The 114770-nt window shown below is 36.2% G+C and overlaps 18 protein-coding genes across 18 annotated transcripts in view; 13 read left to right on the top strand and 5 right to left on the bottom strand.

Moving 5' to 3' along the window:
- The first annotated feature begins 7937 nt into the window (after nt 1-7937).
- Nucleotides 7938-8876, top strand: LOC101621131 (olfactory receptor 2AP1-like). Its single transcript, XM_004692658.2, has one exon. It carries the CDS (start codon nt 7938-7940, stop codon nt 8874-8876), a length of 939 nt encoding a protein of 312 aa, XP_004692715.2.
- Nucleotides 8877-15895: 7019 nt separating this feature from the next.
- LOC101635348 (olfactory receptor 6C74-like) lies at nt 15896-16834 on the top strand. The gene has a single exon (XM_004692481.1). It carries the CDS (start codon nt 15896-15898, stop codon nt 16832-16834), a length of 939 nt encoding a protein of 312 aa, XP_004692538.1.
- Nucleotides 16835-20624: 3790 nt separating this feature from the next.
- LOC101620888 (olfactory receptor 6C74) lies at nt 20625-21551 on the top strand. Its single transcript, XM_004692657.1, has one exon. The coding sequence runs from the start codon at nt 20625-20627 to the stop codon at nt 21549-21551; it is 927 nt and encodes a 308-aa protein (XP_004692714.1).
- Nucleotides 21552-25824: 4273 nt separating this feature from the next.
- On the top strand, nt 25825-26772 carry LOC101635116 (olfactory receptor 6C3-like). The gene has a single exon (XM_004692480.1). It carries the CDS (start codon nt 25825-25827, stop codon nt 26770-26772), a length of 948 nt encoding a protein of 315 aa, XP_004692537.1.
- A 6112-nt stretch (nt 26773-32884) lies between these two features.
- On the top strand, nt 32885-33826 carry LOC101634882 (olfactory receptor 6C1). Its single transcript, XM_004692479.1, has one exon. The coding sequence runs from the start codon at nt 32885-32887 to the stop codon at nt 33824-33826; it is 942 nt and encodes a 313-aa protein (XP_004692536.1).
- Nucleotides 33827-36904: 3078 nt separating this feature from the next.
- LOC101620656 (olfactory receptor 6C3) lies at nt 36905-37840 on the top strand. Its single transcript, XM_004692656.1, has one exon. The coding sequence runs from the start codon at nt 36905-36907 to the stop codon at nt 37838-37840; it is 936 nt and encodes a 311-aa protein (XP_004692713.1).
- A 5007-nt stretch (nt 37841-42847) lies between these two features.
- LOC101620424 (olfactory receptor 6C75) lies at nt 42848-43786 on the top strand. The gene has a single exon (XM_004692655.1). The coding sequence runs from the start codon at nt 42848-42850 to the stop codon at nt 43784-43786; it is 939 nt and encodes a 312-aa protein (XP_004692712.1).
- A 5922-nt stretch (nt 43787-49708) lies between these two features.
- Nucleotides 49709-50650, top strand: LOC101634652 (olfactory receptor 6C76-like). Its single transcript, XM_004692478.1, has one exon. It carries the CDS (start codon nt 49709-49711, stop codon nt 50648-50650), a length of 942 nt encoding a protein of 313 aa, XP_004692535.1.
- Nucleotides 50651-57873: 7223 nt separating this feature from the next.
- On the top strand, nt 57874-58821 carry LOC101634422 (olfactory receptor 6C2). Its single transcript, XM_004692477.2, has one exon. It carries the CDS (start codon nt 57874-57876, stop codon nt 58819-58821), a length of 948 nt encoding a protein of 315 aa, XP_004692534.1.
- Nucleotides 58822-62666: 3845 nt separating this feature from the next.
- On the bottom strand, nt 62667-63605 carry LOC101634192 (olfactory receptor 6C70-like). Its single transcript, XM_004692476.1, has one exon. It carries the CDS (start codon nt 63603-63605, stop codon nt 62667-62669), a length of 939 nt encoding a protein of 312 aa, XP_004692533.1.
- A 9945-nt stretch (nt 63606-73550) lies between these two features.
- Nucleotides 73551-74489, top strand: LOC101620185 (olfactory receptor 6C2-like). The gene has a single exon (XM_004692654.1). The coding sequence runs from the start codon at nt 73551-73553 to the stop codon at nt 74487-74489; it is 939 nt and encodes a 312-aa protein (XP_004692711.1).
- A 7615-nt stretch (nt 74490-82104) lies between these two features.
- LOC101619955 (olfactory receptor 6C2-like) lies at nt 82105-83043 on the top strand. The gene has a single exon (XM_004692653.1). It carries the CDS (start codon nt 82105-82107, stop codon nt 83041-83043), a length of 939 nt encoding a protein of 312 aa, XP_004692710.1.
- A 5270-nt stretch (nt 83044-88313) lies between these two features.
- On the top strand, nt 88314-89252 carry LOC101619716 (olfactory receptor 6C2-like). Its single transcript, XM_004692652.1, has one exon. The coding sequence runs from the start codon at nt 88314-88316 to the stop codon at nt 89250-89252; it is 939 nt and encodes a 312-aa protein (XP_004692709.1).
- Nucleotides 89253-93272: 4020 nt separating this feature from the next.
- Nucleotides 93273-94208, top strand: LOC101619486 (olfactory receptor 6C2-like). Its single transcript, XM_004692651.1, has one exon. It carries the CDS (start codon nt 93273-93275, stop codon nt 94206-94208), a length of 936 nt encoding a protein of 311 aa, XP_004692708.1.
- A 4004-nt stretch (nt 94209-98212) lies between these two features.
- LOC101633959 (olfactory receptor 6C2-like) lies at nt 98213-99166 on the bottom strand. Its single transcript, XM_004692475.1, has one exon. The coding sequence runs from the start codon at nt 99164-99166 to the stop codon at nt 98213-98215; it is 954 nt and encodes a 317-aa protein (XP_004692532.1).
- A 4696-nt stretch (nt 99167-103862) lies between these two features.
- On the bottom strand, nt 103863-104816 carry LOC101633740 (olfactory receptor 6C2-like). Its single transcript, XM_004692474.2, has one exon. The coding sequence runs from the start codon at nt 104814-104816 to the stop codon at nt 103863-103865; it is 954 nt and encodes a 317-aa protein (XP_004692531.1).
- Nucleotides 104817-111915: 7099 nt separating this feature from the next.
- LOC101633517 (olfactory receptor 6C2-like) lies at nt 111916-112869 on the bottom strand. Its single transcript, XM_004692473.1, has one exon. The coding sequence runs from the start codon at nt 112867-112869 to the stop codon at nt 111916-111918; it is 954 nt and encodes a 317-aa protein (XP_004692530.1).
- Nucleotides 112870-113065: 196 nt separating this feature from the next.
- LOC101633287 (olfactory receptor 6C2-like) overlaps nt 113066-114770 on the bottom strand; it is a 9848-nt gene continuing 8143 nt past the window's right edge. The window contains exons 6-7 of the mRNA XM_004692472.1: nt 114555-114604; nt 113066-113112 (exon numbers count right to left, since the gene is read on the bottom strand). Of these exons, the coding sequence (XP_004692529.1) occupies nt 113066-113112; nt 114555-114604 (97 nt within the window). The remainder of the gene's footprint in view (nt 113113-114554; nt 114605-114770) is intronic.

Genomic DNA, 114770 nt, shown 5'->3' with positions numbered 1-114770 from the left:
TTTTTTCCCAAGAAATTGAAATTATGAGTTTTATTATTAAAAATAATGACTAATTGACTTTAGATGTACATGATTGTGTTATAAGAATATTTTTCTACATTACTCCATATTTTCTATAGATATTGTTATTTGAATACGGAAATAGTACAGATACTTAAGTAACTATCACATTTTATTCTAAAAATATTCAGGTCTGATTTTATGGGGGTGGAGTGGAGAATAGGATAAAAAAAAAAGGGGGGGGAGTGACTGGACTGTGGCGATGGCACACGGGTGAATTGGTGGTGGGAAGCCCACGGAGATGACAACTGAGATGGAAAAAGTCACAAAATGATGTAAAAATAAACTATTACATTATTTTAAAATAAGAAAATATTCAGGTCTGTGTGTATGCATGTGTGTGTGCTTGTGTGTGTGTTCGCTAATAGTTTAGTGGTATTTTACTTTTTGTACCTCATTCTTAAAGAAATTACTTGGGGAAAAGACACAAAAACCCTGATTGAAAAAGATACCTGTACCCCCATGTTTATTGCTGCTTTATTTACAATTGGAAAAACATGGAAGCAGCCCAAATGCCCAAAAGTAGATGACTGGATAAAAAAAATGTGGTACATATATACAATGGAATATTACTCAGCAACCAAAAAAGAGAAACACATGTCTTTTGCAGCAACTTGGATGGAGCTGGAAAATCATGCTTAGTGAGATAAGCCAGAAAGAGAAAGAAAAATACCGGATGGTTTCACTCATAGCAGGAGTATAATGGAGCAGGCGAGAAAATAACAAAAATAATGAACAACCATATACCAGAGACATGTTGTGGGGGTGGAGTGGGGAATGGGATCAAAAAGGGGGGGGGAGGGAGGGAAATGCAGGGAACTATGGTGGTGGCACACGGGTGATTTGGTGATGGGAAACCTGCGGGGATTACAATCGAGATGGAAAAAAAAATGTGCAAAATGATGTAAAAATAAACTTTTGTAATAATTAAAAAAAAAAGAAATTACTTGGGGAGAAGTCAGAATTGGGAATATGAATACTAATTGTTTCTACAACTTGAATATTTTAAATCTTATCCAGTGTCATATGATGTTTGATCACTATAATTTAAATAATTAAATTCACACTTTGAAGACTTTACTTTTGATTGTTGGAATAATACTGGCTTAATATATTGATGAAATGATAGAAAGTTAGTTCTCTTCAAATTATAAAATTGAGTTTTAAATTTAATCTCACAATAATCATAGAAGGAGAAACTAGATATTCTACTCTTCAATACTTGTGTTAAGAAATTTTAGTGAACAGAAACGTATTTATTTTAATGTCAGGGGAAACTGCTGATTGTATAAATTTATATAAATTAGATTGATACACAGATTAAACTCTTTGAGTGAATCATTAAAAGATATAAAGGAAAGATTCAAATTTAACTAAAATATGTGATTTTATCAATTTCATGCAATTTAGCATTGTGCTTAATCATTGCCTTAGTTCTAATTTTTGAGATTATGAAATAAAACTGTTTTCACACTGTCTATGTTGTTTATTATTTTATAGGCTCAAACACTATATTTCCACATTTCACATTAAATTTTAAATGTTTATAATATGATTTCCTTAGCCAGGGTTCCCATCAAAATTAAAAGCTACATTTTCTCAATGTTTCTTGTCTATAATAATTTTTCAGAAAGTGTGGACCAGATTAATAGCATGAGAATTCTTAAATTTCAAAGAGTCTATGGATACTTCTACTCCAATCTCTTTGACAGACAAATGAAAATAACTGGGTTAGAGATGTTAACAAAATTTTACAAAAACATATATTACATTAGTGTCTAATTTATACTCTTGAATTCCTCGGTTATCTGCTGACTAATAATGGAAAATCTATTAGATGCTAAAATAATCCTCTGGGAAACCGTGAAGGAGAGAGAGAATTGATAATGTAAAATTTATCCTATATATGGTGTTATTATAGAACTATTCCTATATACTAAATACCAAAATACCCCAAACAAAATATAATTTATGTTAATAAGTGAGTCAACTTGTTTCCTTGTTAGTTACTTACATTGACAGGTTATTGATTCTTTTTAACTGTAATTTTGAACAGTATCATCAGTTACGTGAATTACAGTCAGTTGCACAGAACATCATCTCACCTGATGATGGTGTGATAATCTGTCAATAGCAGATTAAAGAATGATACAGAGTCTCAAGCTGAAAACTGAGTGAAGACCCCAGGCCTGCCTGCCCCCTCCATATAACCACAACTATACTGTGCAAAGTAAATAACTCCCTCGAGAGACAACTACCCTGTGTGTGTGTGTGTGTGTGTGTGTGTGAGAGAGAGAGAGAAATAGAAAGAGAGAGAGGGGCAGCAGGAGTGGAGGTCTGGTGGAAAAGGGTAGGAATCTTTACTTAGCTATATTTGTAGGGAAATGCCCCAATGGCTGGTGTTAGTTTGATAGTGCTGAGACTTTAACCCCTGCACCACCAGGGAGACCAATTTCTAGACATCTTCTGATTTTTTTCTCTCCAAGAGGTGTTGAATGAAATACAGTCTTATCTTTTCCATCACCAAACATAAATATTTGAATAATACTGATTTTTTTATGCATATAGATGATGCAGATTTGGAAAGCAATTTTATACACTGAATTTTTTTTGTACTGCTTGAAGAGGTTATTATGTAAGAAATACTTCCTTCCCCGAGACACATAAGCATAAACACCTAACTTTTGTCGTTGATGTTGAAGGACTATTACTTAAAGTCCTTGCTAGTATTATGACAGAATAGGACCCCCAAGCCGGGTGTACTCAATGCAGTTTTCCCACCACCAAAACACCATAGTTCTCAACCAAACCATAGTCTACTGTTTTCTGTGAACTTAGCCACAAAGTCTTCCATCCCCCAATAACTGAATACACATTCTTTTTTTTTTTTTAAGATTTATTTATTTCTGCCTACAGAACTGAGGTACAGGCCAGAGGTTCAGGGGGGTGAGAGGCTTCACCAGAGACAGAGTGGGGAGCAGACGAGGAAGATCAAGGAAGTACACTGAGGGGAGCAGTGGGCAGGTCAGGAGAGGTCTGCCGTGCCCTGTGGGTCACCTCCAGGGCAGGGAGCACTGGAGGCTGTGGCCAGCTTGCAGTACTAAGCTTTAACCCGCTGCTCCACCTAGAGCCCTGAATACACATTCTTTGAAATGCACAAGAAACCTCAAGGACCAATCACCTGCTGGGACAGAAAATGTGTCTCAAAAAGGGGAAGCATCTTCCCCCGGGGTGGAACACCCAACAACTCTTTTTGTTTCTCTTATGTTTACCTTAATCTACAAGTGATTATTTTATTCATGAATCTACAGTTACATGTTTCTGACTTAAGAAAAATTACCAATCAGAATAATTTTTAAAAGAGGTTAAATTAAAAAAAAAAACAGGTTAAATTTTTCTCTGCTGGTAACTTTGCATGGGAAATGCGACAGTTCAAACTCTTTTCTTAACTGAATACTTGAAGGAACTTTCAGATCAGCATATTTGAAATACTTGATATAAATTAAAAATGTATTTGGAGTTATCTCAAATTGCTTTTGATTTGATAACGTCAATGTCTGTACTTAAGTGGCCTTGAGCTGCTTTGGAGAAAAGGATGGTTCACTGAAGGACTTTAGAACCCTTAGAAAAGAGGGAAGCAACCGAAATAGAAAAGAGCTCAAGCCTAGAAAATAATGATCAAAAATAAAACGTGGGTAACAAACAAGATTCAATTAATGTAATCTATAGATTCCAATGATGTGCTAGTCACTTTCATAAGTTCTGATAGATAATAGTATTACAGTATTAAATAAAGTCCTTTACCTAGTGGAATTTAGTAAGGGTGATAGACAGTAAACACTTAAGCAAACAAAGAATTAAAAGGATTTAGGAAAGAGATGACACCAAATGAACTTCGAGGTAGAAAATATGCACGTGAAAGTTTCAGTGATGGAGCAGTAGATTTCTTGGAGAACACAGCTGGGAAAGCTTCCTCTGACGTGCGTCCAATTCTGGGCTCTGAATTAAAGGAGGAGACATTCTCCTCTTTCCCCCAGTCTTCCCGTGTCTTGTCTTTTACAAGTTTAACGTTGTTTAAGAATGCCTGTGGATTACTTTGTAGACTTTCCTCCAGCTTGGATTTTTGGTTTGTCATGATTGACGTGTAATTATGAATTTTTCACAATCACCACAGAAATGGTGTTATTTGATTTTGATCACCCTGTAAGGTGCTACTGTGTTATCTATTGAAAAGTTACTATCTCCTTTCACTTCCCTATTTCCTTCTAATTCATCAACTAGAATTTCACTGTAAGAAAATGTCCTTTCTCCATCACTTCTTTATTCAATGATCTGTTTCAATCAGTATCACCCAGAGAGGCCTTCTTTTTCCCTGTGGATAAAAAACATGGATGTGATCACTGTGTATTTTGTTGACTTGAGGAGGTCCATTGAGTCGGCTGCTGTGTGTTATCATGGTTGTTGTTTTGCATTGATAAGCTCCCTCATGTTTTTCAGTTATCCCCCTCTGACACCACACGTCATTTCAGGACCATTTTGGATTTTCCCTTCCCAATACTCCAGGAAGTCATGGAAGGTCATGGGTAGAAGTAAAATTTACTGATTTAAAATATAATTGAAAGGACAAGTGCTGAACAAAGTGGGTGTCAGCCCAGATCGTGGGGAGCCAACCTGCTTTTTCTCAGATCCTTTTGCGATATCTCACTAAAATAAATGATTTCCCATGTTACCGCCATCATCCATCAACTATCAGGGAAAGTTGTATTTTGCAATGCTTATGTTTAATTTTATTGATTGTGGCAACTATAACATTTATAGTTCAGCATTCACAGGGATAATGTGTGATTTTGTGGGGGAGAAGTGGATTATAGATATAGTGCTAATGGGATGAATTAATTTATAAAAGTTTAGAATTTATTTTCCTCTCTATGTAACTAGCTAGCTTTGATTTTTACCTTGTGATGGCCCAGGGACCATTTCCCAATGGGTCCCAAACCTTTATATTATCCAATATAGGCACCAAAGAGGACTTGGAACTAAGAACTCACCCTATTGAGGTAAGAGAGGGTTGGTGATGGGCACATTTGACTAGAGATGTATAGTTTCCTTCATGTTTTTGTCTAGATTTCATGTTTAACTATTGCAGAATACACACAGCTTAAAGCTAAAAATGTTTTAGAAATGAAAATTACGTTTTATTTTTTCTACTACACCAATTTCTATTTCCCATAAATCAAAAAATTTTAATTTCTAAGTGTAATTTAGAAAAATACTCTATAATCTAGTAGATAATTTTAATTTGAATTGTGGAGTTCCCCACTGAAGAAGACAGAGAGTGAACAAGAAGTTATATACAATGCATTGTAGATGCAAATCTACTTTGAAAAAATAATTTATAGCAAAGTTATCCCAAAATATTAGGGAAGTTCTCCTGTGTCTTCTCAAAATACAACAAAAGATCCCTTTTAAAAAAAAAATCAGTATCCTAGCAGTAAAGAGCTTGAATCCAAATAAATTGACTAGCCCATGTATTAATATTTTGATATAAATATTTGCTATATAGAAATTATTATTTTGCTCTCCTCTAATTTGATCTTTGACCAAATTTGATCTTTGAGTTTTAGCTTTGCCCATATTTTAAGGCCCTCATCTGGTTACACACTAGTGTACTTCTGCTATGTAAGAATCATTTACAAATTTTTATGTCATCGAAAACATTGCCATTAACCTATGGAAATTCTAGCTATTAATGTTATTTAGTGAATATAATTACTAGATTTTTTCAAAGTTTCAGTTCTTTTAATTGCTATCTAGGAATTCTCAGTAGAAGATAAGTATTTTTATCTTCAAATATCTAACACACTTTTATGTAGAAATAGAACATTATTACTAATTAATCAAATCTCCAATGTTTATTTCAAATCTTTTGTGATAATGAATGGTTTTGTCACAGTTAAAAATGTATCTTAATATTTCTCTCAATACAGCATATTTTTGCAAAATCCATCATTTATGGTTTTTAAAAAAAATTGCCAAGTTTTTATCTGTACTCACTACAAATAGAAATAGTATAATTTTGACAGATACTTAAATTCGCATTCTATATTATTCTAATTACTTACTACTATAACATATTAGCTTAATAGCCATGCATAAGTGCATAGGATCTTACAGCTTTTAAACTCACCAATGTGGAGGTATTAACAAAAGAGACAATTCCTTAAAAAATGAAAAATGGCTCAAGTTGCAACGTTAAGATTCCTGAAATCTTCCAGAAATAATTCTACTAAGAAAAAGAATCTTTCTAGGGGCCCTCCCTGGCGGCGCAGCGGGTTAAAGCACAGCACTGAGAATCTAAAACCACTTCAGCACCAGTTTGACCTGAACCCGGAAGGTGACCTTCCAGGGCGAGGCAGACCTCTACTGACCCGCCCTCTGCTCCCCTCAGCAGTGTACTTCTTCAGCCAGCCTGTTCTGCTCCCCACTCTGTCTCTGGTGAATCCTCTCACAGTCCCTGCACCTCTGGCCTGTACCCCAGCTCTGCATGCATAAATAAATAAATAAATCTCTAAAAAAAAAATCTTTCTAACTTGGCAAAGTTTTCCTTTAGTCTGTATTAAATATCTTGGAAATTTTTAGTATCACTAGTCACAAACAATTTTTATAATATGAAAATAAGCCCATGTATATCATAACATAACCTTTATAACATTTTGAGTTGGGGGGGGGAAGAAACTTTTCTAAGTAAAATTTCTCCATGTCTGAAAATGGGAACTATTAAATGAAAATCCTGAAGAATTAATAGATAATTAATTGAAACTTACGACTTCAGTAGAATACTGTAACATTCAATAAATAGAGCTATAAATCTAAAGAGAAGACAAAAAGATAATTTTGTATGAAAAATTTGACCGAATCTACAATTTTCTGCCCTGCTTATGAAAGACAGGAGCTTATTTTTATGGAAAATTTATTGGCTTTAAGGTTGGACTGACAAAGTCTACATACCTACATACATATCAGGGGTATGTTCTGATCATTTTATAAAAACATTAATAGAAAATAAAGGGAGAAAAATATTGTTGTTGATTAGATTATTAAGAAAATTGTATTGAGAGTGGAGTTTGCATGAACATCTTAAGGAACTGCAGTATCTTCATGGACAAATCCTGTGTGCTGAGAAAACACAATCAGTGGAAGGATTTCAACTTGATATTTTAGCAAGTCTTGACTAATCTCTATAATTCCACAAACACATATTATTTGTCATGACCCAAGAGCTGTAAGTGACATAAATTCTAAATGCCTTATTTAGAATTAAGAAAAAAATCTGTCTAGATTTTAGCATCAGTAGATGCACAAAATCCTTGAAAATGAGAAATAAACAAAAAGTACAGTAGAGCAAGAAAAAAACACCATGTGTTTCATTCCTACAGTTCACACCTTGTATTATATTTACATAATCACCTAATAAACGAAGTTAAAATGCTAATTTGACAAATCTTAAATGAAACCTACCCTCTTTAAATGGATGCTAGAATTCTCCATGAACCTGTGACATTATTTGATAACATGGAAAAGAAAATCATCATAGAAAGATAAGAAGGAAAGTAAAAACAAATTGTGACAAATAAATGTATTGCTATAGTTGAGAAAACATAATTTAAAACTCCTTCAAGTGCAGTGCCTTTGTTATTTATGAATTTAAAAATGAGTTGTCATTAAAGATAATTTTCAATTTAACTTGTAGAGAGAGTCAAGAGTTCAAAATTCTACTGCTCACTATTTTTGGCCCGATTTTAAGTTTCTTTAAAAAACTGAAACATTTGCTTTGTTCCAAAGTGTGTCTTTATTATTCCTCCCTATCTTAGTTAACAATGGGAAACCAAACGTCGGCGACAGAGTTCATTCTTCTTGGATTGACAGATGACGTCGATGTGCAGGCTGTGCTCTTCCTTTTTCTGCTGTTGACTTACGTCTTAAGCGTCACGGGAAACTTGACCATCATCATCTTGACCCTGCTGGACCACCGCCTCCAGACGCCTATGTATTTCTTCCTCCGGAATTTTTCTGTGTTGGAGATCTCTTTCACCTCTGTCTTTGTTCCCAAAATGCTTGTCAATATTGGAACAGGAGACAAGTCCATCTCCTTTGCGGGTTGTTTCACTCAGTACTTTTTTGCCATCCTTCTGGGAGCAACTGAGTTTTACCTCTTGGCGGCCATGTCCTATGACCGCTATGTCGCCATTTGCAAACCTCTCCATTACACCACCATCATGAGCCGGAGACTCTGCGTTCTGCTCGTCTTTTGTTGCTGGTTCTCTGGGTTTTTAGTTATCATTGTGCCACATAGAATGATGCTCCAGCTACATTTCTGTGGATCCAACGTCATCAATCATTATTGCTGTGACTATACTGTCTTGTTGCATTTAGCCTGCTCAGACACACATTTAATAGAAGTGATTGAGTTTGCCGTTGCTGTAGTTACACTCATCTTCACCTTGGTTTTAGTGATAATTTCCTACACGTACATTATCAGGACAATTCTGAGACTCCCCTCTGCCCAACAAAGGAAGAAGGCCTTTTCCACATGTTCCTCCCACATGGTGGTGGTCTCGCTTTCTTATGGAAGCTGTATCTTTATGTACATCAACCCCTCTGTGAAGGATGCAGCAACTTTTAACAAGGGGGTGGCTGTTTTAAATACCTCTGTTGCTCCTCTTTTGAACCCTTTCATCTATACTCTAAGGAACAAGCAAGTGAAAACAGCCTTCAAAGATATGGTCAGTAAAATATCAATTTTTTCAAGAAAATGAAACGATCAAGATTATTAAAATAAATGATAAATGCTTGAAAGACTACAGATGTGCATTATTGTAGTGTAGTATACTTTCTACTTTATATCCTATTTTCCATTAATACTCCGATATAAAATAGTTTGCAGTTTTATAATAATTTTACTGTTATTAAAAACGAGTGTGTCTTCTAAGACTTTTTTTTTGAATCTACACATCACTTTTAAAGAAGGATTTGTGAGAGTCAAAATTGCAAATATGACTTCTTATAGTTTATTGTTTAAACTCAATATTTTAAAAAGACTTTTTAAATCAATGTACCATTGGTTAAAATACTACATAAGTTACAGGAGTGTATTTTCTCAATGCAATAAATGTATATGCCACACTTCACTACCACCTAAGTGCTAGTATTTTTTAAAATCTTATATATATGTTACCATCAGGTGTTCAATGTTTATACTTATAACAGAACAAATAAGTTTACACTTGAAGAAATTTATTTTAGGTTATTAATAATCCTTCTGGCTTAATAGTATGTTGGCATATCGATATACATATTATTATATTAATTATAAAATTCAAAATTAAGCTTAGTAATTTCACAATAATCACTTGAGGAGGCATTTGTAATGTGTGAACTTAAAAATGTTCTAAAGAAGACAAAGCCTATATCTGTTCACCTTAATATTGATATCTATAGATTTATATACAGATTAAACTCAGTGAATCCCTAAATGAGGCAAAGAGGTGATTTAAGTTTAATATTATTTAGAGATACAATATTAATATTTTAATAATATTTTAATAAATATTTTAATAATATTTTAGAAAATTTCATGGAATTGAATGTTGTGTCTAATCATTTATTTCATATTTATTTCTAAGGATATGTAATAAAGCTATGTTAATCCTATCCATGGTGCTATTTTTTTAAAATTTCATATGTTTAGATCATATTCTCTGCAGGTTTCATACCAAATTTAAAATGTTGATAACCTGATATCATTTCTACATGGGTCTCCATCACAGATAAGAGTTACATTTTCTGAACATTTCTTGTCAACATCAATTTGTAGATTACATGGGCCAATTCGAGGCATGTGTAATTTTAAAATTTAAATAGATATTCTGCTCCAATATCTTAAATAAACTGATAAAGAAATTGTTACTGAAATATGTAACTAATTAGTGCCAATTCTGCATTCTTGAATTCTTTACTCCTTCACTGACTGATAATATAGTACTACCAGGTAGCAGAGATACTGACTATCTGCAAAACATGGAGAAAAAGAGGATTTGAAAAGTAGAATTTGTCAGTTTCTACATACCAATCAATAATTTCAATAAAGATTATATAAACACTTAATACATAGTTATGTTAACATGTGACCTAATTTGTTTCTTTGTTATTTAGAGTTAAAGGTAATTGATTCAATAGCCCATTTATTTGTTATTTTGAAAATCATCAGTACATTCATCATAACCATCCAAAACATTGTCTTTACTATATGGTGCTTCATGTGTCAAATTACAGAATGATAGAAATTTAGAGATTATATTGATCATTTCTTTTACAACGTTTTTTAAAAAAGATTTATTTATTTATGCACACAGAACTGGGGTACAGCCCAGAGGTGCAGGGGCAGTGAGAGGATTCACCAGAGACAGAGTGGGGAGTGGAACAGGCAGATTACAAAGTCCACTGCTGAGGGGAGCAGCGGGTGGGTCAGGAGAGGTCTGCTGCCCCATGTCGGTCACCTCCAGGGCGAGGATCGAACTCGCACTGAAGCAGGAATGCTAGCTTGTAGTGCTGCATCCTGACACATTGCGCCAGCAGGGAGGGCCTGATAATTTCTTTTGAACCAAACATACACAAATTTTGAAAAGCCAGTTCACAGCAGTGGTCTATTTAGACTCAAACTTGACTCTAATCTGCAAGAAAACTGGCAGCTAATAAAAAAATGCAGAATGATTAATTAGCATATATTCTATCAACTGAAATACCCATTTACCAGAGATACTTTGAGTCACCAAAACAGTGACAAATGATATTCAAAATTACATACACGTTTCATTTCAAATTCCACATTATTCCGGAAAAGTTTTTTAAAAGTTGATTAAAGATTTAGTATAAGTTATTTCACTTTGGAGTCTTTGAAAGCTAGCAATTTAATACGAAAGAGTCTAAACTTATTATTTGGAAGCTTGAACAACTGGTGTTCTCCATTATGAGAATAGTCTCAGCGTTAATAATAACAGTTATAAATGATTCTAGTTTCCGCTCTAATGTTTTTTGCCTTTGATAATATCCTTGCAACTCTGCATACAAATTCTCCCTATCAGCGCTCTGATACTGCGGTACATCCTGCACAAGACTCACTTCTTTCTATTTTGTTGGAATTGTAAGGGGTTAACTGCTAAACCAAGGAGGTGGGTGTCTTAAATCCATGGGGAGGCAAGGCTTCAAATTGGTCAAGATCAGATTCGAATGATAAGAGTTGAAAGGGGTGAGACTGAAACTCTTAGAGTGTCAATATCTGTGTCCTTACAAAATTCACTTGTTGGAACCTAACACCCATGTTGCTAGAAGGTGGAGACTTTGAGAGGTGATAAGATCGTGAGTGTGGAACCACAGTGCATGAGATCCATGGTCTTAGAAAGGAAGCATTAGGGAAATCCCTGGCCCTCTGCTCCATGTGAGGAAATAACTGGAGGGGGCATCTATAACATGGAAGAGGTCCCATACCCCACCCACTGGCAGCCTGATTTGAACCGTCAGCTTCTAAAATTTAATTTTTATAAGCTATACAGCCTGTGATTTTTATTATAGCAAACTGACTGAACTAAGAATAGTTTTCAAAAAATAATATTGCTTCGATATGTTACTCATTCCTGATAATTTCTTCTATTTTTTTAACAGCCATTGTAGGGAATAATTTTCAAGACTTGTATATGTAGCCTTTTAGGAACATTTTTTAAAAGTATTGACTTCCTCAATTAAAATTGATTTAATATGTGAGATTGTTTAATCCCTGTGAAGGAAAATGTTGTTTCCTGAAATTGGAAATAACGAGTTTTTTGATAAGGAATTTATTATCTAAACTTTAAAAAATTCCAGCATTTAGAGCCGCCCATCCCTCCACTGACAATCCATCATTCCTATATTTCACCGATGCTTCGCGTGAGCCAATGCTCATTCTGAGTTGATAATTACACATCTTAATCCTAGCCAAGTTTTAGGATGTGTGTTTAAATGCAATCTGGTTCTGGGACATATTTTCTATCTATCTAACTAAAGACTATGTTATTCACGCTACTTCCTAGATAATTGCACAGGGTGACTAAAACTTCAGTTGTCAAATCATCCAAGTCATACATTTCCTAGAACCTCATGGAGAAGTTATTAAGCTGATGTGCGCTGGGAAGGAAGAGTTTTTAATGTGGTCATTCTTGCAGCAGTTTACAAAACTTCAGTTTATAAAGTTATTTTGTAAAACTTCATTACCACTATTGATCAAACATTTCTGCCCAGTGACCGAGAGAGGACTGCATCTCACCCACTCAGTTCTCTGGCAGAATACACCAAATGATAGTTGTGTAAACATCACCCTATGAATCATCTCCTTTACTGGGAGATGATTCAAAACACATTCTTCTACCAACTAAATTGAATGTGAGTTCTTATAAAATATCATAAATAACCAGTATAGCATATTTCAAAAACTCAAACAGCTGCTCTGCCCTGTGGCCAGCACCCTGGTTGGGGATCCAACTGGTGCTGCAGTGTCCAGGATAGCTGCATAGTGCTGTGCTTAACCTGTTACTCCACCGGGGAGGCCCAACATTAACTTTATTTTAATTTTTTTTAAAGATTTGTTTATGCAGGCCAGAAGTGCGAGACAGTAGAGCTCTGCTCAAGTACACTGCTGAGAGGAACAGCGGTCTGGTCAGGTGAGGTCTGCTGTGCCATGTGGATCGCCTCCCTGGCCTGGCATTGAACTCGTATTGCAGTGGTTGCAGATAACTTCATAGGCCGGGCTTTAATCTGACACAGTATATATGTGTGAATACACACATATGCATGGTTCCACTTGGTGGCATTTTGAACAAGGAAAATATTAGAGTTATGCAGACCTCTGCAGACTCTGGAAACCTGCAGAGGTTTCCAGCTAGGTTACTGGGAGAGGGAAGGTAGAACCCTTCTGATTTCCGGACTAGAACTAGGTAGAATACAGCTGATTTCACTCAAGGCACTAAAACTATTCCAGGTAACATTATAAAGTTGGGTGTATCACACAAGAATCACAAAAACCAATAGAACGTTGCATACAAATGCTATTCTCGTGTGTGTAAGTTAAAAAGAACATAAATCCAGGATGTTTGATGGGATGTAGGACAATTTATATTACAAATGTATGAAACAACCCTATAATGAGAGCAGGAGGAATAGGAGCTGCCTGAAATAATCATGTTCTATGATCTTATTTTTAAAAATATGTATTGCCTTGGGAAAACTGTTGCCTAACATAAATGGGTGATCCTTTGGGGACACTGTTGTTGGAGCTCATGTCCTCCTGAGAATTCTTCATAATTTTGAGATGTTATTCTTTGGGGGCACAGAAAGCTACATAGTCCATGGGTTAAGTACTGATTTCTTTTATATGTGATTGTGGCTAACACCTGCAATCTATTCTCTATACATAAAGTATAACTTGTAGGAAGGGAGAAGTTAATGTACTGCCTTAAAAAATCTATGAAAAATAACTAAAAATATTTACAACATTGTCATTTAGAGGTATAAAAAAATCATCAATTTTTGGATGGAGTGAAGTCTAGTCAGAGAGAAATGAAATATATCACTGTCCTCTCACTAGGTGATAATAAAAGAGTTAAATTTGAACAGGGAATTTTATATGAAATAATGTATGACAATAACTTCTTAAGAAAAGATGTTTGTGTCTAAGCATGTTGAGATAGTAATTAGGATTCAAGAACGTGCAAAGACAATGACTAAAATTTAATGACCATATTTCCTGTTAGATATATTTTAACCCACTTTTGTTCTGTTTTCACCAATAATATATTAAACTTGGGGTAAAAAGTGAAAGGAAACAAGTGGGTGCAATGGTAATTTAAGAGTGAAAATCTTTACCTCTTTAAAATTTAACTTATAATCACAGCATCTAACAGAACTAAGCTTTATTTCACCTATAGGTCTGACTTCGAACTTTCTGTGGTGCAAATTTTTAAAATGTATGATGTGTTTTGGTGATATTTAGCTTATGTCACTGTTGAAACTGGGTAAGGATATTAGTTGACAAGGTAAAATCTGAGGTAAGTGTTTTATGTATGAGCATTTCTGTAATTATGCGATTGCAATAATTATATAAATGAAAAAATTACATAAATATTGTTTCACAGTTATGATAATCTAAAAGGAATGCTGTGGTACTGAGAATGAAATTGTCCTCAGAGCTATCATTAGTCTTTTGTTTTTAGAAATGCACTAGCATGTGTTCTATAATTATTAGTAGAGAATGTTGTAGTTTCATGAGGACAGCTTTGGAAAAATCACTCTTTCAGGCTTAATTCTAACATCTTATTTGCTAACTGTACAAATCTGATCAAGCTATCTCATTGGATATAAGCCTGGTGTTGAGACAGCTACCTACCATTAATGTTTATTTATTTAATTACATATTATCTGAGCATTTGAATATTCTGATGCCAGCAAAATACATGTCTTTGACAATTTTGTGAACACTAGTCTGTGATTCAATAAAAGTTGAAATTTACCAAACACTCTTCATCTGTTTTATGACATGCTGATATCAAAATTATTCAACTTTTCGGTCTGTATTTTAGATAAAGAATGCAATGGTAGATGTAAAGAATAGAGGTAGATGAAGAGGAATTTCATGATCTTCTTATAGCTTTTATTCCCTAAATTTAATTTTACTTATTACTTTATATATTTTGATTTTTTAAAATTAATATTACTAATTTATATATTTTGAATTTTAATCTTTACATACTTTTCATATTTTTAACCTTCTTGCCCCTCATTGTCACTACCCTGTATCTAAAAATCCCTTCTTACCTCTCTAGGATTCCATGAAATCTTGACTTTTGCTCTTGTTTATATTTCTGTATTCATATGATGTTATTAGCCATCTTTATATATTCAGACATAGTTCTGTATTCTTCTATCTCAAACTTTCATTTCCATTTTTCAGAATACTCATCTGCAAAGTTGTGATTTCCTTGTTATATGAGTAGAAATCACCATACTGTCCTTGTGGATTTTGAATTGGGATACCTTGCATGGATTTTGATTGGGATACCTAACAGAGATGATAACAGAGCTTAAATGGATGGAAATACTAATAAGAAAAGAAAAACCAATTACTTCTTATGCCTCCTATTCATTGGGTGAAATTGGATCTCATTAGCCATGAAAGAAAGGACATAACATCAGGATCAAGCATTTGAGTTTAATCATTTGAGTAAATTGGTTACGTTTAAGTAGCTTGCTTATTCCTCGTGGCCATGTTTATGTGTGGGTGAATGTATGTTTACTTCAAAAATGACAGGCTATACTTGTAATGACAAGCATCATTTTGATACTAGTATGCCAATTTATTTTATTAATTAGGAAATGGATGCCATCTCAACTCTGCATTTTATCAAGAGTTAAAGAGTTAAATCCATGATTTAACTATCTCTGCATGCCCTCTAATTTAGTTACAAAATAGCAATATCATTGTATAGGTTATCCTGTTGTAGAACTGCAAAAAAAAAAAAAGAGAGAGAGAGAGAGAGAAAGAATTCCCTGTTCTGTTAATCTTAAAATGTAAACTATTGTTTTTCCTATTGTAAGCATCTTTAAAATATGAATGAACATGGTTACTCATCTTATTACTTTATCTGTCTGAAATATCAATTTGATGACCGCCCTCAGCACTGTTTATCACTGCTCTTTTTCCATTGGGATCATTGTGCTCTCTGTGTCAACCTGGATAAAGTAGACGGTAGTGATGGGAAACCATACAAGAGTGACAGTGTTTGTCCTGGCAGGCTTGACTGATGACCCACAAGTGAAGGTTGTATTATTCATCTTCCTGCTCCTCACCTATTTGCTAAGCATCACCGGCAACCTGACCATCATCACACTCACCCTGCTGGACCCTCACCTCAAGACACCCATGTACTTTTTCCTTCGGAATTTCTCCTTCTTAGAAATTTCCTATACTTCTGCCTGCATTCCTAAATTGCTGGTTATGATGGCAACCGGGAACAAAGCCATTTCCTATAACTGTTGTGTAACTCAAGTGTTTTTTGTCTTCCTCCTTGGAGCATCTGAATTTTACTTGCTGGCCGCCATGTCCTATGACCGGTATGTGGCCATCTGTAAGCCCCTGCACTACACCACCATCATGAGCAATAAAATCTGCACGATGCTCGTCTGCTGCTCTTGGGTATCTGGTTTCTTCACCATCTTCATACCTCTCCTCTTAGGCCTGCAACTTGATTTCTGTGACTCCAACATTATTGACCATTTCTACTGTGACACAACACCTCTCATGCAGATTTCCTGCTCGGACACGCGCCTGATAGAGACCGTGGGGTTTATTTCTGCTGCAGTGACACTTCTGGTCACATTGGTCATGGTAATAATATCATATACTTATATTGCATTAACGATTCTAAAGTTTCCTTCCACAAGTCAAAGGAAAAAAGCTTTTTCAACATGTTCCTCTCACATGATTGTTATATCTCTGTCCTACGGCAGCTGCATCTTCATGTATGTGAAGCCATCAGTCAAGCAAAGAGTATCTTTTTCTAAGGTAATTGCTGTGCTCAATACCTCTGTTGCTCCACTTCTGAATCCTTTCATCTACACCTTACGGAACCAACAAGTGAAGATAGCCTTTGTGAATACGATACAGAAGTTGAGCTCTTTCTTGAAAAAATGAAGACCCTATCACATTCTGTAGGAATAAAACTGTGCATCAAAGAAGCAAATTTTCTTTACATTTTTCAATAGATCTTTCTCTCATCTCACATCCTTTTCTTCTGGTTATATGAATGAAATTCAATTGTTTCTGAATTGGTCTCTTTTTGTCTTCAGTTCCACTTAGTTAAGAATATATCTTTCTCCTTGTAAGTCATATCTAATATAGCATGTAATGTAAAAGCTATTACCATCCTTTTGTACCAAGTTAGAAACTACTTTAAACTAATAATCATAATATTTTTGTTATATTCCCAGTTTACTAGACCATACTTTATCTAGTAAAATGGAATGAAGTTTTAGCAGAGATTAGCCATTAGTTTTGGAGTTCAAATGGTAAAATATTTACATATTGATAAAAAGGTTATGTGAAAGCATACTCCTTGGAAGCAAGTTGTTTGATTTCTATTAGGGAATTGTTAATCGGAGGGCAGTGGGGGGCTGACCCAGGATGGGCTACTGACAGCCCACAGGGTCCCCAGCCAGGAAGCATCTCCTGCTGCTGCGCCTCAGCATCTTCACAAGCTGCTGTTTCTCTAGATCATTCTCATCCATGGAAAATGAAAAAGTTGTGAAAAATCCCCTTGCAGCCTAGCCGTGAAAACTCCCCTGGGTCCTATTACTTCCAGCTGCTGGCTGAGTGTAGACACAAGAGGCAGATCTCTCCTCAGCTGGAATGAACTGCAAAAATTATTTGACTTTTGAAGATTTGAAACCCCCTGAATGACTTCATAGGGTAGACAACCCCACCCCACTCTCCAACATAGAAACAATGCTGACTGACCTTTAAAGCTACTTTAGAGCTACCTTTTAAGAAAACCGTTTCTGTTATGCAAATAGGCAAACGGATCTGTTGGCATTAAGGGCGGTAGTTAGCCTTGAAAGGGATAAGGAGCAGAAGGGGAGCAGTGATGAATCTGGAGCACCCAGAGCTGTCTCTTCACCCCCGTGCTGCTCACTGGGAGCACAGCTGCCAAAGTGGCCAAGCTCTAGAAACAAGCTGATGTCGGTCCTCTGTGTATTTTATACTTCAATAAAATGTTTTTAAATGGCTGTTGTGTAATGACTATAAAGCGTATCTGCAATACCATCTACTCTTAACTTAAGTCCTTAGCAAGGAAAGGCAGAATGGCAAGTGAAAAGGAAAGGCAATTTTAAGTAGAAACAATCCAGTTTTCCTACAGATTGGACCTGGAAATTTGGAGAGCAGGTACCAATACTTGATCTCATTTGTTGTATCAGAGAACTCTTTTCACATCCAATCAAAACTCTATAAATCTGACCTCACATGGACGACCTACCAATTAATATTTTCTTAATGAATGATGACCTGTATATCTGAGCTCTAACTTTGCAACTCAAGATGGACCTCAGAGGTTTAAAAATGCATTTGCAATATTCACCCTTCATTGACTCAGTCTGTTTTCAAAATGCTGGCAATTAGATTAAGAGGGTAGGCTATAGATGATTAATTTAATTTTCAAAAAAAAGTGTATTTGTCATGGATACATAGGTTGACTTACATTTGCTTATGACTGACAACAAGTGGTTGTCTCCATAATTCTTTGATCTTGTTTTAAAACATGATTTAATTGTAAAATTTTCATATATTTATAGCATCTTGAACAATAGTCTCCAAGGTAAAGGCTACTTATTTTTAAATTATTGAATCAGTGAATTCTCTTGAGACAAGTGCCAGAGCATATAAGAGGCATTATTCTGCTATTTGTAATCACAAAGACTAAAAGCCAAACAACTGGGCTTCTCACAAAGAACAGAAATATATCAAATAGAGAATGAGTCTGAAACCTTAGCTTTTTACCTTTCCTTTCTAAACTTTTAAACAAGGCATGTTAGTTTTATACATAATCCAGAAAACTATACTTAATTTAAATATAACAAGTTGGAGAACACTGTTTAAAGAAGATGAAAAGGAAAGGAAAAACTAGGTAAGTTTCACATTGTAATAAAAGTCTTTGAGTTTATACCCCGAATGTCTGACTGGAATTAATGTATTTATGCATGAGAATGCAAAAAAAAAAAAAATTAAGAGTTGGAGCAAATTTTTTTAAATGTTGGACAAGCAACCTTTAGAAGTTGTTTCTGTTCTGGGATTCAATCCCAAGCAGAGTTGGAAATAAAATTGCTGCTAAAAACATTAAAATTTGAAAAAAGTTTTTATTTTGATCAAAATATTTTTATTACAATTGATTTTAATAGCTATGATTTCAAAACCTAATTCTAGGACAGAAGCTACCCATGTATTAATCTGCCTCTGGCTTTATTCTCAAGCATGCAATGGAGCTCATTTTGCTGGTTGATGCTTCCCTCTGCTTTTGCCTTTAAAAGACACTAAAATGGGTCTAAAAGATGTTATTGAATATTCACTTTACTTAAATGTCCAAAATATAGACAATTAAAAAAAAAGGTCAACCAAAGAGTGAAGAGAGAAAAAAGTATGTGTAAGAACAAAATGAAATAAAACAAGGAAGGAGAATTTTTTTGTTGTTGTATTGAAATTATTTACAATCATTGAAAATACCTGTACACCATTTTAACAGAAGAACTGGAAGACATGAAGTGTAGTAAGTGAAAATACAATTTGACCTGCAACAATATGCTTCTTAGGGAAAAGACTAAAAAATTTGGTGATAGACTTTTGAGGTCACCAATGTGAGAACATAGGCATGGTTTGAAAGAACACAGAAAAATGACAAGGTTAGCAGAGCTTTTAAACTAGTATTGCGTACACCAAAAAGAAAAAAGAGGTTGGATATGAAGACTTTACTGTGGCAAAGGGGAACACCTCAGAACAAAGACTATACTGCAACTATCTTTTAAATAGCTCGTTTTCTATAATCATCTGTCCCTGCGAATATCAGAAAGCATGCTACATTATAATACAGACTTCACACTCTTCATATCAGCTTGGGTGAATATCAGAGAAAAGACACCAAAGACAATGAGAGACAAAGAAAACGTGTCATCACGAAAGTGTTATGAGTAGAATTAAGCATCAGGAGGATTTAAATGTCAAAGTTTTCAGAATTTGGGGGAATGTTTGATTCCCCTACATATAGGAGGGAGATGTTGATATCGAGTTTGTTGTAACTTTTAGAAGTTGAGAGTTCATAAAACTTGAATTAGAGATTTACAGAGCCTACTAGTAATTAAAAGAAAAGAAAAAGTAATTAAAAGGAAAGAAAAAAAGAGAAAGATTGCCCCCAAATAACAATCATACATCTCTGCAAAATGAAGGTTATGAGCTTTCACCTCTCCCAAAGCAAGTGGCTTTTCCAAAGGTCTTCTGAGGTTGTGTTGCTTTAAGATCTTTGACTAAGGTGATAGTTCCAATACTTAGTATTTTCAGTAGTAAAAGCATGAACGATTCTTTTAATTAAAGAGAAGTAGATGACCAGATAGCGTAAAAAAATTGATGCAAACTAAATAGATTGGGGAAAAATTACTAATACAGAGATTTAAGATCACTTTTGTTCCTTTGCTACTATTTCATGACATCAAAACAGTATAACTTTAAAATACCTGAATCTATGACACTTAAAAAAAGACTGAACTTGAGTGAAATTTACATGAGCGAGTTTTACAGACTTACTGCTACCGCAGAATAAAGAAGGGGTTCAGCCTGGGGAGCAATCTGTGTATAGAGGATCCCAAATACTGTGTATCTCTGACAGCCTTCTCCCCTCGATTCTCATTTCACCTTTTTTTTTTCTTTCAAGTAATAGCCAGCTATGAGAAACCACACGACAGTGACCACCTTTATTCTTCTTGGGCTGACAGATGATCCACCATTACAGGTGATCATTTTCCTTCTCCTTTTCTTCACGTACATGTTGAGTGTCACCGGAAACCTCACCATCATTGCGCTCACCTTACTAGACTCACATCTGAAGACGCCCATGTATTTCTTCCTCCGAAATTTCTCATTTTTAGAAATCTCATTCACAACTGTCTGCATCCCCAAATTTCTGGTCAGTATGGCAACAGGAGACAGGACCATTTCTTACAATGGCTGTGCAGCACAGCTGTTTTTTACTATTCTTTTGGGGGCCACCGAATTTTTCCTCCTGGCTGCCATGTCCTACGACCGCTATGTGGCCATCTGCAGGCCCCTGCACTACACCACCATCATGAGCACCAGGGTCTGCAACTTGCTGATCTTTGCTTCCTGGTTGTCCGGATTCATAATAATTTTTCCACCACTCATTATGGGTCTCCAGCTTGACTTCTGTGCCGCCAATGCAGTAGATCATTTCTTCTGTGACGTTTCTCCTATATTGCAACTCTCCTGCACAGACACAAAAGTAATCGAGTTAATGGCGCTTTTGTCAGCCATTTTGACTCTGCTGGTTACCCTGGTGCTAGTGATTGTCTCTTACACGAACATCATCAGAACTATTCTGAAGATCCCGTCTTCTCAACAGAGAAAGAAAGCCTTTTCCACTTGTTCTTCTCACATGGTGGTGGTCTCCATCTCTTACGGCAGTTGCATCTTCATGTATGTGAAACCTTCTGCAAAGGAGAGAGTGTCTTTAAATAAAGGGATAGCTCTGCTGAGCACGTCTGTTGCCCCCATGTTGAATCCTTTCATCTACACCTTGAGGAACAAACAAGTGAAAGAGGCTTTGAAGCACGTGATCAAAAAGATGGAGGTGTAGTTAATGAAATGCCAGGGTTGTGGTATCCCTGAGGTTAGTCAGCAAAACCAGAAGGATGGAGTATGTCAGAGTTCAGTGCTTGTATTCTAGGGAATATACCTTTCTTGACTCGTGATTCTCACTGTGGCCTGACCACTCTTTATACTTAAGCCCTTATGGCACTTCTTCCCTCCAGCTGAGAGAGTGTATGCAATACACTTGATTTTGGTATAATTCATTTTAGTTTTTACTGATGCAGCTATTAATGTCCTTTCAGAGTTCTCTCAGAGTGATTCAAACCTGGGCTTCATTTTACCCATATTTTTTTCCATTGTTCTAGAACTCAAGAGATTGAATTTGCTTATTATTCTTTATTTAGTTGAATACACTACCAAAATTTGGTCACCTAACTAGTCTATCACTGGTGAATTCAGAATTTCAAGTCTAATTTCTTTCTGTACTTATAAAAACTTATTCAATGGGGCAAAATTACTTTAGCATTTTAAAGTAATAGTTAACTTAGTAACATTGCATTACAACATTCTTTAAGTTTCATAAGTGTCATAATCAATATCTGAATAAATTACATTGAGTCCATCACTAAAAAATAATTTTAAACTTCATTATACAGTTTATCTTTTTTACCCAATTTACCTACACTGTTTCCCCCTATTCTTTTAGAAACTACTAATTTGTAGCTATAATCCAAAAGGTTGTGTTTGCTTCATTCATTTGCTTTGTTTTTCATGAACCAGGTGTTACTAAATTTGCACTTTTTAATGCACATCTTAATAGTCTAGATTTTTTTACTCATGCTTAGAGTATTAGTGTTTTTACAGAAATAATGAAACTCCAGAGATTGAATCATTACTGTCTTTGCAGTATTCAATTAGAAATGTTTGCCAATGATTATTAATTGCTTATAATGGCCAGGCTTTTGTGAAATGCAGTGGTTTCCATTTTTGAAATCATGTATCATGATGTTTATTTGTAAATAAAAACTAAAACATACTTTTAGCTCACACGCTTGTTGATGACAGAAGTAATCCTCAATAATGACAAAGTGCCCATATATCTTTTATACCTTGTTATCTAAATAGTGTAAACCCTCTAATGTGTCAATTACAGTACAATAGTTGTATCTTTAGAGAGTACTCTCCATAGTTTAAAAAAATGGCATATTACAATTACTTTTTGCCCCCTAACCCCTTATGCTCCTGCTATGAATGAAACCATCTGGTGCTTTTCCTTTTCTTTCTGGCTTATTTCACTAAGCACAGTCCCTTCCAGCTCGATCCATGCTGCCACAGATGGCCTAAGTTTATCTTTTCTAAGACTCTACAACACTTATACACTAAATAGTATATCCGAACTCCAACATTTTAATATAATATTTCATTTAATCTATATAATAAACTATGGATTAAGACTGTAAGTCTTTTCATTTTCTGAGTAAAGAAAGTGATACTCAGGAAGGTTAAAGAAATTTTGCAGCAAAGATATTGGATCTTTTTAACCTCAAAACCCAGGCACTGTGATCTGGTCTTTATGATACTGTATTATTAAATGAATGGTGCCATTATATTTATTTCTCTGTGAAGTTTGTAAATGACTTATAATAGCTATTTTTGGTTAGGATGTAATGAAAAGGAAACATTCTAGTCTTTAAGAGAGGAGTTTTGAGATATCTAGCAAAATTTAGTACTTAGATATGTTATACCAGTATCTGAAAATAAGCAAATAAACACATAAATGAATTTAGTGTTGCAAATAATGACATGAAATTGGTTGCAACCTAATTCCCTAAATCTTACCAATGAAATGATTAAATTGTGTGTGTGTGTCCTCTGGTATCTTACACAATTGTTAGAAAAGAATGGGTCCCATCTCAGTAATTTGACAAGTTTTCAGATCCATCTGATATCATAACTGATCAGAAAAAAAAGTGGCAAAAATTTTTGTATAAAATTGCATTGATATTAAAATATGCATACATACACACATCTGACTATGTGCATGTGATGTTGAGCGAAATATAGAAAAAAAGTGTTGGTAAAACATACAATCAACATTTAAATTAAGTTTAAAGAAGAGGACCCACAGGATAATTTGGAAACACAAGGGGCACTCCATATTTAATTCTCATAACATGAGGCATTTGTTACTCTTAAATATAAAAAATGAAAAACTTAAGTTTCAAGCGTTCTCAGATTTTTTAAAGCTGATGAAATGCTTTCGTTGTTCGCTCTGTTCTGAGCTGGCACAAAGGTGTCCATGACTAAGCATGGCAGGGCCCTCAAAGAAGAGTCCACTGTGGGGCGACTCAGGCCCACGGTAACCATCCCTGGAGGAACTGAGGCTAATTCTCTCCTGAGTGTAGACCAAGTGCAATTAAGGAAATGAAGTATAGCCAAAAGGAAATTAAGTTGGTTGTATAACTTGGAGCAGTTTTGCCTTTCTCTCGCTATTTCGCTTTGCTTTCAGGAAAGGTTTCTGGGGTAACACCACTGTGTATCTGAGCTTCTCTCTGCTTTCTCCCTTGGTCTCTCACGTGTTTATACAGTGACCAGAGCTGCTGAAACTGCTTTTTCCTTTAGGTGGTGTTCACGCTTCCTTTTATCCAGGGAGCTTTGAAATGTTTTACCTTTCAGATATGAAGCACTAATCAGTAAGCAGGAATCTGTGGGAACTGATTTGAAGTCTGAGGATTGTAATTGTAGCTTCTTGAAGCTCAGATCAGGACCATGTATGTGTTTAAATGAAAAGATGAAAAACATAATTTTATTTTACTTATAGCTGCAGAAAATTTGCATACAATACATCCTGTATTTTCTCCATATGAGGTTTTTTAATGTAATAAGCAAAAGGCAAAATAATAAATAATGGCACAAGCATCTCCCAAAGTATAGCGTGGACTCTTGGCATCTCATACGTAAGTAAATTCAAGAGAATCTGGATTATTTTTCTGACTGGAATCAGTAGATGAATCAGCAAGTAAGTATTTATTTACATTTGCTTGTCACTAAGTATATCTCTGTCTTTGTTGCACTAAAAGGTCCATTTATTTGTTGGAATAAAATTGTGGAGACCCCCGGATTATTGCTTTAATAAATCTACTATGACTAATTTTACATTTTAATATTTCAGTCACTGTTCAAAATAGAGTAGCTGTCTGCCTTTTATTCTGTTATTTTTGCTGATAAGTTATGAAAAAAAATTGTGCTCATTTTTTTGAAGTGGAAACATCGAACTATTAGGAAAAATATTAACAGAAAAGAGATACAATACAGGTTTTAATGCTTACTACCTACTAACACTTCCAATTCTTACTATAGGAAGAAAATAAGACAATAAATATTTAAACTATGTGTCACAGAAGAAATGCTGGTTACTAAGAATAAAGAGAGAAAAAGACAGATAAAAGTCATATGGATTACATTTTAACAATTTGAAATTTATTTAAATAAAAATCCTAAAGAGATTTTTATTTATACTAATTGTTTAATTTTTTAGAAAGAAGGCAACAAGATTTTGATCATGAAAACCTCCCTTTGAATTGTTAATTGTTTTCAGACAAGTTTCAGATTAAAAAGACAGTGAATATAGTTTTTTAAAAAGCCAAAATTGTTCATTTAAATAAGAAACACAAAAATGATAAAACAAAATATTTGTCACAGATCCACATTGGTATAGTTCAATTTATTTGGGTATTTATATCTCTGGATTCTTCTTTCTTTTCCATAAATCAAGCTTTTTACTCTTATTTGTAGCCAGATGGCTTCTACTCTTATGTTTCTGTGATTGCAAACACATTTATTTCTGTGGGTCATATCTAAAAGTACACATAATTAATAAAAAATGATAATATTTATTAAGCTCAGGAAGTCTAATAGGATTATCAGTTTCCTCTAGAGTCTAAGATAATAGTTTGTAAATGACATAAGACATCAGAATTAAATCAATATTATATAAATTTCAGTTCTAAAAGCACACAAACTTGGAAGCTGGAAAACACATCTAAATTATAGACATAACAAGTACCATCGTAGAAACATCTATTAAGACTTTAAACTTCTCTGTCAATGCAAGTTTCCTTTCAAGCAGAGGACGTATATACAATTTTTCTGCTTAAGTGGACATTGCAAAACTGCTTAGAGGTTAAAAAAAAAGTCCATTGCTTCATTTTATTAGAGTTATTAATACCAGTATCTACACTTCTATTTAAGTTGCTTATTTTTTCCCTTTGTTTTGTTTTTCAACAATAGATTTTACTTAAAGAAAGTAAAAAATCAATATGCGAAACCATTCCATGGTCACAGAGTTTATACTCTTGGGCATAACCGACAACCCAGAGCATCAAGCTGTCATGTTTGTCTTTTTATTTCTGGCCTATGTATTAAGTATCGCTGGTAACCTAACCATCATCATCCTAACCTCAGTAGACTATCACCTAAAGACACCTATGTATTTCTTTCTCCAGAATTTCTCCTTCTTAGAAATTTCATTCACCAGTGTCTCTATCCCCAGATTTTTGGCATCAATCATTACTAAAGTCAAGACCATTTCTTATAATAATTGTTTAGCTCAATTATTTTTCTTTATCTTCATGGGTGTGACTGAATTTTTTCTTCTCACTGCCATGTCTTATGATCGCTACGTGGCCATCTGCAAGCCTCTTCATTACACCACCATCATGAACAAGAAAGTCTGCGTTCTGCTCGTCTGTGCTTCCTGGTTAGCGGGATTTCTTACCATTTTCCCACCGCTCATGCTTATTGTCCAGTTAGATTTCTGCGCTGGCAATGTCATTGATCACTTCTCCTGTGACTATTTCCCCCTTTTACAGCTCTCCTGCTCAGACACCTGGCTTTTAGAGACAATTGGTTTTTACTTTGCTTTTGTTACTCTGCTCTTCACACTGGCATTAGTGGTTCTATCCTACATCTTCATCATTAGCACCATTCTGAGATTCCCATCTGCTAATCAGAGGAAAAAGGCTTTCTCCACATGCTCCTCTCACATGGTTGTCATTTCCATCTCCTACGGAAGCTGCATCTTCATGTACGTCAAGCCTTCAGCCAAGGAAAGGGCATCATTGACTAAAGGAATAGCTCTCCTCAACACTTCCATTGCTCCCATGCTGAACCCATTTATTTACACCTTGAGGAACCAGCAAGTGAGGCAAGCTTTCAGAAACTTGGTTCAAAAAGTAGTGTTTTCTAGAAGCCAAGAAAAGTCATGAAATATCATCTTGAAGATTCGATAAAAGATACAATGAAATCTTACCTTCTACAACGTACTTCTGTAACCTTCTCACAGATACCTGAGCTCAGGGCTGAAGATCTTTTTAACCTGTAAGTGACAGACAATGTTGTGTCTTTCTTCCAAATTATCTGAGGCTCCATGTAATTATTGGTGAGGCTCCATGTAATCATTGGTGACTGTTCTAAAGAAAGAAGAATGATTATAGAACATGAATGATTTGTTGATTATGCTGCATGATAACCACATTTTGTATGTGCTGTTTAATATTTTCTGTGTAAAACATTATATATGTAAATACTTTTGTATTCAACATCCTCTTGCTTCCTTGTCTGTGACTAATATATAAAGTTTTATGAAATATGGAATAAATTCATGTAGCAAGTCATATTATTCATATGCTCTCTGGAACACTATCCAATCTTCCACTCATCTGATGTACTTTGATGTTTGTTTTTCCACTTAAAAACAATTTCAAGTTTATATAACCCATATTTTTAGTTTAGCTAAAAACCTATTATGTGTGGCTTTATATATTTTCCTTTTTTATTTGTATTAAAAATATGGAAACTGGCCCTCCCTGGTGGTGCAGCGGGTTAAAGCACAGCACTGAGAATCTAAAGCCTCTTCCGCATGAGTTCGATTCCCGCCTGCCCTGGAGGTGACCACATGGCCCAACAGACCTCTCCTGACCCACCTGTTGCTCCCCTCAGCAGTGGACTTCATCAGTCGGCCTGTTCTGCTCCTCACTCTGTCTCTGGTGAGTCCTCTCACTGCCCCTGCACCTCTGGCCTGTGCCCCAGTTCCGTAAGCATAAATATATCTTTTAAAAAATATGAAAACTCTGAATATTTAGGCCTCTGATAATATTCTTATATTACCTGGAAGTCTGCTTGAATTTCATAAATACTAATAACTAATTTATAGAACGTATTTTTCAGTGTCCTATTTAATCTCACAGCTAGATGTGCTCATCTCTTTTTTACTGTCATGTAAATTCTCAGAAAAATTGAGCAATTTGCCTGAGGTCATTGACCACAGTAGTCAATATGATCACTCATTAAGTAGAGAATAAAATTGTCTTTGCTCTATTTTACTTATGTTTGAAACTCTATCATAATCTGTAATCTTTGCATAGATTTTACTGGAGATTTACACAATTGTATGAGCTTCTTTTTCATTCATACTGCCTCTCTGGGCATCATTTTATGTTAGTATGGCTAGACTGGATGACACTAGCACCTAGCATTTATTATAAGTACGACGTGATCATTAACATTAATCTATCAAAGCAAGAAACTCTTTCACTGCTTTTGCTAGTGAACAGTAGTGTGAGGAAGGGAAAGTACAAAGTGTAAAATTATGTTTCTCCAACTTTTGAAAGACAAATAAAAAACAATGGAGTTAATAAATACATTTAGCACGACATAGTAGATTCCAAATGAACAGCATGAATTACTGGGTGGATATTTGCAGTAGGGATTAAGATAGTTTGTTGCTAATATCTGAAAAGCAATGTCATGGGAAACACTTCATGCTTAGTGTTATTATTTGCTTGTTGTTATTTTTTCTGTCTCCGTGGACACTGTCCCTCAAGCTTCCTTTTCCAGTTTCAAAACTCATGCATGTGTTTTATATCCCTCAGTGTTTTGTTTATATTCCTGGCCCGGCACTTTCAATTCACTGAATTAGGCCCCTTGAGCCACCAGCAGAGTATAAACAAACATTAAGTAGCTTATGCTAGGTCAAATGTAGGTACAAACCGTACCAGAGAGTTTTAAAGCATTTAATATTCTTTGAACTTTTTAAGTATTTGCTTCTTTCTTCCTTCTTGTCGTGAAAGAAACATACTCATTCTAAGGAAAATAGAAAACTTTAGATGAAAACATTGATAATAGAAAGCAAGTTCGTGTAATGCAAAGTCAAGAGCAACTATTTTCAGGAACACCGGTTTCTCTGGATTATATCATGGCAGGTGCTAACATTTTTTTGTATTCCCTCCATTCTGAGTGTTAATGAGCTTTTGTGAAATTCAGAGGTAAGTTCACATTTAAGGGTTTATAGAAGTTTCCTGAATTTTATCATTGATTCATTATTCATCACCTAAATGCTTAACATTTAATCAAATTTAATGGGATATACCACAGTCATATTTTGAAACAGGATACATTAAAAAGTTTAAAAAGAGGTTACTATAGGTTTACTCATTCTTGGTTAAATTCATTCTTGACTATGTAATCAAGGGATTGTTAACTCTGAGTATTTCCAATTGAAGATAGGCTATGTCATCCGTTGATCAGACACTAGACTTTAATTTCAGGTAGTCTGAGATAATACTTGACATTTGCTGACTACATGAATTTGTAAGGCATGTAATCTTCATTGCGGAGTCAAGACACATGGGCAGCGTGTGAGAGGGGCCAAATGAAGTAAAATACACAGGCCTCGGTATGTCATCATTCCTGAGTCACATTCTCCAGGAAAACAACCACCAAAATAATTATGAAGAACAGTATAATATCATTCTGATAAACAATCCTTTCAACTATTCAATGCGTTCTCGGGCAAATCTTTGTTTCATTCAGGTTAAAAGTTCTTAAAGGAACCTGTGTCAAGGCCCAAAAGTTAGAGTGATTGATCAGTGCCAAAAGTAAACTGAAAGAATTGTAAATGAACTTGTTCTCCACAGAGTTAGACAATTTTTCTTTTCTTTAATGTACTAACTTTAACCCTGAACCACTCTTTAAATCCCTAAATTAGAAAGAAAGAGGATGACATAATCAGAGAAGCACATGGCTTTGGAGATTATTTTATTTTGATCTCTGATGAGTTTTAACTGGAAGAAGAGAGAATTAAGTTAACATAGAAAATGCTGGAAATATGGGCTTTCAAATTCATTACATTACTAAGGAGTATCTCCACCCAGTTCAACATAAAACACATTGTTAAAAGCCACAACTGCATCAGTCTTTTATCTCAGCTCCCAAAGAGATATTTTTTGGTTCTCTAACTGAATGTATTTTTTTTTATTAAAAAGTTTATTTTTACATCATTTTGCACATTTTTTTTTCATCTCAATTGTAATCCCCACGGGTTTCCCATCACCAAATCACCCCTGTGCCACCACCATAGTCCCGTGCATGAATGTATTTTTTATTAGAGTCTTTTTCTCACCTTGAGAGTCAAATAAATTTTCAGTGTCTACTTTATCTAAAGGCTTATTGTCAAGACGAACTTGAGGCAAAGGATTTTGAAGGGCAGGACAGAGGGACATTTTCAGAAAATGCTTGAAAATACTTATAGCCTCCTTATTCAATAAGTATGAAGTACTTTTCTTAATTTCACCTTGAATTGCACATGAAGACTTGTCTCAGAGTCTTAGAAGGCAAGAACTAATTTTAGTGAAATGGGAGAAGGAAAAAAAAGATAAGCAACATTTTCCAGGGAAGAATATGGCTTGTTTTTTAGACTAAAAAGCTAAGGAGATGAGTTCAGTGGTTGGAAACATACTTTATACCTTAATGAATATATCCTTAGGGCTGAAGCAATCATGTGTACCACACTGACCATTGAAATTTATTTTTCTAAACAATTTGATGAATAAAATGTATGAATGAATGGGAAAAAACAGTCTTAGACTTTATTAATGTTAATACAACTCATTGACTTTTCATAAACATTTTCCTGTTCTATAAACAGTATAGCAGACCACCCTCCACGCCCTCTGAGACCATCACCTGCTAGAGTTTCTTTAAGCCTATTTCTCTGGTCCTAGAAAACTAACTATACCAGTGTCCACTCTCAGTATTGCTCCCATGGGCCCACCCAGTATTTACTGATATACCCTCCTTCACTTTGCTTCCTGTGTTCGTTGGCCGTTTTAATCCGTAGCCAAAAATAGTAAACAGTGGTATTAGTATTCAGAAAAGTGTTAAAATTAGCAGAAAACATAGAGAAAACTATGAAAAAAGTTGAAGTAAGTTTCAACATACAGTACAATGATGCATTATTCATTATAGAATGGTAAACATACAAAAATATTTTTAAACTGGATTTCCAAGGACAGTATGTTACTGTCAAAATTTCATTGTTGAGTTTGAGTTCAAATCTTGTCTCTTTGATGAGAATACAATTGGTGTCTTTAGCTGCTATGAAAAACTAGTGACTTCAATGAAATGCATGCCAAAAATAATAAGGGTTAATATTACTAACGAGGAACAGAGAAAACAAAGCGACCATTAGCAGCAGTTTTGGCAAACAGCGAACAACTAACATGTCTCACATGTGGTGATCAAGTTTTAGCTGAATTTGAAAGTCGTGGATGGTTTGTGGAGCTGAAGAGGTTGGTTGGTGACCGGGCGAGGAAAGCTGACATGCCAGCTGGGCGCATCAGTGTCCTGCAGACAAAAATGGAAGGACAGGGCTGATGCTTCTTTGTCTACAGGGCCTGGCTGGCATTGTCCAGACAGTGGGTTTTACCCCATTTTTTGCTAGTTACTGTTCCTGTGTGATTCACTTGGTGTTAACTTTATTAATTTCTATTTCTTTTAGATGTAGCTTTTTACACAGAACTCCATCTTAATCCCAAAGCTTCTGCTCTTATTATTTCCTTACTTCCAGTAACATTGGGTCTTGTTTGTTCCTCTCTTTAAAGTTGCCTTAGGTAGATCAATGGTTTTTTTGGGATTTTTCTTTGTTTTCACATTGGGGGAACATTGACTTACTATATTGCTTATGATCGAGAGGTATAGACCACAGCTCGTCAGATATCTGTTACCAAACCTTCTTAATGTGGGTCTATAATGTAGTTATCGTCCCTTTTTAGACTGATTAAGATTCAGGTGGTTCAAATTTTGGTTAATGAAGGCATTAGTTTATGTCCAGTTTTTGGCTCTGGGCATGCATACGCAGGTATTTCGCGCATCATAACTTCAGACTCTTAAATGATAGTCTCTTTATGACAACACTCAGGCGCTGCAACCCGGCTCTCCCTGATGGGTTGGGCTCAGATGTTCGAGTTTAGGAGCCATAGCCTGAAGCCAGTAGTCGCCATTTTGCTTATCTCTAGCAGCGCACCTGTGTCCTGCACATTGACTCTTTTTACCCATCCCAAGTGTGGTACCCAGTTTTTAAAACCCCCCAAAATCAGTGTGTGCTTGAGAGTCAACAGCACAGAGGGTCCACACAGCTACCCTCCCTCATGGCACGTATATCCTTACGATCACTTCAAGGCAGCCAACTACTGTCTTTCTACTGCTTTCTGCTCCGCTATTGTTCTGATTGTATGTGATCATCTTCTATTTATCGTTCGGGGATCCCCCGTTCTATTGTTGTTTGGCTGTGATTTTCAGGATAGGCCACCCCAGAGCCCTTTCACTCTGCCACCCTCTCTCTGGATCAACGGACTCTCTTATCATGCCTCTGAGGGAGGGAAGTGCTTCAACATAATAATGATTATTTGATGAACTATATTACTATTATTTTTTTTTTAGAAAGGGAAATAGGTTGTATAAGAACAAAGTTGAGAAAAATGACATCCAGATAATCGGAAACATCATAAAATATCGCCAGGGATTCAAATATATTCCACCTCACTTCGAAGCATCCTATCCCATGTTAATGCCTACCTCCTGCTTCCCTCTGTTCCTAACTGTGTTGCTGGTGACAATGACTTTAGTGTTTTGAATGTCAATGAAACACCAGTAGCAGAAATTGAAAAGCTATTACCAACAGTTGATAGATGATTAAAGACAAGAGTCCCTTAAAAATAAAGTATCTTTCCCCTTTTTTTTGAGGATTTTCAGTGTAACACATAGGGCTTGAAACTATAACACAAAGATGGTTCCTTTTGGGAAGCTATCTTGAGGTCACATCTTTGAAAGGCAGTATCGGGAGCAGAGAAGACTGGGAATAAATCCAGCTCTACCACTTCAAGCTTTTCAATCTGTCTTGACCAAAGAGTTTCCACCTGTAAAATATTAATTCCAAGTTCTGACTCCACACATGAACATTAGTAATCTACTCTTCAAGTGTCTTCTTTGTGTTTTCTTCTATAGGTCCCCCAGGAAAAAAAAAAATTAAGCGACCGAAGAATGATAAACCATACAGAAATAACAGAGTTCATCCTCATAGGCCTGTCAGATGACCCGAAGTTTCAGGCTGTGATCTTCATCTTTCTGTTCATCACCTACATGCTCAGCATCACGGGAAATCTGACCATCATCACCCTCACTCTGCTGGACTCCCACCTTCAGACCCCCATGTATTTCTTCCTCAGGAATTTCTCCTTACTAGAAGTTTCATTCACAACTGTCAGCATACCGAAGTTCCTGTGCACCATTATTTCTGGAGATAAAACCATTTCTTTTAATGCTTGCATTGCTCAGTTATTCTTTTTCATTCTCTTAGGAGTGACTGAATTTTACCTTCTGGCCGCCATGTCCTATGACCGCTATATCGCCATCTGCAAGCCTCTGCACTACATGACAATCATGAATCGCAAAGTCTGTATCCTCCTCGTCTTCTCTTCCTGGCTAATTTCCTTCTTAATCATATTTCCTGCACTCATGTTGCTCTTGAATCTTGATTACTGTAAGTCTAATATTATTGACCACTTTACCTGTGACTATTTCCCCCTACTACAACTTTCTTGCTCAGACACAAAGTTTCTAGAAATGATGGGCTTCTCCTGTGCTGTCTTTACTTTAATGTTCACATTGGCACTGATAATTCTGTCCTACATATATATAATCAGGACAATTTTAAGAATTCCTTCTACTAGTCAGAGGACAAAGGCCTTCTCCACATGCTCATCACACATGATTGTCATCTCCATCTCCTATGGAAGCTGCATTTTTATGTACATCAAACCCTCAGCACAAGAAAGGATGTCCCTGAGCAAGGGGGTTGCTGTGCTGAATACCTCAGTAGCTCCCATGCTGAACCCCTTTATTTATAGCTTGAGAAATCAACAGGTGAAGCGAGCCTTCATGGACATGGCAAGGAAGACTTTCTTCCTCAAGCAAATGAAATGATGTCTCACGGGGAGACATCACAGAGCAGTTTTTAACAGACAAACATGGACTCTTAGTAGCGATTTCAAATAAGAATGGTTCCCCTGTTATTTTTTCCTCTTTCTAGAATCTACAGAAGCACATTTGTTTTCTAGAATGCTCATTGTAAGTCACTTTTCTCTTGTTTTTCTAATGTTTTTTTTTCTGGATATTGTGTTAGTTGCTACTCCTGAAATAGTAATTCTGTTAAAAAAGTAAAATAGTATTTTGAGTTTCATGTAACAATATCTCTGAGTTGAAGAAACTATAAATTTGTATATATTTTGATTATTATACACAGAAAATATAATCTTATGATTTTGATTTTGTTTACTAGAAATTCTTTTTACATTCTTGCAGTTCTAGAAAAAAATAAATGACAATGTATTAAAAAATGTGAATGTGCTCATTTAAAAAACAAAGCATTCCTTGCTGCTCACTTTTATAGGATATGGCTATATAATTTTTCTATTGGTAAAGTGCATGGAATAATAATATATAATTTTATTATAAAAAATGAACTCTGGTCATTTTCAACGACATGGGATGAGCTGGAGTGGATTATGAACTAAGTGAGGAAGGAAATGACAAAGCCAGATGCTTGCACGCACATGGAACACAGGGAAGAAAGAAGGCAGACGCACTGGTAACCCTGAGCCAACGCAAGCCCTAGAAGTAAGGAAAAGGGGGTGCAGGCGGGGAGCGGAGGTAAAGGGCTGTGTGCTGTGGGGCTACTTTGGGGAAATATATCCGAAAAGATGGGCACTTGTCCCTTAAGTCACACCCAGTGTTGTAAACCAATTCTGTATTGATAAAGAGAAAAACATTTTTGGAAAAGATAAGACATCGATAAATACATAATATTGCACTAACCAGAGTTTTAAATAAAGACTTTTTGTATTTCTAATTAGATCATAAATATGATAAATAAAAGTCTAAGATAAGCAATAAGCTGGACAAAATTAACACTGCAATTAAGTTCAATGTTTGTAATATGTATTAAATCAGATAATATTCCTAATAGCATTTTTGAAACTGTCAAAGCAATGCATCGATGAGTATAGTATTTAAAATTTTCAAAGCCTTTTTTCTTAATGACCAGCTACTAACAAAGCTAAATGATAAATAACAAAATCAGTGTGTGTATATATGTATACACATATATACCCATGCATATACAAAATACTCAAGTCAATGAAATATCAACTGGATTACAAATTGTACTTTTATAAGAAAGTAGCCTTCACAACTTTTTTCATTACTTATGAAATATTAAGTAATTATGATTAATGTAAGTAATTATTTGTAGAAGTCAACATTTTGAGTCCTCTGTGGGAAACAGAATTGTAAGTGTTCTCAAGGGAGATTCACTGTAGACAAGACAGTGGAGGCTACTGAGAAACCCAAGCATCGCTTCCATATTCCCTCGCGGTCTACTACACAGCAGAGATGTGGTCTGGACTTTGCCTTGTTCACAGGAAATCAAGGTACAGCAAGCTTCGTGAGTCAAAACAAGTAGACTTCAAAACTTTGAGCTGTGGAAGCAACAAGAGGGAGGCCAGATACTAGTTTAAAGTTTTTAATACTCATACCGCCAAAAATGATAACATCCCTCTCAATTCACTCTTAAAATACTGCTTTCTTGAACTCTTAGGTAAATATTCCTGAAAAGGATTATAGTATATTTCCAAATCCCCTTAAGTTTTCTGCATTCCATGTTTGTTTCCTGAAAGATTTCCTTTGAGCAATCATAAAATAGAGAAAAGATAAAATAAAATTTGATTAGTGTGGATTTTGCTAGAGTCAGGCAGTGATCTTACATCCTACTCTTCAGAGCAGAAATCTGGTATATAAAATGAAGAGGAAAAACCTCTCACAATGTAACACATAAGTGTGGATCTGAACTGTAAAGGGACAAAACACTTTTTTCATATAATGAAATGGCTTAGAAGAAGGAGTCTCAGATGGAAAAAGCACTGGGCAATGGTCCAGGAGGCAGAGCTGCTGAGACAAGAGGCAGGTAGGTATTTTCCAATTTGTGCATCCGTACACAGGGAAACTAGATAAATACTGTATGCTCCTTTCAACTAAAAAACAAAAATGTGTCTCCATATTCATTTCTAGCAAATCACAGGTAGCAAATATCAGTGATTGCAATGGATTTATCAGACAAACCAATAGTGTTTTCTATTTGTTAAATAAAGTTATCAGATATATATTCTATATTACATACTAGTATGGAGTATTACAATATACGCTATGAAATATATTTAGCAAGCTCTCATATTATAAGTTTGATATTTTACCCATTGTATTAATATAAATTATTAAATTTAATTTTGTATATGAATTTTAAATTTATAGTTATAAATTTTCATATAAACTTAAACTATATAACTTTGAAAATTTATAACTATAAATATCAAAACTTATTAAATTAATTTTAATAAGTAATTAAAAGAAAATTTTATTTGCTAAGAGATCATAAATTGAAGTCTTATGTTATGAAAAGCATAATGGGTTACTTTAGTTATCTAAGCTTCAGTTTTTACCTTTTGATGAAATTAAGATCCCCTATTTCTGTTTTCAGGTGGTAGTATTCTCTAAGGAATACATGGCCGAAAAGAAAGAACAATTCATATTCTTTCTGATTGTTTCATCAAAATTGTAATGATTTACATAAATGGGACAAAGAGGAGATACTGATTTTACTTCTCATCTCTCGGTGATGTGACCTATTGTATGAAGATTTTCTAAATTCTCTTGCTAGACTTTAAGTAAGAAACCAGTAAGTTAAATAGGACTCACAAGTATGCATTCAGATACAATGCAGACAAGAGGGATTAAAAGACCACACAATGGACGTGGATCACAGATCACAGAAAACGCCTCAGAATTGTGGCAATGGTCATGATGAATTGACTTCCATGTATGCCCTTTAATACTTTTTCTACCTAAATATCTTTCAAAAGAAGAAAAGAGACGAGAAAGAGGAGAGAGAGGGGAGAGAAGTGAGAGGAGTGAGGGAGAGAGAAAGGAGGTGGGGGGTGGAAGAGAGAGATGAACCACACCATGATCACAGAGTTTGTCCTCCTAGGGCTTTCTGATGATCCCCGCCTTCAAGGTGTGATTTTCTTCTTTTTAATGATCACGTATATTTTAAGTGTCGCTGGAAACCTGACCATCATCACCCTCACCTTGCTGGATTCCCATCTTCAGACGCCTATGTATTTCTTCCTACGGAATTTCTCTTTCTTAGAAATCTCATTTACGACTGTATGCATCCCTAGATTTCTCAGGGCAATTATCACGAGGGATAAGACTATTTCCTACAACAACTGTGCAGCCCAGTTGTTTTTCTTTATCTTCATGGGGGTGACTGAATTCTACCTCCTAACCGCCATGTCCTACGACCGCTACGTGGCCATCTGCAGGCCCCTGCACTACACCACCAGCATGAGCAAGAGGCTGTGCGCCTGGCTGGTGGCCTGCGCCTGGGCGGGCGGCTTCCTGACGGTCTTCCCACCCATCGTGCTTCTGTTCCAGCAGGATTACTGCGCTTCCAACGTCATTGACCACTTTTCGTGTGACTTTTTCCCCATTTTACAGCTCTCTTGCTCAGATACGTGGCTCCTCGAAGTGATTGGATTTTACCTTGCTTTGGTTACTCTGCTCTCCACTCTGGCGTTGGTGATTTTGTCTTATATCTACATCATCAGAACTATTTTGAGATTCCCATCTGCCAGTCAGAGAAAAAAGGCTTTCTCCACCTGCTCCTCCCACATGATTGTCATTTCCATCTCCTATGGCAGCTGCATCTTCATGTATGCTAATCCCTCCGCAAAAGAAAAGGCCTCACTGACAAAAGGGGTGGCCATTCTCAATACCTCTGTCGCCCCCATGCTGAACCCCTTCATTTACAGCCTGAGAAACCAGCAAGTGAAACAAGCCTTCAGAGATGTGCTCCATAAAGTGGTACTTTCCACAAGTAAATGAAATTGCTTTGACCGAAACAAGCACTCCAAAGAATAGCATGTTGAAATTCGTAAATATCTAGATAACTGTGCTTTTCTTATTCTCTTTACATACCCTATTAGGGTTAACTTCATATTGTCCAGCCTATTTCTTCCACTCTCATGTCCTGGTTGCTCCGGGGCACTTTTTATAGACTTATTTAAAAATACAGCTTATTTTCTGGAAATAAAGTGAATTTCGTTAAGACGCGTTCTATAACACAATGGAAAGAGTTGTTTTACGTCTATGATTTCGGTCCCTTGAAGGCATGTCACATTGTACTTCGAAAGTAGAGTTTTAAAATTAGTGTAGTATTTCTTGACATCTAAAGAATTACATGTTCTCTATTACTGTATATTAAATTCAATCCTGAGAGGTATTATGTACAAGTTCATTGAACTTATATGTAGAATTATATCATTCATAAAATTTAATGCATACTTTCAAGATAAATGCCTATCATGGTATTAAGTATTATTTATAAAATGCCTGTGTTCTTTATATTTTTTAAGGAAAGCTTTATATTTTTGGAGAGGACTTTTGGAGGTATTTATTTTACTGTTTCTTCAATAACCAAACCGGATGTGTAGAGGGCAAGACCATCCCCACCGAGCCCACCTGGAGATCGCAGGGGGATCTCAAACCTTTTCTGAAATTGTGTTTTCTCAGATTTACATTTGGAGATACCAAAATAGAAAATGTCCACCCTCCCCTTTTTATTTTGCTGATGGAGTTTATGATCTTGCTCCCTGTTTCTGCCTGGGTAAGGCAGGTTCTTGAAGGAGAAGCGTATCTCCCAGTTCTTTCTTGTTCTCAGCGGGACCCAAGCAGCTACTATGTCAGGTGCAACAACAAACTCAAGATTGGTTAGAGCAACAGGTGTATTCACTGCCTGCTCTTCTGTCTGGTTGTTTCTGTGGGTTTCCACCTCTCCCTTACTTTGCCCTCATGTTCTTCCGATCTGTACACCTCATCACTAGAACTTTTATGATATGAATCATAGTCGTTTTAAGTTTCCATTTTGATAATGTTAGCATTCCAATCACACCTGTTTCTAAATCTTTCTGTCTTTTCAAATATTTTTTTTATTTTTGCCTTTTCATATTACTTGTACATTTTTTCTTGACAGCCAGACATGATGTGCTAGGTAAAGGGAGTAGTACAAATAGGAATTTAGAAAGGTCGTTGTTCGGATGGGTGAGGAGCAATCTTCTATAGTCTGAGGGTTAGGTCTGGGTCTAAGTGAGCCTGTTTCTGAACTGTGAACTGCACGATTTTTTTTTCTCATTCTCTCCACTTAGTGGATCAGGAGGTTAGAGAGGGTATTTCTATTCGTCTACCTGGAAAGCTAGAGAACACTGGAGTTGACTCAGGTAGGTCAGTCTGATACCACCTCAACAGTAAAAACTCAGCTGACTAGATTTCCTTGAAGGCAGATCCTTTTAAGAACAAAGTGGTGTGTTTGGAAACTAGTCCTTTCTTACACTGCCTGATGTAAGCAGGGGGTAATTTGTCTCTGGAGTTACCTCCTGGTCAAGCTACTTAGAGAAAATCTCACAGTGTTGTTGGGGGCTCATCTAATCTTGGTCTCCATAGAGTTTTTAAATCCCTGGGTTGTTCATACTGAGTCTCAAGCAATTCATCAATTACAGTTCAGGTTTTCCTATCCAACCTTGGTTCCTAGAGATGTTTCTAATCATAAGACTAGACACAAGGCTAATGGGCAGTTAGACTATGACAAAGAAGTCAAAGATACACGTTGGAGGAAAGAAAATCTCTTTACCAAATTGTACTGTATAATTGGACAACTACATGCAAAAGCATGAAAATATACCAGTATTCCACACTATGCACGAATTTGGTAGTTGTTAAAATATTTACCAGAAGTCACTAATCCTCCTCAGTTAGAACATGACTGTCATGTAGTAGGCATTCAATAAATATTTTTAAATAGATAATAATTTGGCCCTCTCTGGTGGCGCAGTGGGTTAAAGCACAGCACTAAGAAACTAAAGCCACTTCAGCATGAGTTTGATTCCCACCCCAGAGGTGGCCCACATGGCACTGTAGTCCTCTCCTAACCCGCCCACTGCTCCCCTCAGCAGTGTACTTCATCAATCAGCTTGTTCTGCCCCCACTCTGTCTCTGGTGAATCCTCTCACCACCCCTGCCCCTCTGGCCTGTACCCTAGTTCAAAAAATAGATAATAATTTTCATTAATTTAGGATTATCCTACTCTTACAGAAATCAAAAAAATAACTAGTTTATACAACAACCATAGATAAAATTTATGTAACAATGTATAACACTGATAGCATAAATATAATTTTGAAATAAAATGTGTATTTTCTCATAGATAGGTAAATTTGTACCTTGGAGATAATTGGTTGCATTATTAAAAAATCAATTGTCAAAAAAAAACCCTATTGTCCAACTAGTTGTGAACAGCATTGCAACAGAGAACAATTAGTGTAAATTAAAAGTAAATTATTAGGTATACTAAAGAACCCATAGAGCTACCAGAAATTAGAAATAAAAAAATAATCTACTGATCAAGGAAGAAAAAGAGGGAGGTGATTCATCATACAAGGGCCCAAGAAACGATACCATAAAGAAGAAATGTGTCTAACAGGATTTTTTCAAGTGAAATGCAGTGCTTTTGAGATAATCTATTCCTCTGTAAAGGCAATAAAGGCTGCATTGCTTACAAATGACACAGGGGAGATGAGATATTTAATTAACTTCTTTCTGTTTCAAACTTACTGGTCACCTCATGAAGTTTTTGTTGCCTGCCTATTTATAAAAAAAAAAAAGAGAGAGAGAGAGAGATAATTTAATCATATAATAAATGTCTGGTAATCTGAAAAAAGATTGATATATGTTTATTATTGAAGTGTTTAAGAAACAAAGTGTGAAAAATAATTCACACTATTTTTTAATGCTGGGTATCTTGAGAACACCAATCTCCGTGGTGTCTTTTGTTTATTCATTTGGTGAATCCCCCTGTGCCGATCACAGTAGAGGAGATTAAATTGTGGCTGCTTGAACATAGCAATGCCCCTTCACAAAAGGGCACATCGTCACCACCAAGCTAATACAGACAATAACTTAGTCTTCATTTTAACTCCAACTCATTTCAATAGGTTCAATATCCTGGCAGCTCAAATTCTGAGAGAAACTCAGTTGAGAGATGCCCTTTTTGTAAACATTGAGGAATAGCTCCTAGAAACATTCTTCATTGTCACTATTTTGAACACTGGTTATAAATTTAAGAGGACAGAAGAAAAACAAAGACTTCCAAAGAACCATGAAGTTCTGTTTAAACACATTAAAGAAACCAAAAGAAATGAGTGACTAACACTGTCACATTTACCATAAAAGTAAGTATGCCTCTGATAGCTTATTTTAGAAAATTATCTTTAATAGTATTTATTTGTCATATAAATATATTCCTAACACAATGTAAATAATATCAAACACTGTAAATTATGTGATACATATAAGAAAATTTTAATCTGTCACTTAATAGTTTAATGAAATATTTTTATTTTTGTTCATTAAAACATTTTTCACTGATAAGTCTGATTTTGTGTTCTTGTCTAAATAGCTTTTAATAAACGTTTTTACTTAATCAATAGGAGGCCCCAGTTGCAATTTTGCAGAAGATTCAACTGATATGACTTCGTTATTACTGAGCAGAGTTGCTTTTTGTTTCTGTTTTGCAAAATGTGGGTTTTATACATATTGAATTATCACCCATCATATACAGGCCAAAAAAAATAGATTAAATTAATAGAAAGAGAACAAGTAATAGAAAGGAAAATATATCCCTCCCAGTAATTTTCAAAGTTAAATATTTTGAGTAAATTTATAACGCTAAATTAGCTGGCTAATCCAAGGAAATACTATTCCTTTTGAAAGCTCTGAAAAATGTTGAAAATAAATGAACCATAACAGCCCTAAGCATTTTAGCTGGAAATTCTAATGCATAACATTGGTATTAGATGCCAGCACATCTAAAGATTCATGGAAATAATATTTTAAACAACAAAACAAATTATATATAGCATCAAAGTTAGAAGCCAAAAAAAGGGGAAAATAATAAAAGTAAGCCTTATCTCTTGAAAACACACTTTGAATGTTGACCTATTCCATTTTATCATCCTTAAGAAAATTACAGGTGATAGTGTGGAAAAGCTTAATTCCATTTGGAATTATGTAAGAATACTACATTTTACAAAAATTTATAGTGCTTAAGAGAAATCCTGCTGTATATATGATAGAATAGCTTCATGGTAGACAGCACTTTTATAAACCCATGTAAAACTATTATAACATTTAGTGGTTGAACTAGAATCTACTGTAGTTCAGGCCTTGGCCTCAGATTGAAGACATCCTGCTACCTTAAACACCTCCACACACTCTCACCAGGGGCACATTATTTGACCAAAATGGACAGCTGGATTATCCCAAGAGATTAAGAAAATGTGAATGTGAAATGAGAAAAAAATCCTTATTCCAAAAAAATTACATAATAAAAAGACATATTTACATATTAGATAAAACATATTTTATATATATGAAGAAGAAAGCAAAATACAACAGTACTGAAAGAATATTTTGTATCTGGAGATAAGATCTCAGAATCTTAGTTGACGTAGTTTTAATCTCAGGGGTGTTAATCTTTTTCTTTGACCTCTGGAATGTATCGAGAGTGATATTACCCTAAAATATGTGAGAATACAATAAAGGAAATACGGAAACTATGAATTCGTATATGACAGTGTAGACAACATTAGTTTAAAGATTTTTGTTTCACTGTACAACAAAATCATTTTCCCTAAAAGCAAAAGTTAACACAGATTTTTTAATGTATGTGTTTGCATATGTGTATCTATGTGTCTGACCGCCGTGGCTGGTGTCACAGCTTTCCCATTTCTTCCTCTTTGATAGCTGAAACAAAGACTATTACCATAAAGAAGAAAAATCATGAGAAATCACACAGGCGTGAAAGAGTTTATCCTTCTTGGATTGACAGATGACCCCCAGTGGCAGGTTGTACTTCTCGTATTTCTCCTTGTTACCTACCTGCTGAGTGTGACTGGGAACCTGGCCATCATCACCCTCACCCTTTCAGATCCCCACCTGCAGACGCCCATGTATTTCTTCCTTCGGAACTTCTCTTTCCTAGAGATATCATTCACCTCGGCCTGCATCCCCAGATTCCTTGTCACCCTTGTGACAGGGGACAGAACCATTTCCTATGATGGGTGTGTGGCTCAGTTATTTTTTTTCATCTTCTTGGGGGTGACAGAATTTTACCTCCTGGCTGCCATGTCCTACGACCGCTATGTGGCCATCTGCAGGCCCCTGCACTACACCACCATCATGAGCAGCAGGGTCTGCATCCTGCTTGTCTTCAGCTCCTGGCTGGCAGGGTTCTTGATCATCTTTCCCCCACTAATCCTGCTGCTGCACTTGGACTTCTGTGCCTCCAATGTCATTGATCATTTCATCTGTGACTCTTCTCCAATGCTGCAGCTTTCTTGCACAAACACTCACTTTCTGGAACTGATGGCATTTTTTTTAGCTGTGGTAACGCTCATGGTCACCTTAACCCTGATTATTCTCTCCTATACGTATATCATCCGCACCATTCTGAAAATTCCTTCCGTGAGTCAAAGGAAAAAAGCCTTTTCAACGTGTTCCTCTCACATGATAGTCGTTTCCCTCTCCTATGGAAGCTGCATCTTCATGTACATTAAGCCCTCAGCAAGGGAAAGGGTAACTTTAAGCAAAGGAGTAGCTGTGCTCAACACCTCTGTGGCTCCTCTCTTGAATCCTTTCATCTACACCCTAAGAAATCAGCAGGTGAAGCAAGCCTTCAGGAATATGGTCCAGAAGATGCTCTTTTATCCAAAGAAGTGAAAGTGACTATTAGAACGATGCACTCCTGAAAGCAATGATGTAGGAAAGTCTCTGCCCAACTACAAAGATTCTTTCCACACCTCCTTTCATTCTTTCAGTTAGGCATGTTGATCAAATATCATCAATTTTCTTCATTAAATTAGCCCCCAAATAAATAACTATCCCAAGAGGAAAAGCAAAAGATGATTTCATTTAATGATAAATGCAATATTGGAGGAATTTGAAAAAATAGGAAGCAATACATGTCTTATTTTGTAACATAGCAAATAAGCACAAATGGGCAAGGGAAGTTCAGAAGCATGGAATAACAGCATGTAAATGTTAACATAAATGATATATACTACATACGGTATAGAGTTTATAGGTCTCAGGTAAATAAGAGAAAGATGAAAATAAGAAGATAAGGGAAAATTAATTCCCTTGACTGATGAAAGTTATCTGAAAAAGAGAGACTAGCAATCTAATAATCAGTCAGTACAATTAAATGAAAATCATGATAAATCTCCCCCAAAGTATTAGTATGTTTTAAGAAGAAATAGTATCTTTAAATATTGTGAGACAATGAATATTTTATTGCAAATGTGAAGACTGGCGAAAAATGGATCTTATATTTGGAAGTTCATGGTTTTGAGATTTCAAGATATCTTTACACTTATTTACTGTTCACACAGTAATCTTTCAAAAATGCATTTCCACTAACAACAGGGAAATTGTACATAGGTGGGACATGCACAGCATAACATATTTACTTTTACTGATGAGTAACAGTCTGGAAAGTTGATTCTGATAAAGTTAAATGTTTGCTGAGCATAAACATTTCTTAACATTTTTGCAAACTGGAACTTCCTTAGCTCACATTTCCACGGAGCATTCCTCAAATTGTGGCTATTACAAAGGATTCTCAGCAGAATAATAATTATTCGTGGATCCTTGAGTCCCTGGGACTATGATAATAAGTGATGATTACCTGCAGAAAGTATAACCATTATGGTCTAATGATCATAATCTATGGAAGAATCACACAGACAATTGTGGAAAACCCTTTTGTCTTACAGATAAAAATGTTTGGAAGGAATTTGAAAGAAATGAGTGGGGAACTTAATTACAATAAAAAAGGGAGATATCAGTTATTTTCTACCTCCATTTCTGCTTTAATTTAACCAGCTTTCCTGCATTTAAATTCCTCAAGTAGACTAGGTATTATAACATTTTCTAAGTTACTCTACGTATTTGGCTTTCTATAGAGACAAGCCATATTTTAATTTTGTGAAAAACATTTTTACTCAGAACTAGTGCTGGCATTTTCTAGTTCTGCATAACTACTTTTTTATATTATCAATTTTCTTTCATAAATGTTCGGTTATTTTTTTCTTCATTTTCAATTCACACAATTCTAAGAAAACCTTTATAGACAAGACAATATTCAATTCTTTAAGTGTATAAAGGGCAGTTTTATTCAAGCAATAACATTTCAAAAAGTTTTGCTTTTAGATTGCTATCATAAATCAAGAAAACATTAGGCTCAAGTTTGAAGCACGAACTCAAATTCTGTATTATATCAATTACAGTAAGTTCCATATAGTGCATATTAACAATGCAAAAAGCATTTCAAATTGTTTGCTTATGGAGTGTGTGTTATCTCATTTAATTCTCAAACCCTCTTATTATCATTGCTCTATTTCCAGTAAAAAATAGATATTTGAAAATACCCTATGTGATTCACTGAAAAGCTTAATTTAACATTCTTGTTATAACAAACATCTAAAATTAGATAAGCTGGCAGAGAAGGAGCTACTGACATCTTCAAATAAAATACCTATATCACTATTTTTTTGTTTTTATTGCAAGATATAGCCTCCCTCCAGTGAATGGATGGCTGAAACCATAAGTTATAAAAAGAAAACCCTGTGTATACAGTATTTTGTCTTAACTTGCAATGCTGTGATGAAGCTGAAAGCATAAATTAATTTCAGTAAAAGTTAACAGTAACAAAAAAATAGAACAATACAATATACTATAACACCAGCTATAGAAATGAAGTCTATCTCTCAAAATACCCTTTTAGGTAATTTTGTTGTAATTACAGTTGACCGCAGATAACTGAAACATGAAAAGCAAAACAGCAGATGAGGCGGGAATTGTCATAACCAACAAAAATAAAAATAAGAAAGACTAAGTCTGTTGCCAGACAAACATATCAAACACTGGATTTTGGTGATACAGAAGACACACACAAACGTTTTTGGGGAAACTTTGATGATATGACATATGATGCTGTATATTTTTAATTGATTTCCTTAATTCAGATGACCAAATGAACAGGGAGTTAGTTCACTTAGGAAGATAGTGGGATATGTCACACACCCAATACAGCAGTGAGGGAAGCTCTGTGCAGCTTGTGGTCTCTTGGGTATTTCGCTTTAAACACGTGACGGAGACAAAAGAGGAAAGGAAGATAAAATATAAAGGGGAAAGGGGAAATTTATGGAGAATGAGATTTTTAAAAATGGACAGGAAACAGCTGTCATCAAATAAGTCAAAAGGAAGCATCCAGAAAGAAGAAAGGGAAGGAAGAAAGGAGGGCAAGCAAGAGGAGGAAAAGAAAACATTGAAAAAGAAAACAGGGAAAAGTTGCAATGAAAAGGCATGTTATTTCTGAAAAATTACAAACCCAAAGGAAAACTTGAAATTTTCCTTGGTAAATTCATTATCTTAACCACATGGTAAAACTGAAAGATTAATATAAAGTCATATAATAGAGAATAATCTGGCTATAGTAATGATGATGAGGATAAAATGAAAGAAGAATATGAGAAATGTTTGAAAGAAATATCGATAGTATTAGAAAGTTCTGCAGGTGTACACTAAAGTGGAATTACAAGTCAAAAATATAAAAATCTCATGTTGCATCAGTCCAATGCTCTGATTCATAGAACAAACAAAAATCCTTTCTCAAAATTCAGAATTTTTTAGATGACAGAAATGAATTTAATAGGTGTGAAGAAGAAATAACAGGAGTTTAAAATGTGGAGCCCTAATGTCGCTGCAGGAGAGATTACTGTTATGCCTCGAAAAGGCTGTACAAGGCTCCAAGCAGCAAGACTTCGGAGCTGGGAGACGTCCTTGAGTCTGCCAGCCAGGTCTCAGAAGGAAAGCACTTCCCAGAAAACTTGGTGATGACATTCGTTAAGTGGTTGAAGCACTTAGTCATACAGACTATAACATTTTTAAAATAACAGAATACAAAATACAATGTGTATCTTGGTTTAAAAAGTTCTGGCCATCATTTAAATTTCTTTCAGTATAAAAATGATCTGCTTTAGTGACCGATGTTCTGTCCGTCTTCCAGATTGCTGTAGCAAGTCCAGAGAAACACAGACATATAGTTCTCTGGTCAAAAGAATTAAAATTTGGCATCGTACTAAAATACTGTAAGAAAAAAAAAGAGAATCAAATAATTCCGGAGCTAAAAACAATGTACCAAAGTATAGCTTGTCTGATGAGAAAATGAGACAATGAAACAGTGCACAGCTCTGCTTGTTTCATTTTCTTAGAAAGAAAAAATTCTGAAGGGAATTTTCAGAAAATCACTTTCATGAATTTCATGTTTAGATGTCAGTCTCTCAATTTTAATTTTTACCTGGATGTGCCAAACCACCTATATAAAATAGCCAATCAATGGAAATTGGTTAATAAATAAAATTTTGAACAACATGTTTTAAGTTCCCTTTTCTATCTTCTGTTTCTTCACAAGATCATGCAATTGGGTTTTATTATCTTGCTATCTATTTATCTCAGGTCAATATCTTTTTATTTTTATTTTTTAATTTAATTTTTTGAAAATCGTGCTCCATACCAGAAAAGTTTAGTCTCTGATTCTACCATCTAAGCAACTAAAATCATAGAATACATATAACTTAAATCCATAATAATTCTAAGACTGCTGTTTCTCACTATTGTTTGCATTATACAACTCTCTGATGTTTGTTTGGAAAAAATTATTTTCCATGGACACTTAATTAAAATTATTCAACAGTTTGCACTCATCATCTCTCTCCAGAGGGCTTTTAATCGCTTTCCTGCAAGAATTCCCTGTGACTGTGCTGGGGGAGGCGGGGCCAGAAGCAAATAGATAAATAGATAAAGCCTGTCTGTCTGTTTGGGAATCATGGAAACCCAAGTTTTCTGGCTGAAAGGTAATGAAAGTTAAAGAAAAAAAAAGCAACTTTCAGAAGTTGGTAAGGGGCACGTAAAATATTAGTAGGTTTTTCAGAACATCTATTTTTATGGATGTTGTTGTCTTTGTGGATATTTGGGGGTGGGGGGGGGGAGATTCTAAATGCCTGATCTTGGAAAAGCGCTTTGGTGGACAGCTCTTTCAAGGAGTTTCTGTCTCACAAATTTTTATTTATTGCCATGCAACTCACCTCTTTCCTATAGTTATCATTTCTCCATTCTCGCACATGAATCAACTCATCATTTTATCAACTAAGAACTTTACTAAGCCAGTCAAAATATGACGTTGTCACCTCTGTTTGCCTGTTTCATAGTAACTATGGCTTACATCCCACATTTTTCTTTTTTAATTTAATTTTACTGTTTGACTATCTTGCCCCATACCAGATGAGTTTAGCCTCTGACTCTACTCTCTATCAATTAAAATCATACAATAAACACGTATTTTCTAGTGTGCTCTCCCACTTCCCATTGCTTCTAGCTTTACTTCTAAACAGCAAATTAATAGTGGAGACTGTGACTCACTGAACAATTTTGCAATTTTGCAACGGTGTTTGTGTCTCAGCCTTTCAGACTCACTGGGAGCCGTCAACTTGGGACTCCCCAGGGAGCTCTGTCACGGCTCTGTGCTGCCAATCACCCTTTTCTAGACCTCAAGTTGCAGGACTTTTCAAGGCTTTGCTTGCAGTCTGTGTGTCGGCAGTAAGTCACTGGGAGTAAGTCACCTTACAACCAAGATGCCACCAACTTTGCAAATAAATTTTCTAGTGGACATACTCTTCAATAAGTTCTAGCTCACTTTATGAAATCAGGATCATCCCAGGAATTCCACCTCCATACCATGTGAGTATGTGATTCATAAGAAAATCAAAAGCAGCAACAAGCTGTGAATTCTACGCAATGTTTCCAAACTAACACAACAAATATTGTCACACACACACACAAAGCAAGAGAACAGAGTACTTGGCTTTGAACAAATTGTTACCACTTGGCATTATGTAATTGTAAATACATTTCATTCTCAACTCTTATTTTCATTTTTGTTAATAATTTTACTACTTAGATCACTTAACTTTGCTTGTTAGAATCTCTTCTGGAAAGTGATATTATTTAATTTAGAAAGAAAAAACTTTAAATTTTGTTTCTCTTGTTTATAATTATAGAAAAATTATTTTTGGCAGTTATGATTCTTTTGCTATTATTAATTCTCTCTATAGGCAAGAATGAGCTTAAACTTCTTTTAAAAATCATGGAGAATAAACGAAAAGAAAAAACTTCATGCTGATTCATAGATGATCATTAGAACATACGGTAATTGGTAAAATATTTTAATAAATATGAAATATGTTATATTTTACAGCATTCTTCCTAATTTTAAATATGATTCAATTTCAAACACTTTAAATATCATACTACATTTGCTAAGTATGCTTCTCTTATACAGATGTGTTTAGTAGACATCTCAGGTGCTAAATATAAATGATTAACTATCTGCAAGATAAATGATCACAAATATCTTTGTTCACATCTACATTGAGTTGAGCACAATTTGGTGGCTAATTTACTGGTTCACTAAAGGTCTTATCTATTGCTTAAAGCTGCAAAAGTGATTTTAAAAAATCATCCTAGACACACTAAATCATTTTTTCTTGTTGGCATTTCCAGACCTGAAAGAAGTCAGAAGAAATGAAAAATCACACATCTGTGACAGAATTCATTCTTCTTGGATTGACAGATGACCCAAGGCTAAATATTTTGATTTTTTTCCTTCTCTTTGTTATGTACATATTGAGTGTAACTGGAAACCTGACAATTATCACCCTTACCCTGGTAGATACACACCTCAAAACTCCTATGTATTTCTTCCTTAGGAATTTCTCTTTCCTGGAAATCTCATTCACAACCGTCACTATTCCTAGATTTCTGGTCAGCCTGGTCACAGGGGACAGGACCATTTCCTACAGTTCTTGCATAGCCCAGGTATTTTTCTTCATCCTGCTTGGTTCAACAGAATTTTTCCTCTTGACAGCAATGTCCTACGACCGATACATAGCTATCTGTAAACCATTGCATTACACAACCATAATGAACAGCAGAGTCTGCAACCAGCTTGTCACGGGTTCCTGGCTCATTGGGTTACTCATTATCTTCCCGCCTATAATAATGGGACTTCAGCTGGATTTCTGTGACTCCAACATCATTGACCATTTTACTTGTGACACTTCTCCTATGCTGCTGATCTCCTGCACAGACACAGCATTCCTGGAGCTCATGGGATTTTTCCTGGCAGTATTAATACTCATGGTAACCTTAATCCTAGTGATCCTTTCATATGCATTCATCCTTAAGACAATTCTGAGAATCCCTTCTGCTGAGCAAAGGAAAAAAGCCTTTTCCACTTGTTCCTCACACATGATTGTTGTCTCCATTTCTTATGGAAGTTGTATTTTCATGTATGTCAAAACATCAGCTAAGGAAGGAGTGGCTTTGACCAAGGGTGTAGCGGTGCTCAATACCTCTGTTGCCCCAATGCTAAACCCTTTCATTTACTCCTTACGGAACCAGCAAGTAAAGCAATCCTTTAAGAACTTGGTCAAAAAATGTTTCTCGAATAAATTTCAATCATAAGAAAATTTATGGCTGAACTTTCAGTGGAAACTATGGCGAACACAATATTATCGCTACTGTATTTTTCTATTAACTGTCTTCAATCTCTTTTTCTTTCATGCTTTGCTCTTCATTTATTCTATTTGACCTACGTTGGTTCAACTATTTATTTTTTTTACATTTACATGCCTTGATAATTTTTTAAGCTTGAATGTTTTGATATCACATCGATGAGAATGACATTTAACAAGAATGCCAGAATTCAATTTTAACAGGTACTGAAGATCTTTCCCTATAGGCACAAATCCAAAGCTAAAGAAAAGTAATCAGCAAGAAATTCTGAAAAAAATTATTTCAGTACATAAGCACGGAATGTCAAAAGGAGCTTCCCTGTGAGGTTAAGTCCCATGTTCCAGTGTTTCCCGCCTGGCCTGGTATCTCTATAGTTTTTACTTTATACATTGTTTACCTATGTTAGTTGATGCATAGGTATCATATCTTCATATTGAATTCCATCCTCTAAAATTACGTTCGCATTTATTGTTTTATAAGGAAAGTCCCAAAGTCACTCCAAGTGTGGGTTTGACATTTGCTTTAGGCTTGCTGCCCTCAGCAGGAAGCAGATTGCTCTCTCGCCCAACGCTTTCTTTCAATGAACCGATGCTGACCTGGAGCTCATCTGAAGCTACTTTGCAAAGAAACTGTCTTGCCCTATGTTTCATGAGATCCAACCTCTGCTGTTTTGATAGCTTTGGCAATTGAAACCATACACTTGCTAACTTTCAGGTTGTCCTCAAGTTAGGTGTCACCCTGGAGATGCAGAAGCAGGTGGTCCGGTGCCGCCGCTGCTTTTCGCCCCGTCTGGCTTTGAAAAGCCAGAATTAGTCCTTGAACCACCACGGTCTTTGTCCCACAAAGCCATAGAAAGGAATTCGTGGACAGACTCTTAGATAAACAGCAGAGAAATGGAAATCTGTATTTACAGAACAAGGAAGTTTATGTAGAGGGAAAAGGCGCAAAAGCGAATACTCAAACACAGCGAATCCCAGGAAAGATAAAAGACCCTGCTGTGCGCCGTGCCTAGGTCATACTGACACTATTTTTCTCTTTTCTAAAATCTCATCGCCCTCTGTGACAGGCTCTCTCTCAGTGCTGTGCGGCTTCCAGCTCTTAGCTTAACACCCTGTGTCTTTGTTCCACTGCCCTGTCCAAGGTCTTTCAAAAATGTACGGTTCTTACTAGCCCTCCTGGATTTCTCTGCCCTTATCTCCGAAGCTTCTCTAACTGCCCCAAAGTTCCTGCTGTACTGTCCCTGCTTAACCCTAACTTACCATAGGGTTCAATACCCTAAAATGCTTTCCAGTATTCATACGCTTTCATTCTTACACACACACACGCACACGCACAATCGCTCAGAATTATTGTGGCTATTGATTGAATGGTGTGGTTTTTAATCATGTTGGCACTATCTAAAATGTGACATAAATCGTTCCAATAAGAAGCAAGAAGGTTTTCTAAAAATATTAAAATTCCATAAGGATTGAATAATCTCACTTCTGTATATTTACCTTGAAAAATACACCAATTTAAAGAGATCTATGTAGTCCCGTGCTTATTGCTGCACCATTTACAATAGCTAAGAACTGGAAACAAGTGAAGTACTAAGCAATTTGAAAATGGATGAAGATGTCATATACATAATGGAATACTATGCAGTTATAAAAATTTAATCCTGCCATTTGAAAAAGCATAGATTAAACATAGAAGAAATTACAATTCACATTAGTGAAATGTGATTCAGAGAAAGGAAAACCCTGATGGTTTCACTTACATGTGGTATACAGAGAAAACAACAAACAAATGAGTTAACTTCGGTGGCACTGGAGAAGATGATAAGTACCTCATACTGTAATAAAGAAAATAAGGAACCATCAAAACAAACCCTAGAAGTCTGTATGATTAAGACAGCCAGAGAAGGTGGTTCAAAGCTAGTTACAAAGCAGAGACCGAGAACAATGTGCCACATTGGCGGCAATGAGCGCTTGGTCGTGGGTGATGTGGCAGTAAACATTTACAGAAGTTTGAACTTACATTCATAAATATATTATAAACTACCTTTACCTCATAAAAACAATACAATTTGAATATTGAATAAATAAATAACAGGCTGCAAATTTAAACATTCAATTTGACATCTTTGTCTTTTAACTGGAATATTCACCATTAAATATTTTGCAAAAATAAACATATTTAGGTTTATTTCTAAAAATCTTTAGAACCAAGTAATATATCACCAAAGTAGGGTAAATGTTCCACAGGAAGTTACATGAACACCATTTATTCTATATCACACAGGATTAAAAATATCTGTCTTTTACAGCTAAATTTGTGTTAAAATAATCATTCTTATTAAAAGTATAAGATTCAAGCAAATATGAAAATATGTATGAATAGTTTATTCGTAAAATTACAACCCTGTTGCTGTTTTGTATAAACTTACTCTCAAAAGGAAATCGGGAAGTATCAAGATATATACACATTGGTGCATTCTAATATTACTTATAATAGGGGGGATTTTAAATGTGCCACAGAGAGTTGATTCACTATGAAATACCCATAAAGTGTGACCATATTGAGATATGTAAGCTGGTTGTGGAAATGTCTAAACTAATAACAAATTGTTAACTTTTGTTGAAAATAAAGATTTCCTAAGAGTAACAAATGTTTAAAATTATATTGTTAGGCAAAAAGGCAAGTTTCTAAAGTTAGCATATATCTGATGCATTTATATTTGAGGTACATTTCAGATTTAAATTGTTAACAGAAAATATTTGAAATATAAGTACTTAATAATATGTGTATATGTATATATCACATCATATGAAGGAAAATTTCTTAAAACAAAAGATACATAATATGAAATTTTCTGAAATGAAATATGCCTCTACATTACTGATAAAGTATATAGTAATGCAATTATTGGTTATATTTGAATATATATTTGTCTTACCAGTATTGGTTACAAAAAATAATTTTCATATCCTAGGTTTCACTTATATATTCAACAAGAATATATCATTTCTAATAATTATGGTTTCACATTTCATTTATTCACTGTGAGATGAGCTATATTTGTTTGCTAGTTCATAAAGAATAACTTTAGTATGCATTATTAAAATATATCTTTATGCTAACATATTGGGAATAATAAAGAAGCATAAAGGTGAAATTTGAGTCATTTCTAAATTTAGATGTATACCAGTTACTTAGCTCACTGTAAAATAAGTACTTTCTAAAGGAAAGTCTAGCTGACCTATCTCAAAAGTTCTAATAATCATGAAATTGATGCATCATCTGTGGAACCAGATGTTTTCCTAAAAAAACTGATTCCCCTCAATGTTGTGAATGATAATATGTGGATCATATGAAAATGTACACCTGAAAATGTTGGTTTATTTTTGTTAAGCATCCCCCCATCTCCAAATACCCATTTATCATTCCACTGGGTCATTTCCTCAAACTTCTCCTGGGACACAGGTCTCATAATCAACCAATTAAAGTATATTTATCAACACTGCTCTAGGGCATAATTCATTAGTGCCCTATTACTATTTTCCCAAAAGTCATTAAGAATTTGTCTCAAATAATGTTTCTGCAGTACTGTATATTCCCAAAGCAAAACAGCAAAAGAGTGAGGTGTGTTTTCCTAAGGAAAATAAGTGAAAATGGTTTTGTGTGAAATATCAGAAGAATCTATCAAAAATAAGCCTAGAATGCTTTTCTTTCATAAAAATAAAACTTTGATCTGAGCATTGCATGTCCAGATAGTGGTGACACTATTTCAGGGGCAGTGGTGGAGAAAATAGGAGGAAACTATGCCCCTGTGTTCAGTAAGAATAGCAAGGTCTTTAAGAAGGAAGCAGGGAGAGCACTATTTCTCCATGTAGCATTGACCTATTGCTTGTTTTTTGATTTTAGGTGACTGAACACCTTAGTTTGGATCCAATATTAAGCTCTAACCATCAATCTTTTGACAAATTGTAAGTATTCTCAGTCTGTTCCTATTTGAAGTTCCAGTTTCTGTTTATTATCACAGCCATTACTACTACTTATGCTTCCTCCTCCCTCTCTTTGCCTCTCTCATATACATGTATGCCTCAATTTATATTTTAAATGGAGTTCCCACAGTCCTAAATAATGAAGCATGGATTATATGAAAACGAAAGTGTCACCAAAAGAAAGTTTCCATTATTTACCAAGGTGATAAAAAGGCTTAAGTGTTTAACTGAGGTAAGTATGTGACAAGCTGTCTCTAGAAAGCTTGGGTCAGTAGCTTTGCTGTGTCTTTATATTAACTATGCTGAGCTTGTAACATTAAAACAGAGTTTTTCTTTAATTTTCCTGCATCCATTTTCTGGTGCTGATCTCTGTAAGCCACAGCTGGCTTTTCCAAGTGTACCTGATGAGACTTTATCAGGTGGCAGGAAGGAACTCATTCTTAGAGGACTCACTGCATTTATAGGAAGTATTTGAAAACAAACTATGAATGATTGAAGAAATATTCATACAATTATTTATCTCTCCCATAGATATACCATTTCCTTCAAGGATAGAGAAATTGAAACCCCAAGAGACTGAGGTTTCAAATAGGAATTCATAGCTACCATACAAAAATTAAATTTGGTGAGTATAATCTGAAATTCTCATCATGCTTTTTAAAATTAAATGCAAATGTAACTAAAAGTTAATGTATTAAGTATATCATTCATTTAAAACCTTGAGTAGTTGTTATATCTCAGACACAGTTATTGTAGCAATGAGGGATATAACAGAGAACAAAGCAGTCCCTTGTTTTTAGAGTTTATTAGTGATCCCAGTGATCCAATGACCCTAAGAATATTAGGATGTTTTTGAACCTTTAGAAGGTCTTCATATATAACATCTGTGTGACTTCCTGTGGATTTTAATGAAAACTATATAAAGTAATCCCTTGAATGAAGAACACTTTTTGTCAAAGAAAGGGTACTGAGGTTTGAGAAGAAGGCAAGAAAGCTAAAGAAAGCATTCTAAAATACACCATCTCTCTTAGAGGAACAACAAACCTATAAACACAGTCAGTGGTATCCACTTTGACAAAGAGGACACAGAAAGTAAACTACTTTGGTTTCTATAAAACATCATAGGGGAAGTGAATTCTGGTTAATGCCCACATCTCCAGAAGAGAGATTATTAGAAACAGTTCAATGAGAAAATAGTAGCAACCGATGGAGAATTATAATATTAAAGATAAAAGAAGGACTAGTCAAAAGCCAGAGGGAAAGGCTGGAAAAGGAGGATTTACAAAGTTTAGAGCAGGGATTTCAAATTCAATCCTTTTACTTAAGAATGTACTCAAAATTACAGGGTAATTTGAAGGAGACAGGGAAATAAAACTGTTGGACCAGCTGATCAAAACAAGCATTAAAGAATACAGCTGAGTCTCAGCCCACAGATAACTCTTATGTCAATTCCCACTCATATAATGCCTCACATGCCATCCATAGGGAATGTAATAATATATAAAATATAGTCTTTACTTTGGAGAAATATATAGAAATATAGAAGAGAAATGTAAGTATATTGAAATATACTGACATATTTTTCAAGACAGGGAGGACAAGTGTTTACAAATAACAAGATCAAACTTTCATATTCTGGAAGGATAAATGAAGATTCCTTGAATAACTGATATTCACAAAGTCTCCTCAAGGACCGACAGGCAGGCACAAGTCAGCTTTTGCACAGGAGACAGTGTGGAGAATTGCAACTAGTCAATGCTGTTGCAACTAAAGTTATGAGGGAAAAAAGGAAAGGAACTTATAAATACTGAGGTAAGAATATAAGGCAGGTACTGTTCATTAGGTGTCTTTACAAAAGAAATTGATCTTTGTGAGAAATAGTTTCCAGTGGAAGAGAAGACTTGGGGAGGAATAAGACTTCACTGTGAGCAGATAGAATATGAGGTGTCTTTAGCACCCAACAGGTGGTAGATATGGTAGTGTTTTTCACTTGGAAAGTTTTGTTTTGGAGTTCATCAATTAAATGCAAATCAAATCAGTTTCACTGAGTGAATTTTATGCATGAAGAAGAACATGAGGTAAGACAAATCACAAACAGAAATCGGGAAGCTAAGGGCCTTAAGAGAGAACACTGGCACTGGGAAACAGCAACAATTCAAGCATGAATAGAAGATGAAGGATTGAGTAGGACATTGAGAAGTGAGATTTAAGGTTAGGAGAAAAATCATGATGAGATGGAGTTCTATGAATGACTAACCTTAATTTTAAAAATATGGGGGGGGGTGTAAAGCAAAGTAACTATAAAATGTGCTGTTTGAACAGTAAGAAAGTCCTTGAGGGCGTATTAAAAGCAGTGAGTGTTGAAATGAAAGGCTGTAGAGCCTGCAAGTCTAAACTGGTGATAGAGACACCATTGTCTTTTCAGCGAAATTAAGACCATTATGTGAAAACGCAGTCTGGAAGATTATAGTTGGTAATATTAAGCGTAGCTTTGGCTTCAGGGACTTTAAGAGAAATGGAAATATGGTCAACTGACTGAAAGATAACACGAATAATCCTGTTGTTTATTTCTTGATGGCAAATTTTACCCATGTTTGATATAAAATACTATCCAAACCCTGTCGGAGTTACGAATGAGAAACAGAAGAACAGAAGAAGAAAGAGACAAAAGAAAAAATTAGGAATCAGTGTTGAGTTGAGTTTTGTTGTGATTGTTGTTTGCTTATTTTCCAGGAGGAAACTGCATCTTTTGATAGCAACAGTGAAACAGGCTTCATGCCTTTAATTCCCCACTTATGCCCTGGTCATAGCCAAAGCTTGCCTTGGATAAAGAATGTTATAGACATGAAGCAATGTCACCCTTCCTCCCAATCTGTAATCCCAACTATTTAATGAATTACAATCAACAACCTTTGGCAATGTCGGGGGGTAGGGGAGAGGGCGAATGACTGACCTAACAAAATAATGATTGTTTTCACAATATCATGAATCCGGAGAGAATTATTTCCTGCTCATGCATACATGCTTCAGAAAGGCTGTTGGAACTGTGGTAATATTGATGTGAGAAGGAGTTTACTGAGCTTTTATATACTACATTTTGCTACAAATTCTTTATATCTACTTCCTCATAAAAAAAAAAAACTTCATGATTTTTATATGCCTGCTAGCAGATTCCAAAAGGCGGAGATGAAAAACCACACAGCAATAACAACTTTCATCCTTCTGGGATTGACAGACAACCCACAACTGCAAATCCTGCTTTTTATCTTCCTATTTCTCACCTACACATTGAGTGTAACAGGGAATCTTACTATTATCACCCTCACCTGGATGGACTCCCATCTTAAAACCCCTATGTACTTTTTCCTCAGAAATTTTTCCTTTTTAGAAGTCTCATTTACCACTGTCTGTATTCCTAGGTTTCTGTACAGTATGTCAACTGGAGACAATACTATTACCTACAATGCTTGTGCAAGTCAAATATTTTTTGTCATTCTCTTTGGAGCAACAGAGTTTTTTCTCCTGGCAGCCATGTCCTATGACCGCTATGTTGCCATCTGCAAACCCCTGCATTACATGACCATCATGAGCAATAGGGTGTGTACCTCACTAGTCCTCTGCTGTTGGGTGTCTGGTTTGATGATCGTTCTCCCACCTCTCAGCATGGGCCTTCAGCTTGAATTCTGTGACTCCAATGCCATTGACCATTTTAACTGTGATGCAAGCCCCCTCTTAAAGATTTCATGTTCGGACACATGGGTGATAGAACAAATGGTTATCATTATGGCTGTATTTGCACTCATTGTTACCCTCGTGTGCGTACTTCTATCCTACACATACATCATCAAAACAATTCTGAGGTTCCCCTCTGTCCAACAAAGGAAGAAAGCCTTTTCCACCTGCTCATCCCACATGGTGGTGGTGTCCATTGCTTATGGAAGCTGCATCTTCATCTACATCAAACCCTCTGCAAAGGACGAGGTAGCCATAAATAAAGGTGTGTCCGTGCTCACTACTTCTGTTGCCCCCTTATTGAACCCCTTCATTTACACCCTGAGGAACAAGCAAGTGAAACAAGCCTTCAGTGACTTTTGGAAGAGGATTGCATCTCTCTCAAAGAAATCACAACTCTGACAAATCAAAGTAATATGGGAGATGAAAGTCCTCTCAATATTTAGGTACAACTTCTAACTCATTTCATTGCTTTGTACCTTTCGTTTGGTCTTACTTATCTTTTTAGTCATTTATTCTGTATTCTAATCTCACATCTTCTGTCAACACCTTCTTCAACCAAACCAACCTCATATGTGAAACTAGCAAACATATTTCCAATCAATTAAACTTGTCTCCACCACTAACCTAGTCTTTCTTTTTAATGTGGTAGGGAAGGAAAATAGTAATATTCAAAAGCACATAAATTATATAGGAGGTACATTATGTAGTAATATTACTAGTCTGTTCTAAAACAAAGGCATTAAAATTAATATTGTAAATATAAGAATAAAATAAAAAAAATAAAACAGAAAATACCAATATCAAAGATAGATTAAAAATAAAAGCAAACAAACCATGACAGGATAATTAAAATAACGAAACCAACAAAGTGGTCATTCAGAAGATAAGCATCTTCATAATCATTATAAGATAAATTAGCTAGTTATTTATTTTCATGCAAGAAGTTCACTCAAGGCCTACCTTTAATATAAAATATATTTAAACACGCTATCCATCACATACAGACAGACACGGAGTAGGTACAGAGGAACATGGTGACACACTATATTTTAAGTGCTGGTGAAACACAACAAATACCTCACACACAAGCCAAGTTCAGTTAAAGGATTTTAAGAGCTTTCAAGTATAGCAAACCAGCAAGAATAGGAAAAGGAAGGAACTGCTAAAGGGCATAAAATACTGGACTAAAGAAGCCCTCCCTGGTGGCGCAGCGGGTTAAAGCGCAGCACTAAGAAGCTTAAGCCACTTCCACATGAGTTCGATTCCCGCCTGCCCCGGAGGTGACCACAGGGCGCGGCAGACCGCTCCTGACCCGCCCGCTGCTCCCCTCAGCAGTGTACTTTGTCGATCTGCCTCTTCTGCACCCCACTCTGTCTCTGGTGAATTCTCTCACCCTCCACATCTCTGGCCTGTACCCCAGTTCTGTATGAATAAATAAATCTAAAAAACAAACAAACTGAGCAGCTATTTTAAATATATATGGGAAGTTAAAAGTTCCTTTTAAATTATTGATAGAATTGAAAAATCACAATTTTCACTTTCCTACCCACTTTGTTTTGATTTTTATCAGTAGGGAAAAAATGCGGTTGTTTTGGAATCCCATATGTTGATATTCAAATACTTTCCTTCCAAATTAGGATTGTATTGTGTTTTGGTAAGTCAGTGAGAGTGACATTTGATATATATATACACGTTTGAGATTTCTGTAGCTTGTATGTGAAAAAAGATCATTTTCAAATACAGAGAATGTCTTTATATATTGATCTGTAACATGATATAACTGTGTTGGGACATGAAGGTTAGAATCATAGAGCTGTTTTAAACTAACTTTCCTTATCACAATAATTGCATGGGTCTAGAATACAACCAAAGCAGTTACTAGCAGTCCGCACAACTGTGTAAAGCATCCTGTGTCCAGATTTGTATTTGAAATTCTTTTTTTTAGGTAAATTTACATTCAGTGAAATGCACAGGTCTTAAATAACCAATTTGAGGAGATTTGACAGATAGAAGCCACATTCTTACTAAATTCATGATTGATGAATTAATCAATTGCAGGTTTCCACTTTTGACTTATGGGTTACTTTGGCCATGATTTCTACAAGAAAAATAATTGCTAGCTGTAAGCATGTTTTTGCCAGGAAACTTTCATTAAAAATACTTCATTGCTTTATTGTATAGAAATCGTACAGTCACATATTCTGTAGTCAGGAATTTTTACATAAAGTAACAGCACATCTTATTTCCACACCTTGCTTTCTGGCATCTCAGAGGAAAGACTTGAAGACAAATAGCTGGTCATCAAGAGCTGGTCATCTCACAACAGGCCCAGTAGTAGGGTCTGACTGTCAGTTCAAGACCTCTGTTACTTAGTGGTTGTTGGTTTATTACTTGGTATTATGTTTATAGGGGTAACCACTATATATTTCAGAGGTATTCTTTTACAGCCCTGCAGGGATATGGTATCATGCAGGTATATGTTACCATGCTAGACAACTGTGGATGTCTCATGCTCCCCAACTCTTCCCAGGCCCCCATAACCTTAATAGTCAGATTTCTTTGTTTGGTTTTGTCTGCTATGCACTGATCTATCTCATCTTAAGATCAAAGTTGACCAGTAATATTGATCCACGCACGTTTTCTTTTCCCTGTTGTTAAAATTAATTGACAGAATATTGACTGGGGAATTATATGGTATACATAACACAAACGAAAATATATACCACTGGCACATACAGAACATGGAAGAGGATGTTTCCTAGCAGTCTAAGCACCATCACGGTGTGAAGCCATTATCATCATGGTATGTACGTCAGGACAACCATGGACAGGGCCTCTGTGTGTGCTGAGGGCTGACACTTGGGAGTAAATTGAGCCACTTTTGGGGAAAATGAAACATTTTATCTTTAAAGTCATTTAAATTTTAAGAAATTGATTTGGTGCCATTTTCTGGGAGAAACTTGTACAGAATTAAAATTGTTTTTTAAGATTTATTTATTTATTCATACAGAACTGGGGTAAAAGCCAGAGGTGTAGGGGAGGGGAGAGGGGAGAGGCTCCACCTGAGACAGAGCGGGGAGCAGAACAGGCAGATGGACTGAAACACACTGCTGGGGGAGGGCAGTGGGGAGACTGGAGAGGTCTGCTGGACCCTGGGGGTCACCTCCAGGGCGGGGATCAAACTCACGCTGAAGAGGCTGCAGCTAGGTTGCAGTGCTGCGTCCTACCCTGTTGTGCCACCAGGGAGGGCCCAGAATTAAAATTTAATAATTGGGGCTTCCCTGGTGGCCTAGAGACTAATGCTCAGCACTATCACAGTATCACCACGGCAGCCTCAGTTCCACCCCCCGGCCAGGGAGGGACCCCCAGGGCAGCAGATCTCGCCTGTCTCCCTGCTGCTCCCCTCAGCAGTGGATTTCAGTAGATCCACCTGCTCCCCACTCTGTCACAGTGAATCCACTTACCACCACACCTCTGGTCTATACCCCAGTTCTTCTGTGCATAAAGTAAACAACTAAATCTTAAAGAATAAAATAAATAAAATGTAATAATTAAGAGTATAAAATTCATTACATAAACTCATTTATACAATACATTCGTTGACATATTTAAGAGATTAAAATTGCTTTTAGAGTCTTTTAAAAGACTGGAAATCAACTACTTATGCCTTCATTCATATTTTATTTTTTACTGCTATCAAGAATCATCTACCTAACATAAACAAAAAATAAAATCACATATATTAAATGTATGATTCATTTTAAAGTAAATTGTGCTTTTTTACTATGTTGATATTTTACATCTTAAAATAAATAATTTTATAAGACATAATTCTACATTATTCTTTTAAAATTCAATTTCTCCTGGAGCATCTTAAGTATATTTAATAATGACAAAATTTATTATATCTAAGAATATTTAGAAGCATGTATTTTAAGTAAAACATGGGCCATATTTAAAGTACTTAATACATCCAGTTCTTTGCAAACTTATCTTCTATAATACAATATATTATAGACATATTCATTCTATTCTAACATGCTTTCAGAGAAAATAAAACTTGTGATCATCTTTACTAGATTTCATGCTGAAAAATAGTAAATAAAGTTAAAAAGAATGTATAGAATGGAATTTCTAAACTCAGGCAAGCCAAAGTGATGCAAATACTAGATAGCAGCTCTTAAACCAGAGGTCAATATAAATTTCATTCATATTTTTACTTTAATTATTTCAACCATACAGTACTACTTGTATAAAGCACAAACTATCTTTCTAAATGCAACTCTGAGGGCTTCTTTCACTTGCTGGTTCCTCAGAGTATAGATAAAGGGATTCAGCAAAGGAGCAACTGACGTATTGAGAACAGCTACTCCTTTGCTTAAAGTCGCTCTTTCATTTGCTGATGGCTTGATGTAGATAAATATACAACTGCCGTAAGTGATGGAGACAACAATTATGTGAGAGGAGCAGGTGGAGAAGGCCTTTCTCTTTTGCTGAGACGAAGGGAATTTCAGGATTGTCTTGATAATGTAAGCATAAGAAAGGACCACTAATATCAACGTGATGATGAGCGTCAGCACAGCCAAGATGAAAACTATCAATTCCAGTAAATGGGTGTCTGAGCAAGCAAGTTGCAGGATAGGAGAAATATCACAAATGAAATGATCGATGACAGCTGAAGCACAGAAATCTAGGTCAAGAACCAGAATCAATGGAGGAAAAACGACCAGAAGTGCAGTTATCCAAGAACTGAGTACAAGCTTATGGCAAACTTGGCTTCTCATAATGGATGTATAATGCAAAGGTTTGCAGATGGCGACGTAGCGGTCATAGGACATAGCTGCGAGAAGAAAAAATTCCGTAACCCCCAAGAATATGTAGAAAAATAATTGAGATATACAGCCATTATAAGAGATGGTCTTTTCTCTGGTTACAAGGGTGATTAGGAATTTAGGGATGCAGGCACTTGTGAATGAAATCTCCAGGAATGAGAAATTACGAAGGAAAAAATACATTGGGGTCTTGAGATGGGGAGCCAGTAAAGTAAGGACAATGATCATTAAGTTTCCTATCATGCTCAACAGATAATTTAGAAAAAGAAAGGAAAAAACTATAATTTGTAACTGAGAATTATCCGTCAGTCCCAGAAGGATAAATTCTATCTGCCTTGTATAGTTTTTCATTTCTCTTTTGTGATCAAATAAAATTCTAGAAATAAAGAGGCACAAAAACAGAACAGTACATGAGCAACTTTATATCCATGTAACTTCATATGATATATAGAAAGCTCCATACTCATAAACATACTCATTTACAGTCAGATTCTTAGGTTTTTAGATTTCATATTGAAATGTTATTTAAGTCACCACGGTAGCTTCTTGCAACTTCTCTGTGAACTGCTGGTGAAGACATAAGAAATGAAAAAAGGAAAGAGAGTTTAATACCACAACAAAATAAGTACTAGTTGAATTTAGGGAGAAAATAATACTGAATATAAAGTAAATATAGCCACATTTACAAAAAAAAATGTAAGATGCATGGAAGGAAAACAGTGGTAATGATTGCTGCGCTATCCTCTGCAGCATCTTGGTATTAAAAATACTAACTGCTGCTATTACTAAAACATAGCATTTCATTTTAGTTTTCAATTATGTAACTCTAGTCATAATTCTTCAAACTATAAGCATAGAGTACATGATGTTGAATAAGTGCTCATCTGCTGATTTCACTATCCAGATTCGGATATACTGCTAACAAATTATTTTCTTTATGTTGTTAAAACTTTTAAAGTTTGTTTCAAATTTCTATAAAAATCACAGTGATTCAAGCATGGCTGATATATTCCATTTAAAACTGTGGCTAATATAGTATTTAGAGAACATACTACTAATAATGTAATATAACTAGCTTAGAATTCCTATTTAAGTGTTTATTTGAAAAAAAAAAATAAGAGACAGACCGCTGAAAATTCTAAAGAAAAAATATACATCTGCGGGGCAAAGACATACAGAATTATAAGCAATTATTAATCAAGCCAAAATAAATCCTTGGAATGTGCAGAATTGAGGCGACCAGCAGAGATGGGTGAGTATAAGCAAGTGGGGGAGGAGCCCCATGGCCAGGGTGGAGAGTCCCGGGTGCCTCGATGTGGGAACAGGTAAGGACATTCCAAAGAGACAGACCCTAAGACATGGTGCTATAAATAAATGTGTGTCAATTAAAAAAAGTAAAAAACTAAAATAAAATTTTAAATAATTGTATCCGTTGGTGTAATTGCATTTGAATCCTTAAGAAATTACAAATATATTTTAGTCACAAAATGTTTTATATGAATTCATGAAGCTTTACAATGACAACATATGGTACATGTATCATTTCTGAAAATGTACATAATGATATTAATTAAAAATCAAGTACTCTTGAAGTGAAATATTAAATTATAGTGCATTTATATGTCATTAAAAAAACTAGGCTTAAACACATCTACCAAAAGGCACCAGCCAATAACGTGTTTTGTTTAAAGCTTCCCTAATTTATTATTCTATTAAAAAAATAAACTATTGATGGATTCAAAAAACTAATATATACTAGGGCCATATTTTCAGTTAAATAAATCTAGTAATGCACTTCATTTTCTTATTACCTGATGAAACTTTGTTACAAATTTGCAAAAACAGGCAAACTTTCCCCAAATAAACTTAAAACATAAACACCAATGGAAAAGGAAAAAATAAAGCTATATTATGTATTATACAATGTTTTCATTATTTTGAGTAAAAATACTTGATCTATACACTTTCTTATTAATTAAAATTTGTCAACTAATGTCTTTGCCTCTTCTGATTTTTTCTTTTTATTACTGAATACACTTTTTTCCTCGACATGATTTAGCTCATTATCTCATATGAGATATTTATTAGAAATTTATATTATATTAGAAATTATAATATTTTAATAATAATAAAAATATAATATTTCATATTTCTTCTCTCTCAATACTAATTTTCTGAGGTATTATCTCCAGGCTAATGTTGGAAGTGAAAAATCTTATGGAACTATAGATGAATTTAAATCTTTCTTTCTTTATCTCATCTTCATTTGGCCCTGTTCATTTTTAACTATGTCCTTGCTCTGTTAAATAGATACCTCTCCAGAGAAGACATGCAGATGGTAACAGACACATGTACATGCCCATCATCACTAATCATCAGGGAAATGCAAATGAAAACCACAATGAGATGCCACGTCACACCAGTGACAATGGGCCATATCAAAAGGGTCAGAAAGAACAAGTTTTGGCAAAGATGTGGAGAAAAGGGAACCTGTTGGTGAGAATGCAGACTGGCCTGGACCCTATGGAAAGCGGTGTGTAGAGTTCTCAAAATACTAGAAGTGAATGTGACATACGACCCAGCATCCCACTCCTAGGAATCTATCGAAAAAAATGCAAAAATACTAATTTAAAAGGCACATAATTCTTGTAGCTCCATTGATAGTTTATAAGACATGAAAACAACCTAAATTCACCAAAATAAATGAGTGGATCAAATCACGAAGTTGTGGAATACTCGCGGGGATACTACTCAGCCATCAAAAAGGTTCTTGCCATTTGTGGCAACATGGTTGGGCTGCAAGTACTTATGCTAAGTAAAATAAGCCAAAAGAAAAAGGGTAAATACCATTTATACATGGAGTATAGAGAAACCAAACAAAGGATCAGTCAAAAACAAAATTTAAAACCAACCCTTGAAATTTAGCAATAGATAGTTGGTTTTCAGAGGGGGAAGGAGCAGAAAGGGGTGAAACGGTAATGGAGAAGGGTGAGGAATACAGTGGACTAAAGCAGAGAAATGTGAGTGTTAGTGGTGAAGTTCTATGGTGACTACCCCTGTGGGGGGAAATCCTACCCAATCAAAACACTAGCAATGCGTGAAATAGTTACTCCAATAACAATAAATTAAAAAATATAACTTTGCTCCACGTTCTACTTTTTTTTTACAAGATACATCAAGCATTCCTGTATGTTCATTGTGATTATTAGAGTAATGTCAAAACCACAGGTCAGGTGTTTGTTCTGTAACCAGTACAGATTGTGTAATCAATAATTCATCACTATTGAGCTATCATTGTCCTGTGTCGACCAGATTAGCAATTTCAAAAGGTATTTTTCTGACAACGCATTAAAACATGATGAAGATATCAAATTTACCACAATTTAAACATTTTAAAATTGTTTCACCTAGAAAATTAGAATCTACCTTGTGTTTTTGTAAGGATTATAATTGGTACACAGTATTTATGATTTGTAGTCTTAAATTTGTATTATTTTTTAATAAAAAGTTTGCAACACACACACACAACATGTGAAGACAACTTTCCAGGGAGATATTTCTGAAACATCTTGGAAAATGCATTGGAAAAGTATCTTCCAAACTTGTTTGATTAACATCTAGAGCTGTTCAAATTCTCTGTATCTAGAGTGCAATAGAATGACTGTCATTCCTGGCACAGTTCTGCAATGCAGGGTGTGATCTAATCACTAAACTATTAGCAATGCAGAATCGTGGTTTTTCCCACAGAGGGCTCAGAAGAACTGCAACAATACTCCAGAGTTTCCGATAAAACTCTAAGAAAAAATACTCTTTTTCAAAAGAAGTTAAACATCTGTCCACATATGCAATTTAGGAGGTATTTGTAATTATTAAAATTTAAAATTAAAATAACACCACATTTTTTTACTTACCATTTGCAGTATATACTGGTATCTTTTTCTCCTTAGGTCCAGATTAGGGATCAATCATAATGAAAGATAGACATTCTCACTGGAAAACAATGTTTAATTCTGTAAGCAGATAAATTCATAGCAAATAATATTTTCAGCTAATTCAAAGAAAGAGCTAAAGTGTAATAATTTTAGAAATGTAATTTTTCTTCACTCATATATATCTTAACATTAGGTAGTATCTATAAAAAAGCTTTTCTAATAAACTACTTTTTTTGATACCATGTAATTAAAATATGTGTTACCAACTAACTCCACATCACAAACATTCAGAAAGATCATCATAACTAAGATGATTAGCTTCAAACTTGGGAAATGTTGGTGGTTTTAAATTATATATATTTAAGGAGTGTTTGTTTCTTTTCAGCAAATCTAAGGGGATAGTGCCTCAAGAGAGAAAAAAAAGAAAATATTCAAAAGATCCTATAAAACACGTGGTAAACTTTGTTTTCATCATTTAATTGAAAATACACTTATAATTTCAAGTTTGAGACTACAAAGTTAGAATTGTTTCTTTTAAAAATAATCATTTCAAGTCAATAATATAAACATTGCAGACTAGCAGATTATTTGGGGGTTGTTAATATGGTGTTCCAAGAGACCAAGGTAATTTCTTTTGAGAGTTTTTTTTCCCCTCAGTATGTGAATCTATCACTAGAAGAACAGCATGCAGATAGCTGACACAAATACTATAGCAGCGTTTTCTTTAAAGTAATTGTGGTCAATAATGTTTGTGTGTGTTCTTTAGGAATATTTTTTGTAGATTAAAGAAAATTTTCACATTAAAATATTACTTAGCCATAAAAATAAAATAAATTCAAGGAACACAATTATATAATATACAAATGAAGGCATAAATATTAAGGGTTTATCTTATCACAAAATAAAGACAAAGTTAAAAAACAAAACTTCTGCATTGCATTATGATTTCATGAGACCACCACATCTTCTAATCTACCAACTGAGCTAGCACAGGATCTTACATTATGATTTGAGAATGAATATTTACCTCAGTAATTTAGGGATGTTCACCTAATAATTACCTTTTTACTTATTACCAATTATTATTAACACCTATCATACATTGAACACTTAGTATGCATGAAGTATTCTGCTAATTCTTCTATATGCATAAAACAATCATAATATAAAATATACATATCTATATTAAATATAATCTGTTTTTAATAATTCGAAGACCTCCACACACTTTTCCAGACACATTGTACAAGTTTTCATCCCCACCCAGAGTTAGATTTTTTTTTAATCCACATTCTCAACAACACATATTGTTTGTTGACTTGTAGAAAATCCTAAAGATTAAAAACTTCATTGAAATAATAAATCAATATAGTGAAGTAGCATATTACAAAATTAATTTACAAAATCAGTTTCATAAGTACATGCAAATAAATTAGAATCAAGAAAATTATCCTGAAAATAAAATATTATAGGAAGGGAGGTGGGTTGGGGGGGTAAACAGTCCTGCTGTTCATATGAATTATTACAGATATTTCACTTGCAGAGATGCAGAAGCACCAACTGTGACCACATTTCAACAGTTTTTTTTTTTATGAACCTGTATCACTGTTTGACCTCTCAGATAGTACCTAGAAACTGAAGAAAACCATCAAGAAGGTATCAAAGATATTATTTAATACCTGATAATAAGAATATCATTAATAAATTGTGTTGTAATAGCTGGCTTAAGTGTAGGAAACTTTAGACTTAATGTGCTGATGGCCAAATTGTGGAAATAATAAAGGCTACAGATGCAAATAAAATGAAAGCTTAAGGTGACTGGATGAAATTATAAATAAAAGTTTGATAAGGTTTGATAAAAATTTTCCTCATGAAAGCAAATTTAGAAACTATAAAGCAAAACTTAGATGTAGCTCAAGACTGACTAAAAGGCACATCAAAGGTCATTGACTTCATGCCATATACACATAAGTAAGGTATACAGGCCTACTACTATTCCGTAGTATCTGAACACTTTACTAAAGCACATGGAACTGTCAAAGTCCAAGAACAACCCGATTCGTAAATAAATGAATGATAAACAACGGCGAATACTGTTTTGTCTCCTTAGCAGCCAGAATGGCCTGAGCTGTCTGACTCTCCCTATCAGTCTGCCATCCTCACGCAGCCCCTCCCCCACAATATGGCCACTCCGGTGCGGACGTCATTTTAGTGTTCCGAGCAAGCAGAAAGGCTCAAATTTTCTTTAATTTATTGATGATTGTCTTGATCGCTGATGAATGTGGATAGCACTTGATTTCTCCCCTCTTCTGTAACCACAGGTGCTCCGTGACCTCCCCTGTGTTGTGACCTCTGCTCACTTCAGCCCTGCTGTCTGCCTCAGGTTTATAACAGCTGGCAACTTTGGTCAGTTTGTTACAGGGCAGCCCAGAGTGGACCGGGCGGCCTGTCTGTGGGGCCATACCCGTGCACTCACGAGTGGGTTACACTGCAGGCACACACAAAAGGGTCAATGAGGTTTATTTACAAAACGGGAAAGGAAACAACCCAGGGAAAGAGAGCGGGATACAAAGTCACTGGAATACCTTACCGGCTGGGCTGACTAAACACACCTGTCACGCAGTCCGGAGAGCTGCTTCCCGAGCAAAAGCCAGAGAGTGTGAGATGCAATGGCGCCCTATTTATCCCCCAAATGTCCCAGAATTCCTGCTAGCTCCGCCCTTGGGTCCTCGCAGTTCAGTTCCCTCCCCAGTACTGCTGGGAGTTGTAGTTTCCTATCACTGGAGTACGGTGTAGGGTCCAGAAAGCTGGAGTAGGGGGTGGAGTCCATAAGATTCTGCAGAGTTCCATTAGGACATCCTTCCCTTTAACAAAAGAAACACTGATTTCCTTTAATTAGTGTTTTTGTTCCCTTTGGGTGGATTCCTAGGTTGGATCATAAGGTATGTCCATCTTTAGTGTTTTGAGGAATCTCTGCACAGCTTTCCATAGTAGCCAGCCTAGTTTACATTCCCATCCCATTCCTATTCACCACATCATTACCAGCATAATGTAGTTTATGAAAACACTTAAGTCTACCCAAAGACAGAGAAGGCATTGATGTTAACAATGTCAGTCACAAATTATTACAAAGTCATATAAATAAACATATGATAAGTTATATATTTAAAGTTATATATATACATATAAGTATATGTGACATCAAATAATGTCAATACCTTCAGAAATAAAAATCACAAATCTATTTTATATGTACTAGCCTAACTTTTACTATATTAACATGACTTGAGTGAAATTTAAATAGCAAATCATGGGATCAAATTTTAAGATACAAGGCAGTCATATACTTAACAGCATAAATAAATGCAAACATATTAGAAAATTATAAGAAAACTCCTATTCAAAAACAGTGAAAGGGCAGTAATTCCTAAGTAAAGCAAAAATTATAAACAATTTTTGAACAAATGTTGTCTATCATTAGCAATATACAAACATGAATTAAGCGAACAAAGAGCAAAGTATGACTAGGATCATTATTTTAACATAGATTAGTGCACTGATAATACATCTTGACTTTGGTATTATTAATACATCTTCTAGTCTCCAAGTACATTGTCCCAATTCCTAGGAGCATTATTTAGCTTTTGTTTTGGTTTCCTATCTTATTTTTAATTTGCAACCCTAAGGGACTTTGAAATAGGGTCACTAAGGACACGTTCTTAAAACTGAGTTGACAGTTGACCATATAAAGCAGACTCAGTCATATCTATGATAAATATTTAAAGGAACCACAGCAATAACTGTTGCACCAGATCATCAATTTTGCAAGAAGCAGAAAATTTCTGTTTTACCTCTGCCTGATGGCTAGTTTCTTTTTTTATGTTTACTCAGATTAAGCAGAAATAATCGCCATTTTAACAATAATTGAAGTGGCAATTCGTGATAAATGTTAGACATCGGAACATGAAGTTTATATATCTTGGGCATGCATTTCCCCTGCTACGTATGAGTGAATGTTGAGGGTATAACTAGATCATACCCACTACTACTAAGAACTCTTGTTTCGTGGTAAGATTCACTAAGGATCCATGTGGATAACACCAAACTAAAGCCTGATGGGAGACTGAAGAGTAAGTATTTCCATAGATCCCAAATCAAGATTTTTCTGCAATTTAGAGAAACAGACTATTTCCTATCACATTCCTAACTGTGTGTAAATATACGTAAATACATATACTTACATGTAAACACATTTGTACTTGTGTGTGTTTAATTTGGGTCACTTATGAGGGCACAGAAAATGAATTTCTTGAATATCATTTGTTTTTCAAGAACATTAAACATGGAGGCAAATGAGGGGTTCTCACCACATGTCCTCAGAGTTGGGCAACGAACTGGTCCAACCTGGCGGGAATATAATGCAGCAGCGCTCGCTCCCGCTGTCAACACACACACAGAACCTCAAATAGCTGTTGCATCAGCGTAATGCAATTTGGTTTGATAATTTGGTTTGATGTTTCACTTGTTTAAATCTTAGCTTTTTAAAAGATTATGTAATTTTGACCCATAAAGTCTGTTAAACAAAACAGTAATGCTTGAAATATTCTTTTTATCAGAATCATTTGAGGTAGTTTTGTCATTAACGGGTAGGACAAAGGGGTTTTTTGTATTTTCAGATGACATCAAGGCCTGCTGGGAGTTTTGGATGCAGATTACGACAGGGACTAAAGAGAATATGACAGCAAGAAGGAAGGAAAGTGGGTTGGGTTGATAAAAATCCTGCTTCTCGCATAAGCTATTACAGATATTTCAAGTGTGGATCTACAGAAGCACATAGGGTACATTTGTTCAACATTTTTTTTTCTGCATGAACATGTATCTGTATTTTTTTCTCTCTGATACTATCTAGCAATTCTACATGCTGCCTTTGCTGTGTAGAATCCATCCAAGACCATTTTGACAAAGACTATCTATAAAGTCAAAACAGCAACTCCATGCACTTCAGAGACTTCTAGAAAAATGTGGAGGTAAATATAACACAATGGAAATCATTATTAGATCATATCAACAGTGCTTTAAAGACCTGACTATCTTACACTTAAGTTTTTAGAACCCCATTTTTTTTCACATTGTCCATATTAGAAACTATTTAAGTGAAAAGTCCTGTGGAGTGTGGTCAGCAGAGCAGAAAAAGTGTCCAGCTCAAGACACCAAAAACCTGCTCCCTTCCCTCTGGGTTCCTCCCCCTTCCCTGCTGCCAATGGCGTGAGTTTATCTTGTTTGTAGTGACCCAGTTACACTATGTCTCCAGATACACACACTCTGCCAATGTACATGTTACATACATTTTCATCACCTGCATACAGCATGTATTTAGTAATCTAGAATCCAAATCTATTTACTTTGCCTGCATATTTACAGTGAATGCATCGTTGACAGCTTTTATTTTATTACAACCTAGTTTATGACTTTCCTTTTCAGTTTTAAAACACTGCTTTTTTTTTCTAGCCTTATGACCTATTACAAATTACTTTTGATTGTGGTCATATTTAAGCACACGTGTATCTTCTGCAGCTGCACCATCTGTGATGATTTTATTTCTCCTCTCAAACTGCTTAATGCTACTCTATTTCAGTTTTTGACATTCGGTGTATATTAACATGCTATCTGCAAAGTGACAGCAGTTCTTCTTCCTTATACTTTGGTCTCCCTTTCTCTTTTAATCTAGTTGCTTCACACAGAACTTCCCACACTGTGTTGAGTGACAGTGCTGAGAGACCACCCTGTAGCTTCATAACCTGGAGTATGATGTGGTCTCTGTTCTTAGTATAGAAACTATTAAGCAGAGGTATGTTCCCATGTTTCTTCTGAACTTATTTTTTTTTTAAAGATAAACTTATTTATTCATACAGAACTGGGGTACAGGCCAGAGATGTAGAGGGTGAGAGGATTCACCAGAGACAAAGTGGGGAGCAGAACAGGCAGATCCACGAAGTACACTGCTGAGGGGAGCAGCGGGCGGGTCAGGAGAGGTCTGCCGCGCCCTGTGGATCTCCTCCGGGGCAGGCGGGGATCAAACTCATGTGGAAGTGGCTTAAGCTTCTTACTGTTGTGCTTTAACCTGCTGCGCCACCACGGAGGGCCTCTTCCTAACTTATTTTATTAAGTTTTTTTTTAATTGCAAATGGCTGTTGAAAATTACCAAATGCTAATGAATTAAAGCAGAAAATGAATCCACTCCATTAATTTTCTCTTGTTTTTCAGATTCCAACTTTCTTGATATTTCCTTTTATTTTCTGTCTCCTCTCTAAATATTTTCTGGTTGATATTTTACAGGCAGACTGACTAAAACATCCAGCTTATCATGAGAAATCGCACATCAATAACAACATTCGTCTTGCTGGGACTCACAGATGACCCCCAGCTGCAGGTGCTGGTGTTTGTCTTCTTACTTATGACATACATGTTAAGCATAACTGGAAACCTGACAATCATCATTCTTACCCTAGTAGATCCCCAGCTTAAGACACCTATGTATTTTTTTCTGCGAAATTTCTCCTTCTTAGAAATTTCATTCACCACTGTCTGTATTCCCAGGTACCTGTATAGTTTATCAACTGGAGATAATACCATCACTTATAATGCTTGTATCAGTCAATTATTTTTTATTGTACTTTTGGGGGGCACAGAATTTTTTCTCCTGGCTGCCATGTCCTATGACCGCTATGTGGCCATCTGCAAGCCCCTGCACTATGTGACCATCATGAACACGAGGGTCTGCACCATCCTCATTATCTGCTGCTGGCTTTCTGCGTTAGGAATCATCCTCACACCCCTGGGCATGGGCCTCCAGCTAGAATTCTGTGATTCCAATGCCGTCAATCATTTTGGCTGTGATGCTTCTCCCCTTTTCAAAATTTCGTGCTCGGACACCTGGTCCCTAGAGGTGGTGGTCATTTTCTGTGCAGTGTTGATATTCATCGTCACACTGATAGCTGTTGCTCTTTCCTACATGTACATCATCAGGACCATTCTAGGGTTCCCTTCTGCTTCACAAAGAAAGAAAGCTTTTTCCACCTGCTCTTCTCACATGATTGTTGTTTCCATCACCTACGGCAGCTGTATTTTCATCTACATCAAGCCTTCAGCCAAAGAGCAGGTCGAAATTAACAAAGGAGTGTCGGTACTCACGACCTCTGTTGCTCCTCTGTTGAACCCCTTCATTTACACCTTGAGGAACAAGCAAGTAAAACAAGCTTTCAGTGACACAATTAAAAAAATTGCATTTATTTTAAACAAATGAGAGCACATGGAATTTGAACAATCAAATTTAAGGGAGAGATTCATACTTGAACATTTTTGGAAGTCCTAGTTTAGTTAATATTCTCTAGATCTTGTCAATGATTCACCTGTGAATCTGTTTGGATTAAAAAATTTCTTTCTTTAATCTCAATAAAATGACTTCTCCTGAGATAGTATGAGAATTCATTTGCAGGAATCAAAATCGTGCTTTATCCAATGCAAAGGAACTCTCTTACATTATTCAAAAAGTTACTATGAATAATGTTAAATGTAGTATCTATGATTCCCATGAAATTTTTGAAATAAAGGCTTTGATAAATTCCTTTTTTAATATGTAAATATTCTAAAAGTAATACCATCATGTGGTAGCTCTACAGCTATAAAAGAAGTAGTTGGATCTGTATTAAGGTGTCGGTAAAGCACGTTTAAGAAATTTAGCATATCATGTAAAATAAGTACATGTTACCAATGTCAGAAAATAAATCTCTGATGTGAAGGAACAAGCACACTTTGAAAATGCATTATTTCAAGACAAGAACAAATTAGACCCTGCCTAATGACAATAGCAGCAAGCATTCATACATCCATGCATACAAACAACAAACATAAAGCCGTGTTTAAAATAGAAGAGAATTTTTTTCTCTCTCTGTCAAAGCAACTCGTTTTAGTCTGTTTCCTGCATTTAATTATCAAAAAACAGAATCAAGTATGTGAGGAAACCTTTGACAATGAGCAGCTCAAACTAACTAACTCTCTGAAAAAGAGAATTTCAGAAAATGAGTTCTCAATATTTTTGCTTAGGTCACACGATGACCTAGAGGTTAAGATCAACATGATTGTTCCTCTGCAATGTGTTTGCTAAGATCAGATCAGGTAACAGCTCAATGCCAGGCTGAACGAGGAGAGGCAAGAGGTCCCCACAGAGCCATGGCTGAGGGTCTGATCCACACATCAAGCAAGGGTAGTCAAGGTTACCAGCCATCACGCTCTACAGAGAAGCAGAGGTCGAGCAGTCTGTGGCTTGGAGGTTTGGTTCAAGCAAAGTGAGAACATCTTGTTAATAGCCCTTGAAGTCCCAAACCTCACTGAACATGGGAAGAACACTAAAGAATACCTGAAGGGTATATGCACCACAGTCTAGACTAGGAGTCAGATAACTGAAGCCTGAGGGTAAAATCCAGCCTCCACTGGTTGTTGCAAATGAGGTCTCATTGGAACATGTCCACTCTCACATATTTGTGTATCTACCATGGCTAATTTTAATGTCAGAGCTGACTCGTTTAATAAAGACATTTTACTGGGAGATGTGTGTGGGAGGGGGGGAGATGGGATCAAAAATGGAGTAGGAAAGATGCACAGAACTAGTGCACGGGTGAACTGGTGGTGGGAAGTCCATGGGGTTTATAACCGAGATGGAAAAAGGCATAAAATGAAGAATGATGTAAAATAAATTTTTAAAATAAAATAACGAAAATACACGTAATTAAAGGGCCACATATAGGTGGTACCCAGTATACAGAATAAATATATGCTGTTTCTTTGTCTAAAAAAATAATAAATTAATTAATAGAGACCTCATAAACTAAAAGCCAGAAATGTTTGCTATCTGCTTTTACAGAAAAAGTCTACCCACTTCTGTCTTTAAACATTAGACAGGAATGCTGAAATTTAAACATATGTATATGTAAAAGAAAAAGACAATAAAGAAAATTTTGAGAAGATATCAAAGATATTATCTAAGATCAAGACTATAGCATGATGTCATTAATAAATAGCATGGGAATAGCTCACTAACCATATGTAGGAATTTTATATTTAATGTGTTCATGGCCAAATATTGTTCAAATAATGAAAGCTACAGATACAAATAAATCCAAACAAAGCTTTTAGAAGAAATTATAAATAGTTTGATTATAAGGTTTGATTGAACTTTTTCTAATGAAAGCAAATTTAGAAACTATAAAGCAAAACTTAGATATATCTTGGCTGACTAAGAAGCACATCCAGTGTCGTAGACTACCTTCAATGATACACAAAATTAACGTATATAGGCCTAAAATGTGTAATTATCTATAGTGTATGGATATTTTACTAAAAACAAAGACAAAGCTAACATTCCAATATTTAAAATAGGCAAAGTCCAAGGACAGCCCAGTTAATAAATTGTCTTTTGTCTTATTAATGATCCTTTCTTTACAAGTCAAAATAAAATAATAATTATTTCTAAATAATTTTGAGATCTGATGATGCTCCATTTACTTTAATGCATATTAGCACTCTATCTGCCAGTCCCCTAGGACACTGTCCCTATTGCTTTGTTTCTATTTCCATTGTTAATTATACATCAAATTAACAACTTTAAACTAAGGTTACAGAAGATAATTTCATCTGCTTACTTCGTTTTATCCCAGTGCACCTGTTGTAGACTAAGTAAGGAATTAGCCCTTCAGTGTCTTCTTAAAACAGAGCTTGTTGACATTCATTATCATACAAACATGTATTTCCATCTCTCCATATATTATCTAGACAATTTAAGATTCTTGTCTGCACAGAAAAAAAAATACAACTGAGTGAAATGTTTACCCAATGTTCTGAACTGGGAGAGGTTCCACAGTGAGCAGACCTCTTGCTCACTTGATCCACAATGGACTATGATGGCAAACGCTGGATGTCTTGGTGGTGACAGGACACCCTATATTATTCATACACAAGCAATGGTGTAAACCAATGTTACTTCACTGGAAAGAATATTCCTGTGTGTTAGTTGCCAATAAAGTTACTATACTAAATTTAAAGAAAATTTCAAGGCCATATTTTTTATTATAAAGACATAGATACAACTTCATTTTCCAAACTGGTACTACTAGATTTTTGATGTAAGATTAAAATTATGTAAATTAGTCTTTAGAAAGCATGACTCACCTCTGTATGTTTAGGTTGGATGGAACGGTAGGTCAACATAGTTTCTGCACGGTTACTTATGTGTTTAGTTTTCAGTGGTGAAATCACTGACAAAATCTCTATTAAACAATTTACAATGGTTATATGTCATTGTTTTCTTTTGATCTTCGTGTTTTTCATAATATTCATGAGTTGCATAATGTGAAGAAAATAAAACAAGGGTTTTTGCGCCAAGTTCATTGCCTTTGACAGATAGGGGCTGGCCGTTTCATCACTGTGTGTTTAGTGTCATTATTTCATTTCTTCTCTTTTAGAGCTCTTTCCTCACTGCACTTAGTGCTATTCCATTTTGAATGTATATCACATCTTCTTGATCCATTCATATGTTTGGGAACATTTAGGTTGTTTCCATATTATAAGTAGCTCCAATAAATATAGGAGTACAGATTTCCTTTAAGATTGTTTTTGTGTTCCTTGGATGGATTTCTAGGAGTGAACTTTTTTAGAAAACAACTTTCCAGAGTGGCTGGACCAGATTGCATTCCCACCAGCAGTATAAAAGTGTTCCTTAACACCACATTCTTGCCAACATAATGTATTTTATGAAAACATTTAAATTTGCCCAAAGACAGAGATGTGAATATTAACAAAGTAAGTCATATAATTATAAAACTCTAAGATCAAGATTTAAACGCTCTTAAATAATGGCAACAGATTCAGAAATAAAAGAAAAGTCATATATTTTATATGTATAAACCCAACTTTTTCTATATCAACACCATTCATTGTATTAAATTTAAATAGAAAATCATGAAATAGAATTTTTAAGACGAAGGCATTCATTCAATAGCATAAATATATGCAAACATTAGAAAATTATGAGACATCTCATTCAAAGACAGTGAAGGGTACTAATATTCTGTTCATAAGTACTGCAAACATAAAGACCTTTTGAACAAATGTTGTATATAACTATCAATCAGCAAAAATATGAACTCATAATACATCATACAGTCATAGTATATCTTGACCTTGGTACTATTCACAAATCACCAAGGACAAGTTCCCAATTCCTAGGGGCATTAGTTAGCTATTGGCTTGTTTTCTATATTAATTTTAATTTTATCCATTAGTGACTTTTACACAGGGTCACCTGGGACATTTTTTTTTTAAGTAGTTGACAGCTGACCATATAAAGCATACTCAGTCGTATCTGTGGTGAAATATTTAAGGAAATCAAGGCTAAATCTATTGGGTCAGGTAGCCAAGTTTTCAAGAATAAGGAATTTCTGGTTTTCCTCTGCCTGTTTGCTTAGTTTTCCTTCAATGAGTTTATTCAGATTATTCAGAAATTATTGTCATTTTAAAATGATCTGGCATAGCAATTCATGATAAAAGTGAGGCATAAGAATATAAAAATTGATAAAAGTGATGGCTTGTGCACGCATTTCCACTGCGGCCTTTGATTGAAATGTAGAGCATGATTAGATTGTGTTCATGTTACTACTAAGAATTCTTGATTAATGGTGAGACTCATTAAGGATCCATATGGATAAGAAAAAATTAACGCCTGTGGAGAGATTGAAGAGTAAGTGTTTCCATAGCTCTCAATTCAATTTTTATCCTGAAATTTGGAAAAACAGGTAAATTATTTCCTATTACACCCCTCTGTGTGTATAACTATATATAAGTGTACATACTTACATATAAACATGAATTTATACTTGTGTGTGTTTAATTTGGATACAAAAAATTAATTTCTTGAACGTCATTTCTTTTTCAAGAGTATTCAACATGGAAGCAAATGAGGGATTCTCTCCCCAAGTTTTCTGACTTGCTGTGCTGTGTGAACAACTAATAGTCCAGCTGGTGGGAATATAGGGCAGCAGATCCTGTTCTCTGTCAACACACACACAGACTCTCAAACATTTACCTCCCCCATGCAATTGGATTTAATGGTTGATTTTTTTAAAGCATAAGTAACTTTGACAGCTAAAGTCTGTTCAACAAAATAGTAACTTACATTTGAAAGAAATTATTTTATCAGAATCATTTGAGGCACATTTTGACATCAACTAGAAGGACAAGGAGGTTTGTCTTGCATCCTCAGATGACACCAAGGCTTGCAGGGACGTTTTGACACAGGTTTCAATAGGGAATAAAGAGAAAACGACTGTAGGGGAAAAGGAAGGTGGGTTGGGGGATAAACAGTCTTGCTGCTCACATAAACTATTGCAGATATTTCAAAGGTAAATCTGTGAATATTAGGTGTGTAAAGACATTTTTGACAATTTTTTTTGCATGAACCTATCTCAGTGCTTGTCCTCTCGATAGGATCTAGAAATTCTAAATGCTGGTTTGTTGTATTGATTCTATCCAAGACCATTTGATGAAGAGGCAATTCAGGGCAGCCTCGTTTGACACAAGACATCCAATAACACACCATCCAAAAAAGGTGCTAAACTGAATCTAACTAGACTATAGTCAAAGAGCTGGTCCTGTGTATTATCTATAAAATCAGAATGACACCTCCAGCACTTGCGGAACTTCAAGGTGCAGGTGATGTAACACAATAGAAATCATCATTAGCATAATCTAATGGCCTCACTACCTTACACTTATGTTTTTAGAGTCCCTTTTTTCCTCACATCTACCAAGTTAAAAATTATTTAAGTGAGAAATCCTGTGGAGAGCACCCAGCAGCGCGGATGTAGTGTCCAGGTCGAGACACTAGATTCCACTAAAAAACCGTGTTCCTGCTGGGGCTCCCCCTTCGTCTTCCCCTCCTGCTCTGAATTGCATCAGTTTTATAGTAAACAGTCAAGACTTAGTTGTTGCTGTTGTGTTAATGTATGTGGCGTTGTTCACATCGCTATTCCTCGCAGGTGTGATCCCCACAGATTTCCCACCAGGTCCTGGGTGCCCCATTCCCATAGTCCCTTGCGCTCTTCCCTCCCCTGTTCTGGTTTCTCTCCTTCCTCCTCCCCTGCTGAAAGGCTCAGATTTGTCTTTTGCCTGCTAGTTTTGTTTCTTTTGTTTTGTTCTTTCCTAATCCCTGTTTGATTCCACTATATTCCTCCTATAAATGAAACCATCCAATACTATTCTTTTTCTTTCTGATGATTTCACCGAGCACTTAGCTTATCGAACCCCAGCTTTGTTTCGCTGTAACCCACGTGTACGTGACACTCTCTAGCATCAGTCTTTCTCCTTCTGGCTTATTTCATTCAGTACAATCCCTTCCAGCTCCATCCATGTTGTACGAATAGCATGACTTCGTCTTCCTTTTTAATCACAGATATACTACTTTCTATCTCCACTGGTAATATATGAACATTTCAATGTCCTCATGTTTTCCACACTTGCTATTGTCACTAAATTTAATATTGATATTCTAATAATGTTTAGAAATAATTTATTGTCATTTCACTTATCATTTCCTTGCTAACTTGCAGTGTACTTATCTCTACTCACGTATGACACATCCCTTTTTGTTTTCTTCTCTGTCCTTTAGGACTGTTACAACCAAGTCTTTCACCCATTTCAAATGAATTTTGTGTACAATGTAGACAGTCATCTGGTTTTACCCTTTTCTATTTGACTGTCCAGTTTTGCCGATACCACTTACTAAAAGAAGATCTTACTTGTTCCATTGTATTCTTCTGCTACTCCTTGTTAATATACACGTAGGGATTTTGTCTGGGCTCTCATTTCTGTTCCACTGATCTGTATTTCTATTTTTATTCTAATGCTAAGTGTTTTAACTACAGTTTTGGAGTAATTTTGAACTTAGGTAGTAGGATTTTCTTATTTCTCAAAATTGTTTTTGCCATTTCAAATAAATTCTGTGATTTCATATTCTATTTCTGTGACGATTGCTATTCAAATCTGATGGGAATTACATTGAATTTGCAGGTTGCTTTAGGTAATCAAGACGATTTCAAGATGCTAATTTTTCCAACCCATGCGCTTGGATTATCTCACTTCTTTGAGTTTTCTTCATTTCTTTCAACAATATCATGTGATTATTAACATACCGGACTTTCAACTATTTGATTAAATATATCCCAAGGTATGTAATCCTTTTGATATTATTGTAAATGGAATTTTTCTGATTCCTCTTTCTGGCATGTATTATTTGACTATAGGAATGCATTCGAGTTTTGTGTATTAATTTTGTAACCTGCCACTTCACCATCATTATATGATTTCGATACCTTTTACTGGAGTATTTGAAGTTCTAGATACATTATCATGCTCTCTGATATCATGCAAAGTTTTGTTTCTTCCTTTATCTTTTTATAGCTCCTTTTCTTTGATAATCTAGTCCTCTGAAAAGAACCCCACCAATGTATTGAACAACAGTGGTGAGAGAAGTTATCAGTCATGTTCCTGACCTGATAATAACTCACATTTTCACCTCTGAGCGTCACATGGGTTCTGTGTGCATCTATATAACCTTCATAAAGCTAGACATATTCCCTTGTTCATTCCATATTCATGTTATTAAGTGATTTTTTATCACAAATTGTTGTTGAACTTTACCAAAACTCTATTTTAACAAAAGCAGAAAATTAATCCACATTTGACGTCATCTTCCCCCCCATTTTTCAGTTTCCTCTTTTATTTATTTTCCCTTTTATATTACTTCTCTTATTTAAATAATTCCTTATTGCCTTTTTCACAGGTAGATTGACTAAAACATCCAGCTTATCATGAGAAATCGCACATCAATAACAACATTCGTCTTGCTGGGACTCACAGATGACCCCCAGCTGCAGGTGCTGGTGTTTGTCTTCTTACTTCTGACATACATGTTAAGCATAACTGGAAACCTGACAATCATCATTCTTACCCTAATAGACCCCCAGCTTAAGACACCTATGTATTTTTTTCTGCGAAATTTCTCCTTCTTAGAAATTTCATTCACCACAGTGTGTATTCCCAGGTACCTGTATAGTTTATCAACTGGAGATAATACCATCACTTATAGTGCTTGTTTTGGTCAAGTCTTTTTTATTGTAGTTTTTGGGGGCACAGAATTTTTTCTCCTGGCCGCCATGTCCTATGACCGCTACGTGGCCATCTGCAAGCCCCTGCACTATGTGACCATCATGAACAGCAGGGTCTGCACCACCCTCGTTATCTGCTGCTGGCTTTCTGCATTGATAACCATCCTCACACCATTTATCATGGGCCTCCAGTTAGAATTCTGTGAATCCAATGTCCTTGATCATTTTGGCTGTGATGCTTCTCCTATTTTTAAAATTTCGTGCTCAGATACCTGGTCCCTAGAGGTGGTGGTCATTTTCTGTGCAGTGTTGATATTCATCGTCACACTGATAGCTGTTGCTCTTTCCTACATGTACATCATCAGGACCATTCTAGGGTTCCCTTCTGCTTCACAAAGAAAGAAAGCTTTTTCCACCTGCTCTTCTCACATGATTGTTGTTTCCATCACCTACGGCAGCTGTATTTTCATGTACATCACGCCTTCAGCCAAAGAGCAGGTGGACATTAACAAAGGAGTGTCGGTGCTCACGACCTCTGTTGCTCCTCTGTTGAACCCCTTTATTTACACCTTGAGGAACAAGCAAGTAAAACAAGCTTTCAGTGATACAATTAAAAAAATTGCATTTATTTTAAACAAGTAAGAGTTCATGGATTGGAACAATCAAATGAGAATGAGAGATTATTCTTTAACACTCTTTTGGAAGGCAACACTAACTAGGTTAATATTATTGTGATAATTTGAATCTTGATTTGAAACTCTAGTTGGATGAAATAATTTCTTTTTCTCTTTCATCTCAATCAAAATGCTCCTCTTTAAAAAAACATGATTCTAATTTTCTAGAAATCGAAGTCTCCCCTAATCCAAACACTGAGCATATATTATTCAAAAAAACTGTAAAATATATGAAATGTGTTATCTAAGTAGCCTGAAAATTTTGAAACAATACTTCTGATAAATCTTTTATTTTAAATATGTAACTATGCTAAAAGAAACATTGGAAATATTGGAAATAGTTCACCTTAGTATTATGGTTTTAATAAAACAAGCTTTTATATAGATCTTTAAGCATTTCAAGTAAAATAAATATATGCTAACAAAGTCAATAATTAAATACCTGAAGTGTGCAAAAACACACATAGGGGAAGTGTGGTCAGGGTTACCAGCCACCATGCTGTCGCTCAACAGATGCACAGGTCAAGAAGTCTGTGGCTTGGAGTTTTGGTCCAAGCAAAGTGAGGACACCTGGCAATATCCCTTGAAGTCCCAGACCTCACTGAACACGGGGAAGAACACTAAAGAATACCTCGAGGCTATGCACCACAGTCTAGACCAGGAGTCAGACAACAGAGGCCTGAGGGTAAAATCCAGCCTCCACTGGTTGTTGCAAATGAGGTTTTATTGGAACATCTCCTCCCTATTTTCTGTGCTACATTTAATGCTCAGAGTTGACTCACTTAATAAAGATCTCATGAACCAAAAGCCAAAATGTTTCCTACCTGCTTCTCCAGAAAAGATCTACCCACTTCTGTCATTACACAGAAGCAATGCTGTAGGCCTGAAATTTTAAATCTGCATATGTGCAAAAGAAAAAGAAAAATGATGGAAAAAATTTAAGAATATATCAAAGATATTATCTACCATCAGGACAAATAAGACAATGTCATTAGTAAATCGTGTTGGAATAGCTCACTAATCATGTGCAGGAATTTTAGATCTAATGTGCTGATAGCCAAATATTGTTCAAGTGATGAAAGCTATAGATGCAGATTAATCAAAATAGAAATTTTCTAGAAGAAAACATAAATAAGTGGTTTTATAAGGTTTGATTAAAGTTTTTCTAATGGAAGCAAATTTAGAAACTACAAAGCACAACCTAGATATAGTTCAACACACCAAACATCATAGACTACCTTCAACGGTACACAAAAATAAAGTGTATAGACTAACACATATAATTATCCAGAGTATGGACATTTCACTAAAAACAAAAGGACAATGCCAACACTCAATATTTAAAATTTGGCAAGGTCCAAGAACAGCCCGATTAATAAAATAAGAATAAATGACCGACAAACAACTAAAAACAGTATTTTGTCTGATTAGCAATCTTTTATACATTGAAAAAAGCAATAGCTTTTTGAAAATAATTTTGAGATCTGATGATTATTTATTTATTTGTTTGTTTGTTTGTTTATAAAGCCCAGTTTCATCCGACTCCCCTCCCCACCCCCATAGAATGTCTCTGGTTTATAGTTGTTTATTGATTTTCATTTTTACTTCTGTTTACTAGTGGGTATTAACGCTCTACCTGCCAGTCCCCTAGGACATTCTCCCTGTTGAGTTGTTCTATTTTCATTGTGAATTATAGATCAAATTAATAGCTTTAAACTAACATCACAAAAAATTTCATCTGTTACTTTGTTTTATCCCAATACACCTGTTGTAGATTAAGTAGGGAATAATCCCTTTAGTCTTCTTAAAACAAAGCTTGTTGGCATTTATTATCACATAAACATGTGTCTTTCTCTCCTGCCTGGTTACCATACAGGCAACTTTAAGATAATCCCCCGCAGAGCAAAAAAAAGTTTTTTCACTTGTCTCCATCATTTATGGTAAGTGCATAATCATTTATATCACACCTTTCAAAATAAGTAGGTACCCATGCTCACTCCATCCTCAGCCCCCTCAATGAATATCTTAATGTATATCTTGAGGAATAAACAAGTGAAACAAGCCACATACAGTGCCATAAACTGAACTTCTCATAGACAAATAAACATTTTGTGAAATTGACCAATCACTGGCAAGAAAAAAGAAAACGACTTTCAGATTTTCCTAAAGATCCAAATCATTTTTGTCTTATCATTTCAAAGCCCAGTCAGATTAAATTTCTCGTAGCCCTTTGAGTCTCACTTAAAGGATTCACAATATACAAATAAGTCATACCCTTTTTCAGTGGTGGTGTAGTGTAATAAAAATACATATGAAAAGCTTATGACCTACATCACTAAATCACAAATGGTATCATAAACTAAACCCATGAACTTCAATATGAAGGATTTTTCATGAGCATTTCCTTCTTAAAACTGTATGTAGGCCCTCCCTGGTGGCGCAGCGGGTTAAAGCACAGCACTGAGAATCTAAATCCGCTTCCGCATGAGTTCGATCCCCGCCCGCAGGTGACTCACATGGCACGGCAGACCTCTCCTGACCCGCCCGCTGCTCCCCTCAGCAGTGTACTTCCTCGATCTGCCTGTTCTGCTCCCCACTCTGTTTCTGTTGGATCCTCTCACTGCCCCTGTACCTCTGGCTTGTACCCCAGTTCTGTGTGAACAAATAAATAAATCTTTAAAAAAAAACTGCATTTAACTGGAAGACAAGAATTAAGAAAACCAACTTGTTTACAATCATATCTTTTTTCCTAAATATCTATTTATGCACACAGGAATTGAGGTGCAGGCCAGAGACAATGGGGAGCAGAACAGGGGGATGTATTGAAAAACACTGCTAACAGGAGCATTCGACCGGTCAGGAGAGGTTCATTTCAGGAACCTCCATTCCTTTCCATAAGTGCTAGAATAGTTTACATTCCCACCAGTGGTGTAAGAGAGTTCCTCTCTTACCACATCATTTCTAGCATAATGTACATTATGAAACTTTTAAATCTCCCGAGGACAGAGAAATGTTGAGAAAGTAAGTCATAATATACTACAAAATATATATAAACAAATGTAAAAGATAAGGTTTTAAAACCTCTCAAATAATGGCAATAGATTCAGAAATAAAATAAATGAATGTAATGAATTTAAATAAAAAATAATGAAATAGCACCTTTAAGATACAAGACTTATGTTATGCAAACATTTGAAAATTGTAGGAAATTTCATACAGAAACAGTGAAAGGGTAGTAATATTCTGGGTTTTATGAAAATATTTGCCTTGTGAGTAAGACAAAAATTATCAAAACCTTTGAACAAATGTTACATTTCATTAGCAATTGATGAAATGTGAATAAATGAGAACAAAGAGCAAACTGTTACTAGGATCATTGTTTTGATATAGATTAACCCTCTGGAGATACCTCTTGACCTTGGCCTCTCCAAGGACATTGTCCCAATTCCTAGATGCATTGTTAGCTTTTGGCTTGGTTTTCTGTATTAATTATAATTTCACCCAAGAGTGTCTTTGAAATAGGGTCACATTTATTTAAACTTAGTTGACATTTGGCCACTCTGCCATATCTGTGGTGCAGTATTTATGGAATCCCAGGTAAAACCATTGGTTCGCATCAACTTTTGAAGAATCAGAAATTTCTGGTTTTCCTGTGCCATCTGCTAGTTTTCTGTCTACATATGTATTCAGATTATGCAGAGCCATTATGAAGCCTGTGGTCAGAGTTGTGGGATCTTTTCATTGAGCTGATTATTTTTTCCACGAGCAATTGTGGGTATTTGTGTTACATATACACATATCCTATACACATCTATGTTACAAAGCTTTATCATTGTGTCATATTAGATAGTAATCTAGAATTCAGAATTATTTATTTTGCCTGTATATTTATAGTAAATGCATCATCTTGGACAGCTTTTGTTTTACAAATATCTTCCCCAGTAGATAAGTTTCTTTTTCATTTTTAAAACACTCATTTTTCTAGTCTTATGATCCATTGCAAATTTTCATTTGATTGTGATCATATTGAACCACCTGTGGATCTTATTGTAGTATACCATTATGATGATTTTATTTCTCCTCTCAAATTGCTTTGCATTACTCAATTTCAGTCTTTGAAACTTGTTTGTTTCTCAAGGTATAAACTAAGATATTCATCAAGAGGGCAGAGAGTGGAGTGAAGATAGGTCTATTATCATGCTATCTGCAAAGTAATAGACTTTCTTCTTCCTTATAATTTGGCTAACTCCTTTGCTTTGTTAACCTAGTTGCTTTGAATAGAACTTTCAACACTGTATTGAACGATAGAGGAGGGAGAAAACCATCCTGGTACATTCCTGACCTGAGACAAAAACCATGACGTTATCACAGTGAGTATATGTGTGTTTTACATTTTTTTTTAATTTTTTAAAAATTCATTTATTTTGGCCCTCCCTGGTGGCGCAGCGGGTTAAAGCACTGCACTGAGAAACTAAAGCCACTTCCGCATGAGTTCGATTCCCGCTTGCCCCGGAGGTGACCACATGGTGTGGCAGACCTCTCCTGACCCGCCCGCTGCTCCCCTCAGCAGTGTACTTCGTCGATCTGCCTGTTCTGCTCCCCACTCTGTCTCTGGTGAAGGCTCTCACCGTCCCGAGCCTCTGGCCTGTACCCCAGTTCTGTATGCATAAATAAATAAATCTTTAAAAAAAAATTTCATTTATTTCTGCATACAGAACTGGAGTACAGGCCAGAGGTGCAGGGGTGGTGAGAGGCTTCACCAGAGACAGAGTAGGGAGCAGAACAGGCAGATCTACGAAGCACACTGCTGAGGGGAGCAGCGGGCGGGTCAGGAGAGGTCTGCCACGCCCTGTGAGTCACCTCCCGGCAGGGATCAAACTCATGCTGAGGTGACTTCAGCTTCTTAGTGCTGTGCTTTAACTCGCTGCACCATCAGGGAGGGCCCAGTCTGTGTGTTTTTCATATATCACTTTTATTAAGCTGAGGCGTGTTCCCTTGTTCCTTCCGTATTTGTCTCTTTAAATATTGTGGGTTTTCCTTTACCACTAGTGGATGTTGAAACTTACCTTCTGCTATTTTAATAAAAGCAGAAAATTAATCTACTTTTGCCTTCATTAATTTTCTCTCTGTTTTACAATCTTCTGTTTTGTTGACTTTTCCCTTTTATTATCTTTCTCCACTTCAAATATTTCCTGGTTGATATTTTACAGGCAGACTGACTAAAACATCCAGCTTATCATGAGAAATCGCACATCAGTAACAACATTCGTCTTGCTGGGACTCACAGATGACCCCCAGCTGCAGGTGCTGGTGTTTGTCTTCTTACTTCTGACATACATGTTAAGCATAACTGGAAACCTGACAATCATCATTCTTACCCTAGTAGATCCCCAGCTTAAGACACCTATGTATTTTTTTCTGCGAAATTTCTCCTTCTTAGAAATTTCATTCACCACAGCCTGTGTCCCCAGATACCTGTATATTTTATCAACTGGAGATAATACCATCACTTATAGTGCCTGTGTCAGCCAAGTATTTTTTATTGTAGTTCTTGGGGCCACAGAATTTTTTCTCCTGGCCGCCATGTCCTATGACCGCTACGTGGCCATCTGCAAGCCCCTGCACTATGTGACCATCATGAACACCAGAGTCTGCACGACCCTCGTTATCTGCTGTTGCCTTTCTGCATTGATAATTGTCCTCACACCCCTGGGCATGGGCCTCCAGCTAGAATTTTGTGACTCCAACGCCCTCGATCATTTTATCTGTGATGCTTCTCCTCTTTTTAAAATTTCGTGCTCAGATACCTGGTCCATAGAGCAGGTGGTGGTATTCTGTGCAGTGTTGATATTCATCGTCACACTGATAGCTGTTGCTATTTCCTACATATACATCATCAGGACCATTCTAGGGTTCCCTTCTGCTTCACAAAGAAAGAAAGCTTTTTCCACCTGCTCTTCTCACATGATTGTTGTTTCCATCACCTACGGCAGCTGTATTTTCATCTACATCAAGCCTTCAGCCAAAGAGCAGGTCGAAATTAACAAAGGAGTGTCGGTACTCACAACCTCTGTTGCTCCTCTGTTGAACCCCTTCATTTACACCTTGAGGAACAAGCAAGTAAAACAAGCTTTCAGTGACACAATTAAAAAAATTGCATTTGTTTTAAAGAAGTAAGTGCATATGGATTTGGAGTAATCAAATGAAAATAGAGATTCATTTTTTATTCTTTTTTTCAAAGACCCAACTAGTTTAGCTAATGTTCTCATGGTCCTTTGAATCTTGAGATGTGAACTTACTTGCATTAAAGAATTTCTTCTCTCTCTTTTATTTTAAATTTTAAACTAAGAAGGGGAAAACAGGTCCTTCTCCCATTGGAGATATAGCCACTTGCTTTGCTAACTATAGGCCCAATGAAAGACTAATTTGGTCAAGAGAAAATATTAGAAATGTTATGAATATGGTGAATATTAGGAAGAAACATAAGTTCTCTATTCTTTGTATTTCTCTTAAGGAGTGGTAAATTCTATTAAAGAATAACTTCCAAACATTAAAAATGCATGATTCAAGCATTTATCAAATAAATACATGCAAAATATTTTATTCAATTATTGTAGCAAAGAAACTAATAGGTCCTAAGGCTGTTACAAAGGATAGTTAATAAGTAAACATTATATAAGCAAAGACTGCTGTTTAGTTTCTAAAATATGCCAAAATGGTTAATTTCTTCAGAGTCATAATAGCATAATCTTTAGGGTTGTCCTTTTTTTCCTGAAGAAAATTCTACAGTAAATATGTAGCTTTACATTTTCTGAGCTTTAAACAAACAATAAATAGAAAAGTCAAATGTATGTGCATTTTCCTACACAATTGAATATCTTTGGGATGAAGCTGTTAAATAAAGTCATAATGTTATTTCTAAGATTTGAACATCTTATTTCAATAAATTATTTGAGCAATTCTCCTGGCTTCTTTCCTACTTTTCCTTCTCCTGGAGTTGAAGTTTCTTATCTGACAAGTGATTTTAGAACAGGAGATGTTTGTGTTAGCTCCATCCTACTCACCTTCCTCTTTTATTTTGTCTTTTCTACTGAGAGACTTCATAGTGGCCAGTCATACAATAAAAGGGTCTGTCCAGGAGGCTGGGTAGATTTGGATTTGCTTATATGGTAGATATGACTAGCGACTAAGTTTCTTAATTCTATAGTCAAAGACATGCTTTCAATAATACCTCTATGTAAAATAAAACTGGTATTTTAATCTCCATTACTGGTCTACTTTCTCTAGTTCACTCAAACTCAAGCAAGAAATAAAGACAGAATCCCTTCAAATCCTATAATAACAGTGAGACTACCTTTGCAAATTACAATGTGACATTACATACTGAATGTGAAATGCCATAAAGCACTTCAAAATTCTAAAATGTTAATGGTTTTTGCTTCAGAATTTCCTCTTCCAGTAAGTTATAAGGAAATATTTGCATAATACTTACATAAATGATTGTATTTTCGCAAAAACATTATTGAAAGATTTTAGGTCATAATTTTAAATGGGAAGATTCATTAAATAATAGTTTATTAATAAAAATACAATGCAGAAAACTTACAATGCAAATCTGTATTTTATCACAAAGAAATATTTGTAGTTACTGATTTTCAAAATTGACTACATGTAAACTACTTTCCAATGCTTTGATACATCTTTTCCCACTGGAAAAATGTGTCTTTTTTTGCAATTTTATTATCTATGACTTTGGGCAGAAGTATCTTTTTTTCACAGAAATTTTGTTTTTCTCTTGGAATGTGTCGAATAAAATAGTCACTTCTACTTGTCTCCAAAAGCATGATTCCCACTGCTGCCTCTATTAGGTATTTTGCCAAAATTCAGTGCACATTAGATTCATTAGTAATCTTTGAACTCTAGTCACAAAGGACCTTTTATTTATACAAACAGAGGGTCCCTGGACATTCAGGAGTCTGAGATAATAAAGCATCCATCCTACCTGATTATGTAAAGATCTACCTTTGTCCGCAGAAGTTAGATCTCATCTCTTTTGTAGTCTTCTAAAAATCACAATACATTTCTAAGACGTTAAAGATCAATGTCTTTCATTTAGAAGGAAATAATGAGACATATTATATTTAATTTTTTACTTCAGATTTCAGATTAGTGGATTAGAATCTGTAAAGTATGGTGGCCACCCAAAAAGCACTACTATACAGTGAGTGTGTGAATACTGGTGCGAACATCTGTGTGCCTACTGAATCAACTTCTACCTTCAGTTTCCTCATCAGGACTATCAGAATCACTCAGCCCACTTTCAGTCAACTAAGGTCACACTCAACTTCCATGAGAGTAAGTATGTTCTTGTCTGTTAATTTAAAATTGAATGTGATGTTTAAAAAAAGGAACAACTAAGAAAGCCATATATAAGATACAGAATCAATAGAAAAGGAAACACAATAGTGGATCTTGAAAAATAAAATCTTGAACAGTACAAATCTAGGTAGGCGGAGTTCTCAATAGGAAAAATAACAAAATAAAAATATTCAGCATAGCAAGAAGCAAGGCGTGTTCACCATATTCCAGATGCAGCTAAAATATCTTTTCTATGTCTTCTAAATGCATCAGTATAGTCCTAGATGTACCTATTATTTTCATCTGAATTTTGTACATGGAAGAAATACAACATAAAGAAGTTAAGCAAAAAGCTCAAGGACATGTGGTTGGGAAGAAAGATAAGCATAAATTCAAACCCTGTCTGATCTAGATGTAAAGAATAGCCTGAATGCTGAAGTCAGGAATGCTGTAAGACTTATTTTCATTATAGGTATAGATTTTGGAATCACCCGTCGATCTGAATTCACCTTACTTATAAGAATCCCCAGAGGGAGCGGAGTGAAGAAAGGATGGACCTAGACAAGATATTTCAGGTGAAAACAACAACCCCAGGGATTACAAAAGCAGAGAAGACTTAGAAAAGAATGGGGGTGGGACGGGAAAGGACAAAGTGGTAGGGAGAAATTCAGGAAAATGTGAGATAGTAGAAAATAAAATGTAAAGACTTTCCACCAGTTAGGTCAATTAGCAGTTTGAAAACTCACATGTAGCATTGCATCTGAGTTAAGTGAGTACTGAATTGCTGTTTCATAAGTGAAACAAGAGGAAGGCTAGTCCTGACTTTGGCTAGAATAATGTAGCTGGTGCACAAATCCGATCAGCCAGGGTATAAATAACTAAAAGGAGAGGAGGTATATAGCAAGTGGGTGAAACTGAAGTGAAAATATAGAAGTATATTTAAGAAATACTGAAACCTTGTTTGACCTGATAAATGCCAAGCATCCCTTCTGACAGGGCAAGTAAGCAGAGGCAGTCAGAGTTCATGAGGGTTTTCACATGAAAAGAATAAGAAATCTTAAGGGAAAGTAATTGTTGAGATGATACAAATTCCAAACCAGCTTGTGAACCAGAGAGAAATTTTTTATGCAGTATGAGGACATCCTCATAAAGAAAGCATAAAGAATGTGTAACACAGGTTAGTCATTCTAAAAGTAGATGAAAACTACATATTATTGAAATATTCTATGGGGAAAAACCAACAATTTAGGATTGTAACACAGCTAAATGAATCTTTTATAAATGACCGACAAACAACTAAAAACAGTATTTTGTCTGATGTAGCAATCTATTATACATTGAAAAAAGCAATAGCTTTTTGAAAATAATTTTGAGATCTGATGATACTATATATAGTCAGTAAAAATGTCAAGCACACCTCCAAAGAGCTAGACTGAATAAACTGAACCAAAATAAGCTATGTGGTAAGTATTCATTGCCAGTTTAATTCCTAACACATATGTGAATTTTAATGTAAGATTTTTCTAACAAAAACCTTACTGATTTTCTTTTAGGGTCTGCTAGAAACATGTTTAGCTGGGCTAGGCAGAATAGTTCATCCAAGAGCAATGTATTAGAAAAGGATGGTGTTGAAAATATATGTTGAACTGACACTATAGTGAAGTTTTAGTTTTATAATATGCAGATATGAAATTTGTGACCGAACTATGAAGAGTGGCCAAAGAGGTGACCAAATATCGGATGTGTTGTGAACTTGAAGCCAGGAGCTGGTCAGCACTTGAATTCCTCATATACAGTCTCACTCACCATTTCAAGGAGACTGACTAGGGACAATGAAAAATGAGGAATCAAACCGCAGTAACCTTTATCCTGCTGGGATTCACAGATGATACTCGACTGAAAATTTTGCTTTTTGTCTTTCTATTTCTTTCCTACATGTTGAGTGTTTCTGGAAACCTAACCATTATCACCCTCACTTCCATTGATTCCCACCTTAAAACACCGATGTATCTTTTCCTCCAAAATTTCTCCTTCTTAGAAGTTTCATTCACAACGGCTTGTATTCCCAGATTCTTGTATAGCATCTCTTCTGGGGACAAATCCATTACTTACAATGCTTGTGTCAGCCAACTGTTGTTTATAGACCTCTTTGGAGTAACAGAATTTTTTCTTCTGGCTGTCATGTCCTATGACCGGTACGTGGCCATCTGCAAGCCCCTGCACTATGTGACCATCATGAACCGCAGGGTCTGCAGGAATCTCATCTTCTGCTGCTGGGCTGCTGCCCTGATCATCATCCTCCCACCCATTAGTTTGGGTTTGAGCCTGGAGTTCTGTGATTCAAAAGTCATTGATCATTTCTGCTGCGATGCATCACCGATACTGAAGATCTCTTGTTCAGACACGTGGTTGATAGAACAGATGGTCATTGCATGCGCCGTGCTGACCTTCATCATGACCCTCTTGTGTGTAGCTCTCTCCTACATCTCTATCATCAGAACTATTCTGAGGTTTCCCTCTGCCCAGCAAAGGAAAAAAGCCTTCTCTACATGCTCTTCCCACATGATAGTTGTTTCCATAACTTATGGCAGCTGCATCTTCATTTATGTCAAACCTTCAGCGAAGGAGGAAGTAGCTATCAATAAAGGGATTTCACTCCTTGTTACTTCCATTTCACCAATGTTAAATCCCTTTATTTATACGCTGAGAAACAAACAAGTGAAGCAAGCTTTTCATGACTCAGTTAAAAAAATCGCATCCCTCTCAAAGATGTAACGGAAACAAGAGTCAATGATTCCAATTATAAGGACGAGTGAGGAGACACAAAGTTTGAAACTTTGAAGAATATTTTTAAATGTAATTCATTCTTCAGTCATATAAACATTCCCACTTCCTTTTAAAATTTGCTGTGACTCCTGACTAATCCTTTTTTTTCACTCTCCATTAAAACTAAAGTCTAAGTGGCCCTCCCTGGTGGCGCAGTGGGTTAAAGCACAGCACTGAGAAGCTAAAGCCACTTCTGCATGAGTTCGATTCCCGCCTGCCCCAGAGGAGATCCACATGGTGCGGCAGACCTCTCCTGACCCGCCCGCTGCTCCCCTCAGCAGTGGACTTCGTCGATCTGCCTGTTCTGCTCCCCACTCTGTCTCTGGTGAAGCCTCTCACCGCCCCTGCACCTCTGGCCTGTACCCCAGTTCTGTATGTACAAATAAATAAAATCTTTAAAAAAAAAAAAACAACAACTAAAGTCTAAGAATGTTGATTCTCACAGATGGGAGAAATCTCTGTTAAACATGCTGGGTTTTATTCCTAAAAACACCTAATTGTTAACACTCACTTGAGTCTGTCTTTTTTCTCATAATAAGTTCTATCTAAAGTTATTTGATATCTCCACCTCAAAAGTCACATTTCAATTGTGGTTCAAAAAGAAAAGAATGGAGGAATTATCTCTCTCGGATGAGCCCACCGCCTGACTCAGTCCCTCCCCAATACAATCAGCCAACATCTGACACGTCTGCGCAGAAAACTTTCAGTTACTTGGGTCATTAATCTAAATAATTCTCTCTGTTCAGAAGCAGCGTAATTAATGAAGTGCTCCCTTTTTTATATTCTGTGATCCGGTAAGCATTTATGCTACTTCATACAACATCCTAGTCTTTTAAAAAATAACTTCAGTTCTGTACTATAATACTGCTCAGGTCACTCAATGGCCTTTCTTGAGTTAATTTAAGACTCAAGTATAACTATAAACTAACAACTATAAACCAGACACGGGTGAAGCGGTGTGCCATCACCATAGGCCCACGGGCTCTTCCCGCCCCAGTTTTGATCCTGTTCCCCTCTGCTCCTCAGTAGTCCATCCGCATTACAACTGAGATGGAAAATGTACGAAATGAAGAACGATATAATATGTATTTGTTAAAATAAAAGTTTGATAAAATAAAAAGAAGGAGAATTGTGCCCCCTCTCCGAAGGGATTTCCTCCTTCCAGACCAAGGATGGTTTGGTAACTATCTTGACATCAATTCTTCTTATATTTTTCTTTCCTCTCTTTTTCTTTTTGATTACCAAAACCAATCAATCATTATGATCCAGGGGGTTAAAAAGTCACTTTGAGCACAACAGTAATCTTATATACCAAAAATATTTCATCATTAAATTCAGACTCAGTGGGTATTATAAACTTTGCCCAGTATTTCCAAAGCTAAGGCAGATAATAAGTTACAGGTCATACATTCTTCCCTTGGAAAGACTCAGGATCGAAAGGTGTGTCCTCCACAATTGGATGGGATGTGATTCAGATTTGTCACAAAAGATTTAAGTGACACACGTGGAACACAAACGTATAAAGAGTCACGGTCCATTACAAAGGGCGTCTTTTGGGCCCTCCCTGGTGGTGCAACGGGTTAGGACGCAGCACTGCAAGCAAGCCGCAGCTGCTTCAGTGTGAGTTCGATCCCTGCCCTGGAGGTGACCCATAGGGCATGGCAGACCTCTCGTGACCTGCCCACTGCTCCCGTCAGCAGTGTACTTCCTCGATCTCCTGTTCTGCTCCCCAGCTCTGTATGCATAAATAAATCTTTTTTAAAAATATAAGTGTTCATTTTATTGTATGTAATTCATATGTTCAAATCATTCACCCCAGAGAAAATCTTTCTTTTGTGTTGTTCATTTTCCCTCCAAATGACATCCCTTGTGTATGTAATTAGTAAGTGATTAAAGAAAAAAAACTCGCTTTGTTCAAATACAAAAGTAACTCCTTCCTTGGAGGATATGATAACTCTTAATATGGGTCTTTACAAATTTTTGCATCTACCTTACCAAATATAAAATAGCAAAAAGTGTGATAGATTAAAATTAATACTTGATATCATTTCAGCAATGTGTGGGTATAGTAGAATTAACATTTGAAGAAGAGAAACCAAATATGCTTTTTACTACCAACTTTTTACACTATATAAATTCAAAGTAACATATAGGAATGAGAATTAAGATATGGAAAAATTAGAGCAACATAGAATATGCCATGATTTTGAAATCGAGTCATGTTGTAAATTCCTTTTCTTCAATTTGTAATGGCAAACATTTTTCTAGATTGTGAGTACACTCAAAACCCACCAGACTAACACCAGTTGTGTTCATCACTCTAGAGAAAATACAGACACTAAGGAATTTTGCATGTGAATCTTTTTCAAAATGTAAACTAAGACACTTATTCACAACATGAAACACAGATTTACCAATGATTTTGTGGCATAAAAACCTGTATGTACAGGCACAGAGTTTTATGAAATACTCCCCAGTCTGTGCTTCACCATTCATAATTATTGCATAAGTATAAAAAAATTAAATTTAATAAATTCAGGGGGGGGAAAGGCCAGCGTAACAGTTGGTCACTGGAAAGAAAAACATCTTTGCTCTTTGACACATTTGGCCACGGTATGAGCTGGATTTGTTCTTCTCTGCAGATTATAACATCTGAAAAAATCACTTTCCACATACCAGTTGTAACAAAGAAAACAATAGGCTCCTACGTAGCTATTAATTACATGAAAGTAGATGTGGGCGAAAATACATTGCCATTTTTAGTCAGTGATGACAATGCACCTTTAGACACAGGCAATGTCAGTATTACTATTAAACGTTCTACTAAATTCTGGAATTGCTGTGAAACTCAGACGGTCCTTTATTTTATTTTTATTGAGTGTATTTATTTAAAGATACATACATTTCCATCATTGTTCATTGTAGAGTGTCGGATTTCTCCACTCAGGTGTAATTCCTACCACTCCCACAACCAAATCCCACGTCACCATCACGATAGCTTCTTGTTCTCTTCTCTCGCCTGTTTTTATCCACCTCCCTAGCGCTCCCTAGCGCTCCCTGCTGTGCTTCAGGCAGTCCTTTAAAGAACATCAGTTGCGTCGGTCAAGTAGGTCAAATACAATCAGAGAAAAAATAAATTAGTCTGGGCTGCCATAAACGGAATTGATGGTAACAGAAAAAATTTTAAATATGAAGGGTAAAATTTTTGGTGTAGAGTGCATTTTAAAACATTGATAAAAAGGAAAATATTCAGGACAGTCATCAACAGCAAAGAAATGTTTTGTAGGAGTTAAAATAAAAACAAAAAGGGTTTAGGATTTACTTTCTTAAGCTCATGTCTACAAAACACTGCCCACTGAAATAATGAATTCAATCCACAATCTTGCTAGTAAAACACTGGTATAAAGAAAAAAATCTTTATATCTAAAAATCTGAAACTCTTAGTCCTGACTTTAGTATATGTATTTTTGAACACAGAGAAGTAATTCATCCTTATATTTATATTCTGAAGTTTATTTTCATTTGAAGAAAGATTAACAATTGACTCAATCTTAAAATGCTGGTAAACAGACTTCAAACTTTTGTATAAATACTCGAAAACATTAAAAATTCGGCAAAATGCTTTCTGAATCTCTAAACCATGTGAAACTGTTACTGTTTTTCATGACTGGTTTTTTTTTTTTTTTTTCAGATTTCCATGGGACAACCATATTCTCATGACATCCATGTATCTTTCTTCTCAACACCATTCTCACAGCGATAAGTGTCTATCATGCAGATTAAAGAAGATAGCGGTAGACATGGTCAGGCAGATAATTGCTGATTCTTAAACAACTTTTTCACGTGGCATTTTTTCAGAAACCGAGGATGTTATGTAGTACAGGGTGATTTGTTCAGAGTTTGTATGAAAAATGCAGGAAGTTAGATCAAGAAGAAACTATTATTTTGGATCCTTACTTGAACATTCCTCTAGTTCCTTGGGAGGAATACAGTTTTGTGACTAAGTCATTAAAGGCCTGAATCACCTGTTTGTTCCTGAGAGTATAAATAAAAGGGTTCAACATGGGGGAGATGGAAGTAGTTAGTAACGCGATCCCCTTATTCATGGTCATGTCATCCTTGGCTGAAGGTTTAATGTAGATAAAGATGCAGCTGCCGTAGGAGAGAGAAAGCACAATCATGTGGGAGGAGCAGGTGGAAAACGCCTTCTTCCTTTGCTGCGCTGATGGGAACCTCAGGATTGTTCTGATGATATAAACATAGGACAAAACCACACACACGAGAGTCAGGATGAAGATCAGCACCGAACAGATAACAACCATCTGCTCTAAGAGCCATGTATCTGAGCATGAGATCTTCATCAGAGGGTTCGCATCACAGCCAAAGTGGTCGATGGCATTGGAGTCACAGAACTCCAGGCCCAGGGTCAAAATAAGTAGTGGGCATATCAGCAACAAAGTCACCATCCAACAGCCTATGACAAGCCTTCTGCAGACCCTGCGGTTCATGATGGTCACATAGTGCAGGGGTTTGCAGATGGCCACATACCGGTCATAGGACATGATGGTCAGAAGAAAAAATTGTACTATGGCAAACAAATATATAAAAAATAGTTGGCTTAGGCAAGCATTATAGGTAATGGTCCTGTCACCTGTTGATATACTGTACAAAAATCTAGGAACGCAGGCAGAAGTGAATGAAATTTCCAAGATGGAAAAATTTTGGAGAAAATAGTACATTGCTGTCTTAAGGTGGTTATCCACTAAAACTAGGAGGATGATGGTCATGTTTCCTGTTACACTCAGCAGGTAGGCGATTACTAGAAATATGAAAAGCAGAATCTGTAGTTGTGGGTCATCTGTTAGTCCCAGGAGGATGAAGGTAGTTATGGCTGTGTGGTTTCTCATTCCTTGGCTGAATTCTTCTCAACGTGTGTGTAAACTGGGAGGAATGAGACTCAGGAAAAAGAAGGATTCTCTTCATATGAGATTTTAGTTAGAAAAGTCAGGTATTTTCTTGACTAATGACATTATTTTAAAAACATGCTTTGGCTCCTTTACATTTCACTTGATTGGTTGAAATCTTGGGTCTCAAAATTATAAGCACACATATAAGGATAATTACATTTGACATTGTAACCAGGTTAACACCTATAGACTTAACACATGAATTTGCATATTAGAATCAAATTTTCAAGAAATAACTGGACTTTATCTTCCCTTTATCATGACCCTTTCTTAATCTGGCTCATTAAAAGTAAGTATTGGTGTCATTAAATCATTAAATCAAGGTTTCAATTGCTAACTAGCCATGAGCAATGGTTTAGCAGTAACATAGAATTGCTTAAGGATTCAGTCAACAATAACCTTGCATAAAGAATGATAGGATCATGTCACACATTTTCAAATATATGCTGTATATCAGTTCATATTTGAAGTAATTTAATTCACAGCATATGACTGTTTCACCACAAATAATCATTGGTGAACAACAAGGTGTGTTTTTCCCAAGATTTTCCCCATACCGAGAAACTAAAACTTAGCTTCATTTCATTGATGAGCTTGAGCCTTTTTTCACCAGGATGAGCTGTAAACACCTGCAACAGTTCTGATGCTGACACTCCTGCTCCTTCTGGGGCAGCTGTTGAGGTCTCTACCCCACTGCCATGTGAAGCCTACAAGGAAGTCACAAAGAACATCTCGTTATAACCAACATCACCTGACTCATAGTGTGATGAGTTACTTGAGTGTTTATGCCTCAGCCTGACTTTCCTGATGACCATTTTTTTGTGTGTTTGTTGCAAAGCAGTGTTTTTCACAAAAGAAGGATTAATTAGAGAGAATGACCTGCTGAAAATGTGGAGAACAGACATTATCTTATCGATTGGTGATTTCAAACTCTGACTCGCTAAAACCCATTCTATCTCTTCTAGTCAGTTTTTGAATTTTCAATTCAAAAAATATCAGTATGTATATGAATTTTTGAGTACCTGCTATAACTTACACAGGCAAAATGATGACTGTATGTTTTTCTGGTGCCTAGGTAATTTAAGTCATTTTCACCCATCAAGACATGAACAAAAGACACCACCAATCCTCTAAGTACCAGGCAGCAATGGCTATAGGGATGATTTCAGCAAAGGAGCCCTGACCAGCACTCAGAGAAGTGACAGTTATCTAGTAACTGGGAGCCGTTACATGGAACCCCACTGGAGTTGAACCACCCTCAGGACTCCACTAGCCTCCTAACTCGGTGGTGACCCAATTCTCCATCACTCCTTTCTCATCGTCAACCCATGTCTTCTGCTTATCCAGATGTCTGCAGGCTTTGGTCAAGCAAAGGAAGTCAGGTGTATTTTCTATTTCTACAGTTCCAGTAGTATTTACATTTAATGATGTCAATGAATTGTAATGGCAATAATCCAGCAATTTTATATTTATAACTAAGGAAAATATGGTTATATTTTGGCATGAATGGTGATTTGTAAAAAATACACTATTGGGCAATGCACTTCTGAATTTCTCTCAATTAGTCCGTCCCACAGAGCAGTTGTGAGTCACTCACACATTCCTCAGTAGCCTAAACTGCACACTATGGTTGCTGGTAATATCCTATGAAGAAAGGAGTTAATAGGAAACTTTCCATATCTTTACAGGTTCATGCAATGAATATTCCTAATGAATGTAACTGTTTTACATTTTATTTTATAGAACAAAATAACAACAGAATTGACTCTTTTCCACTTTATCATTTTAATTTTAAACATAGAAATCTGGTATTTTATAAGGAAATAAAATGTTGTGCAAAAGCACTGAAACTAAACAAAACATACTTACTCTCCTGGAAGACAAAAGTGGCTTCAGTTGAGTATGCAGTCGTGAGAGTCTCAGATGAAAATGAAAGTGAGAGCAGAGTCAGTCTATCCGTGACTGGCCTGTCACACAACTGTGCACAATTCCTCCACATCTGTGGGAACATCCATGACAACAGATCTCCATGATTCCGCACAGGCTCTCTGGTGCCCTGCCCTGCCCCAAGTCTGGGACATACTGTCTGTATCTAGGACTAGAGCAGAAGCACTTATTTCTACCTTTTTGTATAATCCAATTTTAGTATATGTGCTGCTGAAGCAAGCACAAACACTTGTTTTAAAGTATGACAAATGAACAAAAATGAAAGATGATATAATGACTATATAAAAAATATTTTAAAATTAATGAAAACATAATAAGACACTGTTGACCCAAAAAAAATTTTTTTAATACTAAAAGTTTGACAAATTAAGGTGATATTTATAAATTTCAGAAAATAATTCCTAATATCTCTGGACATAACCTTTACAGAACAATCTTAGATCTCTGTCATCTGTCTTTTATGGACGTGCAAGGACCATGCAGATGAATAAAAAGCCATTTATGACCAAAGTGAAAACATGATAATGACTCTAGTGAGAACTAAATATTGGCAAAGCCCTACAGAGACATCAGTGGGAGCAGAGTCCCTGGGGACAACACGATGCAGCAACTTTGCCTGTTGAGAAAACAAATTCTGGCAACTCTTCAACTCAGAATGGAAAGTGTGGGAAAAAGTAAGAAGTGTGACATCAAACTACCTCATGCCTTGTCCTTTCACAGTTTGGGGTCCAGGTGAGGATACTTTGCTGTAACTAGGTCAGTATTCTCAGTCCTCTGGTCTGTACTTGCCACGCAGCACTCCATGGAGAGACCAGGCGTCGTTCTTTGAAGACTGAGGGCAGATTTGAGACACTTTTTAGAATCAGCCCAAGGGCGAATCCCTTAGGCGAGATAGATTGACCCATGATCCCTGCAGCATCAGGGAAAGACCAGCAATGGCACATGGACGGCCGTACAGCTGAGCTGAGGGGACCCCTTCCAGAAACTGAGGTTCCCGTGTGGCCACTGCTAGGATACAGGGACAGTTGTTCCTTCATATTAAGTTAACTCATTTACCTTCTCGCATCATTGTTACTTTTCTTTTGGTTCCTACATCAGGGTTAGACCCCCATAATCTCCCAACCACACACACCAGTGATCCACACTGAAGTCCCTCGTGCTTCTCCCTGCCTGTTTGGGCTCCTGTCCATCCCCTCCCCTGATGACGCCTCAGATCTATGGTCAGCTAGCAAGTTTTGTCTTTTGCATGACCCTTTGCTCAGTTTCTCATAGTCTACAAATCAGTGACAACATTCCCTGTTTATCTGCCTCCTGACTTAATTTGCGTAGCCTAATCCTTTCAAGTTCCATCCATGTTGCCATAAATGGCCTGAGTGTACCTATTCTGGTCATTAAGTAGTATTCTATTGTGAAGGTAAACCACATTGCTTGATTCATTCATCTATTGTGGGGCATGCAGGTATGTTCTCTCTCTTGGCTACTGTAAATAATGCTGCAATAAACCTAGGAGTACATGTCCCCTTGCACATTAGTGTTTTGCATTCCATGGTTACATTCCTAACAGTAGAAAAGCTGAATCTCCTGGTTTATCAGTTGTTAGTGTTTTCATGGCTTTCCATAGTGACTGGACCAGATTACTTTCCAGGCATTCAGAGACCGTTTTTTTATCTCAGTAACCATATGCTAAATGGAAAACTGTTGATTTCATGAGTGCATCATTAAAACAAATAGACCTTCAGATTTATTCAGATGAGTATTCTTAGCAGCATTTTCTAAGGGTTCTTTTGGATTATCATTACATAGATGATCAGTCATGTTAGCAGAAGCAGGCTGGGAAGATGGTAAGCTCAGACTAAAGGTGGCATTTTCCACCCTCCTTGACATACCAGTAACATCTTATGATTGGCATTAACTGCTGGCATGTCCCAGGATGGCCTGGTCAGGGTGGAAGGTGGTCGGTATGAGACTCAGAAACAGCAGCCACAGAGGGCTTGTGAATACCAAAATCCTCACAAACATCAAAAACTTTATGATTTTTTTTAAAGATTCATTTATTTATTCATACGGAGCTGGGGTACCTTCCAGAGATGTGGAGGGTGAGAGGACTCACCAAAGACAGAGTGCAGAACAGGCAGATTGACGAAGTACACTGCTGAGGGGAGCAGCGGGCGGGTCAGGAGAGGTCTGCCGCACTATGTGGTCTCCTCCGCAGCAGGCAGGAATCGAACTCCTGCGGAAGTGGCTTTAGCTTCTTAATGCTGTGCTTTAACCTGCTGCGCCACCAGGGAGGGCCCAAAAAAAACTTTAAGATTTTTAAAAATTTTAAATAGACCAAATGAATCTTTAAGCCATAAGAAACTGTAATTATGTTTTACCATTATGAAGAATTTCTTTAATTTCAAAGGACAGACATATTCTCAAGAAACCTGAATACTGTTCTTCTTTTTGTCCTTCTCAAAGCATATATGTGTCTATTCACTTAAGTAGATAAGGAGAAAGACAAATCCAGGCAGATAACTGCTGATTCTGAAACATTTTCTGTTCGTGTGTCATTTTTTTAAAAAACTGAGAAGGAAGTACACAAGAAATATGGAGTAATTGGTTCATAATTTGTATTAAATAGCAGCAGAATTGTAGATCAAGAAGAAGAAAAAGGGCTTGACACCTTAGAAAGTATTATTTTGGATCCCTATTTCAACATTCCCCTAATTCCTTGAGAGGGGTACAATTTTGTGACCAAGTCATTAAAGGCTTGTTTCACCTGTTTGTTTCTTAGTGTGTAAATAAAGGGGTTCAACATGGGCGAGATGGAAGTAGGTAATAATGCGATCCCCTTATTCATGGTCATTTCATCTTTTGCTGAAGGTTTGGTGTAGATAAAGATGCAGCTGCCATAGGAAATGCAAATCACAATCATGTGGGAGGAGCAGGTGGAAAATGCCTTCTTCCTTTGCTGTGCTGACGGGATCCTTAGGATTGTTCTGATGATATAAGCGTAGGACAAAACCACACACACGAGAGTCAGGATGAAGACCAGCACAGAGCAGGCAACAACCAGCTGCTCTAAGAGCCACGTATCTGAGCATGAGATCTTCATCAGTGGATTCGCATCACAGAAAAAGTGATCAAGGGCATTTGAGTCACAGAATTCCAGGCCCAAAAACATAACAAATACTGGGGTTATCATCAATGAGGTCATCATCCAACAGCCTAAGACAAGCATTTTGCAGACCCTGTTGTTCATGATAGTCACATAGTGCAGGGGTTTGCAGATGGCCACGTACCGGTCATAGGACATGACGGTCAAGAGAAAATATCCCGTTACTGCAAATAGGTCTGTTAAAAATAGTTGACTTAGACAAGCATTATAAGAAAAGTTCCTGTCACCTGTTGATAGACTGTACAAGAACCGAGGAATGCAGGCAGAAGTGAATGAAATTTCTAAGAAGGAAAAATTTTGGAGAAAGTAGTACATGGCAGTTTTAAGGTGGGAATCCACCAATATGAGGAAAATGATGATCAGGTTTCCTGTTATGCTCAACATGTAGGAGATAAATAGAAATACGAAAATCAGAATCTGCAGTTGTGGGTCATCTGTTAGTCCCAGGAGGATGAAGGTGGTTATCGCTGTGTGGTTTCTCATTCCTGGCTCCTGTATTCCTCAAACTGTGTGTAAAACAGGGAGAGGTGAAACTTGAATAAAAGAGAATGTTCTATTCAGAATGGTTTTAGGTTAGGAAAGTCAATCCACATAAGTTATTTGGCTTTATGATGTTATTTTAAAATTCTGCTCTTGGTCCCTTTAAATGTCATCTGATTGGTTTGAAATCTTGCACCTTACACATGATGAACACAATCAGGTTAATATATATGCACACATAACCCATGAACTTGGATATCAGAAACAAAATTTTCAAGAAAAACACAACCTTTACCATCCCTTCTCTCATGACACATTTTTAATCTCCTGCATTCCAAGTGATTATTAGTATATTAAATCCATGTTATAATTGCTAATAAGTCATGACCTGTGGTATGGCAGTAACAGAATTTCTTCAGGATTCATCCAGCAACAATATAGTAAAATGACAGGATCATTACACACACTTTCAAAAACTTGCTCTTTACTGACTAATCCTTGAAATCGATCATTCACAACATGTGACTATTTCCCCACAAGTCATCACTGGTGACATTAAGATGTACATTTTTCCCAAGAACTTTTCCATATTTACCAACTAAAATTTAGCTGTGTTTAATGGATCAGCTTAATTTTTTCCCTGGACGTAGTTTAATATGAGACATTTATAACTGCATCTGGGACAAAAGTTAGGGACACTACCCCACCTACAACAAACCTACAAACACATTCAGTTATAACCAACATCACCTGGCAGATACTTGAATGTTTATGGCTGAACCAGATTTTCTTGATGACCCATTTTTCCCTAGTACAAAATACAGAGAGTTTATTATTCACAGGAAAAGGTTTTATCTGTGAGAAAATGACCTAATGAATTTGTGGGCAATGAAGTCACCTACCTCCATCACTCATCACACAATTCAATCTTTATGAAACCAAACTAAAGCTTGGTTCTTATGGTCCATAAATAGCCTAACTTTTCTCTATTCATAATTTTTTATCTGCCCATGAAAACTTCTTTTCCTTTTTCCACCACAATGATGTCAGTGTGCCTGAAATATTCAGGGATATTTTCTATCATGTTGCACTCTAGTCTATTCTCATAAATAATGTAATTTCAAATAGACTGATGATTCCCAAATGTATATGTTTAAGGGTAAATAAACCTTTATATATTCTGTCTTCAAAATTCAAATTACCCTTAGACAGCTAGATTGGACTAAAAAATTATCAGTTGATGTTTGCCGCTTACTACCTGAATGCTCTTGGCAAAAGGAACCATTCTCTGCTCTTTTCTGTGTAAAACAGATATAAATATGTACCTCTTGGGTTGTACTGAGAAATTGACACTATTGAGCAAAAAATTCCTATAATTCTATCAGGGGCAGGGTAAATACCCATCACTTCTTAATATACTGAATACTCTTATCTTTTTTTTCCCCTCTGAAGTCCCTTTCACATGCAAAATTCAGCAATTGAAACCTCATACCACGTTTAGTTCTACTGTTAATACAAACTTCTCAGATAGACAGTTTTTATTTCTTCTCTTTCCTAAGTTCAGGAGAAGTAGTTGTTATCAACTAATTGGGAACCTTTATAAGAAACCCCATTGGAACTGAACCTTCTGAAACAAATTAAGAAAATTCTTAAACCCTCAGGATTTCACCAACAACCTAACTCAATTCATGACTGAGATTCTACACCACTAATATAGGAGTTGGGTTATCAAATACAGGCTTTGATAAAGTAAATTAAATCAGGTGTATTTTTTATTTGTGTGCTTCAAGTAGCATTTATATTTAATGATGTCCATGAACTATGATGACAATATTGCCACAAATTTGATATTTTTAATGAAGGAAAATAGGATTACATTTTGGCAAAAATAGTAATTTATGAAAACTACTAGGGCACATCAATTCTGAATGTCCATCATAATATTCTGTTCCAAAACAGCTAGTGAGTTCATTCTGTTTCCTTCTTAAAAACTTATACTCCGGCCCTCCCTGGTGGCGCAGCGGGTTAAAGCACAACACAAAGAAACTTAAGCCACTTCCTCATCAGTTCGATTCCCGCCTGCCCCGGAGGTGACCACATGGCGCAGCAGACCTCTCCTGACCCGCCCGCTGCTCCCCTCAGCAGTGTACCTCGTCGATCTGCCTGTCCTGCTCCCCACTCTGTCTCTGGTGAAGCCTGTCACCGCCCCTGAGCCTCTAGCCTGGACCCCAGTTCTGTATGCACAAATAAATAAATCTTTAAAAAAAAAAAAAAAAAACTTATACTCCATACTATGATGGGGGTAATATGTCCATGAAGAAAAAATAGAGACAGAAATTGATTGAAATCTCTACTGATGATTTCAACAAATATCCCTACTGAATCTAATAGCTTAACATTTTATTTTGTAGAACAAAAAAATTAGAAGTAACAGTTCTTTCCCTGATATATCTACATTATTATCATTTTAATTTAAGCATGGAAATCTCACATTTTACTGAAACCAAGGAACTAGAATATTAAATAAAAAACACTGAAATTCACAAACAAAATATCCTTACTTTCTTGGAAGACAAAACTAGCTTTAGCTGAGTATGCAGTGGTGAGAGTCTCAAGAAGAAAGTGAAAGTGTGAGGAGAGTCCGTCTGTCTGTGAATGGCCCAGCAAAGAGCTGTGCGTGTTTCCGCCACATCTTGAAACATCTGTGACAGCAGGTCTCCATGATTCCCGCACAGACTCTCTTCAGTGTCCTCTCCAGCCCCGAGTCTGAACCACAGTGCCTGTATCTAGGACTAGAGCAAAAGCATTTATTTTAAAAACTTGGCAAGTGTAAGGTGAATTGTAGAAGATTCAGAAAAATCATTCCTGATATCTCAGGACATAAATTTCATACAATGAATTTAGATGCTTTGTCATCTGTATTTTATGGACATGCAAGGACCATCGGAGTGAATAAAGGGCCCTTTGTGACCAAAGTGCAAACATGATAATGACTCTAAGGAGAAGAAATGTTGGCACAGTCCTGCAGGACGTCAGTGGGAGCAGCGTCCTTGGGGACAATAGGATGCAACAATTTTGCCTAATGAAAAATAAGTATCTGGCAATATTTCTACTCACATAAAAAATTAGTTTACAAAAAATGTAAACTAATTTTGCACCTAATTTTTTTTATTTTTATTTATAACAGTTTATTTTTACATCATTTTGTACATTTTTTTTTCCCATCTCAATTGTAATCCCCGCGGGTGCAGCTAATTTTTATAGGATAACATACGAATATACATAATAGCAATATATTTACCTACTTAAAAGTAAGAATTATTACTATTTTCCTTATGAGTATATTTGCCTTATTCCTTTTCCTCACAGCATTCTCTATGTCATCTGCAAGGACTGAAAATAGAAGCATGTCACAAATCTAATCCTGACAAAAAAATTTCAGATCTTGGAAAAGAGGAGAGTAACCATGGGTTCTTAAAATAGCCTTGTTAGACAGGGTCAGCCTGGAAGCCTAGCAAGAAAATGTATTTGCATTTCACTTTGCTCTTTACTGTTTGCTTAATGTCCAGCTACCATGAGATTATACATATTTTTTTTAACTCAGTATGTTAGAAATTATCATACGAGATGAAAACAACGTTGTACCCTTTAGGACAAGAGCTATTTGAAAAATGTTTTTCATAGTCCTTGATTCTAACATCTTTAGTCCATGAATACCTCTCTGGACAAGTTTCGCCATTTACCAGCTTGATGGTAAAGTTGACTGAAGGATTTTGTTTGCATTCATTCATCATAGGTCAAGATTGTCAACTTTTTTTTCTTTTTTTTCAGATAAATGCCAGGTATAAGTAAACTCCATAGAATGAAATTTCTTTTTAATTTTGGAGAACTTTCCAAACTCCTTTCCATGACTGCACCAATGTACATTTCCAGCAACAGGGTACAAACATCTTTTTCTCCACATTCTCTTCAACATTTGTTTCTTGTCTTTCATTGTATGATTATGTCATTGGTTTAAAATATTGTCTTTAAGGATATAAGTTCCCAAGTCTACGTGTATATTGTCACACCAGACCCACCACCAAAGTCTATGCAGATGGCATAGAGTATGCGAGGAAAAGGAATGAGGCAAATATCCTCATAAGGAAAATAGTAATAATTCTTACTTTTAAGTAGGTAACTATATCGCTATTATGTATATTCGTATGTTATCCTATAAAAATTAAAATATTAAAATATTGTCTTTGTTTTAAGGATATAAGTTCCCAAGTCTACATGTATATTGTCACACCAGACCCACCACCAAAGTCACAAGTATCCTCCAACAGAGAGCATGAAGTTTCCCTTTTCTCTCCATCTCACCAACACTGGCTGTTTATGGTCTTTGGTATCAGCTATTCTCCTGGAGTTGCGGTGGTTTCTCATTCTGGTTTTGATTTACATTTCTCTGATAAGTGATGATGAATATTTTTTTCAAGTGCTGATTAGCCATCTGTATGTCCTCCTCTTTTGGATTGTTTGGCTTTGTTGTGTTAAATGTAAGGTGGGGTCAGCCTGGCAAGGCAGGGAGGTGAGAACCTTGAATCTGGGGCTGTTACTGTCTGCATACCTCGAGCTTCCTCACCTTGAGCCTCCTAAAGTCGGGGACCCACCTGCATTCCGGGAATCACCTCTGCATGGCTGGTATACAGATAAGTGTTACTGATTAATTGTCTTGGAGAAAGAAAAGCAAAGCAGCTTCCCTACCCTGGAGAAACTCACTGTACTCTCCAGCGGGTGCGACTTCACTGACCTCTACTCTGTCTTTTAGGTCTGTGAGACCCCTGTCTCCAGGAGCACAATCAAGTTCCTACTTGTTAGAAACTTGGCCAGACCTTCCATCTTTCAACTGCACCAAGCCTGCTGAGCCTTTCATCATATAAGCTCTGTGTAGACCCAGTCTACAGTAGACCCAGACATCAGTCCCTCAAGAAGTGTTTGGTGTGCACATATCATCAGCCTCTTGCTAAGGTGTCCAGATAAGGACATCGCCAAAAAGTCAGAACAAAATCTCTGATGCTCATGATCCTGGCTACAAGATTCATGTTAACTTTGAAGCTGAATGTCACAACACATTTCAAAAGATCACAAGTTATGATGAAGTGGAATTTATCAGCATGCAAGGACTTTTCAACATGCAAATCCACCGATGTGTTCCTTCACAAAATGAGAGCTAAGTGTCATATGAGCATCTCAGTAGATACCAAAAAAGAAGTTAACAAGATTCAGCACCCATTTATGATAAAAACTATGAGTACGGGAGGGATGTCCCTAATCAAAGACCACAGAGGACAGACCCACTCCACGTCATCCTCACTGGGAAGGACCCTGAAAGCTTTGCCTGAAAGACAGGACAGGTCAGGGATTCCCTCTCACTGCCATTGCCCAGGTTCCCAAGTAGCTGAGCAGCGGCCACTGAGTGTGCCCTCCACAACGTCACTCTGCAGTCCCTGCCCTGGGCACTGTGCTGGTCCGCAGTTGGCAGCCATGGACAGTGTGTGTAGGAACAAGGGCTTACAGTCTTTTTAGAGAAGAGTCTTCATGTAACTGAGGAAATGCCTAGGAGAGCATGTCTGGACCGCACGGGGTTTCCCTATTTGTTCTGGAAGGAGTCACCGCTCTATTTCCCACGGAGGCTGCTCCAAAGTGCACGCGCACCGACAGCGGGTAGAGTCCTTATTCTCAGTATCTTTGTAGACATGCAGACATTCACCCGTCACCGTCACCACATCCCCTGTGTCAGAACACATGCCTCCCTTTTCGGTGTTCTGCCTCCGCTCCAAGCAGAGTGGCTCTGATTGATATTTGCCTGTTAATTGTTTTTAATCTACTATGATTATTTTCTCCTGGTCCTTCTCTTGGTTCCCCATATTCCTCCCATAAGTTAAACCATCCAATATTTTTTCTTTTTCCTTCCGGTGATTTCACTGAGCACAGTCCCTCTCAACTCTGTCTCTAGTGCATGAGTTTGACTTTTCCGGCTGCTGAGTCGTTTTCTACTGCGCATTAGTACATCTTCTTGATCCAGTCACCTTGGTGGGGGCGTTTGGTGGTTGCCATGGCCGCCTATAGTAAACAGTGCTGGACTAAACATAGGGGTGCAGATGTCCCTTTGAATGAACGTTTGTGTGTCCTTGGGTAGATGCTAGGAGTGGATTGCTGAGTCACAGGAAGCCCATTTTCGTAGTCATGGAACCTCCACACAGCTCCCCACAGCGGTCGGGCCCATTTGCATTCCCGCCAGCCGTGTGAGAGAGCTCCTTTTCTCCACATCCGTGCCAACATTTTGTTTCCTGTGTTTTAATAAATAGTGCCATTCCTGCTGGTGTAAGGTGGTATCTCATTGATGAACAACAAAAAGGGAAAACGTTTAGTATTTCTTTTTCTGAGTTCACATTCACTAAAGATTACATGCTGAAATACTGGAGTCCGTCCACATCCCCCGATCAAAACCCTTGAAAGAAAAAGAAACTGTATACCTAGAAAACACAACAGTTCACTTACAAAATGATTTTGACAGTTGAAAACTAGTTTTCCACATGACAGAAAGACTTACATGTTTAAACTCAGAGAAAGAATGCACCCTACTTATACTCTAAAACTTATTTTCCTTTAGGAAAAAATAATTATTGAAAGACTTAAATATTTTTATTATCTAGGATTTTAAAGAATATTTTTAAATGTCTAAAAACTAGATGAAGTGATCTGAAATCTTCAAACTGTCAGAAACTGTCAGTATGTTTTCCCATCCTAGGATATTTCATCACATTCCAAGGGACAACCATATTCTCATGAAATCAGAATATTGTTGTTCTTAATGTTATCTTCAAAGCAGATATGTGTCTATAAGCAGATTAAGGCAGAGTGAGGTAGACATATGCAGGCCCATAAGTGATGATTCTTAAATGCTTTTGTGTTCATGTAGCTTAAAAAAAAAAAATGAGAAGATGGTATGTAATCAGAGGTACAGAGTGACTTGTTCACAGCTTGCATTAAATAGAAAGAGAAATTTAGATCAGGAAGTAAAATGGGGTAGAAACTTGAGTAAATATATTATTCAACCTTACCTCAATATTCCTCTAATTCCTTGAGAGGAATACAATTTTGTGATTAAGCCATTAAAGGCTTCTATCACTTGTTTATTCCTGAGAGTATAAATAAATGGGTTCAACATGGGGGAAATGGAAGCAGGTAATAGCGTAACCCTCTTATTCATGGTCATGTCATCTTTTGCTGAAGGTTTGGTGTAGATAAAGATGCAGCTGCCATAGGAGATAGAAAGCACAATTATGTGGGACGAGCAGGTGGAAAACGCCTTCTTCCTTTGCTGGGTTGACGGGAACCTCAGGATTGTTCTGATGATATAAACGTAGGACAAAACCACGCACACGAGAGTTAGGATGAAGACCAAAACTGAGAAGACAACAATCATCTGCTCTAAGAACCATGTATCTGAACATGAGATCTTTATCAAAGGGTTCGCATCACAGCCGAAGTGGTCGATGGCATTGGAATTGCAGAACTCCAGACCCAGTAACAAAATAAAGAATGGCAACACCAGCAACAAAGTCGTCATCCAACAGCAGAAGACAAGCATTTTGCAGACCCTGCGGTTCATGATGGTCACATAGTGCAGGGGTTTGCAGATGGCCACGTACCGGTCATAGGACATGACGGTCAGGAGAAAAAATTGTACTATGGCAAACAAATATATAAAAAATACCTGGCTTAGACAAGCACTATAGGAAATGGTCCTGTCGCCTGTTGATAGATTGTACAAGTACCTGGGAATGCAGGAAGAAGTGAATGAAATTTCTAAGAAGGAAAAATTTTGGAGAAAGTAGTACATGGCAGTTTTAAGGTGGGAATCCACCAATATGAGGAGGATGATGGTCATGTTCCCTGTTATGCTCAACAGGTAGGCGATGAATAGAAATATGAAAGTCAGGATCTGCAGTTCTGGGTCATCTGTTAGTCCCAGGAAGATGAAGGTGGTCACTGCTGTGTGGTTCCTCATTCCTGGGCTCCTAAATTCCTCCCCAAGTATGTGCAAGCCGGGAGAAATGAGAACCAGGAAAAATGAAGGAAGATTATCTTCACATGGGTTTTCAGTTAGAAAAGGCAAGTCATTTACAGGTTTTCAGTTAGAAAAGGCAAGTCATTTACTTGACTAGTGATGTTATTTTAAAACCATGCTTTTGGGCCTTTACATTTCACTTGTTTGGTGTGAATTCTTGAACCTCAACAATTACAAGCACACCTATAAAGAGAATTACATTTGACCTGTCATCAGGTTATTCTGTACACACTTAACACATGAAATTGCATATCACAATGAAAATTTAAGAAATAACTAAACTTTATCTTCCATTCTCCCATGACCATTTCTTAACCTAGCTAATTAAAAATAAGTATTAGTGTCATTAAATCAAGGTTTCAATTGCTAACTAGCCATGAGCAATGGTTTGGCAATAACATAGAACTGCTTAAAGATTCAGTCAACAATAACATTGCATAAAGAATGACAGAACCATGTCACACTCTTCAAATATATGCTCTTTTACCAGTGAATTTTTGAAGTAATTTAATTCACGGCATGTGACTGTTTCCCACAAACAATCATTGGTTAACGATGTGTATTTTTCCCAAGCATTTTCCCCGTACTGAGAAACTAGTTGGTCATTGATGGGCTTGCGCCATGTTTGCCACGATGAGCTGTAAACACCTGTGGTAGTGCTGATGCTGACACCCCTGTGCCTCGGGGCAGCTGTGGAGGTCTCTGCCCCACCGCTGAGTGAAGCCTTCCAGGAAGCCCCAAAGAACATCTCGTTATAACCAGCATCACCTGACTCATGAGTGCGATGAGTTACTTGAGTGTTTATGCCTCAGCCTGACTTTCCTGATAACCCATTTTTTTGTCTTTATTGCAATCACAGAGTTTTTTCACAAAAGGATTAATTAGAGAGAATGACCTGCTGAAATTGTGGAGAACAGGCAATATCACATCTATTAATGATTTCAATCTGTGTTTGACTCACTAAAACCCATTCTATCTCTTCTAATCAGTTCATATTATTAGCTAGGTCAGTATTAAATGGATGTTTTAGTTTCAAGTTTTAATATTTCCATAATTTTCTCTAATTTCTGATTTTCAGATTAGTCTTGACTATACTAGAGCTTGTACAGAGATCAGAACTGTAAAATATTTTCTGGGAATTATCTTAATTGTTAAGTAAAGTATAGTGACTTTGAGTGATTCCATATATATTAGGCACTATCAAACCTAGATTATATCATCCTAGATATTGTGCTCACTTGATATTGATATTCCTGGGTTGCTTTTTTTTTCTGATTTACTCTTTGTAGGTAACTTTTTCTTTCTACATCTTTATAACATTAATACTTGTCAGATTTTACACCCATTTTCTTTTTATGGGACATTCTTTAAGTATGATTGGTTCAATATAGGGTTTAAAAAATTAGGCAAATAACTGGTTGGTCATCATCATACTGACAATGTTACAGGGTAGCCCAGAGTCGACTAGGACGCCTGTCTGTGGGGCCTCACCCGCCCACTCACAATTCAGTTATACTGCAAGTACACACAAAAGGGTCAATAACGGGTTTATTTACAAAAAGGGGAAAGGATTAAGAAACAACCGAGGAAAAGAGAGAGGGATAAAAGTAACTGGAATACCTTACCGGCTTGGCTGACTGAAAATATCCAGTCTCGTGGGCTGGAGAGCCGTTTCCTGAGAGACAGCGAGAGACACAATCGCACCCTATTTATCCTCAAATGTCCCAGAATTCCTGCTAGCTCCGCCCTTGGGTCCTTGCAGTTCTTTCCCTGGTACTGCTGGGAGTTGTAGTTTCCAATCACTGGAGCAGGGGTGGAGTCCAGAAAGCTGGAGTAGGGGT

Source organism: Condylura cristata, unplaced genomic scaffold (assembly GCF_000260355.1).
Source record: "Condylura cristata isolate star-nosed mole 26May11 unplaced genomic scaffold, ConCri1.0 scaffold00034, whole genome shotgun sequence".
Classification (NCBI taxonomy): Eukaryota; Metazoa; Chordata; class Mammalia; order Eulipotyphla; family Talpidae; genus Condylura; species Condylura cristata.
This window is presented reverse-complemented; position numbering and strand designations above follow the sequence as displayed.

Bases quoted from the DNA above. Each gene is read 5' to 3' on its own strand.
- LOC101621131 (XM_004692658.2), top strand. From the start codon at position 7,938: ATGGGAAACCAAACGTCGGCGACAGAGTTCATTCTTCTTGGATTGACA.
- LOC101635348 (XM_004692481.1), top strand. From the start codon at position 15,896: ATGGGAAACCATACAAGAGTGACAGTGTTTGTCCTGGCAGGCTTGACT.
- LOC101620888 (XM_004692657.1), top strand. From the start codon at position 20,625: ATGAGAAACCACACGACAGTGACCACCTTTATTCTTCTTGGGCTGACA.
- LOC101635116 (XM_004692480.1), top strand. From the start codon at position 25,825: ATGCGAAACCATTCCATGGTCACAGAGTTTATACTCTTGGGCATAACC.
- LOC101634882 (XM_004692479.1), top strand. From the start codon at position 32,885: ATGATAAACCATACAGAAATAACAGAGTTCATCCTCATAGGCCTGTCA.
- LOC101620656 (XM_004692656.1), top strand. From the start codon at position 36,905: ATGAACCACACCATGATCACAGAGTTTGTCCTCCTAGGGCTTTCTGAT.
- LOC101620424 (XM_004692655.1), top strand. From the start codon at position 42,848: ATGAGAAATCACACAGGCGTGAAAGAGTTTATCCTTCTTGGATTGACA.
- LOC101634652 (XM_004692478.1), top strand. From the start codon at position 49,709: ATGAAAAATCACACATCTGTGACAGAATTCATTCTTCTTGGATTGACA.
- LOC101634422 (XM_004692477.2), top strand. From the start codon at position 57,874: ATGAAAAACCACACAGCAATAACAACTTTCATCCTTCTGGGATTGACA.
- LOC101634192 (XM_004692476.1), bottom strand. From the start codon at position 63,605: ATGAAAAACTATACAAGGCAGATAGAATTTATCCTTCTGGGACTGACG.
- LOC101620185 (XM_004692654.1), top strand. From the start codon at position 73,551: ATGAGAAATCGCACATCAATAACAACATTCGTCTTGCTGGGACTCACA.
- LOC101619955 (XM_004692653.1), top strand. From the start codon at position 82,105: ATGAGAAATCGCACATCAATAACAACATTCGTCTTGCTGGGACTCACA.
- LOC101619716 (XM_004692652.1), top strand. From the start codon at position 88,314: ATGAGAAATCGCACATCAGTAACAACATTCGTCTTGCTGGGACTCACA.
- LOC101619486 (XM_004692651.1), top strand. From the start codon at position 93,273: ATGAGGAATCAAACCGCAGTAACCTTTATCCTGCTGGGATTCACAGAT.
- LOC101633959 (XM_004692475.1), bottom strand. From the start codon at position 99,166: ATGAGAAACCACACAGCCATAACTACCTTCATCCTCCTGGGACTAACA.
- LOC101633740 (XM_004692474.2), bottom strand. From the start codon at position 104,816: ATGAGAAACCACACAGCGATAACCACCTTCATCCTCCTGGGACTAACA.
- LOC101633517 (XM_004692473.1), bottom strand. From the start codon at position 112,869: ATGAGGAACCACACAGCAGTGACCACCTTCATCTTCCTGGGACTAACA.